The following is a 144,179-nucleotide window of genomic DNA, read 5'->3' on the forward strand; positions in this document are numbered from 1 at the left end:
GCGTGAACACAGCCTTCACCAGCTACCTGCTTAATGGAAAGAGTAGAGCGTTGCTGCTACTCGCCGAACAGAAAGAGGGATGTAATTACACCCACGTTACCAGCAGAGGGAGCGGGAGCGAGAGCACTGCCTTCACCTGGCTGGATTAATAAACACGGCAGTTCAGCGTCTACCAGGAGCGGGGGCGAGAACACTGCCGGCTGAGTTAGAGACGAATGCCAGATGCAGCATAACCGGGAGCGGGTGCGGGAACACAGCCTTCACCCGCTACCTGCTTAACGGAAAAACAGGGCAGTTCCGCATCTACCAGGAGCGGGGGCGAGAACACTACCTTCACTGGTTGAGTTAGAGACGAATGCCAGATGCAGCGTAACCGGGAGCGGGTGTGGGAACACAGCCTTTACCAGCTACCTGCTTAACGGAAAGAGTAGAGCCGTGCCGCTACTCGCCCAACCGAAATAGGGACGTAATTACACCCACGTTACCGGCAGAGGGAGCGGGAGCGAGATCACTGCCTTCACCTAGCTGGATTAGTAAATAAGGCAGTTTACCAAGAGCGGGGGCAAGAACACTGCCTTCACTGGCTGAGCTAGAGGCGAGTGCCAGATGCAGCGTAACCGGGAGCGGGTGCGGGAACACAGCCTTCACCAGCTACCTGCTGAATGGAAAAAAACAGGCAGTTTAGCGTCTACCAGGAGCGGGGGCGAGAACACTGCCTTCACTGGTTAAATTAAAGACGAATGCCAGATACAGCGTAACCGGGAGCGGGTGCGGGAACACAGCTTTCACCAGCTACCTGCCTAACGGAGAAACAAGGCAGTTCCGCGTCTACCAGGAGCGGGGGCGAGAACACTGCCTTCACTGGTCGAGTTAGAGACGAATGCCAGATGCAGCGTATCCGGGAGCGGGTGCGGGAACACAGCCTTCACCAGCTACCTGCTTAACAGAAAAACAAGGCAGTTTGGCGTCTACCAGGAGCGGGGGCGATACCTGCCTTCACTGGTTGAGTTAGAGACGAGTGCCAGATGCAGTGTAACCCGGGAGCGGGTGCGGGAACACAGCCTTCACCGGCTACCTGCTTAATGGAAAAAATGAGGCCGTTTGGCGTCTACCAAGAGTGGGGGCGAGAACTGCCTTCACTGGTTAAGTTAGAGACGAACGCCAGATGCAGCGTAACCGGGAGCGGGTGCGGGAACACAGCCTTCACCAGCTACCTGCTGAACGGGAAGAGTAGAGCGGTGCTACTACTCGCCGAACAGAAAAAGGGATGTAGCTACATCCGCATTACCGGTAGAGGGAGCGGGAGCGAGAGCCCTGCCTTCACCTAGCTGGGTAAAATAAAGAAGCTTAACAGTATACGCAAGACGTTAGCCGAGCGGCTGCTGCTAACGATCAAGCGAGATCAAGTCAAATAACACACATGTTTAAGACCAGATAACTAGCTTCTAAAGAAGAGAACAGCACAGAGCCGTAGTTACAGCAGTAACCATGGCCAGGGCTCACACGGCATCTAACCGTAGTTACAGTAGTAACTATGGCCAGTACTTACACGGCTTAGAACCGTAGTTACAGTCGTAACTATGGCCAGCACTTACACAGTATAGAGCCGTAGTTACGGTATTGCCTATGGCCAGTACTTGCACGGCTTGGAACCGTAGTTACAGTAGTAACTATGGCTAGTACTTACATGACTTAGAACCGTAGTTACAGTAGTAACTATGGCCAGTACTTACACAGCATAGAGCCGTAGTTACAGTATTGCCTATGGCCAGTACTTGCACGGATTGGAACCGTAGTTACAGTAGTAACTATGGCCAGTACTTACATGGCTTAGAACCGTAGTTACAGTAGTAACTATGGCCAGTACTTACACAGCATAGAGCCGTAGTTACGGTATTGCCTATGGCCAGTACTTGCACGGCTTGGAACCGTAGTTACAGTAGTAACTATGGCCAGTAATTACGGCTTAACCCCGTAGTTACAGTAGTAACTATGGCCAGTACTTACACAGCTTGGAACCGTAGTTACAGTAGTAATTATGGCCAGTACTTACGGCTTAGAACCTTAGTTACAATAGTAACTGTGGCCGGTGCCTAAAAGTGTCAGCCAACGGCTGCCCACTAGACAATATAATATTGGGAGGCCATACATGCAGAGCACACAGCACACACAGTGAAGATTGTTCTCTGCATATCGTCCTAGTGCTAGGAGTCTAGTACTAGGAGCAGTAAATACAACGATATAGTGCTACTGCAACCATAACATGCGTTTACTGGGAGCGGGAGCGAGAGCACTGCCCTCATCGGCTGAGTTAAATAATGAAGCTTAACCGTACATGCAAGGTGTTAGCCAAGCGGCTGCTGCTAACAATCAAGCAACCAAGTCAGAACAAAATGTTAAGACCAGATAATTAGCTTCTAAGAAAGAGAACAGCCCGCATAGAACCGTGCCTGGTTACAGTAGTAACCGCACATGCCGAGCACACAGCACCCGCCGTGAAGATGTTCTCTGCATATCATCCTAGTGCTAGGAGTCTAGTACTAGGAGCAGTAATACAACGATCTAGCGCTACTGCAATCAAACCCTATGCTACCGGAGCGGGAGCACTGCCCTGAGTTAATAGTTAAGCTCAACAGCAAGGTGTTAGCCAAGCGGCTGCTGCTAACAATCAAGCGACCAAGTCAGAACACACATGTTAAGACCAGATAATAGCTTCTAAGAAATAGAAAGTACTTACCTTACTTTCTGCATCTAAACGAAAAACGGGTTTAAAGTATGACCCTCTGGGCTTCCATACTAATTTGAATGAGGGACGCAGCCAAAGCTGGGACTCAAATGCTAATGATAGCTCGGGCACAACGCCACAAGCAGAACTTTCAAAAGAGCATAAGGGCAACTTTATGGGAGAGGAAGCGGGAACACTGTCGTTACCAGAAAGTCTAAGCCACAAACAATAAGACGGTAATCAGGACAACTTGGCTGGGAGAGGGTGTGGAAACACAGCCATCACCAGCAACAAGCTGACACAAACCTGTCTGTCGAGGCTCTGCACAGCGCACAGCCGGCCACAGCTCCTGGAGGACGCGTTTAACGACCCGTAGCTCCGACTGTCAGTCGCGAAGCTGCACGCGGCCAGCTGTTTGTAGAGAAATCCCTCAGATCAAACGTTCAAACCTGAACGCTGTAGGCTACAAAAACGTAGCCACGGTACCCTCGCGCAGCGAGAAGATGAAAGGAACAGATCCTCTGACGATACCGGCTGATATAGCCGGTGTCACGTGGGTCACAGGTGACTTTGTTGTTATTGGTACTCGAGCTGCGCATGCGCACGATGGACATATCCAGTGCTAAAGCACCACCTCTGGCGGTCAGTAGGGACGAAATAGAACACAACGCAGACAGAAAACCAAAAACAGATATAAACAAGACACCATAAAGACAGATCGTGACATCACGGCCCCGTCTAAGACACGAGTGGATCTGACTTTAAATTACATTGACTCGAGAGTTTTGTCAACTTAATGTGTTGCTTAATATAATACTTCTGCATACAGTATTTGACACCGAGTGTTGCACGGCCAGATACGGCTCAAGAAGCTGACTCAGATAAGGAGATATACATTATGATGTGATATGAATGATAATGGGACACATCGACGTCTGCGCTCACAGTTCCGCGGACTGTACGTAATGTTTCTTTGATCCGGTTACTTATGTTTTGGCAGATATTTAAGTAAGCTTTCTTAACGCTAATGTTATAATAGTCAGATTGCTCTGAAGATTGGAGGTGATATTCTAATAATGTTCACGTTCACACAGTCAGTTGATTTTTGCCGGCCGTCTTTCCTGCAACGGCAGTTTTTCTGTATTTCCTTCCTCCTGTAATATGACTTGATAGCCTTAAACTCCGCACACTGAGCTCTGATTGGTCAGCAGGCGGTGCTTTCACTGAGTTGATCTCTTATCCTGAAACCAAACCTGCTCCGGAGCAGGTTTGCCGTTCCGCATAAGTTACCATGGAGATCTACCCCGGTAAGAAGAGAACCAGTGTCGTAGGACCGGAAACCCAGAGTTTTCCCTGAAGTTAGCTCGCTAAGCGAAAATTCGGCTTCGTAGTACAGGCCTCTGATTTATTGTTCTGTTTTTATTTGTGATGTTTGCCATGTTGTTAAAGCACTTGGAGTTGGTGTAGGAAAAGTGCTTTATTATTATTATTATTATATATCAGGAAATGTACTTGATCATTTCATGATAAAAGAAGGTTAGGGTTGTTTTATAGCTACAAACTGAAAGAGGATGTTGCCTGTCCAGCAATTGTGACACTAATGTGTTTTCTTTTTATTACTAAGCAACTGTATTTATAGAACAAACAGTGTTGAAACTGCCAGTCAACTTGACTCAAATCGATCAACTTGTTTACAGCGATATAGGTACACAAATTACTCAATATCAATCTGAATCCATAAGCACCCTAATAATGCCTGTGTGGATAACGGATGATGCTGTGTTACGTATGAAAAACATCCCACCTTGCGTTTACACTCTTTCTCTTGTCACTTATTTGAAGCGTACAAGTGACAGAGGGGACTCTGAGAGGCTGCCTACATTTGGAGATGAATGTTTTCTGCTTCTGCACATGGGCTGATCTGTCTTGCCTCAGCCCCTCTTACATCATGGCACGTGCCCCGGGGATTTCTCTACCGAGCATGCGTTCTGTAGTTAGAGCCTGAGGTATACACAAACACACATACCGCTGGGGAAGGTGCAATGAGTGTTCTTTTACCCAGCCGCAATTGCCAGCAATATAATCATCTCCCCACACTTCAATGTGCCTTTAAGGATATCATTGAGAAACACTGAGAGGAACACAAATCTCATGAAAGCAAATGTAATTTTAAAGGCCTCAGGCAATGGAAACACAGGCAGATGGGTAGTTTAAAATATTCCAAACGTGGTCATTTCAATCAATTAAACAAGGAGGGTTTACATTTAAATTGCAATTATAATCTCCTGTCTTTTCCCGAACTCAGTATGTTGTGTAACATTTGCTTTTCAAGCCCCTGCAGATTATATGAATTCTAGAGATCCGCTTGGTATATAAATTCTTTGTCGGTTTTTTTCCTACCTCTTTTTATTTCTTTCTCTGTCTTTCTCTCAGGTTGTTAGAGAGCTCGATGCTCAACGCAGAAATGAACGAAGGAGAGATTCTGCCTCCCACCATTCATAAGCTGATGAAAGGATACAACAAGTACCTCAGGCCCTTCTTTGACAGTAAGGAAACTGCAGACACGCAGAGAGTGAATGACTGAACACTCAGGGGAAATGTGCGGTAGACAGAGAACAAGAACAGTTCATATTGCAATTTTTTGCCTGTGCGTCCCTTTGAGAAATATACGCTGACATACTTAACTTAGCTGCATATGTATGATGTAATGAGATGTTAGAACTCATTTTGAATGTACGTTTTGATCATAGAGTTTATATATAAATGGACGTAGTGTCCGTGACGTCACCCATAGGATTCTGCAGAGTTGCCGAGAAGCCCTTAGTAGGCGGAGTCGGCCACTAACGTCTCAACAATGACGTCAGAGTCGAACTCCCGCCTGCTCCAGCCTGATCCAAATAAGGGCAAAGAGGCGGAGCCGAGGCGGGACCTGCTGCCACCGAGCTGGAAGTTCAAGAGCTAGCTCAAGCTAAGAAGCTAAGCTAACAAGTCTGCGTTTCGCTGCATTCCTTGATCTCCAGTTATAGCGCTGGACTCCGCCGGGGGCTAGCTCCAGCCGGTGTCCCGGCGGCCAGCACTGGGCTAATTGGGTCTCCTTTTAACATTTGCTCCCGTTTAGCATTATGGGCGTCATATCCATAGGATATAAAAGTCTTCCCCAAGGCTGAATAATAAACTAAACTGTATATGTCAGTGTTTCCCACAGATCTGAAATATTTGGGGGGGGGGTGGTAGCGGGGGGAGGGGTTGAGGTGACGTGCAACGAAATTGACATTAACCTTTCTGTTGGTCGCTTATTAGCAGACCCTTCACGCGATTTCAGAGCGAACAGGTACAGGAAGGGCCCATAGTGATAGCCCTATAGTTTAAATCTACTACCCACAAATAAACATATGGACATGGGTTACTATTTAAAAAAAATGGTAAATGTATTTAGGAACCTATCAATGTGATTTTAAGTGGGGGTGGACCTCAAATCCTCTAGGGGGGTCCCGGGGCATGCTTCTTTTTATTTTGGAGTTAAATGCATCAATCTGGTGCATTTTGAGGGGCAAATAAAGAGATCTAGATCTATGGGAACCCCTATATGAAACATAACTGTATACATTTCAATAATCATACAATCATGGCCATAACCAATAACATACCATATCCAATATGAAAAACACTGACACTTGTTTATGTATTTATGTTTGGTTCATTTATAGTTGTGAGTGTGTCTGTGCTCCTGAATCAGCCTCTCCTGTCTCCCTCCTCTCCTCCCTGCTTCTCTTTGAGGCAGTAGCAAAGACTAGTTTTAGCTCTCAACAAGTTTTAAAAGTGTATCTTGCCTTTTTTCCCCTAGTTAACTTTTTTCTTTTTATTCATGCATTTTTGACTAATCACTACCCCCTCAAAGGGAAATATGTGTTTACATAAATGGTGACCAAACAGTTTGAGACCCACTGAGAACTTAGACAAAGTTAACTATCGAAACAGTCTATACTGAACTCTAAATCTAAGTCTAAATCTAAACTGAGCTGAGGTTATCCTGAGCTTGAATGACACACAGAGACCAATCAAGGGCTTTGATTTATGATCTGTATGACAGTGGCCATGTCGGCAGGCCACATCATGTAGACAGCCAGTCACCCTGTGTGAGGCAGGCCACTTAACAGGCCAGGCCATCGGGAAACCCCCCGGTCCTCCCGATGGCCAGTCCGGGACTGGGTACAGGAGGCGTAGAGTGAGGGATCAGTGTCCACAAGTTAACCGATCGCAGATGGCGTCGTGGTCACGGACGAATAAAAAAATATATATATATTACATTTTTTTTTAAAAAAAACCTAAATACTTGGGCGGCCGTTAATATACTTGGGCGGCCGTTAATATACCTGGGCGGCCTGCCCAAGTCCTTTCTGCAGTCATCGCCTATCGGCCAATAGCTGAACTGCAGTTTGTGGCACTTCCGTATTGGCCTCCCGGCTCTGCCCCAGAGTTTGCCGCTTGCGTGTTAGTATTATTAGATCCCAGTGCTGCGTTTGACACTGTTGACCACAGCATATTACTAGACCGACTGGAAAACTGGGTGGGACTTTCGGAAACAGTTCTAAATTGGTTTGAATCCTACTTAAAGGACAGAAACAACTTTGTTTCTATAGGTAAATACACATCTGAGTTGACAAATATGACATGTGGGTTCCTCAAGGCTCCATCTTGGGGCCTCTTCTCTTTAACATCTAACATGCACTGGCTCAGATAATGAAAAACAACAAAATAAGTTACCATAGCTATGCAGATGACACACACATTTACGTAACAATTTCACCAGGAGACTATGCTCCAATTCAAACACTGAGTAAGTGCATTGAACAAATCAATGACTGGATGTGTCAGAACTTTCTCCAATTAAACAAAGATAAAACTGAGGTAATGGTTTTTGGAGCCAAGGCAGAACGTATAAAAGTTAGCGCTGAGCTTCAGTCTGCAATGTTCAAAACAACAGATAAAGCCAGAAATCTAGGTGTAGTCATGGACTCTGACCTGAGTTTCAACAGTCACATTAAAACAGTTACTAAATCAGCCTACTATCACCTAAAGAATATATCTAGGATTAAAAGACTAATGTCACAGCAGGATTTGGAAAAACTTGTCCATGCTTTTATCTTCAGTAGACTCGACTACTGTAATGGTGTCTTTACAGATCTCACTAAAAAATCTATTAGGAAGCTGCAGCTGATTCAGAACGCCGCTGCTCGAGTCCTCACTAACACTAAGAAAGTGGATCACATCACTCCTGTTCTGAAGTCTTTACACTGGCTTCCTGTGTGTCAAAGAATAGATTTCAAAATACTGCTGCTGGTTTATAAAGCACTGAATGGTTTGGGCCCAAAATACATTTCTGACCTGCTAAATTATGAACCATCCAGATCTCTCAGGTCTTCAGGGACTGGTCAGCCTTCTGTCCCCAGAGTCAGAACTAAACATGGTAAAGCAGCGTTCAGTTAGTATGCTCTAAATATCTGGAACAAACTCCCAGAAACCTGCAGGTCCGCTGCAACTACTTTTAAATCCAGGCTGAAGACTTTTCTTTTTGTCGCTGCTTTTAATTGAACTATTCATATCTTAGACTGCACTGTAACTTTTATCCATGTATTTTTTCTTTTATTCATATCTTAGACTGCACTGTAACTTTTATCCATGTATTTTTTTCTTTTAATGTTTATTTTATTAGCTTTTCTTTTTAATGACTGATTTTAAATGCCATTTTCTTAATGTCTTTCATTTTTTGTAAAGCACTTTGAATTGCCTTGTGTTGAAAAGTGCTATATAAATAAACTTGCCTTGCCTTGCTTGGTTTTGATCAATAATAGGGACATTCATGCAGAAGGAAACACTGATATAGGGCCAGTGAAAGAGTACTAGAATGCTACACTTTAATATATACATCTGAAAATGTAATGTTGTTTGTAGCTTAGCCAAGATTAGATCTGCTAATGCACAATGTGATTTAGATTCAAGTTTTCAGTAGGCGACTAATTTACTTCCAATAGAGAAGCTAACTCTGTGTACGCTTTCCAGAGAAACAATGTTATGTCATCCCCTGCAAATCCCTCCCTACCATTATTGTTCTGGGATCTGGGAATCCGTCTCAATATGATTATGGTTTGTTTACTCGCTGCGTAATCTGCAATAACACCTCAGACTTTACCGGGGCAAATGCTTTTCAGTATAATCGCGCTTAGAAACGCAAGCTTGGCACACAGAGATGGGAACACACACACCCACTTGCATTACAATGTGTGAATTGCAATTTTTGTGTTCATATTATAACCCTTTAGGGAAAAAAGCACCAATACATATTTTTACTAGATATACAGCAGCTGCAACAGTGTCGTCATGCACCCTGTAATTCTTTGTGTTGTCATGGTACTGTATCTTTAACCCCATATACAGGGCAAATACAATATTTCCAACATGTCGGTGCAGGCTGGGTGCTAGGTGTCACTGCTCGTCAACAGACAGCCCCTCGCTCACTGCAGTCTGACCCATTGACCCATTACTCAAGACATTAATCATTGTTCTTCATACTGTAACCCTAAGGATTAGTTTGACGTTTTGGGTCACACACACTTATTTGCTTGTCTTGCAGTGTTGGATGAGAAAGATTATTAACACTCTATATGTTTGTAGATTATATAACTGCAGACAGCTGTGCTTCCTGGAACATAACCATACCCAGAACAAAGTGATATTTGTACGGATTAAACACATTTAATATTACATGTAAGTAATATAATGTAGTGAGCTCCAGGGGTGCTTTGGAAAGAGCAAAGCTAGCTGTTTTCTCCTGTTTCCATTCACAGCAGTACCACAGCTGATGTACATTTTATTGTACATCAGCAGTGGTTGATGTGTTGTATTTACTACATCCAAAGGGTTGAATTATAATTTCAAAGTTTAATACACTTTTTTTTTTTAGGGGATAATTCCACTGGTTGCCAACAGATGTTGTTTTGTATAGAAGTCTACAAGAAAATGACGATACTTGTTGCTTGGTTTATTACTCAGTGAAACATTTTCTCTATTATCAATTCATTATGAGGTTATTTTAGTAAGTTATGGCTATTCACCATATTACAATTATTCAAAGTTAAATAAATGATGCTTGAGGGTGTGTCTACCGTTGGATTGACGGGTCACAACTATTGGTCATGTTTTTGCCTTGGAACTTTTCTTTTTTTTAAGTTCATGAATGTTAATAGTAACATTTTGGTTACCTTAAATGTTTTGTTCAGCAATGTACTTAGCTCCACCCTCATCGGATCCAAATATGGTCATTTCCTTTGTATCAGCAACCAATCGTGAAAGTACAAAGGGGTCTTAAACCAAGAAACAAAATCTCATTGGCTGGTGTCAATTTCTGACAACGTGATTCGTTCAGATGCGTCACGTGGTGTGCTAAAACACTTCCTGGTTAGCTTTCCGAACGAAAAAAACGTTCACAGAGAAGACAACAACAATTGTCACTTGCACGGTTATTTGCAAGGTTATACAAAAAACAAATGACCCCGAACATGAAATACCTTCACGAAGTGCGTCGATGCACAAGCTGTCATCCAAAGAACAGGAGGGTTTAGCTAGCGCCTCACTTCAATCAAAAAAAGGTCCTTTTCTCAAAATGAGTTTTTTTCTCCTACCCAAAATGTCAACTTCAGTAGCACGTAGATACACCAAACCTTCCAGTTATATTCCTATCAATATTATGAAGGCTTTTACATAAGGGTTTGTTCCTATATCATTCATAGCCTGAATTATACAACATTGTATACTCGGAGTGTAACGGTTCACAGAAGTCACGGTTCGGTTCATACCTCGGTTTGGGGGTCACGGTTCGGTACGGGTTCGGTACAACAAGGAAAAGCAAAAAAAAGTCCCAAATGCATAATTTTTTTTTGCTGTTATTTATTTTTTAACAGTAGTGCAAGTTTTGGTATGAACATAAGGAACTCTAACATTTGGAATCATTAACTGCATTACACAGTTAAAAACAAACCACAAACAGTAACACACACACACTCAGATGGCCATATTATTTATAAAGGCTGATGTCAAACTAAAAGGTTAAATAAGCTGTACAACTAAAAAGAATGTCTTGAAAATATTAAAATAAATAATAAGAAAGTGTTTCAATCACAATCAATAAAAGGCAATACAGAACTGTATAACATCTCCTGATGTCAAAATATAAAATAAATACAATGATAAATATAAAACAAAATACAATCTGTACCTTTAGGAGCAATGTCTAACATGTGTAATTAACTTGTGAGTGTGTGAGGCCATTATGCCTACATAAAAGGCACCCAAGCTTTACTCTATTTTCAAGTTTTTCTTCAAAAAGATGAGTTTGTCTACATTGTCAGTAGTGAGGGCAGATCTGTTGGCGGTAACTATGTCACCTGCCGTCGAAAAAACCCTCTAGCTGGGGACTGAGACAGACTCGGATGTGATTGAGCATGTTTGACGTGTTACCACTAGCTGTCGAACAACGCCGACACACCGTCCTCGTCCGATCCACAACATCATTGTTGTAGTCCACAGGGAACACGAAATGTTCCCACACACCTGATTTAAAAGAAGCAGGTGGGTCTTCTAGCTCCTGTGTGTTGTGTGAAATCGCCATAGCTACTAACTTTTCTTATTCATGTATTGTGTTTGTTTTGTTGTGTTTTGTTCTTGTTCTTCATTTGTTATTTACGGGTGGCTGGCTTTTAGGCGCAATACCGCCCCCCGGAATATATATAGTGTAATACTGCCCTGAGTGACAGACTTTTTTCCCACTCGTAAACAAAGGCGTATTCGCCGTGTGACTGCATGTGCCGAACCGTGACGGTACGGGACAAATACGGATACAGTTACATCCCTATTGTATACCTAAAAACATGGCACCAATTGATATTTTAGGGCTGTTGACAGTATTTTCTGATTTATGGAGTGATAAAAAGAGATATCCAATATCCCTTCTGTAAAAGCCTTAGATACTAATATGACTACAAAATGAAACAAGAATTTTGAACCTGGCTTTATCCAAAGTTCAGATTTTGATTCCTGAAATGTATTAAAATATGCGCATATTTAATGAGATAATGGGTAATTTGCATATTTAAACATGCTATTTCAGAAAACTTGTAATACAAAAAACAATTTCCTTATTGTAATTAATCAATTGGAGAAATATCTAGCTGATTCCTTTAAGTTAAAAAAATTACCCTATTCACCTGGGGTGTCTCGCCTTAACACACAAAACTCAAATCATGACAAATCTTCACGTTGAACTTTCCTCCAAAGTAAGTAAATATACTTCTCAAAGTGTTGAAAATATTATTTGAAAGCCTGATATACTATATTAGGGGGCAAACTCTGATTCAAGCATAGCAGATGTCCCATTGTATCTTGAGAAGATTACCCAATTTGTTGATTGATTTACTATTCAGTGAGACACTTAGTCTCAATCAATTCATTATGATGTTAATTTGGTAAATGGTGGCTATTCACCATAGATTATTTACAGTAAAATAGATGATAATGTGGGTATGCTTAAATGCGTAGCTACCTTTGGGTTGAAGGGTCACCACTGTTGTCCTGTTTGTGTGCTGTCCATGTTTTTGTCTTGGAACTTTTCACACTGTTTTTTTAGTTCATGCATTTTAACAGTTACATTTTGGTAAAATACAATTGTTTTGTTCAAAGATGTACTTCTCGTGCCACTTGTTGTTCCTGAAACAGGATGGTGGCGACCGAAAACCAAATATGTCCATAAACTCTTGGTTGATGTCACAATGACTGAATAATTTAGACTACAGTTTATTTATGATGCACATACATGTAGTTTCTACACCCAAACATCTTTAGTAGGCACACACTAAGTCTCACACAGGATCTGCAATATGACTCATTGGTCTCTGTGACGAAGGTAACTTCGTCACTACGGTAATATGGCACTTTATTAGCGTGATTGCACAGTATATGTTGTCTGTGGCTGATGATTGTGTGCACCTGGTGTCCTGTGTTGTCTCCTCCCCCCTCACCTGTGTCTTGTTGTGATGATTGGAGTGTGGGTATTTAGGCTCTGTTGCCCTGTCTGTTGAGAGGGCTGGGTGTGTGTGTGAGATCCTTGTGGCTGCAGGATGTGGACAAGGAGAACAGCAGGATTGAGGCTGTGAACTTTGTGCCCATGTTTTTAATAAATGCCCACGTCGGGTTATATTTTTGGACGTTCTGCCTCTGCCTCCTTGCTTGGTCTGGGCCGCTCAACGGTCAGCGTCACATTCTCGTTAATGGAAATTAAGATTGATAAGAGAGAGACAAGGCTAATAGGATGATGAAACATTTAAGAGTGATAAAGTTATCCCTCTTTGATGGTGAATGATGGATAACTTATTCCCTCTGGGGGTTCACACTTGACAGACTGCAGCTGTTGACGTGCCAGCAACGTGGAGTCTGAAGTGTTTGAAATATAATGTCCTTCAAAAACTTTTCTCTAAACACCATTATTTATAATACAGCTATAGAAGCCTATGACTCCCAATATATATTGTTCATATAACCCAATTACATGTATGCATTAGGTATACACTATACACAAGCATATATTATTTACATATAAATCATGGGGATTATGCAATGTGTAAATAATGTACGACACTGATTTGTATTGGTTATTTTGTGTTTCTAGATGGTCCTGTAACAGTGGGTATGAGCCTGGACATCGCCAGCATTGACACTATCTCAGAGATCAACATGGTAAGACAATATTTTAAGTACCACAAAACTACATAAGAAATGAAGTGCAGCAGTAGTTTTTAAGTTGTACACGTATCCTAATATCCTGTATCCTCACGTAATCCTTTCAACCCCAGGGCCCACCAAAGTTTAGTTTCATATATGGATTTAGAAATATTTCACTTGAATCATTGCAAGTGTCAAAACGTGCCAATCATTTAAAACAGCCAGTAAGTGAAATCTATTTTTGGAGTAACAGGCCTCAACGCTAACTTTTAAAAGTGGTTGCCAGGCTGGCAACCAGGCATCAGCTTTTGGTTGCCAAACAGAAAATATGGTTGCCAATTTTAGTCACCTTATATTTTAAATAATTAAGATACTATACAGTTATACATCAACTTAATAATGAAAATGTGACACAGAAGAATGTTCAAATGCTTTATTACATGCCCAAAACACCCAGCAGATACACACTGCGTATTTTTCATTATGATTCTACTTGTGATAGTCAGACATGACAACCTGTGCAGCCCATGTATTGATTCTCCGACGTAAGCGTGACGTATGCGGTTCTTGTGTCACGATTCTCATGTTATGTCACGTTTGTACAGTGGCGAGCCGTCAGATATTCTAAAAAATAATATTTGAAAACATTAAAAAAAAAACATTTTTTTTTTAAAATATTATATTTTGTTGTTGTTACATTTTTCATTAATTTGACCAAAATAACTTGATTTAATTGTATTTAAAATAATATTTCCAAAGAAATAAATCCTTCGAATCTGCCTGTTCAGTTTCTGTTGGAATGTGAAGGGTTAAATGCAGTCTCTGCGAGTTACTGTGAAGACGGGAGAGCTTGGTCCCTCTCTACATTCACAGAGGGCCAGCTATAGTAACTCAACGAGATAGTAATGTCAAATGACATTACAATTGACCAATCATATCTTCCCTCTAAATGGGCGGGCTTTATTTTCGCGGACTTTATGACAGGTTCCGCCCGCTGTGAGGTCTATGCAAGTGGTGCAGTGACGCGTCCTAAAACCCGGAAGTAAGCTTCGCTCGGATTCCCTCGACAGAAAGCAATGGAATTTCTCCATAGGATTTTGGAAAATAGCTCGAAATAAGGTCTGTGGAAAACGAACCTGTTAGATAAATGCACGTTGTGTTCAGCCGGATAATATCCACATGTCTATCCTACTTTTTTTGATTCATAAATCTAATCGATAGATTTATGATCGATAGATTTATGATTAGCATAAGTTCGTTCATGATGGCTCACTTCAGTGATAGTGATGACATCGTTGCGAAATTATTAACCGAGTCATTTTCAAGATTGAGTTACAATGATAAACTGGAGTGGCAAAGGATCAGCTGAATGACCCGCAAGTGCTTCATCCAAAAGGACAGGAGGATGGACTTTGTGTTTCAGTGATTTGATCATCAAAGGTAGGCAAAGTTATTTTCAATGCGGGCCGCCGTGCCGACTTAATTCATTTGTAATTGCTACTTGGCTGTGGGTGCCCTGTCATGATAGGTGTTTATATAAATGGTGTTGTTTTGTGTGGTAGAGGGTCGCTGTCATTGATGCGGTTTGCACCCCGGACCACTGTTTTGATATTCCGCTGAAGTATACGTTGAGACGTAATATCTATTCTTTTTTTTCGAGGGAAGGGGGGGTCAGAGGGCCTAGGTATAAAAGTCACGGCTCGCCACTGCGTTTGTAGTTTTGTATGTTTGGCTTTATTTTGCTGTTCGGTTCTCCCTGTCTTGTTTTCCTCCTTGTGTATTGTCTGGTCCCTCTCCCTGTGTTTTTCCTCCCTGTCGTTAGTTTCCCTGGTGTGTCTAATTGTCTGATTGTGTTCACCTGTCGTCCTTGTGTTTCTCCTCCCCTGCCCGGGTGTTTCTCGTCCTGTGATTACCCCTCCCTGTATTTAGTCTTGTCTCTTCCTGTGTTCAGTGTTGGTTCGTCTTTTGTTGGTGACTGAGTTCACCGGTGAGTGTTCTGTTTTGTCCAAGTTATTTTCATTATCCTTGAAATAAAGGTTAATCAGAGTTATCTGCATTTGGGTGCTGCTTCCTTCACTCAACCGTAACATCTTGCTTCTAGACCGAAACATTTTTGGTGCTTAAAACAAGAAAAGAGAGCGCTTCCGCTAATTTCTCCCGCATTATTATCCAAAGTTAATGTAAACTTGAATAATGTACTTCATTTGAATGTAATAATTATGTTGGTTGTTGTTTGTGGAAGCACCAGTGAATGAGCCCCATTAACTGAGTTTTAAACATCACTTTAAATGGAAGATCCCCATAGGCCCCTACCACTCGATCCGATCGGTATCGGTCGATACTGCTTCCGGCGATCGGCCCCAAAATTGGCGATCGGAGCATCCCTAGTTAAAAAGAGATGTCAATCATCAAAATCGACCGATGGGTTCCAGAGATATAAAAAAAAAAAAGTGGTTTTTCTTTTCTAAATCTCTCTAAAAAGATCACATTTCACTTGTTTTGCCTCAATCTTGATATAGAGTACTTATTATATGTTATAGTTTGGATTCCTAAAGCTTTTAGTCTACTATCCCATCATTCAAGGGTGGTTTTCACTATTATATGTTCAATCTGAATGAATACAAAATACTAATACATAAATGATATATTGATTCTGACTTTTCTACATCCAACTCACAGGTTTATCATTGCTTTGAGAAAAAATATTATTAATTTATCCCTTTTAGAAGTGAAGTTATAGTTATTTGTTCTGGGAATGTCATTTTCGAGCCTGAGACCTGAAAAACAGGCTCAGGGCTTAACAGGTTAAACGCCATATCATGTTTCAAACCACATTAAGGATTATTTAATTAATACACATTTCCGATATTACGTCATACGAGATTTGGGCATGGAGGAAAAGAGAGAGGGTTTTGTTTTCTGACACTTTGTGAGTTCCCTGACACACCAGGGATACATATTTAAAGAGCTTACTAAATGCTTTTAGCACCTGTTAGTGGGCTTAGTATATGATAGAGGTTGCATTTATATTGTGGAATGTGCCATATGATTTTTTTATTATTGATCTATTTTTAATAAAATCACGACTATAACAGCATACAAAAGTTGTCAGTTAGTAACAATCGTTCGTTGCGCCGGAAACATCAACTTCGGCCATTTCCGGGCGGTGACGTCATGAGTGGAACACAGCTGAGCTCAGTCCCGTTTGAATGCATTGAAGGGCCAAATATTACGACAAAGGATGCACAGCAATAAGACGCCAAGAATAATTGGCAAGCGATATGTTGTATGGGGATGTGGGGCCGTCTCAACATCTGGTTATGGGATGTTTTTGTGGCCAAAAAATGATCAAATGTTGCGTATATGGACAAAACAAGTGCGTCGTACGAGGCGGACGTTTGCTAGACCAGGTAACCCGGGGTCGATGAAACCGACGATGTGTGGGGCAGCACATCGAGAGATCGTGTTTCGAACAATCAACAATGCCCGCTAAGGAGAGAGAGTAAACGCTTTCTCGAAGGTTCGTTTTGCTATCTTACAACGTTACGTTAACTCAACCTTACGTTTGCCATGAGGCTATGTTACTTCCCTTAAGAGCTAGCTGTCTTAGCTAACAACAGTTAGCAGCTAACGTTTTCTGCAGTTTGTGTTTCCACTGAAAAACGTGATGTAGTTATTTAAGGGTAAGTTAACTAAACGTTATTTTACAAGTAGAGAAAGTTAAGTTGTGTTTAAAATCGTCAATGTAATGCACGTTAAAGGTTTTGTGTTGAGCATGAAGTTAGCTTTACTGTAGCTCACCAAAGGTTAGCATGTTAAGCTGCACTTTCTGTGGCAGCTCGCTTAATACAAAGAGGGGTTTTGTGCTTCATTGTAAACTTTTCTTACAAATGTGTGTTAATCTACCTGAAATTGTAGGGACGGTTTTTTTCTACTCAACTATACAGACCATTGTTGAGGAGATGCAAAACATACTGTAAATGAGTTGGGTCTGACATATACTTTGAGTAATGTTACTATGCTGCTAAAAAATGAAACATTATCAGATGAGGACATCACCAAAGTGTGTGAGTCTGTCAGGGGATTTGATCTGTTCTCTGCATGTCGTGCAGGGCCTGTACACACTGCTCTGGTATGAATTAAAAATATAATTGTAAAATGTATGTCTCTCGCTCTTGTCATCATTCAGGCTTTGCATTTTAACTCCTATGACTGGTTGTGGACTTGAAGGGAACGACTCCATGGCCTTCCTGACATCCAGGAAAAAGGTGAGATTCTAATCCATTTCAATGCCAACAGCCAGTCATTGTTTTTAACTTTTTTAATATGATTTTTTGGGGAATTTCTGTTTTATTGGATAGTAGAGATCTACTGGAACCTAACACCAGAGAGATAGAGGGAGGAGATGATATGCAGCAAAAGGCCGAGCCGGATGGTTGCTGCTCCGTGTGGAGCGTGTTCTATCAGGTAAAGCACTTTGGTACCCAGTTATTTATGGTATTGAGTTTAAATTTAGCCTTTGGAAGGTCATTTCCAACAGTGCATTGTAAAGACTGAAAAAACATTTATTTGTCTCAACATTCCTGTAATAATTAGTTTTTTTTATTGTTGATATTGTTTTGTTCTTTATTTTTGTTGTGAGAATCACTTTGCAATTGTGTAAGTGCTATATACATAATTATACATAATTATACTAATATTATTGTTGTTACCATCATTACCATTATTAAAAAAAATGTCTTTGTTTTCTTTATTTATCGCTGCAGAAAGGATCATGCCAGCCCACATCAAACACCTGATCAAGAACTTGTGAATCTTCAGGCAGAAAAGATGAAAACACCTGTTCAAAGTTCCAGTTTCCTGTACATGGAACCATGCCTGTCCTCTGTTCCACATGTCTTCAGTCAGTCCTGAGGCCTGTACTACGAAGCAGGATGTTCTCTTCGCGGCTAACTTCAGGGAAAACTCCGGCTTTCCGGTCTTACGAAGCTGGTTCTCTTTTTAGCAGGCTAGATCTCCATGGTAACTTATGCTGAACGGCTAAACTGCCCCGGAGCAGGTTATGTTGCAGGCTAAGAGCTCAACTCAGTGAAAGCACCGCCTGCTGACCAATCAGAGCTCAGTGTGCAGAGTTCAAAGCGATCAAGTCATATTACAGGAGAAAGGAAATACAGAAAAACTGCCGTTGCAGGAAAGACGGCCGGCAAAAATCACCGACTGTGTGAACGTGAACATGAATAGAATATCACCTCCATCTTCAGAGCAATCTGACTATTATAACATTAGCGTTAAGAAAGCTTACTTAAATATCTGCCACGACATCAGTACCCAGATCAGAGTACATTAAGTACAGTCCGCGGCATATCACTTCATAATGTATCACATATCTCCTGATCTGAGTCAGCTGAGCCGTGTCTGGCCGTGCAACACTCACAGCGTCACAGAATGTATGCAGAAGGATTATTTTAAGCAACACATTAAGTTGACGAAACACTCGAGACAAATGTAATGAAAGTCAGATCGTGTGTTAGACGGGCAGTGATATCATAAACCTGTTAATGCACGCATTCAAACACTTGTTCTGTTCCAGCTGTATTCACCTTGCAGGTGCAGCTCTGTGGCTTTGATCCTGGATAAAGTGTTTAAGTCATGTTTAAAGTTTAACTTCTTCATTTTTGACTAGTATTAAAGTGCACTTTTCATTCAGGAAGTATGACGCTGCACTGTCAGTACGCTTCTCCATGTCTGTGATTGGTTGAATGCTCCAGATACCACCCCTCTCATGTGAACACCTAACTAGATAGGACACGGCTGGCTTGAGCGATCTACTTGATGACCCGCGTCGTAGGACCGTTTAGCGAGAGCGCGTATGTTTTGGATTAGGCCAACCGGCTAACTCAAACATATCCAGGTTAGGTTGAACCGGCTTCGTAGTACAGGCCTCTGGACCCTATGACTCGGACACTAGTTCTACCAAGGCTTATTAGAGGTAAGAGTGGTAGGAGAGGAGTGGAGTTATCTTTGTATTTAGGCTGCAAGTCGACAAAGGTGATCAGATGCTAATAATGATCCGATTCATTTGATATTGATTGTCTGCCAATACCGAATCCTGATCCGATTCTTCTATTTCCCAGATAATACAGCTGCACCGTGAACACTAGCTCTATTTGTTTTTGCCATTGTAATTCACCATAAGCAATTGTTGACTGTAACGTCTATGCCAACCAACTGTAATTTGTAATGTATTTTACCATACTTTAACGGTTCTGGAAACCACAGCAGCCCAAATGTTAACGTAAATATTAAGTTTTCTTTTTACAGTGTACTTATATCTGTACATTTCTTTTCAGTTTGCTTCAAGAAGTGGCTTCAACAGACAGAAGTGCAGGCCAGATTGGGAAAGGCTGGACGCTACACAACGGGAAACATTATAGACATGAACAAGGAAAAACAACAAACACTTTCTTTGTTGCCTTGTTCTTATCATACATAGTGTTACGGTTTTTGTTACCATTTAAATATTGAATTCTATGTATTACTTTTATTTTAAATCAAATGCACCGGTTTTAGATAATATATTTATTTTGATGTGTAGGTTGATTTACAGGTTGGTTGTTATTTGTATAATTATTGTATTGTTACTGTGTATTTTATTATATTAACTAGCTATTTATTAAATTAAAATACTATTATGAACACTATACAATGTCTTTATTTTGTAGATACCAGAATACATGACACAATGAATCTTTGTAATATATTTATGTTCTCTTGTTTAAATAATCATACCAGTATTTAATGTATGCTGGTCACCTGGAATCCTGGTAAGCTCCCAGCAGGGTATATTTAATACTATTATTAAACATAAGTTGGTGATAGATGGATAAACCAGCCCTCCTGGCCAGCTGAAGTGTCCAAAACCCCTCTCCAGCCAACCGTTCCAGCCTAATATATACTGGCTGGTCAATTTACAACAGCCTGACCAGCTACATGTATCTAAACTGGTTATTTCAGCAGAGTCATTATTATTTATTTACTATTTTTTGAGAATCTCTATGAATTTTAGTCAAATGTATATACCAGTCTCTGTTCTGTTGCCTGAGCCAAGTTTGTCTGCTACATTACGATGTATTATTATTTATTTACTATTTTTTGAGAATCTATGAATTAAAATCAAATGTATACCAGTCTGTGTTCTGTTGCCGCATCGGATCTCCGCCAAATGAGTCTTGTCTGTCACTCGATTCTGTCTCCAGAGTCTGACATCAGCCACAGAGGTAGTGTATTATTCAACAGGTGTTCTACTCGTGACGTGCGTGACGTCACTAACCGGCGAAAGCTGTTTTGTTCGGAGCGGTCGTGTAACATCGGAAGTGAGCATGGAAAGTTGTAATAAACCACGATTTATAAATACTGCGGGCATATTGTCATGAATGACATGATTTCCCATTAATAATAGTATATATATTATCGTAATAAGAACAGTATTGTCCTTCATTTCGTAAGCTCTTTAAGTATAAAATACATAAAAAAGTGCATTTTGCATGATAGGAGACCTTTAAGGACCTGATGCCATCAATACCCAATAACACAAACTTAAGAAGGAAATACACATGAGTCAGCATATTATTAAGAACGCTTGTGGAAGTTGTCCAATAGTTCTGGTGTGACCTTCGAACACTTATCTTGCAGGACTATACCGCCACCATCTTTCTCCGCCAGCGCTGGACCGACGAGCGCTTGGTGTTTGAAGGCAACAAGAGCCTGAGCCTGGACGGGCGGCTGGTGGAGCTCCTCTGGGTCCCTGACACCTTCATCGTGGACTCCAAGAAGTCCTTCCTCCATGACATCACCGTGGAGAACAGGCTGATACGCATCTTCCCCAACGGGACCGTCCTTTACGCTCTGAGGTGGGATAATGAACAAGCTTATCAGTTTTATGTTGTTTTATCTGCTCCAACAGATGATGAAAAGTAGACCAGGGAACGGAGGAGGAATTGGCTGAGGGAGGCGGCAGGGTTTACATTTTGAGATAATGTGATTGTAAAGCAGGGACTGTCTACTATTACCTGGGTATTGGATTGGATGAATACTGAAGCAAGCATTATGTCAATACAAAGAGCTGTGGGCTATCGAAGCAACAGTGAGTCCCGTTAGCATCTTCTCAGCATTGATTCCTCTGTGTGCTAAGGGCTTAATGTCTGACAAGCTCTTGGCAAGCTTCTGAAACATGCATCGCACTGACCTTCTGATTAGACTTCGGGCCAAGCAGATAGAAAGGTTGTAGATGATCCAGCAAGTGAATTTATTCAGCTCTTTTAAGCCTGTGATGATGGGATTTACACATCCTACTGCTTTTATGTCACATGCCAAAATACAATGTAAGCTGTCCCGAAATTAAAATATTAGTTTTTCTACATTATCATTGGTTAAAATCATTAAAAGTGACCTTTAACATAAATAAAACATCATACAAATATAGATGATAATTCATCAACCTTTTTATTTGAGGAAATCAGTCAATCACACACAAACGAGAAAGTTACTCTAATATTGAATCCAATCAAGTCCCATCCAACTAACACAAATATCCAACACACTGTCCTGTAGACAGAACCCAGAGTAACCACTAACCAGGATGACAGTCTGTAACACAGTCAGGAGACCTTTACAAACTGCCCCGCCTCCTCGCACACAGACGGGAGAGAGAGATCTCTGGTCTGGATTGGAAAGATTGAAAATACATCGCATTTTGTAGTCTTTTTGCATATTAGAAACGGAGTTGCCGAAACTAAAACTGCGATATAATGTTTATGTAGCAATAAGACGTATATTTTTTAAATGTCTCCACTCTCCAGTACCATAACGTCGGAGCTTAACGGTACCACGTTCTTTAATAATCCGGCCCGGGGCCCGTTTGATACCGGGGCTCGGTACCCATCCCTACATGGGGAGAGGCGCAGCATATTGCTAAGGACTGAATGCGATGGAGAGTTGTCATTATTCGCGGGCCAGGAATTTGCCAACAAAAATGTTTATCCTCCCTGACCCTATTTTTTCCGGTCCCGGGACGACGGGACGCCCTTCAGCTCGAGCCCTGGGGGCTCCTCCATGAAGATTTTTTTTATAAATGTTAAAGTTAAATGCATCAATCTGCTGCACTTTGAGAGCAACATTAGGGACTAAATCTATGGATACATCTCAACACCCATGTGAAACAGAACTGTAAACAGATTTACTTTTTCTTTATGCATATTTTACAAATCACTCCCCTTTTAAACTGTATTCTTGTGTTACTGTCCCATAGTATGAGTTGGGATTATTTCATACCTGTTATTCTCTTATTTTTTATAACTATAATGATCATATAAAGGTGTGCCTTGGAAATACTTGCATAAATGATTACCAAACCGTTTGAGACCCACTACTTAGACTAAAGTGAACTATCTAAACACTCAGAGAGTCCTTTACCTCACTGAGCTGTATCAACCTCTCAGTCTGACAGGAGAGGACTCTCCCTCCACCTCTTTAATAACAGCGCCTTGTATCCGGGTGCTAGTGGAGCACGCTCGTGAACTGTTAGCACCCGAGCCTCGCAGCGTGGAAACTGTAGCGCGCATCATTTTACAACTAAAGACACAGCTACACAAAAAACGCAGCATGTGTACAGCTCATATGTACGGCTCTGAGAATCTGCCTTGGCACAAAGTAGCAGTGAAAACATGGTACGGCATTTAATTGATTTGGACATTTTCACAATAAGCAAGTAGAATGGATTTGATAATGAAGCACTGTAAAAGTGGGGGGGTCTAAACTAATCATTTTAAAAAGTGGGGGAGACTTGTCCCACCCTAATATAATCGCTGTGACGCCCATGGTTACACATGTTGTGGTTAGGCAAAGGGAGAAAAAAACAAACTATTTTGTCAGATAAGATTAACCCTCTGAAAGCCACAGGGCCGTATACGATCCCAAATATCACATTGTGTTCAAAGCGTCATACAGATGTAGCACTCCAGATAGGACTCCACCCAGCAGATTCCAACCAAAAACCCAGCGGATCCCAGTGGCTGGGAGATTAAAGCCCTCCCACCATTTCCTAAGAGGGCGTTGCCAAATTTCCCCATTTGTTCAATTTCAGGATTTAACCATGAGATGGCGCTTCATTCACACATACACAAAGAAAACTGGGTGTTGTAGACCTTAGTTTGTTTGCAATGTGTGTAGCTCTGCAGTTATTTGCTGAATACTGTAGCATTTAATCACTTATTTGTTATGGTTTTCACAGGCTACTGTAACGAAAAAACATCAATATTTTAGATCAAATAAAGTATATCAATTAAGATAATGATATTTCATTATCTTAATTGTAATTCAATAATATATAGTCTTTATATATTCAATTTAAAAAAAGGATCAGTCTATGTGTCGAGGGGGAACTAGACACCCCTAGCCCTTTACAGCCATGGTCCGGTCTGACAGCGATCAGCTGTCTGCGGGAGAGAGGAAGAGACAGATCACTGCATAAATAGCAAACCTACAGTTAACTTTACAGTTACAGTAAACTATTAACAATAGTATAATATTATAGCCCATGGTGAGATGATGAGGCTCCATTAAAAATAAACCTATTTTTAGTGAATTACTGAGTTTAGGCAAGTTAATAACGTTTTAATGTATATTCATATTTGTCAGTGCTTGTATGTCAATTCGGCGAACATAAACATAAATGATCGTGAAGATGATGATTAAATTAGGATTAAAAATCGGTAGTGAGAGCCGTGCTGCATTTCCTCTTGTCGTATGTGATATAAAAACAAATAGATTATTTTTGTAGTTGTAAACTCACGTGGATTAACTCACATTTATTAGTGCTTTCATGTAAATTCGGCGAACATATGATACATTAAATGATCGTGAGGATGATGATAAAAAATGGTTTGTTTGAGCCGGGCTGCATTTCCTGATGAAAAAAACAAACCGATGGTTTTGTAGTTGTAGTACGCCAACGTGGATTAAACAACATTATTTTGTTAAATAAAAACATGGTGATGTTTTGTCAATGATTACATGTCTCTTATTTAGCACAGAATATAATCCTATCCGTGACATATGGATCTTAACAAAGATCCGCTATATCAGATACCTCTACTGTAGATCTATCAGCTGTTTATTTCACATAAGTTCCAGTGTGACATGTTTTTAATGTAGTTTGGGATTGGGCCTAAGAGTCACGTTTCTGAATCGGACACTCTGAGTGGATGCAGTCATAGCCAATCGGAGTCTGATTCAGAGTGTTCCCTCTCAGTTCCATTGTTATGTGTACTGAAACGAGAGCCGGTATAATTCCACGCGCAAAAACAAAATAAAAGTTGGAATACGTTCTTTTAGTGTCTTCAAAGTAGACTGAGGTATGGCAAGGACGTTTACTACAGCTGAGGCTTTGGAGCTGATATTTCAAGGTGACGATGTCGATGAAAATTCAGACGAATCTGCTCAGCATGTTATGTGTGATTGTGGACATGATATATATCATGTGTAGTCTTCAAAATTGGCAGGACAAAAAAGGACAATTCCTCGCAAAAAAACGCCCATGGACACTGCCCAAAAGAATGGGCACAACTAATGGACAGAATAAGTTAGAATCGTCTAATAAGTTCTGATACAATGATAATAAATATGTGCAATATTCTGTGTTGAATGTTTCTTTCAATGTTATGGTTAGCAGTTCTTTTTAATGAAATAAGTAAAAAATTCAAGCTCCGTTTTTTTTTTATGGGCAAATATCCCCTATTATATAAGTCTCTAATGAGTGACATAATATCATTGAACACTTCACAGCTGAGGTTGTGCTGATTTCTGGGATGTGTACAACTTGATTGTACTGTAAAGAAATGACAATGTATAAGGCAAAACACAAAAATATACAAAAACGGAAATGTCCTATGTGGGTCTCAGAGGGACTGTATGAAATTGTGATTTTATTGGTTTAAAATATATTTTGTATATTGTGGTGAAGTCATAAAACCTAATAAGTTAGCTTCAATGTTTTTCTTAACGTGTTTCAAGATTCAAGGCTTTTATTGTACATTTGTACACGTTTTACTTTCTCGTTCGCACGAGATACCTTCTCGTTCGCACGAGATACCTTCTCGTGCGAACGCTTTAGTAACTCATGCGTAAGGACGTTTCATCTGCCCTTGCTGATGGAAGGAGGTTGTCACTCAAAATCTCACGATACATGGCCCCATTCATTCTTTCCTTTTACACGGATCAGTCGTCTTGGTCCCTTTGCAGAAAAACAGCCCCAAAGCATGATGTTTCCACCCCCATGTTTCACAGTAGGTATGGTGTTCTTTGGATGCAACTCAGCATTCTTTCTCCTCCAAACACGTCTAGTTGAGTTTTTACCAAAAAGTTCTATTTTGGTTTCATCTGACCATATGACATTCTCCCAATCCTCTTCTGGATCATCTAAATGCTCTCTAGCAAACTTCAGATGGGCCTGGACATGTACTGGCTTAAGCAGGGGGACACGTCAAGTAACAGGTCTGTGAGAGCCAGAAATCTTGTTTGTTTGTTGGTGACCAAATACTTATTTCACCGAGGAATTTACCAATTAATTCATTAAAAATCCTACAATGGGATTTTCTGGATTCTTTCCCCCCATTATGTCTCTCATAGTTGAAGTGTACCTAGGATGAAAATTATAGGCCTCTCTCATTTTTTAAGTTGGAGAACTTGCACAATTGGTGGTAAATACTTTTTTGCCCCACTGTATGAAGTTTGTCATGTCGTAAACATTTTAGTTTTTTGCCGTAAAACTGTGAAGTTACACTTTTTTTTGTGTGAAACTGCTCAATGAACTACATCTCTGGTCTTGCACAACACACGTCACCAAGATGGCCGTCACTACTGTCATCATCACCACAATGAAACACGTCCAGAAGAATCTCATGCAAAGCTGCCTGCCTGCCTGCCTGCCTGCCTTCCTTCGATTCTCTCTGAACTGCCTGATCTTTTTATTGTTCAATGTTAACCATTTGTGCAGATAGCATGAAGTAGAATAGATCGCCAATGCTAATGTAGCGTTAGCATGTCTCCCCCGGGGGCATCCAGGCTTAAACGGTGTATTATAGAATGATCACACCGGTGTGACAGTACTCTTCAAAGAGTTCACGAAATATGACTACTACTCTTACTGTTTAACATTTTGGGTTACTTACAGAGTTCCCGTTAGCCGGTAATTACCGGACTATGACCGGTAAAATATGCTGAAGACCGGCAAATCTAAATCTCTCCGGTCAAAGTGTCTGCTCAAAATAATTTCCCCATAGCGCAATACCGCATCAGTTGCGCAACTGATGCATAATGCTGCGCTATACTTTGCGGCCTCACCCGGTTGCATAGCGACGCTTATTGTTTAGGTGTCTTTTAATAAGCAGGTAGTCCTATCATTAGCTAGAACTAGCGAGATCTGATCGATATGGACATAAACGCGAGTAAAGTCTAATCTGACGGGAGAGAGAGAGACTGCTGACGAGTCGACACGCAGCTCTGCATAATCACATGCAGCGGTGAGCGGAACAAAACACACACTTCAGGTTAGAATATCACACGTAGCTATTTTAATTGCCTCTCGAACTACCTAAACTAGTTATAGATAGGTTTAGTTTTACTGTCGGGTCACTCATCACTGATCCGCGAGCTGCATGATACTGATGGGCTGTCAGGAGAGGGAGAGAGCGCTCCGTTTATTATTCCCGTGTTATTGTAAATTACTGTACACTTATGAATAGTTAATCGACTATAATTCGTTTATTTAATATCGAATCATATCAATTTGTTTTAAAGCTCAATAAATAACAAAGAAGACCTTTGACCGGCACTTTTCAAAAGTTGTCCGGTGTCGGTACCATATGTGTTCGGGGTACCATATGTGTTCGGGGGCCGTCTCTTACCAATGACGTCACGCATTGTACGCATTGTGATTGGCTGTACGGTAATTTACCCAGGGGTAAATCACATCTACAGATCATGACGAACTGAATTGAAGTATTCCTATACTCCTAGCGTGTGAAAATGTTTGTGAAAATCATGTTAAAAAAAACATGAAAACGGAGCAATGGCTGTACGCCATTGGCTGTACGGCAACTCAAGAGGACCATCATATACGGTCAAATTCCGAACATTTAAACTTAGCCTACACTTCATTCTTTACTTTGTCCGTTATTATATGTAGAAGATATTACTTTTTTCTCCGTTATGTTGTTTCCATAGCAACAACTTCAAACAGGAAGTTAAGCTAAATTACATTTAAGACACTGCAACGAAAAGTAACAAAAACAATGTAAAATCCTTTTCCGTTTCACAGAACACAAATTGGGTTATTTACATAATTATGTTTACACTGTCGATTGTTATTTTGGGGGGACACACGACACATCAAATCACATCTACAGATCAAGACGAAGTGAATGAAAGTACACCCATACTCCTACCGTGTGAAAATGTTTGAATTACGTGTGCAAAGTCTCCGAAAACGGAGCAGTGGCTGCGATGCTAGCTTTGCGGCTAGCGGTTAGCATTTTCAATGGAAATATACATTGAAACATCATGTTTCAGTAAAAAGAAGGCCCCACTGATCTTTGACGTCATTACGTCGTGACGTCACTGGTAAGAGACGGACCCCGAACACATATGGTACCCCGAACACATATGGTACCCCGAACACATATGTGACCTGCTCCATCGAAATCAGTCGCATTGACCCGAAGACACATTTTGAGTTGTATACACTGTTGTAAAGAGGATATTCCTAGCTTTCTAATGATATCAGGATTGTTGTTGTAGTCCAAATATTAAGCAAAATATGTCACATTATATAATGACTGTCACCGAGTCCTCATTTTGAGAAAAAGGCCTTTAAAGTTTCCTCTTCTCTGGAATCCATCGATCTGATTGATTATTAATGGAGCAAATGATCAAAATACTATGGAGGGAAGATATTTTCGTTTGGAGGGGAAGCTCGCGAGTGTGTGTGTATACGTGTGTGTGTGTGTGTTTGTGTTATTTTGCGTTTGTGTGTATTGTGTTTGTTTCCCGGGGAAAACACTCACGAGAAACACCGGCTGTTGTTATGCCTGCTGTGACGTTAAGTTACTCCGTTCTCCGCTTGTAATTATGCCGTTACAAGCTTCAAAGTTGTATTTATCATCTGAATTTGCCGAAACAAGTTTAATATTCTGAAAGCCAAGACTCTGTTTAATTTAAATCAGATGAAAACAAACTGTAACGGACCCTGGCGTGTTATCTACGATTACTATACTCTTACATTCATAATTTCAGCCGGAGGGAGGCGCTGCTGGAAGAGCAGATTGCGAGTGAGAGGTGCCTGTCTTCGTCCCTTTACAAGCTTCAAAAATGTATTTATCGTGTGATTTTGGAAATATTTTTTTTACGTAAATCCACGTTTATTTTGAAATGAGCCGTTGCGACTTCTGACTGATTTCGATAGAGCGCGTCACATATGGTACCGACACCGGAAGATTTAAACTTGAACGGACACGTTGACAGGCGAAAAAATATTCTAACGGGAACTCTGATTACTTAATGTTACTTCATGTTAAGGCTAATACAAATGACAAGGTTAAGGCTGTAATGCTAACTAACGTGCTTGCTACTACAGATGTAACGCTTCATTTCAGACAGTTTGAAACGCGAGGGCCGTGATTGGTACGTGATCTGCCCTCGCTCAAGGGAAAACCTCCAGCTTGACTTGAGACCGCCCCTGTTATAAATAAATGTAATTATTATGAAGCCAGCTGCAATGGATCATTGATCCACCATGGGGTGCAGTGGGGTTCCACACTGGAGCTCATGTGAAATAAAGTCAGATACAGTACGCTGGATGTACAGCGGAACTTTGTTAAATTCCATATGTCACAGATATCATACTCTGTGCTAAATAAGAGACATGTAATCATTTACAAAACATCACCATGTTGTTATTTAACACAATAATGTTGTTTAGGAAATGCAGCCCGGCTCTCGATTTTTAATCCTAATTTATTCATCATCTTCACCACGATCATTTATGTTTATGTTCGCCGAATTGACATGAAATCACTGACATTTATGAATATACTGTATTCAACTTCATTAAAACGTTCATTAAAACGTGCCTAAACTCAGTAATTCACTAAAAATATTTATATTTTAATGGAGCCTCGTCGGCGGATCCCAACGCGTAGCGGAGGGATCTTGAGCTGCATGAAGGGTGTTATTTTCCCCATAAGGAACAAGTCGCTGCAAATTATCCCGCTTATTACATGGCTACATTCTCAACAAAGTAACAACATGAATCCCAATATTAATTGAAATGCTTTTATGGATTTAGAAAATGTTTTTATTGATTTAAAAAATAGTTGTATGTATTGATTTAAATTGACATGCATCCGCTAAAAAAAATAGTCGGTTGTTACCGTTTTTAAAAAGTCTGAATAAAACGGCAGCTATCAGCTGTGTATTTACACAACTAATGGCCCATCAACCACAGCTCTTTCCCCCCCTTCCCCCCTGATCTTTCTTCTCCAGCAGATAAATTAACTGTAGGTTACTCTTAGTGACAAGCTTACAATTAGACACAACACTGTCATTGCAAGTGACCCTCAGTTAGTTGACTTTTATGTTCAACTGCTAAATTCGTTACTGATAAAAAAGGACTTCTACTGTACCTAATTACCTTAACACTAGACCCGCCAGAGGTTTTTGTATAGGCCTACCTAACACCGTCAAATCCCGTTATTAGAATGCAATTTTTAACAACATAGGGTGCTACATAACACACTTTCAGGAAAAGTCACGGACTGGTAGACTTTAATATTTTATTGAACAAAAAGTTACATTGCACACACACAACACACATCACACAAATTGACCCGATTGGCGATTCTAGTGTTAAATAAACTCACTAATTAATTAAACCAGTTCAATACGCATTATTCTTATTCTTATCATTCTTTAAGAGCGCAGAAATAGTCTTAAAATCAGAGCTGTTTTTTAAATGAAATCTGACGGCAGGCAGTTAGCTCTCATCACCTATGATAAATGCGCCACACATAATCGCTGGCCATTCAGCCACAGAGCTTGCTCTATACAAATCAAACTGTAGACGGTGTGAAAGCACCTATTGTTTTAAATAATGGTCGGAATGTGACCTGTGAGCCTTCTGAATTACCGTGGGACAGCACATTCTAAACTAAAATGTTCAATCAATAAAGTAACATATTATCTTATCTTAATAATATCTTCATATTAATAATAATAATAAATCATACAGTATGTGTTGTTGGAGTCTACCGGACCAGGTCCGTCCTCCGCGCAGATCGTTTGGATATGGCCAGAGCGGGGTCGCTGTCCGGATCTGCCGATGACCGTTCTTAGTTCTGAGGGAAAAGGAATTGTGTCCTTCGACACTATTCTCTGTTAGCTGTACAAAAACTAGACTTTGCACTCCAATGGATTGTTTCTTCAAATAAGCACTTTATTACACAGTTCAACAAAGATACATCAATCTGATACTATACCACAAAGCGCCTTGGACTCCTTCTTGAGTTCTCACCGTGACAAGCTCGTCAGAGTAAGATCCCAGTTGAAGTGAGCCCCGAATCCTGAATACATCTTGTTCTTTATAGTATTTGCTGTGAAGCCCCCACCTTTGGTGCTCTCTCTTGCTGTAATCTGCCTTTTCTGCCCAGCAACACCCAGTTTTAGCCAATGTCAGGGCCAGGGCCCTACTCCCTCTTCCTAATTTCGATGTGTCTTTATTACCTGCTTTATCTGGTTTTCGCTCACAAGACAGTTGCGCCTTTTGAAGGTCAGGGCCACACATACTCGTAACATGGTGTTCTAGTCCTTGAAGATAACAGGATGTAGCCGGCCAACTGCTGAGGCTTCTCAGCAGTAAACTTTAACACAGTACTTTTCCACTCAGACAGCTCAATGTTTTTAGCTTTTCCATGATAGGATTTACTATATCTTATATTCACTGTTACTTTTGCCTTATCTTTATCCTTCAGTGTCCGAAAGGGGGCAGGAGGAAGCAAACACAAAAAATATACTGCATATTAAAGCAAACGATTGTAAAGGTAAAAGTATGAGCATAACAAATAAAGAAGTGTAATGTAAACATTTACATTATTATTATGATTATTTAATATATAAAGACAATATATTATTGAATTACAAGATTAGATATACTTTAGTTGATCTAAAATATTGATGTGTTCAAACGCTCTTCAAAACACAACTGCAAGTCCATGAAACTTGTCTTTTTGTATTTGTGAATGAAGCGCCATCTCCTGGTTAAAACCTGAAATTGAAAATTTGGCAACGCCCTCTTGGAAAATAGTGGGAGGGCTTAACATTCTTCGATACTGGTCTTAGGCAGGTCGTAGGCAGGCAGCTGTAAACTGGAGTCTGAAATGAGGTGCTACATCTGTAGCTAGGTAGCTAACTTGATCCAGCCACTCCTGGTCCTTTCATCAGAAGGGAAGCGAAAGAACGAGCAAGACCCATTGCTGGTATGATTACAACCTGGTACAAAGTGCACAGGCATCTTATTAAAGTTATCTTTTCTTAGCTATCTCTTATATTTAGTGGAGAAAAACAATTATGACATCAGTTATGACATCACTTACGCGACTATGGGATTTGTAGTCTTTCTAGTTGTGTATTTTTCATTGTCTTATATTTCAACAGTTTTATGACAAACTGTGACTTTTTTTACATGGAAAATATTTTTTAAGATTGACAAACATCATATGTGTAATTCATGGCACAATTCAACCGGGATCGAAAGATACGTTTTATCTCGCCATTGACTTCAATACGTAATTTTTCAGAAATAAGGTCCCATGTGTTCCACCGGAAAGGGAGGGACTTTGCCTCTCTATTCCCCACTGCCACATTTTTTTATTCAAAACAGTGAATTTCGCCAGATGTTGACTAGTTTGAAACAACTACTAAACAACAAAGTATTACATGTTGTGTGTGCAGGGGCGCCGTAAGGGGGTGAAAAGTTAGGACGATTCTAAGGGCCCGTGACTGACAGGGGCCCCAAACATTTTTAGAACATTAAGAAAAAATGTTTAAATAACCTTTCATCAATCATCAATAATTAACATTAATATAACGTCATATTGATAATGTACTCACTAAACTTACGATTCATTTAACTTATTTTCTTCCAAAAGTTAATTATCCAAAGCATCGAACACCCCCCTCTATTTACATGTAATGGTTTGGTCCTGCCTCCAAACGCTGTGCGGCACTGGCCCGTTTGAGAAACCGGCTCGAGATACACTTTTTGTTATATTCCATGGAATGCTCTTACAATCCCGATAGCAATGAATATCTTAAGTGTTTTGACAAAAAATCCATCAAAAAACGTCATCTGTGGAAGCCGTAGTACTGTAAAAAGCACGACCAATCATCTGAGGGACTCGGAGTTGAGCCGCTCCTCCTTCGCGTCGAAAGAAGCCAGTTGAGGTGGTTCGGGCACCTAGTTAGGATGCCACCTGGGCGCCTCCCTAGGGAGGTGTTCCAGGCACGTCCAGCTGGGAAGAGACCAAGGGGTAGACCTAGGACCAGGTGGAGGGATTATATCTCTTCGCTGGCCTGGGAGCGCCTTGGGATCCCCCAGTCAGAGCTGGTTGATGTCGCCAGGGAAAAGAAAGTTTGGGGCTCTCTGCTGGAACTGCTACCCCCGCGACCCGACCACGGATAAGCGGGAGAAGATGGATGGATGGATAATATTGGTGTTAATGTTCACTTTATTTAAATTTAAGAGGTCATGCATATTTAAATTATATTTATTTTGATTTATGAATGTTCCATTCAAAAATGTTATTAAAAAGGCATGTACTCCATAAAAGATGACTATTGAGATCTATTGTCAGGAATGTTAGTGTTATATAAAATAGTGAATTTTACTGCAGCAGAATATTGCAGTAGAATTTGCAGTCTGCACAGTGTTATATGTTCACCGCTCAGTGTCAGTAAATATTGTGCAGTTAGTATTGGACTACAAGATAGATGCAAGCCTGTACAGGTAGAGTTATTTAAAGCATAAATGAGTCGGTTGGGTTGTGGAGGTGTGGTTACAGCAATTGTGCTTGGTTGGTGGCCCAATGTGATATATTTTCATGGGGCCCACAATCCTTGGCGGCGCCCCTGTGTGTGTGCCTCGTCCATGAAAGCAGGCTAAATTAGCTAGCACGCTAACTAGCTAAATTGCTGAAAGACTGGTTTGTTTGATATCCACATTAAGCTGAGAAGCTAACAGGGATGTACAGAGTTAATAAAGTACATACATATACTTACATGATTCAAAATCTACAAGTATTCATTTTAGACGAGGGTCCATGCTTTCTTCTCTGCAATCGTCTGTGACTGCTTTTTTTCAAATGTCTGTACTGTGCGCAAACTCCTCTGACGTCATCAGTGGCGTCGCCCACCTTTACTCACATTGCCCTGTACATTTTACTAGCTTTTCACAGGTTGTAGGTCAACACATTAATTTAGTTAACATTTACTTGTGCTATGATTTAACATTACTTATCAAAATGAAGATACAAAATGACTTGCAAATTCAAGTAACACATTAAATAAAAGGATAGATTTTGAGTAAAAGAAAATTATTAGTAATTTCTTGTAGGATTTAAACACATAATCACAGTATTATTTACTCATTTTTATCAGTGTAGGAAATACATCTGATGGTTTAAAAATGTAAATGACCTCTATTGTTTAAGGTATTTTTTTCATAGATGTAATAGTGTGATTACATCTATAATGTAATTTACCTTTACAAAGCCTGTTTTCAGACACTATGCTTTTGTCTCCTCCAGCGATCGTAATATCTTAGTTAGTTAGAGAGTCATAAGCATACATATCCCAATCCAAATCCTTGTATTTAAGAATTTTCTCTGAAAATGGTTCCACTGCCAAGATGAGAAGAATCCCCCGTGGAACTTTGCGCCTCTAGAGATAACTTCACAGTTTAGGGTCACACCCTGTCAGAGGAAACTGGGAGGAGGGTTTGCCAGCACAGAGCAGGACGGTAGAGGGATGTTCACATCAGGGAGTGAGCTGTGAAAAGGGTCAGAGTGAAGTGGGAAATGTGAGGTGTTGAGGAAAGGACAGCTGTGGTAAATGTGTCAGGGCTGTGCCAGGGGGAATACATGATAAAGCACTGAAATGACCAGAGCCTAAGGCTGAGCGGTCAAAAGGCCAGATTAAATAACATACTTTATTTGATGTTTTATGGTTTACAAAGGTCCTGTTGGTATATGTACTCTACACACCAACAATGAAACACATGAGCCCATCCATTTTTGTTTAATACACACAGTTAAGCACACACACACTATTTTATGAACATACAGGTTCACCTACTGAATTAAAAACAGAACAAATGAAGCAAAGAAAGTGAAAACCATAAAGCAGATTCAGATTCTGGTACTCCCCATATTAATATAAATGTAAAATGTCAGTACAGTAAAGACTAGAGATACCAATCAGACAGTTTCTACATTGCTGTTACAGCCCACATTAACTGTATGTTCCACTACGGTTTTTAATCAATGCGCTATAGCTTATTGTTCTATGTCAATTAAAACATTATTTATCTCATACACAAAATCACTGTCCCATTCAGTCAGACAACCAACGTTTCAAATGTTTATTAGGCTACAGCCTCATCACTCCTCGCAAATATATTTGACATAGTAATATTATCAAAAGCTCATAGATAGTAATTGTATTTCAATTATTCTCAAAAATGTATTTTATTCATATTCACTATAATTATGTGTAGCCGAAGCCTCTGGTGGTCCCTTCCAACCGACTTAGGAGACGTAAGTCTTAATCAAACACTAAGGAAGGAGCTACATTAAGTACGTATTCTTAGATTTTAGATCAAAAATGCATCTTTATTAAAGTTTTGATGCACTTCAGATCAAGATTATTCTGTGAGAGGCTTTCATACATGACCCAGATTTCCAGCACGACAGCAATGCAGAGCGAAGCCTTGATTTCCTTTCAAAGTGATCTTCAGTCCTGTGCCATTGAGGGCTCTATTCATGCATACTTTCATATGTATAACAGAAATGAATGATAACTTGAACCAAAAAAAAGCAGAGAAATAATTCACACATCTGCACAATTGATTGTTTCAAACTAATGTTCTAGATCTATAAAATACCATGCTTTAGGTATATTATTGGAATTTCCCTTGAAATAAAAACAACCTTTTTGTTTTTTAGGATCACCACCACCGTGGCCTGCAACATGGATCTGACCAAGTATCCCATGGACAAACAGACCTGCACACTACAACTGGAGAGCTGTAAGGACACTTCATACTTAATAAAGAAAATCAGCTCTGTGCAGCTTCAAGACTTGGCTGGGACTTGGTAGGTGGGCGTGATGTCAAATGAATCACATCAAACCCGAGGATCAAACAGATCACTTTCTCTCATCTTCTAAACTGCTGCTGCTGCTGCTGCTGCTGCTGTGTGTGTGTGTGTGTGTGTGTGTGTGTGTGTGTGTGTGTGTGTGTGTGTGTGTGTGTGTGTGTGTGTGTGTGTGTGTGTGTGTGTGTGTGTGTGTGTGTGTGTGTGTGTGTGTGTGTGTGTGTGTGTGTGTGTGTGTGTGTGTGTGTGTGTGTGTGTGTGTGTGTGTGTGTGTGTGTGTGTGTGTGTGTGTGTGTGTGTGTGTGTGTGTGTGTGTGTGTGTGTGTGAACACAGCAGACAAAAACTGCAGGGTGCAATTCCAGTCATGATGTATTCTCCTGTGTTGGTTAGTCAGCCATAAATGACTGTCATACACACATGAATGTCTACCCTTCATCTGGGATCGTTGAACAGGGAAATATGCCAAATTCTTGCCCAGAGTAAGATGAGAAGATCATTAGCTCTCCTGTCTTTTTTCTTAGTACGGAAGAGTGTATGGGTCAGGTATAAGGAGAAAGAAATGAGAGGAGGAATATGTTTTAACTTATTTTGAGTTGAAAGGTCTAAAATAGAATTGTAGTGAATAAAGTCAAAATGTTGAGGATAAAGTCAACCTTTTGGAAGTGCACGTACGCAACTACTTTAATTTACTTTCAACATGTTGTCATGTTACAGCTAGAGTGATGACCCATTAGCTTAGCATTATAGGCTAAAGAGCTAAGCAAGCACTTTGCCTTTCTCCAGCCTTCTCGCGAAGCTAAGCTAGCTCTATTGTCATAGTAGGTAAAGGTTCCCTGTGGAGTTAGTGATCATTAAAGTGCCATTAAGAAGCATAATGTTTGTTACCCATAAAGGATATCAATGCGCTCTTGGGAGCATTACAAAAAACAGGTTTTGCAAATATCTATCGAATCAAGAATGACAACTAATACTTGTTTCGATGTCACAAATACACACATGTGATTTAGTGAGGAACCAACTGGTATAAACTGAGTTTATTCACAACACAATTCAGAGCACCAGAGTGAAATCAGCTAACAAAAAAGTAAAAAACTGATCCTTTACTGATCCGTACTTTGCATAGCAACTCCCATAAGTCTTTGGGCAGCATATTTACAAATCCTCTTAACATTTTAATATCTTAAATATCCAAACCTCTGACAGTAGGCTTAATGTGTTGAGAATCATTGATGTTGAAGAATATTTGTCAAATGGTTTCAATTGGCAATGCAGTGGCAGTTGGTTTAAAATTAAGATTAAAAAATATGGCAATGTATATTTTTATTTGGCTGTCAGCTGATGGTAGGAAGGAAACAAGCCTTCCTTCCACAGCCTTCCTTGCTCATCTGGCTTTTGCTCCGTGCTATTAGATGACAGCCAGCCAGGCTAAGCTAAGTCTGATCCCTGCCAGAAGCCCACCAGGACCTCTGTGCCAAATAAAACATGTAACGGCAGCTCCAGTGCCACTTAGCAGACAAAAAGACATTTGGAGGTTAAAGTTAGGTAACAGAGAGGATGATGGATCCTTCCTCCGCTCCTTTAATAATTCCAGGCTAAGTATCTGCATCTATCTCCCTCTCTTCTCCCCCTGTCTCACAATCTCTCCCTCATCCTGCTGCTCTCTCCGCTGTGTTCTCTCCTCTCCTTCAATCCCTACCCTCCCTCTTGCTTTATGAAGATGTATATGCATGGATTTACTTCTTTTAATGTTGTGCCAAAAGTGGATCCTCTGCACAGGAGGAAGGTTTAAAGAAAGCGTCGTTGTGGGAGGGTGTGGGGCATTTAGATCGGGATTGCGGTTAAATATTTAGTGCCTACTGACAGCAGAAAAAGTCAGAAGATAGTCACAATCTTTTGTGGTCTGTGATGTTATGTAACTTTTAGTGGGGGCTCTGATACATGCTTTGTATGTGTACTGAAATGGCAGAGCTTTAGGTAAGGGAAATAATGAGTACAATGAGAGAGAATATTGTGAATTAACAGGACCTTTCAGCATCAAAGTCACCGTCTTGCTTCATTAAGCGACTTTGCTTTCAGCACAGTGGCTCACCCTGTCAATAATACATGACTCTATATGGGTTTTAATGGGAAGATAAATAGCAAAATAATGAGCATGCCATGTAAAACAGATCATAGACATGTATTCAAGATTCAGCGTACTGCACTTCCTCTTCTTATTCTCTTGCGCCCTCTACAGAAAAATGAGAAAAATACACCACATAGGATAATAATCACACCTTTCTGTCCTAATCACCACTTCTTATTAATTGATATTATATTTATGCTAAGTGTGAAATTGCTTTCAATAGCACAATGATGTTTGACCAGATTCATTTTACATGGCTTCTTATGTGGGTTATCGGGCTCTCTGGGGCCCGGTGCAATATGCATGATTAGTCTGCCATGATACCAGAGTTAAGCTCTTCATCAGCACATTTTGCTTTGAAGTGAACATGAACACCACAAATGCATTTCCATTAGCAAATCCTCTACGTCAGACTGGGTTAGAGTGAAGAATGGTATAATAGTCTGTTTGCACTGGGACTCTAACTACATGAAACCTGATTATTCTTTTTCAAAGTGTTGTGTTGTTTTAATGGCAAATATACAGTACTTTAGTGTTGGTGAACCCAGAGGTACAATAGCTTCTTAAACTAGATGTTCAGATGTTGCCAAGTGTTTCTTTTTCATGCTGATATTTAGCATTAGAGGGAATGTACCTCCCAGTAAGGGTTGCAATCCCAAACAACTCAACCATGAAATGATCAGACTTTAGCAAAGCAATTAACATTTGCATCTGTTCCCTCCATACCTTGGGATTTAGCAACCGTTAATGCTGCATCTATATCATATCATCATCATCATCATCATCATCATCATCATCATCATCATCATCATCATCATCATCATCATCATCATCATCATCATCATCATCATCATCATCATCATCATCATCACATCATTATTACAGTACTTTTACCAGCTTTCTTTGTTTTGCCTCTTTCTTAGACTTTAATGAAGATAGTTGAGTTATATAAGTCTAACTGTGAAGTTACATGTACACAAGTGAGCTAAGTCAGTATGATAACATATCTTTATGTTGGAATTATTGCCACGGTTAAGTAAGGCAAATGAGACTGAATTGTGTTGAATTTGTATTGGTCAGTATAGAGAACAGCACACCTACCAATCAATTAAATCCAAGTTGACCAGACAATGTCGAATTTAACTAACACAGCCATGTTGGTTGCACATTAGTCAGCTATTTCCTTATTAATCATGTTGAACACAAATCAGTTTTTGGAAATTGTTGACATAACTGGATACAATATTATATATCCTGTATTTAACCAGGTTGTTGGGAAAATACTTAATGTACTCTTCTAATATCTTAGTAGCACATGATAACAAAGGCCCTACGTAGCTGTGTACGTAACAGGATGTATGATAGAAGAGCGTCAGGACACACTGTTTTAGGCATATGATAGCTATGTGTCAACGATTAACATGATGATTCAGCCTCTATGGAGATAGACATATGACTGTCATGTTTATTGATTATACAGGCCTTAGCTAATCTGAGCTAAACATTGCATACTGCTTTGAACCAGTGTTCTGCATCTTGTGACTGTAACACTCTCTTATGTATAAGTATGTCAAGGACACTATTCGGGGAACTAGTTGGTCCCATGCAGCTCTATATGTGATGACTACTTCCATTCTTGCAAGGATAATAAATACATGTATCCTGATATTGAAGCACTATCTTTCTAACACAGGTAAAAAGTCTCATTCAGATTAACGTCTCTTTTTCAAGAGCGACCTGGCCAAGAGGAGAGCATGAACAATGTTACAACGAATAAACACAAACAATACAGGCTGTTGTAAAACACAAATTAAGTGGCACATTATCCAGTCAATATGCAAATAAAATAAACTGTTATAAAGCCTAAAAAATGGCAACATTTTTAAATGACTTCCTTGAGCAAGATACTTATCCCCAAGCAGCTCCCAATGGCATGGCAAACCATGTGCGAAGGAATGTGAATAAGCAAGTGGCCCCTTGTATGGCAGCCTTTGTAATTGACTTATATTTCAATGCATTGTGAGATATCGTAAAGACTGAAAAAGCGCTATACTGTACATGCAGACCATTAACCAGTTAAGCCCCATGCCCCCGATACCGGGGGAAAAACGCAACATCTTGCAAGAAACAGCATCTGAGGGCTTCTTAACATTTAACAAACTATGATTGTGTCATACCCACTTAACGGGAAGAAAGTCATATATCAGACACTATTAACCATTTTTAGCTAAACGAAACACAAGGGTAATATCAAGCCTCTGAATTAGCCCTAAGCTAAAAGATGCTAACGCACTTAGCACAGTAGAAATATTGTATTACTTATCGGATTTGCACAAACAAAACATCATATGAAAGCTGAGATTCCACAGATTCCAGAGGTATAAGTATCATCACTGTGTGACAAAACTCACCACAGCTAAGGAAAATCACAGATAACACACAACTTAGCTTTACGGAGCCAAAACGTCTTACCTTTGCTGTTTTTCTGATCAAAAGTTGTGTGCAATGGCATTAAAATGATAAAAACGCTGCTGAAGGTTAATCCAATGTGTCTGTGTCACTTTAAAATGATTACTGATAATCCATCATAAGATTTATGTCAAATACGGAGATTTCATATCAAGCTGAGAGCTATGAGAGCTGCAACCCAGCTTCCGGTTTTGGGCATTCTGGCTGCGCGTCAGTCCTTCACCAATGGGTGATGTTTAGATGGATTTTAGGAACTTCCCCTCGATTATATTGGCTCTAACGGTTTAAAACAGGTGTCAATCATCAAAATCGACCGATGGGTTCCAGAGATATGGAAAATCCACCCAAATGAGCCCAGAAGTGTTTTGTTTTTCTCAACCTCTCTAAAAAGTTCTAGTTTCAGTTGTTTTGCCTCAATCTTGATACAGGGTACTTATTATATGTTATAGTTTGGATTCCTAAAGCTTTTAGTCTACTATCCCATCATTCAAGGGTGGTTTTCACTACAAGCAATGGTTGTGTTTTGGACGGACACTATAATTTACATTTTTTTACTATTACTATTACTAACATTATGACCTTATAAACTTTCAGAGAACATGTTAGGTAACTGCTGCCTATGTGTGCATCCAGCTGACTACATAAGCAATTATCTGACTTGTGTTTGTGGGAAAGTTTACTCCAAGGTACTCGAAAGGAGGGTCAGGCCGATTGTCGAACCTCAGATTGAGGAGGAACAATGCGGATTCCGTCCTGGTCGTGGAACGACGGATCAGCTTTTTACTCTCGCAAGGATCCTGGAGGGGGCTTGGGAGTACGCTTATCTGGTCTACATGTGTGTTGTAGACTTGGAGAAGGCGTATGACCGAGTTCCCAGGGAGTTACTGTGGGAGGTGCTGCGGGAGTATGGGGTGAGGGGGTCTCTACTCAGGGCCATCCAATCTCTGTACTCCCAAAGCGAGAGCTGTGTCCGGGTCCTCGGCAGTAAGTCGGACCCATTTCCAGTGAGGGTTGGCCTCCGCCAGGGCTGCGCTTTGTCACCAATCCTGTTTGTAATATACATGGATCGGATTTCGAGGCGTAGTCGTGGGGGAGGGGGTCTGCGGTTCGGTGGACTAAGGATTGCACCACTGCTTTTTGCAGATGATGTGGTTCTGATGGCTTCATCGGTCTGCGACCTTCAGCACTCACTGGATCGGTTCGCAACCGAGTGTGAAGCGGCTGGGATGAGGATCAGCACCTCCAAATCTGAGGCCATGGTTCTCAGCAGGAAACCGATGGACTGTCCACTCCAAGTAGGGAATGAGTCCTTACCCCAAGTGAAGGAGTTCAAGTATCTCGGGGTCTTGTTCTCGAGTGAGGGAACAATGGAGCGTGAAATGGGCCGGAGAATCGGAGCAGCGGGAGCGGTACTGCAGTCGCTTTACCGCACCGTTGTGATGAAAAGGGAGCTGAGCCAGAAGGCAAAGCTCTCTGTCTACCGGGCCATTTTCGTTCCTACCCTCACCTATGGTCATGAAGGATGGGTCATGACCGAAAGAACGAGATCGCGGATACAAGCGGCCGAGATGGGTTTCCTCCGCCGGGTGGCTGGTGTCTCCCTTAGGGATAAGGTGAGAAGTTCGGTCATCAGGGAGGGACTCGGAGTTGAGCCGCTCCTCCTTCGCGTCGAAAGAAGCCAGTTGAGGTGGTTCGGGCACCTAGTTAGGATGCCACCTGGGCGCCTCCCTAGGGAGGTGTTCCAGGCACGTCCAGCTGGGAAGAGACCAAGGGGTAGACCTAGGACCAGGTGGAGGGATTATATCTCTTCGCTGGCCTGGGAGCGCCTTGGGATCCCCCAGTCAGAGCTGGTTGATGTCGCCAGGGAAAAGAAAGTTTGGGGCTCTCTGCTGGAACTCCTACCCCCGCGACCCGACCACGGATAAGCGGGAGAAGATGGATGGATGGATGGATGGTGTTTGTGGCCATTTGACACATGAGTCAGTTGTTGACTCACAGACTTCGAGGCGAGTTCCCGCTTAATGTGTGAGGGCTTCGTGCGGCCGTACTGTACATTGTCATTGCAACAAGGGCTCGCTGGCAGACATTTTGAGCCCGTTATACACACTCCGTAAGTCTGCATACATAAATGCTTTGCCTGAGGGAATTACTCACAATTCATAGCATTATGAAAACAAGGGTTTACTAGGCGAGGCCTGGAAGCATAAAACATGGTAAACAAGGAGAGGCACATGGGTGTTTAGCCTTGCATATGAAATGTATACAGAGACTCTACATTTACATTAAGGATTTAAAATGGTAGTGTATACTGTATACTGTATACACATCAAATAAGAGGAATGCAAGCATATGAGCTATATTGCATAACGTTTTACTCAAACCGTATCTTTTATTATTGCCCAAAGGTGGAGTTGAAATACACTTTCTGTCATGCTTTGGTGTTGACAAAGTAACAAAATACGTCACAGCAAAGTGTTGTACCATTCGTAGCTATACCATTTCGCCCCTTGCAGCTCCTCACTGACATTTATTAGCGTTCAGTCCTCATGGAATGTGTCAACAGGGTCAGCACTAAGCAGCCGGGCAATTCATTCTGATGATACCACGGTGCATTTCCAACCCAGTCTCACGGCATTTCGTGTTCACCAACACGACTTTTAATCTATTGATTCGTGTTCACCAACACGATTTGCCCCTTTTTTTCGTGTTGCACAGCACGATTTTAAAAGCAATGTATTTCTACTGCCTGCAGCACGTCTTTTTCTCCGGTCGGGTCGTGGAAGACCGGAAGCTGTGTGGTTCATAAAAACATGTTCTTACTCAATATCAATCCACAGTTATTGCTTTTATTTGAAATCGTATAATTTCGGACTTTTGTAGCCGTCTGTGAGGAAAATAAATGGGGCTCAGAGCCTCAGGATACTGAAATCTGTATTTTTTAAATCTTTTTTTCCTTCTAATTTGTTATTCTTTTCAAAATAACACACTGCTATTTACTCACCAATAACACTCAATTATCCTTGCTTTTATTTATTGGTTTAATTCCATAATCTCGGGCTTTTTTGGCGTCCGTCAGGAACTGAATTTCAAAATAAAAATAACCGGAAACAGACGTAGGCATTTCGAGCGATTACCCAAGATCCTCAGCTATGGTTTTAAGCTCGTTTATTGGATGTTTTAGCCGCAATGCATGCTGGGATTTGGTGTTTATATGATATGAAATCCGGAAAACATTTTAAAAGAATAAAATAATACTTAATTCCGAGTGCTCTTGCTTTTCTCTTTGAAAGTCTTCACATAACGGCATTGTAATACACGGTTCGGCTGCATTACATATTACAGATCTGCAGTAGTTCTTTATTTATAGAGCCCTGATGAGAAGACCTTTGGAAAAACTGAGAAAATGCCGCCGAAACTGAATACTTGACGTGGATCATAAATATATTCAACAACTAAACAACATCTTCAATTTCTCTTCACACAATACGTCTCCTTGCAGTATCAACACTATTTCGGCTGACTTTTACATTTGATCTAATTCACAGATAGGTTATATTTACACCATAACAGTGCACAGCTGATATAAAAAGACTGTCGTTTTTAAAGATATTACTGATTTTCTTTGAATGTAAGAATGTAAGAATGTAAATACTGAGTCTGAAATAGTATAGCAATATGCTGTAAAATTATGTGAAAGCATGAATAAAACGTCTCCTACACTAGTAATACAAAGTTATTATGGCTCTGTGTACCTTGTGTGCACCGCCTAGTGGTTAAAGCACGTTATTGAATTATTGTTTTTATGTGTTAATATAACACATAAAAACAATAATGTACTCTTAATATTTTTTTCATCAAATATTATTTGAATATTTGAATAAAAATAGTACATACTTTCATAGGGGGAAAGTAGAAGGTCTGTGATAGAAATATAGAATATAAAAAATCAAGAAGATACTATAAGTGATCTCTACAATAAAACAGTTTAGAGCAGGATGTACAAAGATATTAATAGGAGGAGGTGCAAAACAGAAAAACGGATTAACCTTTATTTAAACATTAAATAACAGATTAAGGTATTCTTTTAAATAAGAAAAAAACTTTGGGGGTATCTATCTACAGATAAATACAAAGTACTTAACGTCTAATATATTGCTTTCCTGCAATGTTAACTATGTTGAAGCACTTATTTTAACTGATATTATACATATGGATTATACACTTATGTATGTAGATAGAATAAGAAATGTGCAGAATATGAATATGTTTAATGGTGGAGGTACACACATATTGATAGATGTCTTGTAATGCACTGTTGAGGAACCTGTGACCCAAGTGTTTCATTCATTGCATAACTACACCGTAGTTGTGTATGATATGTCAATAAACCTTTGAAAATCTTGAAAGGGATGTGCAAAATAGCCATAATATACAGTCTTTAATTAACTATCAGTAGAGAATAACGAGTAATGAATATACTTTATTACTCGTTTCCATTCATGTCAATTGCAGATACATGTTTAGTCTTCTCAAGCACCAACTATCAAATATCTCTCCTGATTGTTGGCACTTGACAATCACCTTACCTGAATTTTACTCAGGTCACGTGTAACTAAAGTCTGATTTAAGGGTTGTTTATATTTCACATAATTAATCAGAATCTGCAAAGTAACTCAAATAAATGCAGTGGAGTAAAAATACCAGGTTAACCTCTGAATTGTTGTGGAGTAGAATTACAAAGTAACAATGAGCTGTCATGTGGGTATATACAGATGTAGCGCTTCGTTTCAGACGCCTACCCGGGCGGGTCCGTGATCGGCACGGGGTGGGCCCCTGCTGAAAAGGAAAACCCCCCCGCAGGACTTGAAACGCCCCCTTGATAAATACATTTAATTATAATGAAACCAGCAGCAATGGATCATGGATCCACCAGGGGGAGCCGTGAAAAGCTGCCACACTGGAACTCATGTGAAATAAACAGCTGATCTACAGGGATCTGATATAGTGGATATTTGTTAAGATCCATATATGTCACAGATAGGATCACATTCTGTGCTTAAGTAAGAGACATGTAATCATTTACTAAACATCACCATGTTTTTATTTAACAAAATAATGTTTAATTCACGTTGGCGTAAGTACAAAACTATCGCTATGTTTTTAGATCAGGAAATGCATCCAGGGTCAAACAAACGATGTTCGATCGTGATCCTCGCGATCATTTAATGTATCATATGTTCGCGAGTTGAAATGAATGCACTACATTTAATCCACGTGAGTTTACAACAACAACAATAATCGCTTTGTTTTTATATCACATCCGACGCAGCGGCTCTCTACCGATCATCCTAATCCCACGGGCAAACAATAATATGTACAGTGTTCATAGTTTACTGTATTATTAGTGTCTAATATTACTGCTATAATAATCACACATTGAGTTGTTGAAATCAGACCGTCGTTTTTTTTAAACGCTCTGAATGAAACGGCAGCTCTCAGGTGATCAGCTGTGTGTTTACACAATAACATATGCATAGTAATTTAATACCTTCCAACACACATTGTAAGAACAGTTCTGTTTCATATGAGTGTTGAGAGCCGTATCCATAAATCTACTAATTTTGCCCTCAGTGCACCAGATTGATGCATTTAACTTCAATTTAAATAAAAACATCTTCTGTTGTAACAACAATAACATTATAAATAGTAACATAGCATGGTATTGCACATTTACTGTAGCTTTGAGTGTTACTGGCCTGAGATTTTATTACATGAATGAAGGTGACTGAGGCTTTTTAATATAGACTTTTCAGTGTCCCACATTTTGCACAGAACTGTCCCACATTAGGAAAACAGATTGTCTGAGACAACTTGGCACTAAGAGTACTAATATGTCTACCATTTCTTGTATGAGTTTAATATCTGCATGTTCTCTTTTGGTTTGATTAGGACACATCCTGGGGATTTCAGAATGTTACTGGATTTTGATTTATTGTATCGGCTTCATGTCGCAATATATTCCCGAAGTCTGAAATGCAAAAATGTTCCACATTAGGGCAATTCACCCTGCATTTAATCATTTTGTTTATTTTTAACGAAATAAATGTGGTTTAATCCATCATGAAATTAATGTAGGCTATTTACTTAGTACATATCTGACATTAACGATTAACACACTGTTCATACTGCTCACAGCTGATATCTAGTGTATTCATACCCCTCACTGTTTATTCATCATTCAATTCATTATATATCTTATTCTGTAGATTGTGAACATTACTTTTCACTTCACTGCTTGTTGCACCTGGTTAGAAGCTAAACTGCATTTCGTTGTCTCAGTACCTGTAATCTGTGCAATAACAATAAAGTTGAATCTAATCTTGAGCAGGAACTAATGTAGGCTATTTACTTAGTAGGCCTACATATCTGACATGAACGATTAAACACGTTTGTGCATTCTTTATGAATGCAAACCGAGTCATTTCGTTTATTTTTAACGAAATAAATGTGATTTAATCCACATAATTGACTGTGTTAATTGTTTACTTAGTATTGTTTAACTTGAATGTTCTTCACTTTTTAAATGCCTCTGTGATGTGCTGCTACCCATTTCCCCTCGGGGACTAATAAACGAATACTATGACATTAACGATTAAACACATTTGTGCATTCTTTATGAATGCAAACCGAGTCAAGCCGACTCTAATAAACGAATACTATATATTGAACGTCTATTGAATGGCCTTTGTATGTATACAGTACAGTATAGCCCAACCATTTACACCTTCCTTTTTTCCCGTCAAGAGTTTGAATTGGAGAAAGGTAATCGGTGGTGCTTTTATAGCCTATTGCATAATAACTGTGTGATTTATATTGCTTTTCAAATGCATATGGCCACCCATTTACACGGCTCTTCCCGTCAAGAATATGAATCGAACTTAGTTAGATCACTTTACATTTCTGCGAATGAATTTTTAATCACACACGTCTCCCCATCCCGAAAATAAAAAGAGGAAACAATTTTCAACTTCAGTTTTCACCATTTTATTTAAAATAACTGACATACAGTAACAGACACATGCTGTAGGCCTATCTGCTGCGGAAACCAGGACGAGCGATTTCGGGATCTGTTTTTCTGGGGCTCCTCAGTCTCTCGTTTACCCGGCTCCTGATCTTATGCCACTGGTCAATGTTCAGATTTGGGAACCGATTGGAAACATAAGACTCAATCTGTTGCTTCACATTGAGGGGAAGAGGCATTTTCCCATTGGTCCCAGTCCAGTTGGTTATTTTCACCATATGTTACAAATGGCGTTATGGCCATGAACATATTAGCAGCATAGATCTCAGGGCGATGCTGTCCCTTAAAAAAGCTGTCCTGGTAAAAACTTTCCTCTCGTTCTGAGGAAACAGCCCTGGTGGGTTCATCAGGAGTGACCGCCGATACTGAGACAACGAAATGCAGTTTAGCTTCTAACCAGGAGCAACAAGCAGTAAAGTGAAAAGTAATGTTCACAATCTACAGAATAAAATATATAATTAATTGAATGATGAATAAACAGTGAGGGGTATGAATACACTAGATATCAGCCTGTGAGCAGTATGAACAGTGTGTATGAATATGCTAAGATATATAAAGTATGAAAACGGTAGGACCATACCGTTCTCCAGCCCCAACCCCCCCATGTTTCATATGTATGTTGGGGACCCTTTGTTTAAAACTAATTGGCCATCGGAATGTGTGGAGTCACATTCCACAGCTCTCCCCCCTCCTGTGATCCCCCGCACACAGAGAGAGAGGGAGATCGCTCTTCTGGAGTGAAGAGAGCTGAAATATTGATATTGCAAGTTAGAAACGTAAAATGCATTTTGACAGACACTTGGGGGAAATATGCTGCATTTTGAATGTCCGATAGTCCACCATTAACACCTTAGTCCGTCTCGTCTCATCAACGAAAACTAAATATACATGACATACTTTGATTTAGTAGATTTCGCATGAGAGCAAAAGGAGAATATCCGTGTGTAAGAGTGAAAATGTATGTATGTAAAATGAGAATATATGTGTGTAAGAGTGAAAATATGCTGCATTTTGAATGTCCGATTTTCCACCGGACATATCAAACATTTAATAAAAGTGAAAAACAATGAACAAGACTTAACGTATTCATCATAATTAATTATATTTATTTCGTTTGGATGTAGGTGATCTTCTACTATATGAACATTTTGGACCCAAAATCACAACATATATGTAAAAACAGATTTTGAAAATGATTTTATTTTTCACAACACAAACATACACAACGAAACCATTTGAAAGCTGGAAATATATACATGGGATGTGACTATGATAATTTGAAAGTTTGATTGAGGTAGCATGGGATTTCATTCTGATAAGGCAAAAGTGTTATTATAAATATAATACAAATATATATATATATACACATTATGTACAAAAATCTGTTTTTTCTGTCTTTATCTGTGCCACGCTTCAAAGCGGTTTCTGTCAACTACGACACAGAGGGCAACATCACAGATTCCTCCTCCTCCATGTCAAAAAACAAGCTTAAAGCTTGACTCACGTTCAGAGTTCTCTTCATCATAGTTGAGTCTTCAAAACTCTAAATATATCTAACTATATCTACATTTTCAATGTTTGTTTGTCACTTTACTTCAATCGCAGTCTCCCGCAGCCTCTCTTCGTCTCCCGCAGCCTGTCTTCGTATATCTTCGTCTCTCTCCATTTCCCGCCGTCTCTCTTCGGTTCCCGCCGTCCCTCTTCGTCTATTTTCGTCTCGTTTCGTATCACTCCGTTTACCTGATTACCTCACCCCTTCCTGGTAAATACATCCTGTTGAGCAGAATCTACAGTTTCCAGTATTTTCCGTTTCGTAAAATGATAAAATACGGCGAAAATATTAAAATATGTGCTTCCATTATTCATACTTCTGAAATATATCTGTATTAACTTTATATCATCGTATGTCCGTGTTTATTGGGTATTTTTGCATGAAACAAAGACTGGCATATAGTTTCAAGCCAGTACTTTCGACAGAAATACACATATACATCTTGTTGAGCAGGATCTACATTTTCCAGTATTTTCCGTTTCGTAAAATGATCAAATATGGCGAAGATATTCAAATATGTGCTTCCATATTTCATACTTTTGAAATGTATTAACTTTATATCACCGTATCTCCGTGTTTACTGGGTCTTTTTGCATGAATCAAAGACTGGGATATACAGTAGTTTCAAGCCAGCACTTTCGACAGAAACACACGGCAATGTTGTCCGGACTGTTGTTTTTATGCGGCACCGGCTTGAACAGGTCATGTGATCTGAACAGGTCATGTGATCTGATCACGCCGGCGTGACGGTCGACTCCAAAGGGTTAATATTAAATACATATAAGTATTTTTACAACTTGTAATTATTGATGCATACATGTGTTCATCCATTTAATGTGGCATCTGCTATAATGGGGTTAATGTATGATATTACTTAATAATACAATACATTATAATATATGATATGATAATTACATTTTAGTTTTATTCATTTCTTATTTCATAGTTTCTCATTATTATTATTATTTTTTATCGCTCATCTTATTTTTGATTTTATTAATCTGTGTGAATCTGTGCTGTCCTGTTTTTCACTCTCACCCTGTTGCTGTTTGAACTACTGAATTTCCCCACGGGATTAATAAAGGTCCATCTTATCTTATCTTAATGTATAAGTTGATTTACTTCAATCTACTGTACAATATTACAGGAAATATACTGCATAAAGCAAACTATATACTTTATTTGATCTAAAATATTGATGTTTCTACAACACCCATTGTGTATTTTGTGAATGAAGCGCCATCTCATGGTTAAATCCTGTAATTGAAGAAATGGGGAAATTGGGCAACGCCCTCTAGCAATTTGGCAACACCCCCAGCCACTGGCATCCGCTGGGCCTTTGACTGGGACACACCCTTTTGAGTCTGATCTGGAGTGCTACATCTGTAGTAATGCTGCGCATTATGGACACAAGCGATTTTCACCCATTTATTAATTATATGTTTTACATTTGATAACACCAACTTCTAATTGTGGGAAAAACGAAAACGTTCAGTAGAGACGTCCCATAGAAAATGTTGCGAACATTTTGTGTAATTCTGGGGGGGCGTTCGATTCCAGTTTTGGATAGTCTGGCGTGGTTTCGTTCCATTTCACACAGCTGTTTGACGCTCTGCGTAACCTTACGGGGACTGTAGTCCTAAACGATAGCTGGGGATTATGGGTAGTGTAGTGTCTTCGGCCATCCTAAACTCAGAAATGTTGACAATCGCAATGATGCTCGAAATGTCCCTTATAGGCCTACGTCTGTTTCCGGTTATTTTTATTTTGAAATTCAGTTCCTGACGGACGCCAAAAAAGCCCGAGATTATGGAATTAAACCAATAAATAAAAGCAAGGATAATTGTGTGTTATTGGTGAGTAAATAACAGTGTGTTATTTTGAAAAGAATAATGAATTAAAAGGAAATACAGATTTCCGTATTCTGAGGCTCTGAGCCCCATTTATTGTCTGAGCCCCATTTATTTTCCTCACAGACGGCAACAAAAGTCCGAAATTATACGATTTAAAATAAAAGCAATAATTGTGGCTTGATATTGAGTAAGAACATGTTTTTATGAACCACACAGTTCCGGTCTCCCATGACCCAACCGGAGAAAAAGACGTGCTGCAGGCAGTAGAAATACAGTGCTTTTAAAATCGTGCTGTGCAACACGAAAAAAAGGGGCAAATCGTGTTGGTGAACACGAATCAATAGATTAAAAATCATGTTGGTGAACACGAAATGCCGTGAGACTGGGTTGGAATTTCACAGCCAGGTGTCCCATTTATGCAAGTCAAGGGCCATCAGCACAACTCGCTGCATCTCTTGACTCCATGGAATGCGTTTCACCTGAAATGTTTTCAGAAGTACATACGGGTTAACTATTTTTGTCATATAATGTTAAATAGTTTCCAAACGAGCGACCTCATTGGGCCATTGGGAATCTAGGAGCTGACTGCAAGCATTTGTCCAAACAGGAGCCTAGTGGCACCCCACTCAAGAACTAAATGGTTGTAAGAAATGTCCAAAAAAGCCGCTGTGGACACGTGGGTGCGGATTGGGATTCAGCCATTCAATCTGCTTTTATTAAGCCTTGTGTACAGCTGGTTGCTAACGGTGCCTTATGATGAACGAGATAGTGTACTGTGGGTTGATCAGAGCTTAAAGCAGCTAGCCGCAGCTTAACACATCAATAGTACAAAACAGCAGGCAATCAAACAGAAAAACAGTTCAAGTCCAGCCTTAGACTGTCTTTAAGTAGAGCTGAGAGGAACTTTGGGTGATATTTCTCTGTGTGTTCTTCAATATAAACAAAATATTACAACTTTGACATCCTTATTCAATTAGATTTTAATAAAAATACATTGAATACTTCTACTTTAGATAATTTTTCTGTAATCTACGTATGAAGGTGATTTCCATCTCTTTTTCACTTCTACAGGGGGTTACAACATCAATGATATCATGTTCTACTGGACCAGAGGAAACGAGTCTGTCAGCGGATTGGACACCCTACAGCTGGCCCAGTACACCGTAGAGGATCACTACACTTCTGTCTCAGAGGCCGTCTATGAAACTGGTAACAATGACCTTCATCTCTCAATGTCACATGTAGTGGGGCGGGGTTGGAGCCAAATACAGGACAAATGACGAGTTAACAGAAAATATTTCTATTAGGTTTAATCCAGACAGGCAAGCTAAAACAAACAGAATATAACTTCACGTTGAACATCATACAACAATCAACCAAGACTAACAGAAAACCAGCACTTGAATAGAATCTGAACTAATGAGGGGATAAAGTGTAGGTGTACAGGAGGGCAGGTGGTTGCAGAGCTGATTGGGGGAAAGGTGGAACTATTAAGGCCAGTTCCGATAATCAAAAAGGTGGGGAAACAAAAAAAGACAGAAAATAAAAACAGACATGACGCAGATGTAAAAAATAAAACAGGAAACAGCAGTAATATATATATAGGTAACATATCAGATACATACCACATGTTTCTGTTGTGAAATACTGTACATTGACACACTTTTGTCCTTTTGTCCCAAGGCAACTACCCGAGGCTGGTGTTCCACTTTGAGCTGAAGAGAAGCATTCTGTACTTCATCCTGGAGACCTACGTCCCCTCCAGCCTGCTTGTTGTCCTCTCATGGGTTTCCTTCTGGATCTCCCTGTCCTCTGTTCCAGCACGCATTTGTATAGGTACGAGTACAAAGACATGTTTCTTACCCTGATATTTTCTCTTTAGTAAAATTATTTGTATGGCTACACAAAGATGAGATCTATTTTACTCTCCTTTTGTGAGCACAGATATTGGTTCGGAGATTTAAAGGGCTGAGGGGTTGAAGAGAGCATCTTTGAGATTGGTGTTTGTAAGTGAGAACATTCAAACTTAGATGTTGCCTTGAATTAAATCTGCCACTACCACAGGGGGCTTGAGAACACACCGTTCTCAAACCTTAAAAAGCACACTGGATTTAAGGGGCTACATTTTGGTGAGGTCAATGCTCACTTATAAAAAATGAAACAGGGGGTTACGTATTGTAACCCTAGGTATATAAGCACAGGCGGAGCCCTCTACTGGACTCTATGGGTACTACCCCAAGATCATCGGCATGAAACAGAGAGACTTCAATTCCTTCTGTAACCAACAGATTCTGCGGAAAGCAGAGAGCATTCTGAACTCTCCAGGTCATGTACTCTCACATGAATTTTGTCTGTTGCCATCAGGGAGAAGATATGCTCTACCTGCTCAAAGGACTAATCGCTTTTCTAAATCCTTCATCCCTTCTGCACTCAAACTTTTAAATTCTTGAAAAGGCTTTTAACTTGATTATTTATTTATTTATTATTGTGATGCTTTGAACTATTTATAGTGTATTATTATAGTTATCCACATCTGTGCTCCCGGGTGTATCTGTGTGTTTTCATCTTGTGTGTTCCTGCCTGTGTACATGACATGCTGCTCATAACCAATTGCCCTTTGCGGGATTAATAAAGTTGTTGATTGATACTCTCTATCATGCTGTGCGTGCTTTCACCTACTGAGTTTACGTAAATGTAGCCGGCCAATTGGGGCGAGCCTACCTGAATGCGCGCGCAGGCCCACAGTATATAAAGGCGGCTACACCCGCCGCCCACTATCCTATACACTCTTCAGCGAGCGGACTAGGAAAGACAGGGCCCTCAGGTAGAGGGCTCCTCCTGTGCTTAAATACCTAGGGTTACAATATGTAACCCCCTGTTATATTTCACACAGGCTCCGCCCTCTACTGGACTCAATGGGAGCCCCGATGTATACACGCCCTGTCATCCAACAACATCGACCCACCACACCGTCCCTGACCGGCTTTTGGCTAACATCCATTGCATCCCCACTTCCTCCCATCCGGTTGTAACCGTAGAGAAGTTGGGGCCGCAATTTGGATAAGGCACACTCACACACGCTTACCTCGTGTAGAGTGTGCATGGAAAAGATCTGTGCGGAGACTCCGTCTGGAGCCTACTAGAGATGGCAAATCCGGATCATTTTATGGACTCGGAGTCTTCTGAGTCAATCATTGAAGAGATCCGGATCATATGAGTCATTTGAGTCATTTGAGTCATATGAGTCAGCATGACCAAGACCGTAGAAATCCTACCGGTGAAACCGAAAAGTTGTTGCATTTAACCAGCATATTAAACTAACGTTACATTAACCTCCGCTACACAGTGTCTTTTGCTTTAATAAAACATGTGTGTGTGTGTGCATTTTAAAAAATAAGTGTTTTGCATTATATGTATATAGTTATTTTAATATGTTCCTGTACTTAAGCTAATTTTGCACAATTGTGTTTTCATTTAATAATAATAATAATAATAATAATAATAATAATAATAATAATAATAATTGTATAATTACATTTTATATATTCTAACTGTTTTGCAATTTTCTATCATTTGTTTCTTTTTGTGTGCCATGTTCAAAATAAACGAGTTTCCAAGTAAGATCCTTATTGGAAATGCAGATATTATTACAGGAGACTGTTGCACAACATGACCATTTTGTTAGAAGTCTACACTGAAACTTAATTTAGAGCCGGAAAAATCGCGGGATCCGTGAATCCAGGTCAATGATCGAGAGAGACCAGTAGCCTACGAGGACTCAGAGCCGTAACATATAGCAGGCAGCAGATCCAGAGATCCAGCAGACTCGTCCCCATGCACGAATCTACAGCAGACTCAGCCCCTCCTCCGGCTCGCACGGCTCCCGCGAGTCCCACGGCTCCCTCGACGAGTCGCAGCAGACTCAGAGATTTGCGGACTCACGGCTCACTCACGGCTCACTCACGGCTCACGGCTCACTCACGGCTCCCGCGAGTCCAACGACTCACGGCTCACTCACGGCTCACGGGACTCTCGCGGGAGCCGGAGGAGGGGCTGAATTTGCTGTTGATTCGTGCATGGCGACGAGTCTGCTGGATCTCTGGATACAACAACGTTGTAATGTGATTGTACACGTTATAAAGAGAGTAAAGAGTGACGCAATTTATAGTTTTAATTGTTACGTCACATCAGGTGTAGGACTCAAAGGACTCGGGTTAATCGAGAGGGAGACTCGTCACGACCGGCTCATTACTAGGATCTGGGTTAATGATCCGGATGAATCATGACTCGCCCATCTCTAGAGCCTACCGCGCACCATGTTCCCCAGGTCCCTCAGGAGCATGGGAAAACATAAGTGCACCACGTCCCCCACACTCACACACGCTCCATGTAGAGTGGGCATGGACAATAGTGAGGAAGGCTCTCCCAGCCTGCCTCCAGCCCTGTATGGGGCTGATTGCGCACCATGTCTCCCGAGTTCCTCAGGAGCATGGGAAAACACAAGTGCTTTATGTCCAGGGGGGGTCAGACACCTGCTGACCCACAGCCACCCCCCCTCTCACCAGTCATGCGTTGCCTCGGCAAGCACAGACGACGAGAAGGAGCCAGACATGTCCAGGAGATAACATTTTATGAAGGAGCCTGGCTTAGACCAAGATGCCGATATCCTCTACACTCACGCTGCTGAATAAGGCGGTTTGACACAGCCCGTGTAGAATGCGCACGGACCCCAGTGGGGAGGGCTCTCCCCGCCCGTCCATAGGCACGTGTAATGCACCCGCATAGCCATCCTGTTAGGCGCTTCTTGGAGAGAGCTTTTCTAGCCACACCATCCCCAAAGCACACAAACAGCTGTTCAGTGCGTCTAATGGCAGCCGTGCGCTCTACATAACATGCTAGCGCACGCACTGGGCAGAGGAGGTGCAATTTAGCCTCCCTGGCCTCAATATGGGGTGGAAGATTAAAGCCACCTAACTGAATAGCCCTTGACCTGGACGACCTCCTTAGGCTCTTAGGAGTAAATGAGGGGTTTGGTCTGAGTGTCGCCCCGCTACGGTCACTCCGGATCAAAAGGCAGATTGGGTGCACCGACAGAGCGGTCAGCTCGGACACTCTTTTGGCCGAAGTCAAGGCAAGTAGCAATGCTGTCTTCCATGACAGTGCTTTCAGGGAGGAGAGCTCCAGGGGCTCAAATGGTTCTGTGACCAGAGCCTCGAGCACCAACAGCAGGTCCCACTGTGGGGCGGAGGCGTGCACTACTGGGCGCTGCCTCCTGACCCCCTGCAAAAACCGCGACATAAGCGGCTGACTGAAGGCTGACCTGCCTCCAAATCCCTCATGGCAGGACGAGATGGCTGCTGCATACACCTTAATTGTGGAATGAGCCAGCCCCCTGTCCACCAGTATCTGTAAGTAGGTAAGAATAGAGCCCAGCGTGCATGACAGAGGCTCTAGACTCCTTCCTTCACACCATCGCCGGAATCCCGCCCACTTTGGCCTGTAACAGGCTGTGGTGGATTCTGCTCCTGCTGCTTGGATAGTCTGAATAACGTTGTCAGACAGCCCCACCTGTCTCAGCCTGTCCCTCTCAGGAGCCAGGCCTGGAGAGGTTGGCCAGAGTGGGTAACGCCCCTATTGCCCCTGCTTCCTGAGACAGCGCTCCCCAGACCTGAGGAATAGCTCAGGGCTGGCCCACCATCATCTGTGTTACCCCGCGTACCACGGCGCCAGGCGGCGATCTGGGGCCACTAGGATGACTGACAGCTGCTCCCGCCTCACCCTATCCAGAAGGGGGGGGATGAGGTGCAGCGGTGGAAAGGCGTAAAGCAGCTTCCTTGGCCATGGCTCGTGTGCAACTGCGTCCACCCCCAAGGGCGGATTGTCCCACCGGGCCAGGGAGAACCACGGGGCACAGTGGCTGTTGCGCCGATTGGCGAACAGGTCCACCTCTGCTCTACCGAACTGAGTCCAGAACTGCTTCACCACCTCCGGGTGAAGCCTCCACTCATCTGGCAGGGGTCCGCCTCTTGACATGAGGTCGGCCCCCCCGTTCTCCCGTCCCGGGATGTGCAGGGCCGTTAGAGACAACACAATCTGTGAAACCCACAACCACAGGTTCTCTGCCGCGGTCAACAAGGCTATTGAGCGGACTCCGCCTTGCCTGTTGATGTACGCCACTGTGGTTCGGTTGTCGCTCCTCCCTAGCACATGTTTGCCCCGTATTAAGGGTTTGAAGTGCTGTAGGACCAACATCACTGCTTGCAGCTCCAGGAGGTTGCTGTGCCGAGCCTCTGTCAGAGGCCATCAACCACCGACAGCTCTCTCTAGGCACGTCCCCCCCCATCCTGTCCCTGAAGCGTCTGTAAAGACTGTGATATAGGAGGTCACTTGCCCCAGTGGAGCTCCCCTCCGCAGATTCTCTGGGGACCCCCAGAATCGGAGGTTGCTCTCTACTGAGGGGGGGATGATCACCAGACGTCGTTTGTGTCTTGAGATCTAAACGAAGGCCGGTAAGCCACCTCTGTATGCGACGTGCATGCAGAAGTCCGAGTGGCAGCCGTCATGAGACCCAAAGTCTGCATGATGATCAAAGCTGTCATCGTCGCCCCCTGACACAGCCTGCAGACTACCCGCAGTAGGGATGCCTGTCTGCTTTCTGTCAGGGTGGCACGCAGTCTGCCTGCATCGAGCATCAACCCCAGATATTCTACCTGCTGGTGAGGTATGGGGGAGCTCTTCTTCCAATTTACCGCAACTCTTTTTCAACCGAACTTGGTTAGGTGTAGGATCAATTGGGCTGTGTGAAACATTGTCCATTCCCTGGACCTGGCCATGACTATGAGGTCGCCCAGATCAAAGAACACCCTTATGTCATGGTCCCGCAGCGGTTGCAGCGCCGTAGCGTGCGTGGGGATAGGGAGTAGCCGAACATCAGTCTGTTGTAGTCGTAGGCTACTCCCTGGAAGGCAAAACGCAAATACTTTCTGTGTTTTGGAGCAATTTCCCCATGAAAGTAAGCGTTCTTCAGGTCGATGGTTGTGAACCAATCGCCAGGCTGCACCAGTGCCAGTAACTGTTTCATAGTTAACATATGGAACTTCTTGGATGCAATGTGCTGGTGCAGACATTTGAAGATCCAGAATGGGCCAGAATTATCCTGTCTTCTTGGGAACCAGGAAGTACAGGGAATAGTGCCCCTTCTCTCTGACTTGAGAGTGCACATGCCGAGAGGAAACCTATCTCCTCCTGGGATGACAGATTTGCCTCTCTCATGCCTCTGAACGGAGGAGGGATGCTGCAAAACTGGAGTGAATAACCCAGTCTCAGTGTCTTGTCCGTCCGCCCTGTTAATACACCACTGATTTTCCATTCCCCATAACATTGTGCAGCTATGAGGCTGTGGTACTCTCTGGTGGCCCAACTCGTTAAACTCTCCATAAAAGGAAGTTTGACCCATGGGGGGCTGACACAGAAAGGGCCGTTTTTCTATAATGCAGTTTCCACTCAGAGAACAAAACGGCCGATTTTTCACTGAGGTCCCTGAACACACCACGGCATGCACCGTGAGAGTGCGTGCTCTGCCATAATGCTGTTTTCTCTCAGAGAGAAAGAGGCATTAATCTGAGCTTCTTCTGTCCATGAACGCACCGCGGCCCGCTCTCGGGGGGGACATTATGGGGAAATGTGGAATGTGGAGAGAGATGACTCTTAATCCGGGATAAATGCACTCGTTTTTACTGAACGCATTTTACACACACATATCACTCTAGGACTAGAGTTACACTACGTAACCAACTGTTCTTCTGCGGAGGTCCCTGAATGCACCGCGGCCACTCTCATGGGGGCCGCGCCTCATAATGGGTGTCCAATTAACATCGTTTGAAAACGGCCTTGCCGATCTCAACGAGACATTATGGGGAAATGTGGAATTGTGGAGAGAGATGACTCTTACTCTGGGATAAATGCCATAGTTTTTACTAAATGCATTTTTCACACACACACATCACTCTAGTACTAGGGTTACAATACGTAACCCACCGTTCATGCAACGGGGCCTCTGTTCGACTTCCTGCTGAAAGGAAACCTATCTCCTCCCAGGATGATATATTTGACTCTCTATTGCCCCTGAATGGAGGACGGACGCTGCAAAGCTTGAGTGAGTAACCCAGTCTCAGTGTCCTGCCCCTCTACTCTGTCACTCAGTACACAGCTTTTGTGGGGCTTCCATTCCCCACAAAACTGTGTTCAGGGGACATGCCAGCAGCTGTGGAGCCAAAGCTAAGAAGCTGTAGTATTCTCTGGTGGCCTACTTCGCTGCCAAACCTTTCCATAAGAAGGGAGTTTTGGCATGGGGGCTGACACAGAAAAGGGCCGATTTTCTACTGAGGTCCTTGAACGCACCGCGGCATGCACCGTGGGGCCACGGCTCTGTCCTAATGCCGTCTCTTTGAAACGGACATTATGGTGAAAAGTGGAAATGTGGAGAGAGATGACTCTTACTCTGGGATAAATGCAATCGTTTTCACTGAATGCGTTTCTCACACACACACTCTCTCTTGAACCCGCAGTGTTTTGACAGCACTTCGGTTTATTCCACGCACGTGCACGCACCCACCTGCTGGCTCATATACTGGAGTTTACAGAGGGGGCGGGGAGTGTGGGACAGTGTTATTTCCTCTGGGGATGAGCAAGAAGCAGCCAGGCTGCGACTACTCCTCACCCACGTAACCAAGGAGATCGATCCAAAGAGCCCTTCCGTAAACACGGGTGCTCCCGGCCCGGGAGATCAACAACACGGTCCTTTTGGAAAGTGCCATGCGGCGTGATCCCTCACCGGGATATCACACGGCAGACAACGGCGGCGGCCACGATCAAGCTACAAATAATCGCTCTGATCTGGTGAGGTGGGGGCATCTCCAGCAATGAGCGAGACGCCCAACACACCCGTGTTTATTTGCAGTCGCCTTGTCACGCGGTAGCGTGGCAGAGCTGTTTTCAGCTCCCTGCCCAGCCTGCTGCCCGCTGGGAGCAGCTGCGCTCTGCCGCCATGTTCATCACCTAGGGCGCTGGACCTCCATGGACCGGACCCGGACGTGCCCGACAACGGCAAACGGAGCCATCCGCCCCGCTGGAATGGCGACGTGAATGGCACCGCCTCGGCCATATCCTGGTCCCCCAAACACTCTAAGCAGAGGTGGTGGAGACCGGCGCCCGCGATCAAACCAGGGCAGGTGCATGGCCGAGCTTCCAGTAATGGTGAGTCCATTTTTCCTTCTAATCTTCGTTCGTTGAACTCATCGGTTGTCAGCTCGTCTGAAGAGAAAAAGGATAGTGGGCGGCGGGTGTAGCCGCCTTTATATATTGTGGGCCTACGCGCGCATTCAGGTAGGCTCGCCCCGATTGGCCGGCTACGTTTACGTAAACTCAGTAGGTGAAAGCACGCACAGCATGATAGAGAGTAGTACCCATAGAGTCCAGTAGAGGGCGGAGCCTGTGTGAAATATAACTAAAAATAAGCTTTGACAGCACAGACAGAATTCCTCTTGTAATTTAATGTTGGCTTTTTTAAAGTATAGTGAGAAAGGCAGATTGGAAAAATATAACAACTGATCAAATAAAGGTTGCTTAACAATGTTATATTCTGTGTTTCTTTGCTCCAGGTGTGACCACGGTCCTGACCATGACCACTCTGATGATGGGAGCCCGGACGTCACTGCCCAATGCCAACTGCTTCATCAAGGCCATCGATGTTTACCTGGGAATCTGCTTCAGCTTCATCTTTGGAGCGCTCATCGAGTACGCCGTGGCGCACTTCTGCAGCCTCAGTCACATGGACTCACACATCTTCATGGTGAGACCTTCATGGATATACTGTTTTATAGCGTAGTTTTGTGACGGGGTTCAATTCGTCCATTCGATACATGGCTTAGTCGGTTGTTTAAGCTCCAAAAACACTTTATTTTTATCAGCAACAAAAAAAAATAGCGAACCAGCACAAGTTAGACAACAAAATAAAATCCACAAACAGGCCGTCCATCACTCATTAGAGTAAACATGCTCTGGGTTGCCTTCTCTGCAACCAACTCCCAAACATGTCCCAACTGTTGCCTTCATTGCAACATTCTTCCGAGTGACACAGTCCGAAAAACATATAAGGAACCAACACCGTCCCTTTTGACCCCATAGCCCCTCCCGCAGGCTCACCGTCAACAGGTTAACCACCTCTTAACATAATCATTCCCCATAATTAAACAAACGTAAAATAAATAAGAAATTGTATGGTTCATTTGATGGAAGAGAGCAGGACATGTTTGGTGTGTGTGTGGTGTGTGTGTGTGTGTGTGTGTGTGTGTGTGTGTGTGTGTGTGTGTGTGTGTGTGTGTGTGTGTGTGTGTGTGTGTGTGTGTGTGTGTGTGTGTGTGTGTGTGTGTGTGTGTGTGTGTCGGCTGTCAGTGGCGGAGTCAGTCACTCTGTGACCCGCTCCGTCACAAGTTTAAATAACATTTTAAGGGGTTTTGTTTTAACCTGATAAAAGGGCACCCACTAAACTGAGTTTCAAGAATGCCATTAGTTCCTGCATGTGATGTGAAATAAAAACACAATATTGTGTAACGTGATGCACACGTCCTACAATTGGTGCCCTCAATGGGATAAGTATCAAGTTTGGATGCTAAAGTTTTTAATAAGTGACAGGGAATCGCTTTGTGTTACTATTTTTAAGACTCTAGGTTGCCAAATCTTGTGTAATAACATCCATATTAGGTAATAAATCCACACAACAATAAAAACATTTAAAATATATTATGAAATGACAGCTGTCTTTGTAAGAAACCCATTTTGGTTGCTTATTTCATAACGCATGTTTTATTTTATTATTTGTATTATTTATTATACGAAAAAGCAGCTCAACTGAAGGCAACTCAAGACTTGCCATGTGCATGTCCTTCCTGTGTTACTGTTCATTGTTGGAGTCATTGCTGTTGTTGTGGTCAAAGTCACTGTCTTCATAATGGTGGTCATTGTCCTCCTCGTCGTCTACATCATGTCATCATGAGCATTTTGGGGTAAGTTGAACAAGTTCTCTCAAATCTGAATGCAACTTATTTTGACTTCAGTTCAAATCTCATTCTCTTTTTGTCTCCCAGCATTACGGCCACCACATGCACGACCTGGACGACGAAATGAACGGCATCATCACCACCATCTCAAACCACAACAGGGCCAAGAGACGCAAGGAGGCTGCCGCGACTCAGACCCCGGCTCCCGCCTCCCTAGAACTCATTGTTAGCCCGTCCAGCCCCTCGGGCAGCGAGCCAAAGCCCGAGGCGCCCCCCCCGGAGCCCACCCACTGGTGCCTCACTGCTCTGGCCACGGTCCGCAAAGTGCTCCGCTCCTTTACATGCTGTACCGTGGAGAACCCCCACCACATAGACAACTACTCCAGAGTCACCTTTCCCCTCTCTTTTGTCATGGTTAACCTGCTCTACTGGACATATTATCTGTACTTTTAGCATCAGCTCGAGTGCAGCCCGTTTCCCAGAGAGAGTGTTTGTAAACAATAAGTGTATTTTACTGTATGTATATGTACAGTAAGTGTTATTTAGGTGTGTATTATTTCTGCATTTGGATTCATGAGCGAAGTGGAATTCTCGCATAGGTTTTCTGGGAAATGCTTATGATTACAGCTCCATTTTTAAATATTAATGTGAACTCGGATTGAGCCATTGCTTTAAATGTAATGCGGCTGGTGTTGGTTAAGTAAGGGATAATGTGCTGCGACTTGGTCATTATGGGGAAAAGAACACCGACAGGCTGATCAGGAGCCCGACGCGAAGCGGAGGGATCTAGATCGGCATGAAGGCACATTATCCCGCTTATTACATGGCCACATTCTCAACAAAGTAACGTTATGACTCCCAATATTAATTGAAATGCTTTTATGGATTTAGAAAATGATTTTATTGATTTAAAAAATAGTTTTATGTATTGATTTAAATTGACATGCATCCGCGAAGAAAAATAGTCCGATGTTACTGTTTGAACTAACGTAGCAACGGCAGGAACTGCTTCGATAGTGTTTTTGAGGAGCTTTCTGATTACAGATTTGAAAACATCGCTGCTTGCTTTAAAAGTAGCACAATTCATTATGTCAAACCTTGGAAAGTATCTCGATATCCCTGCCCTAATGCCAAAGTAACTGCACACTGTATGTTTTGCCATTTGATGTCTATGTCTGGACCGCTGCGTAAAAAGGAGGGTTTCTGCCCGTTACTTCTCCGCTGTTTTCTTGTCCCTCTTGTCTTTTTCTTTTCTTCACTGGGGACTCATCAGCCACTAACCATTACTCCAAATTACTGTGCTCTCCAAATATATTAAAATTAATGTTAAAATCCTCCATGTTGCTATCACACGCCAGCGGAAAACTAAAGACAATCAGACAGTTTGCTTGCTTTTCAAACTGTTACATTTGAAAAACAGTGAGAGCGTCTCTTGTCAGTTTGAAAAGCCAACGGTAGGACCTGCTTGCGTTTTTGAGGAGCTTTTTGATTACAGATTTGAAAACATCGCTCCTTGCTTTAAAAGTAGCACAATTCATGATGTCAAACCTTGGAAAGTATCTAGATATCCCTGCCCTAATGACAAAGTAACTGGCAAGTGAATATGTGTCGCCGTTTGATGTCTATGTCTGGACCGCTGCGTAAAAAGGAGGGTTTCTGCCCCGTTACTTCTCCGCTGTTTTTCTTGTCCCAGTTCGAAAAGCAAACTGCATGCAGTTTGCTTTTCGGCCCAACTGTATACAGTTAAATCGACCGGACTTCTTTCTGAAGATGTGAGCGTCCTTAACAACGGTCAATAAGTCCTTGACAGCGGTCTGTCTGTTCGGTATTAACAACGTGTCACGTGTTCTGAATTGACCAATCAGAATCGAGTATTCAACTAAGCCATGTAATAACATAGGATAATTTAACACTGACAGGGTAAGATGTAATCAATGCTGATATACGTTGAGAGGAAAATTGCAGTCTACATCTTTTTTTTCTGTAGTATGATTTATTTTGCGCAAATCTCCAAGCAGGTACAGTAGTTACTGTCAGACATGGAGAGGATGGAGCTGTAATCTAAGGCTGTATGACAGAATATGCTATCTTTGCAGAGGGAGAGCTGTGATGGATTAATTATTTGTACAATGTCATATTCCATTTCTGCCTGCAGATGTACCATTTAGATGGAAATAGATACATTAATGGATGAGAGAAGAGTGATTAAAAAGAAATACAAGCTAGAGAAATAACTCAACAGACTGTTAGTTTAACCAGGCTCTCAAGGACGGACACTTCCATTCGCTGTTGAAATCTCTCTTTGTTCTTCGTACATCTAAGAGTTATTTTTAGTTCCCTAAGCAGTGCTATCTCTCTCTGCCTGCATTTATTTGTTTCATTGACACTATAAATGTAGTGGCCTTTGATCCCTTCAGTTGTGTGAGCGTGAACAGTATTAGTACACGTGTCCTCCCGAATCTGTCCTGCAGTTTCACAAGGAAGGGAATGAAACCACAATACGTTGAACAACAAAATGCAAGTAATCAATATATAACCAAATTAATTAATATATTAGTATGGTTCATTTATTTAACACATTCTGAAATTGTTTTTTAACCTCAACTATATATCATACCCTTTATTTTATTATTTTTATTTTTTAAAACCTACTTTTGTTATAATGACATTTACACAAACAACACATCTTTTCATATATTTTTTTTAACTCTAAGCCTCAGGCAAGATTCACGTGTCATCACCGAATTTTGACAAGCTAGCGACTAGACAAAGCTTGAGACAGAACAAAGCTAAAGTAATTGATGCTACTGCTGAAATAACTGTGCAAAGAGTAGAAGATGACCTATCCTACTATTTGGCTTGACATGGCTATAATATGTTACCTATCAAGCTAGCTAGCTAGGAAAATGTTGTTAGCTTGGTTTGTTTACTTTTTGAGGAGCCAGTGTTAGCTAGCTTGCTAAATCAAGTTTACATTTTTTTTAATTAATCATTTTTACAATTGAGAGAACCCCTTGCAACCTTATTTCACAAACAATATGGGGAAGTGAAAACACATGTAGCATTGTTTGTTCATGTAGCATTACATACAGTAGAACAACAACATGCCAATTTCTTGACTTGCATATAGATGTTAACAAATATTAACAAACATCATATACAGTATGTAGGCTATGTCATGTAACCTTCAAAGGAGATTAACAACTTATTAGTCTCTCGGTTGTCTGTACATATATTTTCGGGAAAGAAGGCCCTATTAATAATGTAAAATGTGTTAGTTTTTAATTTTTTAATTAATGCTTGTTTATTCATATCGTTATGTTTTATTTAACAATTTACTCCTAACACTCTCCATACCAATTGGTCAGGTGTTAAAATGGTGGATATATACACCTCGAAAGACAGGTAGTGATTCATGTAGCATGGTCTGCTGGTAGTGTTTCTCAGTGTGCTTTTGTAAAATATAAAGCAGTAGTCAGAACCTGATGTGATAGACTTTGTAGAATGATTTCAATACGAATGAAATTGCCAAAATATTTCAATACGATGTCATCATCTGAGCATTATCCAAATGGAGAACGGCCTGGATATGCTATGCTTGAGGTATCGTTTCTCTGCTCAGTTTTCTATGCCGTCATATTTCACTGTGCGAGTTTTGAGTCTTTTAGTTCAGGTGATACAATATGTTTGCAACAAATGGCATGAACCAAAGAGCCAAAGATTACAATTTGATTTCCTCTTTGTTTCCCTTGAGTTCCTTACCGAGGAGATCTTGAAGAGCATTTTCAAATGTTAATCATGTTCGTTATTGATAGGATAACTTTGAAAGAGCATGCAGTCAATAAGCAGATACACATGACACTTTACTTTCAGATAGAAACAGGATTCAGTTTAACAACAGAGATGCATGATTATGTATTGATGTATTCAATTATTACTGTGACTGTGTGACATACACTCACTCATTCCATTTCAATTTTAACAACATTCGATATGTATTGAACATAATCTAAATTGGTAATATCTATTGACGTCATTGTCATGGCCTTTAAAAACGTTTATATGTTCCTCTTTATCTGCATTGCTTCATCAACTACAAACAATTTAACGGCTTTCCTTGCCTGATGAAAATAGAAAAGTCGAATTTATGTTTGTTCTTACTGCATGGTTTTCAAGTGCAACTTTTTGTTTATTCTGCTTTGCTCAATTTCTTTTTAGTTACATATGATGGAGTAGACTCATCATAAAATGCTCAGTTGAGGCTATTGAGGGGACCAGATCGGTAATAAAGCCAAAGGTGGACACACAAGTGCAGGACGTTCAAACTCCTGTTCTCATTTTTTGTTATTTGAATCTAATAGAAATGATCAGTTGCACTGTTCATTGCTTTTGAGCTGCTCTGTGGAAGTCAGTGAGCACTGACCCATTAAAAAGGTTAATGTAAGAAGACCAAGACGGTCAGGTTTTATACATCATGCCTGCAGTTGTAGTTTTTATAGCCATCTTCTCAGTGAACGGTACAAGAAGTGAATGCCAATATGGAGCCAAATAATCCTAAGAGCAACCACATAGAACATTGTGTTCACTCTGTGTTGAAGTCCATACACAAAGCTCAAGAGAAGCAATTGTCCGATGGCTCCACAGTCGCTACTGTATTATCAGTGCTGGTTTTCTCGGACTGATCGGCATTAAGATGGTAACAAATACCTAAGGAAGATGAGAGTACTTCAGAATGTTAGATATGAAACGGAACATTATGGCATATGGGACTTTTTGAAACAGAAAAATGGCTACCCTTGGACTGCCCTTACTTTCCTGTTGTGTTGAGTGTCTAATTAGCGCCTCTAGGTGACGTTGGCTTCCAACCTCACAATTCCTGGAATATATTCATGTGAAATGTATTTATATACTATGCTAATATAGGCATCGGTTTGCTTAACATGTTGTAAATAAATAGTAACACTGCATGTTTATTCGATGTATGAATATGAATGATAGCAATAAAAGAGGTTTAACGTGTGTATTAGTTGCATTGGTTTATAAAGAACGCATCATTTAACAGAGTTGTTTCTATATCCGCAATATCTAAATTAGAAGTGCAGTGGGTTGGACTAGCTAGCCTACAGAAATGCAAATGTATTTTTGTGGGTTCCAGATGATAGGGCCGAGAGGTCCCAGCGGGAGTGTTGGAGAATGTTAGGATTCATTTCCTGCAGCTCCATTTGCTCTGACTCAGCAGAATTCAGAGTGAGAGGATGATCATCATGCAGTGCATACCCACACATTATAACTTTTGGGAAAGATACACTTTATGGGTGTATATCCATGTACAAGGCAGATTTGCTCTTCAGCAGTAGAAGCAAAGATGGCTGATTTTTGTATTAACTCAAAGTACCAGTCTTTTTTTCTTTTTCATCAACAACTTAGCAACTTTGCAATCCATTCAGCGCATGAAACATAAGTGTGCATTTGTCCAATTGTATTAAAGCCACCATGCTGAAAAACAAAACAGTTATAGGACTAATATAATCAGAAAATAAACAATATAATTATAATTTCGTCTCTTTCGACTCCACTTCGAGCGATAGAACTATTAACAAAGCACTTATATACTAATAAAGGGCTGGCTTATCTAAAGCCAGTTGAGTAGCACTTGAAATGTTTTTGCTCTATGAAGCCTGATGTACTTTATGATTCTGTTTTCTTCAAGTTTGTATTTTGTTGGTCGAACGCACTTATTGTAAGTCGCTTTGGATAAAAGCGTCAGCTAAATGCAATGTAATGTAATTAAGAGTAGAAATATCACTAAAATAAATATGTATGTTACTATATCTATGTACAATGAATAAATAACAGTACTGACAAATTACTCAAAAAACAATAATAAACCTTACAAATAATACATATTTTTAAACACACATTAGCAAAAATAGAACTTAACAAAAACCAAATTCACATAGTGATGTAAAAGGTTGAGGTATGTATGCATATATGCTAGAAATGGTTGCCATATATTATATAGTGTACCTGTGGAACCACCCAAAGTATACTTTCATTTCTCCATGTGTATGTAATCCACAGGACCTTGATGGAGAGGCCTCCTGCTTCCACTTCATTAGTATAATTTGCTGGAGTATGTAATTTAAAACCTGGTCTCACCAAAATACGTGAAATGAACACGACTCCTTAACACCGCATTACGTGGTGGAGACACGGAATCTGCTAAATGACGTGTCGGCACCACGGAAACAACCCCAATGTAAAGTGAATGAGGATCCTTATTCGTGGTGGATACACCAGGGTTCAGGGACGCGGGAAGAGGGGGGGTGCTGAGGGGGCTGCAGCACCCCCATCTGTTGGCAGAGAGTTGTAACTGCAATGCCAAAAAGTTCACTAGACAAATCAATACAAAAGTTTTATTTTGAGTTACTATTTTTGAGTTAGCATTTTAGTGTAAGCAGCCTATAAATAATATAGATAATGCGGTGTGCTTCTTCTGTTGCTCTGCTATAGAAAATAAGCTTGTCAGTGCAGACAAGTACAGGGATGGGAGTTTTGTGAAAGGAGGATTTAAGAACTGGCGAAAGGCAGGAGAAACATTTAGGGAGCATGAGAAGTCCCATCAACATATGAGGGGCCGTACAGGCCGTAATTCATACTAGTCCTCTCACGCACATACATTCTCCTTTCACATACATATATTTTCACTCTTACACGCATATATTCTCCTTTTACATACATATATTTGCACTCTTACACACATACATTCTCCTTTTACATACATATATGTTCACTCTTACATACGTACATTCTCCTTTTACATACATATATTTTCACTCTTACACACATATATTCTCCTTATAAGGTAAAAAGCAAAGGGCAAAAACGCCTCGCAGACACTCTTCCGTTTACTTGTTTAATAAAGAAAAAATGGTCCGTAGATACACGGATTCATCTCCCTCCATCATGTTGATTTGAATCAGATGTTCTGAACATGAGCCCGCCCCGCTCAACCTTCTGAGCCAATCACAGCGTGATAATGACCTGCCTTCCGTTTCAACCATACTTCTTCCGTTTCCACTATACTTTCTCTCACACGTATGCATTCTTCTCTTGCATACATATATTGTCTTCATACATGCATACATTCTTCTCTTGCATACATATATTGTCTTCAGACATACATACATTCTTCTCTTGCATACATATATTGTCATCATACATGCATATATTATTTATAATATTACATGTAAACATTGAATGAATATGCATGAGAGCAAAATGTATAAATATGAGCATTAAAATATATGAAATTATGAGAACAAAATGTATAAATGTGTGAGTGACAATGTATGAATGTGTGCATTGAAATATGATAATATGAGAGCAGAATGTATGAATGTGTGAGTGTAAATGTATACGTGTGTGAGAGTGAAAATGTATGTATAAAAGGAGAATATATGTGTGTAAGAGTGAAACTATATGTATGTAAAAGGAGAATGTATGTGTGAGAGGACCAGTATGAACTACGGCCTGTACGGACCCTCATATCAACACACAGGCCGTCAACAAACTGGCAGCATTAGAAAAGAAACCCTGATGAATGCACTGCTCTCAAAAGCTGTTGCTAAAGACCAAATGACTGCATTTAATATGACGTTATTATACAGGACCGTAGCCCCGGACAATTCTCCCTCAATAATATAATACATTAACCGTGCTTTACCTGAACCTCATCATGAGAGGACGGCAAAATTGTAATTTCCTGTGTTCAGTGAATGCAACAGAGGCAAGACACCAGACCAGCGCCATATAGATAGAAGAGTTACGACAACGGAAGTCCAAAAACGGTTATCGTCACGTGGTTCATGTAGACGAGGATCATTCCCCGGAAGTTCATGGCGGGCAATGTGAGTGCATTGATAACAGGAGATAGAACTACGATTTTTGTTAATTATTAGTGAATAAAGGTTTTGATTTGCAATATTTATACAACAAATCGATATGTGTATGTATTTACATCAACATGTTTTAAAAAGTAAAATCGAATTTGCTAATATTAAGTGATAATATTAGGATTAGTGTGAACAACTAGTTTACATGTTACTAACAGTGCCTTGGTTAAAGAGCCTGTTGCTGTTTATTTATAGCTTTGAATTCTTTCAAACCAATATTATCTTCTTAAACTTGTATGGTAGTCAGGAGCATCACTTTCTAATGTTTATTGATATATTCAGAGGGAGGGGATCCAAAGTAATGCTTTACAATTCAGATTAGATTCATTTCTACCATTTTCTTAAATTCATGGTAGTTTCAGTAATCCCCTGGTAATTGAGGACACAAGTTATCTAAATGACTAATGTCATCTTTATGGCTTTCAGAAAGGACAGGAGACCGACAGGTGACTATCAAAGGACTAGCAGCACTATCAAAGGACTAGCAGCAGCAGCAGGACTAGCAGGACTAGCAGCATATGATGATGATGATGATGATGATGATGATGATGATGATGATGATGATGATGATGTTAAATGTGTTGTTTTAGGAACATCCATTGCAAATACATGGAATTCAATAAACATTGAATTGCATATCATGCAGTTTGTCGGTGCCTTTTCCTCCATGTTGTCCTGGTTTGCTGTGCTGCCTCCTCATCGCCACCATGGTTTGCTGTGCTGCCTGGGGATGCTCAAATCGCTCAGAGAAAGGAGTACGAACGTACGGCTTCCCCACTGACACAGAGCGGAGAAAAAAATGGCTGGCTCAAGTCAGCAGGAGCAATTTCACGACCAACAGCAACAAAATATGTGATGTAATTATATACAAACACTGCATGTGCACTTTTTCACAAAACGAAAACCACACCATTGGGAAAGCTTAATGTTTTGTTTAATACAAAAAAAAACAGGGAAAGGCTTGAAAAACACAGAGTTGAGACTCAGGGTGCAGGGTGAGGGTCTCAGTGCAGGTATTCAGGCTCCATTGAATCCCCCTCTGGTTCTTGTGCTGAAAGAGGGAGTAACAGACAGGAGAAAGGGTTATACACACCTATATAGCACACCTATTGGATGGGAAATGCCTTGGGGAGATAAGGTGTTTACTTATATAAAACAGTAGTATTAAAGTTACCTTGTGTTTTCACTCTCACTTAAGTCCCTCTCCCTTTGCCATCAATCCAGAATCAGCTGGGCTGCAACATTATACAGACAGGTAATAATCAACAGAATCACAAGGACACAATATGGCTCTGCTAAAAACACTCACGCTTACACGCACCAAAGTTATATTTATCTAATATTTAACTCCCTCCACCCCTGCATACAATCCCGTTTAGAAGCACCTCTTCTCTAATTCAACAACGTTGGACGAAATGACATTAAGAGAACGGAATTTACAATTAAAAGGCTGTTCAACGTGTGTTGCTAACTTGCTTCGGTATGCTAGCTTAATCTGTTATCTGTAAACGTTCCCTAAATCTACTAATTTAGGGATAATCCACTGACATCCTTTAATACACATGTTCATTTGAATCAGATGTACTGATAATATCCGCAATATAAATCTTTAAACTTCTTCTTACCTTTAAAAGTCCGTCACGAACGGTCTATTATGCTGCAACTCCACAGCTCTGCCAGCCTTGGCGCTAACTTCCGGGGAACGATTGAGAGGCTCCACGATCCGCCATTGCTGTAACAAAGTGGTCCATTGGAGTGAACGGAGATGTCGTAACCAACCAGAGAGTTGAATGGAAATAAACATCTGTCTTATTGGCTCACAGGTACCTATCCTGTGAGCTGTGACAATATTTAAACTGTCAGTCGGACTCTGAGTTTTTGAAGATGGACATAAGAATTTTCTTTCTTAAAAAAGACAACAATTCTCAAGTGGTGGCTCACACAACAACCCAGAGCCACCACTTGCACCAGGTAAACAACATGTAACTGTCAGTACACTTCCAAGTTATGCGAACATGTAAGCAAAGCATAAATTACAGCTACATTGACGTTATTTTGAATCGCGGGGGTAAGCTAAACCGTTAGCAAGTAGCTAGCCAGAGATATTAAATAAACACTTTGTCATACAATCTAAATGTAATGTTTGTTAGCGTTACCTGGTGATTTAAAAGAAAGCGATATGAAGCTAGAAGCTACCTTACAGTACACAGTTGATCCTGAGTCCTGTCAGTTAAAGTGTTTCATAGTTAGCTTAGCTAAGCATCAACCTAGCACTGAAAGATATGGATGTTATGTGACAGTATTTCTGAGAAAAAGTCAGCTGAAATGGTGGCATAGTTGCCACTGCTTGTCAACAGCATGTTTGAACGTATTTGTAGCAGTAAATGTGGCTGTTTGGCCACTGACGTTGCCGTAACAACACCTGCATTTAAATGTGCAACCTCTTTTTGAGATAGATTTTTGCATGAAATTATAATTCTTCTGAATGATATTCCTATTGACAGCTAGTTTCTATGTGAACATTATGAGATGGAAAGCCAGAGAGAATACATGAAAAACAGGTATGAAATACTATATGACAAAACAAGAATAGTAACCTGTTAAGCCCGAAGGTCCCCGCCGACGGGGACCCTGATTTTTTTTATACACACTCACACAAATATTTTTAATATTTTTTTAAGAATCTTTTTTTTTATTTACATTTTTTTAATTTTTTTTTTTTTAATGGAATGAATACCTATAGTGATTATTCAATGTAATACAATGATTTTTATAGTCTGGTATCTGAAAAAGGTCAAATGGCACTGATGGGCCCAAATGGGCCCAAATGTGCCCAAAGCTTATTCCGCCTGGACTTTATTTTCATAAACCTCTCTAAAAAGGTCAAATGTCACTTGTTTTGCCTCAATCTTGATACAGGGTACTTATTATATGTTATAATTTGGATTCCTAAAGCTTTTAGGCTACTAACCCATCATTCAAGGTTGGTCTTCACTATAAGTAATGGGTTTTCTTTAGGCGGAGACAGGAATTTACATTTTTTTGCTATGTTCCATCTGAATTTACTCTGACACAGAAACATCTATATTGATTCTGACACTTCTACATCCAACTCACAGATGTAACCTTGCTTTGATAACAAAAATTATTCATATAAACCTTTTAGAAGTGAAGTTACAGTCATTTGTTCTGGGAATGTCATTTTCGAGCCTGAAACCTGAAAAACAGGCTCGGGGTTTGGGGAGTGATTTGTAAAATATAAGAAAAAGAAAATCTGCTTACAGTTCTGTTTCATATGGGTGTTGAGAGATGTACTGTATCCATAGATCTCTTAATTTTGCTCTCAAAGTGCACCAGATTGACGCCCAACTCTGACTGACTTCACGCGTCCCTGCCAGGGTTCGAGTTATGTGGGAGCCAATGGGAGCTGAGCTCCCATAGAGTGGCGAAGTCACACCCATCTACTTCCGGTCCATGGGACCTTATTTCGGAAAAATTATGTATTTAAGTCAATGGAGAGAGAAAACTTATCTTTCGATCCCGTTTGAATTGTGCCATGAATTACACAAATGATGTTTGTCAATCTTAAAAAATCATTTCCATGTCAAAAAAGTCACATTTTGTCGTAAAACTGTTGAAATATAAGACTATGAAAAATACGCAACTAGAAAGACTACAAATCCCAGTGTTGCGGAAGCGATGTCATAACTGATGTCACAATTGTTTTCCTCTGCTAAATATAAGAGATAGCTAAGATAACTTTAAGATGCCTGTGTGCTTAGTACCAGGTTGTTAGCATACCAGCAATGGGTCTTGCTCGTTCTTTCGCTTTCTGTCTGATGAAAGGACCAGGGGCCTCATTTATAAAGGGATATACACTCAAAAAATGGCGTACGCCAGTTTCTACGCAATGTTTGGATTTATAAAATACTAACTTGATGGGAAAATGTGCGGTCCTCCACGCAAACTCTAACCCATGCGTACGCACTAAGCACAAAAACGGGAGAGACGACAAACTGCGACACCGTTGGCAGAAGGAAGAATGGAGAGAAATGTGTGGAAATAATACCATAAATAAAATGTTATCTCTCATTTATCATATATGAAGAATTTATTTTCACACATTGATTAAAGCCAATGTTAAAATGATTTAACAAACGCCTGTTTGAGACTCCTCAGTGCACACAAAAACATAACTTGGAGAAATAAATAAATACGGATATGTTATTTAAAACCACACAGCTGATCGACAGCTTGGACACAAACCACCAAATACAAACAAATAATTCAGATCCAGTCGTCATGACTCCACTCCGGAGGGATTCCCCGTTCATTTCTTACAGTTTCTCATCAAGGGGGTGTCTCCTGTCCCCGGTACAAACACACTGCCTGAGGGAGGCTATGTGTATTTTTGTTGTCATTAACCTTTTTCGGACCACTTATTTATTAGTTTTTTTTTTGACTTGCAAAATTATCTTTTAAATTGACAAACATCATATGTGTAATTCGTGGCACAATTCAAACGGGATCGAAAGATAATCTTTCTCTCTCCATTGACTTCAATACATAATTTTTCCGAAATAAGGTCCCATGGAGGTCCACCGGAAGGGGAGGGACTTCGCCACTCTATAGAGAGGCGAAGTCCCTCCCTTTCCGGGAGCCTCCATGGGACCCCGGAAGCGTAAAATTATACATTGAAGTCAATGGAGAGAGAAAGGTTATCTTTTGATCCCGTTTGAATTGTGCCACGAATGACACATATGATGTTTGTCAATTTAAAAGAATATTTTGCAAGTCAAAAAAATTTAAATGTGTCGTAAAACTGTGAAGTTACAAAAAATGTTGTGTGGAACCGCTGAGTGAACTACAGGTCTCTTGGTCTCGCACAATACGCGTCACCATCACAAAGACGGCCGTCACGTTAGCAAATTTCACCTGTTTCTTTCAGAATGAGAATAAAAGTATAAAATGAGGTGAAAATCACTACAAGTCTGGGCACGTTGAGAGCTGTACATACACGAAAGGGGAGTTAGTCGGTTCTGTAAGAGCAGCGGGACCGGCTTTACAAGGTTTCGGTGAGTAATATGAGTGCAATGTGTAACGTTAATGTCAGCTAGCTAACATTAGCTAACAAGGTACACTAACGTGTTTTGTTTCAGGAACTAGTTTTCTCCTTAAGAACTTCGTGGTCTCTGTGTATGCTGTGGATTACATTAGTGTTCACAAGAACAAGGTACACTCCCGTGTTTTGTTTTAGTTGCTCTTCAGATTGAAGCGGCCAGTTTTATATCGACTATACAGTATAGTCTATACTGTATGTGTGATCTCCTTTTACATCTCGTTGTGTCATTTGAGTTTATTTGCTGTGTGTAGATTCAAGGATTTTGGTGACATGAACATGACCATCGCGGAGGCAGTCCAGTTACCATCCTTCTGTCTCCGTGAGGAGGGTGGGTCATATATCACCCATACTGGCACCAGTCCAAGGGCAGCTGCACATCACAGACCGGAGTCTCTGCTACTTTGTTGTGTGGACCACGAAGGAGGCGATCATCATCCTCATCCCCAAAGACCCTGCATGGCATGGAAATCTCCTCCTCCTGGAACAATTCTACAGCCAGCATATGCTCCCTGTGTTGGCCAGTAGAGAGGAGGACATTTAAATAAACATACTCTTAACACCCTCAGACTCTGCGTTGTGTTTCGTATGTGTGATGGGGTGTTATGCAGAGGGGAGGAAAACAGGACACAGCAGATTGGGATTGTGGTGGAGACGCTGAGCAGTTATTTAATTGTTGCATGTAATTATTATTATACTGCGTGCTTCTTAGTTATTTTGCTGTAACATGGATCTGTATGTAACTCTATATTGACTTGTTATCTACCACACTTCCTTCTACATCATACACCATCATTATACATGATGGTGTATATAGGATATATATATTTGTATACATTACATATCTGTAAATTGTATAATTTAATTTTTCGTATTTGGGATTGTTGGAAACGTCTTTTTGATCTCTGTCTATAAACACAAACTGAGTAAGATTGACAATAAAGTTGACTTTGAAAAATATATATATTCTTTATGAAAATAGTTGACTGTTGGAGAAATGAATCCAAATGAAACGTTGGACTGAACTACAACTCCGACTTTAAATCTCTACGGACTGTTTTTCAGTGGGATGGCAAGTTCCTATCTTTAAACATTTATTCGTTTTTTCTAAGAACAGATTTGATTTTCTGAAGTTAATTTAACTTTGCCGACCATGTAAGGTCATTATTAAAAGGTACAATCAATTTGTTTAGGGTTGACTAAAATAATGAAAAACATTCATTTGGATAATTTACTGACAGAATAAGAAACTCAATGATGCTCTACTCACCTGTTCCTTTTTATAAAGTGAAACAGTTGAAACGATAGATTTTTAGTAAACTTAAAAACAACCTTCTCCAAAAGCTATCAAGGAATATACCGAATACTTATTTTAGAACGTTATTACATATTATTTGTATATAGTTTGAATGATCCATAATTGACAGAAGCTTGTGTTTACACTGACCCGTTACTCATATATTAATGTCTTTGTAACTTCAGTAAACCACTACCTCACTCATTTCTTTCATTCATCACAGTTCAGTAAACTAAGTGATACATGAACCAGTTTAATAATTATAATAACGTAGGATTGCAACTCTTTGAAACTGTAGGTGGCTCTTAAAAGAGCCGTTGTGTTTGGGTGTGCTGGTCTGAGGTCAGTCTAAGCCCTCTCTCGCGGATGCAGCTGGATGTCCTTGGGCATGATAGTGACCCTCTTTGCTTGGTTCATCTTACTGGGGGCAGCTACATGGATGTCGGTGTCATTGTGCAGTTGAAGGCAGAATGAATGTATTATTGACTCCGAATGAAGCACAACTTCATGTCATACAATACATTGACTTTATTTGTAATTGTGTGAAAACATATGAGCATAATGATTGGCAAGCAGGACCTGCAGGAACAGAGCATGGTGATGGATGGAGCTGGGAAGAGAGAAGAATAAAGAAAACATATCAACTTCATTTTCGGATATTAAAAATTCAATTTCAAAACAAGTTGCCGCTCCTACAGTTTTCTAGTGTGTAAAGATGATTTCACTTGACCTATGCAAAATATCACACTCAATACATGTGTGTCTCTGGGGGGTGCATTGTGCCTTTGATGTATATAAATAATATACCATAACCAAATACTATTACGTACAGTGGAAATCAGGTTGCCAGAGCAGGTCAGTGTGCATGTTCCTCAGGGTCTCAGCAGTTACAGGTGAGGGAAAGGAAATAAAAGAGAAAAAGGTCAGTAACAACACTTTAAAGTAACACAACAGTAACACTTTGAATAATTATCCCTTCTAATAATTTTCTCTCAGTAATCACTCAACTACTGTCTTTCCAACAAACAGATTGACTCACCCTTACTGTCATCACAATGAAACACGTCCAGAAGAATCTGTCATGCAAAGCTCCCTACCTGCCTTCGACTCTCCCTGACTGCTTCCATAGCACCCGGTGGATGGCGCAGTAGGCTACTCTTCAAATGTTTCACGAAATACTTACCATCTACTCTTACTCTTACTTCATGTAATAAAATAATAACTTCATGGTAAGGCTACTAAAAATGACAAGGCTAAGTAATGTGATGCTAACTAACGTGCTCGCTACTCGTCGCTACTAGCTAGGTAGCTAACTTGACTGTGTTCCATGCCCAACATGTATATTACCTATGATATTACCTGATATGTCTGATCCGGCGACTCCTGGTCCTTTCATCAGACGGGAAGCGATAGAACGAGCAAGTGGTTTGATCACTTATGTGATTACAACCTGGTACAAAGCACACATGCATCTTGTAAAAGTGAATTTATTTTTAGCAATCTCTTATTTATTGGAGGGAATAAATCGGTTATGAGATCTTCTTCTTCTTCTTCGCTTTAATTACGAGTCGCAACCACTTGGAGCATTATCGCCTGTGACATCACTTACGCGAGCCAGAATGGGATTTGGGATTTGTAGTCTTTGTAGTCGCGTATTTTTCATAGTCTTATATTTCAACAGTTTTACGACAAAATGTGACTTTTTTGACATGGAACTTATTGTTTAAGATTGACAAACATCATATGTGTAGTTCGTGGCACAATTCAAACGGGATCAAAAGATAGGTGTTCTCTCTCCATTGAATTCAATGTTAATTTTTCGCTTCCGGGGTCCCATGGGCCGGAAGTAGATGGGCGTGACTTCGCCTCTCTATAAGGAGGGGATTGAGAAAGAAGCAAGAGGAAGTCGGAATTGAACAAGGAGAAAAGTGGATTCTTGAGGACTTCATCAGCTGAATCAGGCTATTTTTTTGGGAGTTTTTGCCACTGAACCCAGGAGCTGTTGGGGAAACATTCAACGTTCCCCTTCCAAGTTAACCCTGCAATCCAGTGAGCTATTCTGGCCTGTCACCCTCAGATAAGTGGTTCTCACTACACCAACATCATTTCTCCTCCTCTAGCACTCTACATATGAAGAGTTTGGTTCCAAAACGCGATAAACGCCACTTTTGAAAAAAATGAGTTTCCGCCGAAATCAGTATTGTATTTCGTCGGTATTGAAAAGTCAACATTCAATTTTCCGCAAAACGCGATATCCGCCGTGTTATTCTGTCCTGTTTTCTCACTTTCTTTCCAAACAGCGACAAACGCCAGTCTCCCTTCTCTACAGAATGTGATACATCCGCTCAACCAATCACAGTGCACCATTCCATGCACCTCAACCAATCACAGAGCATTCCACTTTGGAAAAATGCCGGCTGTCGATTGTTATCATTCTCATACAAAAGCAAACTTCTGTCACGCAGACACATTGACCCCAGGGGATCTATTAAAAAACTTTCAGTGTTATTACTCTGGATCTACTAAAATCGAGCAGGATCAAGTCCTTTTGCAGCTGATCACTGTCAACAAAGTTCAGCGGAGACGTCCAAAGGTTGTCAACAGTATTAAAAAAGGCCGCTCTCTGTGTGCGGAGAGGCAGGAGAGAGGCGCTCAGCTGGCTCCCTGACGTCACTCACTCTGACAGGACACCCAGTACAGCAGGGCTATTCAATTACAAATTCAGTTGGGCCAGATTTTATAACTACTCAATTCAGCTGGGCCAGACATTCAGCGGCCTGTAAAAAGCGGGTAATGACCCATTTTAAACCAACACATATTACTGCGATGAAAAACATGCAATTTTTATTCATCCTTCATCTAACAAAGGCACGTCAAAAAGTGCATAAAAACACAACAAATTAGCATTAATTTAACAGAATCTGAGGATTCTCAAAGTGCATACAAAACAAAAAGTGCACAGTTGAAGCATTACATTTTGTTCGCTTTAGAAGTAAAATATTCAGGTTATTTTTTTGAACCACACACATCACAACGTGCATTTAACCGAATACAATAATAGCAGTCTTAATAAATGTCTTCATACATACAAAATAGGATACATATGACACATGCACATCAAAAAGTGCATTAACAAACAGTTAAAGAGCTCCAATGTAACACAAAGAGGTAGTACTGTAGCAATACTATTTTTTCACTTTTCAAGTATTAACAAAAAATAATACATGTTGGTCACATTTGACCCAGACACATTACAAAGTGCATTTAAATGAATACAAAAAGAACTGTCAAACCCTTCAGTGCACAAACCCATAACAAGGGATAAGGGTAACTAACATATGAATGAACACGTCTACTCGCTGACTTTCTCAATGGGAGAAGTGACATTTTTTGTTTTGAACAAGAGCAGTGATTTTTGGCTCATAGGATGTCAATGCAATCCTTAGACATTGGTGAAGAGTGCTGTCAGTCAGGGAGCAGCGAGTGCTACTTTTTATTGAGTTCATGTGTGAAAAGCTTGATTCACATGTGTATGTTGATCCATACATACTGAGCACACAGATCGCTACTTTCTTAAGGTTAGGAAACTTCTGTTTGTTGACATCACTCCAAAACTTCGCTGGCCCGTTGCTGCGCTGCTCTTGTGCCATGGTTACGGATGACTGCATGTCAATAAGCTCCAGTATAAATGTCCCCTCGTCGATGGAGGGGACCACTTCCTTTGCTCTGCTGGATACGCCAACAGTGAAGGGGTCTCTGACAAAGCCCATCACCTCTGTGGGCAGAGCAAGTCCATCCAATCGACCGGCAAAGTTCTCTTTCAACCTCGCAATGAACTGTGTCATCACATCCGTGATTTGTGCCAGGGATGTGATGTGTTTGTGGAGCGTCGGAAAATGCAGCATCCGACCCGTGCTCAAGTCGGTCGCGAAAAGGTCCAGCTTGACTTGGAATGCGCGCATCTGCTCCACAAGATCAATGACCGTTTTGTCTCTGCCTTGCAGTCCCACGTTTAGGTCATTCAGATGTTTGAATATGTCGCTCAGAAAGCAGACATCTGCCATGTAGCTGTCGTCCAGTATGCGTTGCAAGTTTGCTTCTGCCTTCTTTTGTTTGCTGCTGCGGAGAAAAGTTATAATCTCTTCTCTGAGATCACAGAAACGCTCCAGTGCTTTGCCTTTGGACAGCCACCTGACATCATTGTGCAAAAGCAGGTCGTGGTGCTCAGCTGACATCTCTGACAGCAGCTTGCGGAATAAGCGGTGTTGGAGGCTTGATGTGCAGCGTATAAAATTAATAGTAGCCATCACATTGTTCATTGTAGTTTTGAGCTCCCCACCGAGTTTTGCGCACAACACCGTCTGATGCACAATGCAGTGTAAGGATGTTAGCCGGGGTGCTACAGCGGACCAAGTGCTGCTAAACCACTTATTTTCCCTGCCATGGATGGAGCCCCATCTGTCACAAGCATGCACACACGCTCCATATCTAGACCATTGTCTTTGAAAAAGGCTGAAATTCTCTCAAAGACTATCTCGCCAGTTGTGTGTCCTTCTAACGACAGTAAGCCAAGCAATTCCTCTCGGAAGCATTTGCCGTCGAAAAAACGGACATATATGCACAGTTGTGCGGTATCACTTTTGTCTGTGGACTCATCTACTGCAATGGACATTACATCGGCATTCTTCAGTTCTTCCAACAGCGTTTCAAACACATCTGTAGCAAGAGTTTCAACCCTACGGATGTTTGACGTGTCTGACAAAGGAACATTTTTAATAGCAGATGTCACACACGTTTTAATTTTGTCGTCATGTATCACTTCATCCACGACGGCCAGCATACACTCTTTCATGGTTTCAGAGTCTGTGAATGGCCTTTTATTTTTTGCCAAGATCCATGCAACACGGAGAGACGCCGCTGTAGCTCTTTCTTGGGCTGTGAATGTTCGCACCATGGTGGTAGAGCTCCGGTTGTAACATGAAATCAAACTCTGCACTTTTACCGCCCTCTCCTGAGATCCTTCGAGGAAGTTTGTTCGGAAAGTCGGGTGTTTGTCATTGTGGTGCCTCCGGACATTGTAATCTTTAAGTACCGCAACGCACTGATTGCAAATTAAACACATCGGCTTGGCGTTTGGATTTGACGGCTGAATAAACAAGTATTTGTCGGTCCAGGCAGGGTTAAACTGACGGTTTTCATCGTCAAGTTTACGCTTCAAAGTTGAGAGAGACATATTTTAGAATTGCTATCATAGGACCACTCGACGTACTTTCAAAAAAAGCGCGCCGTAGTTGTTGTTTGGTTGTTTCTAGGCAACGCGGAGTGTTGCGTTCATGGTCTGTACTAGTGTAGGAATTTGGCCACGGGAGGCTGGGCCACTCGGGAGTTGGCTCAGGGCCGCCATTTGAATAGGCCTGCAGTACAGGGTGCGTCATAGAGGAAAGGGAAACATCCCTCAAATAAAATTGAATAAATGAACAGGGGGAAGACCAAGATGCAGCCGTGCAAATATCTTCCACTGACATTCCTCCGCTCAACGCCGTGGAGGAGGACATTCCTCTGGTTGAGTGCGCTTTGATGTTCTCCGGGGGCTCCACCCCAGATGAGATTTACGCCTGTGAGACCGCCTCACACAGCCAGTGTGACAGCCGTTGTGTAGACAGAGGTTGCCCGATAGAGCACTCTCTGTAATGCACAAACAGGCGCTGAGAACGGCGCACTGCCGCTGTGCGCGCCACATAGCAGGCTATGAGGGGCCGTGTAGGCCAAAATTCAAACTCACCTCGCACACACACTACTGAAAACATCTGGCCTTGCACACACACTACTGAAATACTCTCACGTTCACTACTGAACACCTCACACACACACACACACACACACACACACACACACACACACACACACACACACACACACACACACACACACACACACACACACACACACACACACACACACACACACACACACACACACACACACACACACACACACACACACACACACACACACACACACACTACTGAACACATCTGGCCTTCCACACACACTACTGAAATACTCTCACATTCACTACTGAACACCTCACACACACACACACTACTGAAAATTAAGCCTCACACACACACTACTGAAAACATCTGGCCTTGCACACACACTACTGAAATCCTCTCACATTCACTACTGAACACCTCACACACACACTACTGAAAATTAAGCCTCACACACACACTACTGAAATCCTCTCACATTCACTACTGAACACCTCACACACACACTACTGAAAACATCTGGCCTTGCACACACACTACTGAAATCCTCTCACATTCACTACTGAACACCTCACACACACTACTGAAAATTAAGCCTCACACACACACTACTGAAATCCTCTCACATTCACTACTGAACACCTCACACACACACACACACACACACACACTACTGAAATCATCTCACGTTCACTACTGAACACCTCACACACACAATACTGAAAATTAACCTCACACACACACTCCTGAAAAACATTTTACTGAAAGGTTCTCAGTAGGGAATGTGCATGTGTTTCACCTATGTGTGTGTGAGGGGATTCTTGCTGTAACGGAAGTCCTTCTAATGTAACGGATGTCATTCTAATGTAACGGAAGTCAGTGGTCTCTTTGCTAGCCCCGTTAGCTTCATTAGCTCCAGGCTGCTACTCAGTGTACTAAGTGTTTGTTGTGTTGATGCCTGGTGGAGTATTCTTCATTGAAATATCGCACTTATCGTATGGCTCTGCGGTTCAAACAGACCGTCCATGAATGCAGTTTATTCGGTAAGTAAAATTCAAGCACTTTATTTCTTACTTGTCTTTTTATTCAGCTAACAAGCGAGACGAAGCTACATCTGTGCTAACGATGCTATCCGTTGCATACAAGTTAAAACATAATGGAGAAGTGTAACACATTAATAAGGTTTATACTGTAAAATATAAGGCTTCTCGGTGAGGTTGGTAAAATAAGGTCATGCTTGTACATTAGTTAGTTTGCTAGTTAGGTAACTGTATGCATTGTTATTGTTAATTTAAAATAGCTATGCTCGACGATGCAGACAGCTAGCGTCACATTAGTGTTGAAGAGCAGAGTACTGTATGAGATTAACCTCACTATAAGATCTGTGTATCTGAAAAATATGAATCTCACATTTCCAGTTGGTTCCAGAAATAACGTTGACGTAGATATTGCAATATGGTTTGTTGAGCTGGAGTTGATTATTGAAGCTTACTGGTTAACGTTCATCATATTAAACGAACGAACCCAAACGTTGTTGTTTTTATTAATATTATTACCAATACTTACTTAGCATTTTATTATCATTACACTGGAGAAACCGACTTATTGTGGCAGCAGAACATGAACATGTAACTTAATGCGAGGTCACATGATGTAGTATTGTTAGATGGGCCAAGAGCAAGGACTGTCTTAGGTAAGACAGCTTTTATGTGCGCAGCTCCACTTGCTTGGAACAATCTTCAGCAAGAATTGAAACTGAGCAATCTCATTCCTCTGCATGTTTTTAAAGCTAGGCTAAATGAAATGCTTGCTGATACAATGGGCACTTGTAAATGTCTATAACTATGTATCCTGTAAATATAATGTATAATGTCCTTTATTGTTTTATGTTTCATGTGGAACCTATATGCTGCAGGTCTCCCTTGAAAAAGAGATCTATGATCTCAATGGGACCAATCTGGTTAAATAAAGGTTTGAAATGAAATGAAATGAATGCCTGCATTTGAGGACGAAAAATAGCTCAGTCAATGCTTTAAGGACAAGGAAATGATTTGTTTAAATATTAGATATGACATGTGTGCTTCTGTGACAATGAAGCTTATTCATTGCATTACATTTGTTGAAGATGTTTGTCTTTTACCCTTACGTGTGTGTTACAAATGAATGTGAATATGGCATAGGACAAATATTTAAATTGACTGTCTCATGAAAAACGATTCTAAAATAAAAAGGACCACAACTATACAATAATACACAATCCAACTGATAAGATACAGTAAGGGCTTTGATATCCAGCACTTTCTTTAAGGATAACAAAAAGATTATCACATGACATTTGCATGTAAAAAAGTCTGTGACCAACACATTGTTACTTTACATATATGTTTGTTTAAAGATTCCAGGTGATGCGGCAGACAGACCAGAGGATGCTGACCACGAGAGACAGACCTATTCCTAACATCAGTGAACTTCAGCATGGACTCAAAGGTACAAGGAATCGAGAAACGTTCTGGTTTAAATAGATAAAGTAACAACTATAATCAGCTTTCACATTTCAATGTATTTAAGGCAATTATTATTTTACATTGTGAGAATTGCTACCATTTGTCTCTACATATTGTCTGTAAAAGACGTGGTAAAAGTGGTTCTTGCAGTGAGACAACCGAGCAGTTGAATATTATATATAAGATATTTTAATGTTGATTAACTGCAGACTGTTCATTCATAATCTGATTATCTTTGTAGTACAAAGTGATGAATTAAAAAAATAAATTAACATTTAAAAAATACATTATTTCTACAGCCGCTAAATAAACAAACGTTTCATAAATAACACACTTGCTCTGCAATAATGTCATATGTTTCTTGTCATTTCTGTTAGGAAAGGACATACCTGAAGGACACAACTGCCTCACCGTTTTCTCAAGAGGGGCAAGAAGAAAATGAAAAGCTGATTTCAGATTAAAGACCAATACAGGACATTCACTAAGAAACTATACTTTTATTGTGAACACAAAGTCAAACAGGACCATCATTTGTTTGTGGCAGCTGAGCCCAGTATGGGCTCACAGATGCAGTTAGGTGGTTTCTTCATCAGACCTGGTCCTCCTCCATCAGGCCACGTCCTCCTCCATCAGGCCACGTCCTCATCCCAGAGAAAGACCTCTCCACCTTCTCCAGCCAAACCCACAGACAGGACATCCGTCACGCTGAGGTTTCTCCCAAAGTCTCTGCACACTGTCTCAATTGATCCACACTGTGAATATGAGGGGAAAATGTTTGTCATAAATGCTTTAGACAATAAGAAATATGAAGTTAACTGTAAGGAATGGCTCATTCTTTTTTAAATAGACAAAACTATTACTGTATTTCAATATCTCATGTCTGAAAGTTTAATTTAAAAGAAGAAGAGGCCCCAAAAATAAAGATTGGTATATCAATAAATGTAGTTGATTTTGTCTTTTTAATTGTTTAAAGTAGATAGAACTGGTACTTAAGAGTTTGAATACAGTCTGAGGAGTTGCAGAGGAGGCACACAGGTAAGAGCATATAGCTACCATCACATGTAACTAAGCTTGACTTGAATTTATTAAAAGTATAATTAAGTAACAGCAACAAATCAATAGCAAATCGTGCACAAATGTGAATCTTTGCTGGGTCCACTGTTGAATTTACCACATATTGTATTTTTTAGAAACCTTAAGGCATTTATAGATTTGTATGCAAGTAATATCCCAAAACTCAATAAATACCGTAGATTATTATTGAAAGTTATGCTGAATAGTTTCATGTTCACTTACCTTAAGCAACGTAAAACGTGCAGACCGGGGGGAATACAAATACTTGTATTTCTCTTTTTTGGTTTGCAAGGGTGTCACCTTCCGCGGAGCCCATTTTCTGTAGTATTATCCTAACAAAGAGAAAACAAGAGGGAACAACCCTTATTTAGGTTTTTTAAAAAGTGACAATATCAGCTTGCATTCATCCGACAAAAATACAACACAGGGTATTGTCTAATTGCTGGTTGTCTTGTGTTTTTATGGGATTTGGATAACGGATTTATTCTATAAAATATTTTGAATGGTTTTCACTTAATACTGTTATAAAGTCGGCTGCGGACAGCCGGGCTGTAGTACATAGTGCAGCAGATCTACACAGCTAGCTCGCTAGTTAGCATTATTAACGTCAGCTATTTATGTACATTTTCAAGTTCTGCTTGAAAGCAAGTTCCTGCAAACTGTTCAAACAAACGCTTCAACTTGTACCATTTATAATCTGTATGTTTTAATATGGATCTTAAATCGGCGTGACGTTGAAGCAGCTGCAGTTCCTTTAAGCATACCGTTAGCATTTTGCTTCTGGCAACTAGATTTATGATTTGAAAATTATAAAAGTAGGGTAGACATGTGGATATTATCCGGCTGAACAAAACGTGACCTGTCTCTTAAATGCGTCTCAACCACAGACCTTATTTCCAGCTAGTTTCAAACCATATTGCAATATCTACGTCAACGTTATTTCTGGAACCAACTGGAAATGTGAGATTCATATTTTTCAGATACACAGATCTTATAGTGAGGTTAATCTCATACAGTACTCTGCTCTTCAACACTAATGTGACGCTAGCTGTCTGCATCGTCGAGCATAGCTATTTTAAATTAACAATAACAGCATACAGTTACCTAACTAGCAAACTAACTAATGTACAAGCATGACCTTATTTTACCAACCTCACCGAGAAGCCTTATGTTTTACAGTATAATCCTTCTTAATGTGTTACACTTCTCCATTATGTTTTAACGTGTATGCTACGGATAGCATCGTTAGCACAGATGTAGCTTCGTCTCGCTTGTTAGCTGAATAAAAAGACAAGTAAGAAATAAAGTGCTTGAATTGTACTTACCGAATAAACTGCATTCATGGACGGTCTGTTTGAACCGCAGAGCCATACGATAAGTGCGATATTTCAATGAAGAATACTCCACCAGGCATCAACACAACAAACACTTCGGAGTAGCAGCCTGGAGCTAATGAAGCTAACAGGGCTAGCAAAGAGACCATTGACTTCCGTTACATTAGAATGACATCCGTTACATTAGAATGACTTCCGTTACAGCAAGAATCCCCTCACACACACATAGGTGAAACACATGCACATTACTGAGAACCTTTCAGTAAAATGTTTTTCAGGAGTGTGTGTGTGAGGTTAATTTTCAGTATTGTGTGTGTGAGGTGTTCAGTAGTGAATGTGAGAGGATTTCAGTAGTGTGTGTGTGAGGCTTAATTTTCAGTAGTGTGTGTGTGTGAGGTGTTCAGTAGTGAACGTGAGATGATTTCAGTAGTGTGTGTGTGAGGCTTAATTTTCAGTAGTGTGTGTGTGGCGGGGGAGTGCGGCCAGATCGGATCACATGGCCGATGTGCGAACGCGTCCACCCCCAGGGGTGAGTGGTCCCGTGCTGACAGGGACTACCAGAGCTCGCATTGCGCGTTCCCGCGTGCGGCGAACAGATCCACCTCCGCTCGGATCGGATCACTCCTGCCCGTCTGCACCCGGGAAAACACGCCCGCCATGTCGTCCAGAGCCACCCTCTTCCGTACTCGTGGAACGGGGAGACCTCTACATGCTGCTGCCTTGCCGATTATTTCCGGCAGCTCCAGCATGATGCCTCCCAATGCCGGTAGCGCCGTGGCCACGGAGAAGGGGACCACGTGCTCGACCGCCACCTCTGACTCTCGCTCCGACCCCATCTCCCCCGTCCGGGGAAGAGGGGGAAGGGGAGAGCCGCATGGCGAGCCCTGGAGGGAGGCGGGGAAGGAGTCGTCCGACTCCTGCCCCCCACTCGCCTCCATAAACAGGCTGTCCGTCTTCCTCACCCGCAGCAGCTAGGGCGTCCGCCCTTTGCTTCCTGTCGGATGAAGGAAGACGCACACAATGAGGACATGCGACCTGCTGGCTGAGAGCCGCGTCCGCGTGCTCTGGCCCCAGACAGGCTGCGCATATCGGATGCAAATCATAGCTCATAATGTAGCCTGTATTGCACGAAGGGCACATACGGACACACTCTTTATTGCTCATGCTGTTGCTTTCTCGTGCTTCAGTAAACTGCTGGTTGCTGAAGAAAAGAGGGAGCAGATCACCGGGCAACCTCCCTATTTATACCGGAAGGTGGCCCGAGGGTGGGGCCCACCTAGCGGGTGGTCGTGGACTACAAGTGTTTTCAGTACTGCGCGGGGGCGCAGAAGGGTAAACCCAATAGCGATAGCCTTAGAGGGCGAAGCCATATACGAAATAGAACTGAATGTAATGTTTTCTACTTTTTTCCATCTGGGAAGGCATTTGCCTTCATCAGATGGAAAGTGTCTTGACCAACAACTTACGTTTTTTACCGAAATACTTACCATCTACTCCTACTCTTACTTCATGTAATAAAATAATAACTTCATGGTAAGGCTACTAAAAATGACAAGGCTACGTAATGTAATGCTAACTAACGTGCTCGCTACTCGTCGCTACTAGCTAGGTAGCTAACTTGACTGTGTTCCATGCACAACATGTGTATTACCTGATATGTCTGATCCGGCGACTCCTGGTCCTTTCATCAGACGGGAAGCGATAGAACGAGCAAGTGGTTTGATCACTTATGTGATTACAACCTGGTACAAAGCACACATGCATCTTGTAAAAGTGAATTTATTTTTAGCAATCTCTTATTTATTGGAGGGAATAAATCGGTTATGAGATCTTCTTCTTCTTCTTCGCTTTAATTACGAGTCGCAACCACTTGGAGAATTATCGCCTGTGACATCACTTACGTGAGCCAGAATGGGATTTGGGATTTGTAGTCTTTGTAGTCGCGTATTTTTCATAGTCTTATATTTCAACAGTTTTACGACAAAATGTGACTTTTTTGACATGGAACTTATTGTTTAAGTTTGACAAACATCATATGTGTAGTTCGTGGCACAATTCAAACGGGATCAAAAGATACGTGTTCTCTCTCCATTGAATTCAATGTTAATTTTTCGCTTCCGGGGTCCCATGGGCCGGAAGTAGATGGGCGTGACTTCGCCTCTCTATAAGGACATTTAATAATCAGACCCTGCAATAAAATAAAAATGTTTTAAGTTTTTCAAGTAACAACTCAAACTCACTAGTCACTCAGCATCATCAGACAGGTTTTTAGGAATATGAGAATGTCCACATTTCCAGGTATTTATAAACTGGGATTTTTGGGCATTTACAATATCCCCTGCTCTGGAAAAAACTCTCTCGCTTGGTACTGATGTTGCTGGGACAGCAGTGGTCGCGTTAACCGAATATTTTATTTATCAATGACGGAAAAATCTGAAAGCAGTCTGTCATTTTGACAGATTAGAACAAACCCGGAACAGCGCCAACGTTTCCCCGCAGCGAGGCTCTGGTGTTATGCCGTGTTATGCATGCCCTCCAAAAGGAAATTATATAGTTTCCAAACCGTACTTTGCCGTACAGATCGATACATGTCTGGGAGGTTTTGCTTTACGCTGTGCGCGCTCCCGCGAGGTGCATGCACACACGGCATAACACCGCCCCCCCCCCGTTGACAGTTCACGAGCGTGCTCTCTCATGAACTGTTCAGACCCGACGGGTAATAAGAGATTATGACGGACATTTTACGATCCTGTCTGTCAAAATGATGGACAGCGAAAAAGTCTAACGCCACCTCAGTGGGACGGAGAGATACAGTATGCTTTGGCCATGGGTGACAGCAGTGGGTCAAACTGTGCATTGTCTCTCCACCACTTCAAAAACAATACCGTTTTTGCCAAGAAGGTGAGGCTTATTAACAGGGCGATATATAAATATACTGTTGGTACTTGTCAATGTCTCTAGCAGGGGCGTCGCCTGGACCTGGAAACATTCGGGGCTTAGCCCACAGTGGCGGCGCTACAGTCAAATGTTCTACTGCAAGACTCCCCACACGCACATACACAATTGCGCCATCTGGTGTCACAAACGTGTGCCTGCATTAGCTTTGTTACGGCAATGGATTGTGGGAGATTCTCAAAGCACGTGAGGATCTCTTGAGGGTAAGGTGCCTGTATTATCTCGGTGGACAAAATGTATGTTTTTATTTTATAAGGACAATAACGTACTGTTGTGTTTGTTTAGTTTAATGTTAATTGTGTAATGCTCACAGTCACAGCAACATGTTTTCTGTGTGATTGGCTATTTGTTTTATATGACTTATCAACGTGATCATCAATAGCTAATCTGAGCACCAGAACCCAGCTCACGTGTCCTTTTATGCTGTCCATTGAAATGCAGGTATGTGAGTTTTGTACACCAGTTTATTTATGTGTAATGTTTCACATTGCTCCACATGATGCCTTGACTACAAAGATGATGTTTCTACGCTTCTTCCTCTGCGTCACAGTTTCGGGAATATCAAGATCATTGCACAGGGCCTTGGTCTTGTCATAGACCTCATGTACTTTCTCGTTACTTTGGTAATTTTTCAGTGTGTTCTCAACTGCCATTTTGTAATCTACTGCCCGCACCAAGTCAATTGTTTCTTTCTGCAGGTATTTGTGCAGGCCCTGAGTGGTTGAGAGCAGTGTCTGGAAGCCCTGAGTGGTTGAGAGCAGTGTCTGGAACATGACAGCATGTAGATGGTACTGCATGTTCAAAGCTTGCTTTCCAGTCCCTTTGCTAGAGGGGCTGAAAGGCTTCCTAAAGTCTTGATCAAAGCAGGGAGGTCTTTGACATGCCCAGCGAACAAGTTGTTTGTCCCCTACCTCTAGCTGTTTCTGAAATGTTTGCAATCTCTGATGGTGGACAAGAGATGTGGAGAAGAAAGAGTAGAGACACTCCAGGAGATCAACGCAGGTATGTGAGTTTTGTACACCAGTTTGTATAAGTTTAATGTTCCACATTGCTTGTGAAAAATATACTACCACTATACGATCACTGATGTTTTGTTGTTGACTGGCCACTTATTTTGTAAAAGAGATAGCATGAGAGGATCTCTTAAGCAATGCAGCTCACATGTCCTTTTTATATGCTGTCCATTGAAATGCAGGAAAGTAATCACCAGGTCTGAGTGATCTGTTGCCGAGGGGACACTACACCAGAGTTACATAAGCAGAGATAAAGTGCTATTTTGGGGGGAACTCACCTCCTCTGGGGTCCCCCAGGAAGATTTTTTTTAAATGTTGAAGTTAAAAGCATCAATCTTGTGCACTTTGAGAGCAACATTAAGAGATATGATACATCTCTCAACACCTATATGTCAAAAAGAAATCAAAGAATCAGAATCATAAACGGGTTTATTATTTAAAAACACTTCATTTTCCAATTAAATCATAAACGATGTCAAATTATTAGAAGTTGTTAGTAATCAGATTAAACAGAAAAAAGGGATGGAAGGAGGAAATAATAATCCCTCATCTCTTGCTGTTTGCGGTTGAAATGATCTCTTTTGCTGGCCAAACATGCTGGATGGAAAGCAGTGATGTCTCACTTGCCTGTATCTGCAGTCCCTAAATCAGTCATGTTACTCATTGACTCTTGTCTGTTCTGGGGTTCCTGTTCATTGTTGTCTCCATTGTCGTTCTTGTCTGTTGTATCTCCTTCCTGTGTGTCCCTTTCTCCTGTTCCCCTTTCTTCATCCTCTGTTTGGCTCATCTGTGATGACTGTGTAGGTAAACACAAACAAGTATGTAAGTCAATCAGTTTCCAGCTCTGTCAAATAAATGAATTTCAAGATACACACATTTGTCTTCATTAAAATGAGTGTCACCACACTGTCACAACATGTAATACTAACCAATTGAAAATAGTTACATGTACATTGGAAACCTCTTGTAGATATCACTGTTAAGAGTAGTTATCTGCCAATAGGACAGAATCATTCCTATACAAATGCAGTTTGAGTAATTCACTTAATTTATTCACTTAATACTCTAATATAGTCATCTTTCTGCATTCAACACTAAGGAAAGCTGTACAATTTGACATGATGAGGAAAAAAGGCCTCCGACAATGCAGATCATTTTTTGATCATATCAATTTTAAGATGGGGGTCAAGGCTTAATATTTGGGAGCATAGTGTCCCTTGCCCCTTTCAGGAGCCCCACTGGATTAGCTTTGATCTGAAATATGTGTATAACAAGCTTGTGTTAGCTGGCTGTCAATCTCATAATGTTCACATAGAAACTAGCTGTCAATAGGAAATATCAATCAGAAGAATTATATTTTCATGCAAAATCTGTCACAAAAAGAGGTTGCACATTTAAATGCAGGTGTTGTTATGGCAACGTCAGTGGCCAGACAGCCACATTTACTGCTGCAAATACGTTCAAACATGCTGTCGACACGTAAAGCAGTGGCAACTATGCCACCATTTCAGCTGACTCTTTCTCAGAAATACCGTGACATAACATCCATATATATTTCAGTGCTAGGTTGATGCTTAGCTAAGCTAACTATGAAACACTTTAACTGGCAGGACTCAGGATCAACTACTACTGTAAGGTAGCTTCTAGCTTCATGTCGAACACAGACAGTAAGTCAACATTTCCCAGAGAGCTTTCTTTGAAATCACCAAGTAACGCTAAAAAACACAACATTTAGATTGTATGACAAAGTGTTTATTTAATATATCTGGCTAGCTATAGCTACTTGCTAACGGTTTAGCTTACCCCCGCGATTCAAAGTAACGTCAACGTAGCTATAATTTATGCTTTGCTTACATGTTGACATAACTTGTAAGTTTACTGACAGGTACATAACTTGTTCACCTGGCTCAGTTGGTGGCTCTGGGGTTGTTGTGTGAGCCACAGTGTTGTAGTCAAGTCACCAATTCACGAGTCCAAGTCACCCTCGAGTCACCACTCTTCGAGTCCGAGTCCAAGTCCGAGTCACCAAGGGAGAGTCGTAGTCGAGTCCGAGTCCAAGTCCGAGTCACCCAAGGAGTGTCCAAGTCGAGTCCGAGTCCGAGTCATCATTACCTGTGTTCGAGTCCGAGTCCAATTCCGAGTCACTTAAGAAGAGTCCAAGTCAAGTCCGAGTCACAAGTCTTCATGTATTAATCTTCGTGGATATATGTTTTGAAATGTAGCTGCTCCTCTACATTGCTGTTATCCTGTCTATTGAACTGCTGTGAAGCGACTTTGGCTACAATTCTTGTAATAGGTGCTATACAAATATAAAGCTTATTTCTAATATTAATATTATTATTATATATAAATAAACTATATTTAAAATGAGTTACCTTTTAGAGAAGTGATTATATTTGTATGCCAATATTTTCCTATGGTAAAGTTTTCGTTTTGCACTTTTATTTTGATAGTAATAAGATCGGGACTCTTATTTTGAAGGAACTGTTACGGGTTAAATCAGTTTACAGATAAAGTTTTATCCCCAGCAAGCACATGGCTACTTAGCATGCAAAATGACGAATGACGAAAATTCACGAGTCCGAGTCCGAGTCCAAGTCATCCTGTGCGAGAATTCACGAGTCCAAGTCAGTGGCGTAGCCAGGAATTATTGTGTGGGTGGGCCTGGAGAAATGTAGGTGGGCCAGGGGGAGACTCATTAAGCATGGGGTCTGAGCTCAAACTTCATTAATGATTTTATTTATTTTTTAATGCACTAATAAAACATAAGCATAAGCATAAACTAGCAGTGAAAACAAATACACTCGGCTCGGCGGCCACAGAAAACACAGGCTCGGCGGCCTCAGAAAACACAGGCTCGGCGGCCTCAGAAAACACAGGCTCGGCGGCCTCAGGTTGTTTATCCTTGACACTGACAGTCGCATGCACACACACACACACACACACACACACACACACACACACACACACACACACACACACACACACACACACACACACACACACACACACACACACACACACACACACACACACACACACACACACACACACACACACACACACACACACACACACACACACACACACACACACACACACACACAGAGACACACAGAGACACACAATAGTCTGCAACCACAGCTGCGCTGTTGTTGCAAATGCAACAGTCTTTTGTGTCTGCTGCGAGACCACATCGCGCGTCTTCGTATAGAAGACGGAGGAGAGAAGAGTAGATAAACAGAATGGAACTGATGGATAAAAGACAACGACGAGGCATGGACATCAAACGCTTCATGAAGAGGAACTGGCTGCTCATCGCTACGATGATCGCAGTGGTGTTGTCATCCACATGACTGGAACGGTGGCTTCAGGTGTATCCCGCATCCACATGACTGGATAAAAAATCCAAATAACACCCAAATAAAAAGTTAAAAATAGAAACAATTATATTATATTGACGCACCAAATAACTAGGCTTCATTACAATTACAAATGAGTGAAATGTGAATTAGCCTACCTTTTTGATGATCACAGCAGGAGACGACGGGGCTTGGTATTGAACACCGAGATGATCTCGTCATGCGGCAAAGTATCGGCCAGTTCTCTTTCAAATGACAGGAGCGATAAGCTATTCAGACGGCCAGTCACCATCGATGCCCTGTTGTCCGTCTTGATTCGATTGACTGTAGAAAATAGTCTCTCCACAGAGCAACTGGTCATCGGTAGAGTAACGAGTGCCCTCAGCAGACAATTCATATTTGGAAATATGTCACTTGGGCAGGTGTCGATAACTTCCATGAGTGATGGAAAGAGCCTGCCATCTTCCTCCTTTCTCTTTAGCTGTTGTACAAAAACAGTGTGTTCTGCGGCCTTCACTGTTATTCCAAAGTGGGCACTGGGTGACTGTATTGCTGCCATCTCGCCAAATGTCTCGGAACCGGGCATGCAGGCCGCTGCGGCTTTCATCAGCCCATATGAGTCTGCTTGGAAACGAGTGTCTAGCTCCATTATCTGCCTGTCCAAGATGTCATTATATAATCTTATTAGATCAGAGTTGTCCCTCACAGCGGTCGCTTTGCCCATTGTCGATTCCACATGAGAGTCACCCAACCTGGCTGGCATCTTCCTCTTTCGGGAGGCAGTGACGTCCCAGTTCAAAATGTCGTATTTCAACATCAAATCCTCCGTCAGTTTCATTACTTTGTCCAAGTCATTTTTGGAATTATCCCTGCATGCAGTGAAGCTCTCCTTAAGTCCCTCGATTAGATGTATGCAATCTGTTATAGAGATAGTGGCGGATTGCAGGCCCTTCGTGGCGAAGTCACTCATTTCAAACAACATATTAAATGTTACGAGAAGAAATACAAATTTCTTGTTCTGGATTTGTTGTAAAAGAGAGTCAGCCTCGATTTTCGTCTGACCAGTGCTCTCAGAAAATGCGGCAAGCGTTTCTAATATTGCATCAAAAAGACTCAAAACCTTATTAACTGAACCAGACCTGGAACTCCATCGCGTGTCGCAGCCCCTCTCAAGCTCTCGCGCTGGTTTATGCGGGCGGAGCTGTTTCTGTATTTCAATAAACGTTGCATGTCTATGTGACCCAGTCATTACATTATGTAAGGAGTTCAAAATATCAAAAAAGGTTGCGACGCTGGGTGATGCCTTGGATGCTGCGCAAAGCACAAGGTTGAGACGGTGCGAGTTACAGTGCACATAAACTGCATGGGGGAACGTTTTCTTCAGAATTACTTGAACCCCACCTTTTTTGCCGGACATCACTGATGCTCCATCAAAACTAAATCCAACACATAATGCGGGATCAAGCTCTAATGCCTCCAGTACTTGTAAAATCTTTTCTGATATTACATTTGCAGTCATGTCCCCTGTCTCTACAAAACCCACAGCCCTCTCCTTCAACACTCCTTTGTGTAGGTATCGAACACAGACAGCCACCAGTTCTCTCTTGGAGAGGTCTTTACATTCATCTGCGAGAATAGCATAATATGTATCCGGCTGATCATGTAATTCACCTTTTATTTTCCGGATGAGTAGAGATGCAGCTATTTCCAACAACTCATTTTGTATTTCAGGGCTCATGAGTTTACCATTCTTCGGTAGTTCGTCCAGGCGCATTTTTATGTCGGGGTCATAAGTACAAATTAATTTGAATAACTCCAAAATATTCCCCCTGTTCAATGCCTCCGCATTTTCGCGGTGCCCCCGCAAAGGTATGTCTTGCTTGGCGCAAAATAAAACGAGGTCTATCACAACTTTGATGTGTTCTCGATTTCGTTCTATAAATGATTGATTAGCAGCATCCCTGTTAAGCTGATTAATAATATTTCCCTTGCCTGACCCTGACTGGTGGCATTGCTTATAGCCTTCTACTTTTGCCAATGCTGAAACATGTTGTTTGCTAGCCTCATGTTTTACACAAAACTGAGAAATATGCTTCCAGTCCTTAAATCCATCTTTTACGAATCGATATTCGCCTGTCACTTCAGGGAAATGGCGACATGCCTTACAAAACACTGCATCTCTGGATGTGCTGTATTCAATCCAATGAAATCGGTCATAGCACCGGGCGGAAAAACTCCTACTTTTTCCTGACAAAAAGGTGGTAGCTGGGAACACCTTGTGTTTGGGCTGTGTCGGGGGCTCATCTATACCTGACAAGTCTGATGGTGCTGCTAACTTTAAGTCTCTTCTACCTGAGGCTGAGGTCAATGCTGTAGGTTCTTCGAGAGCAGCTGCAGTGGAGGAAGGGAGTGGAGGAGGATGAGTTGTGATAACGTTAGCCATCTCGAATGCTGACTCTGGCGCTTGCTGGGAAGAATCACTGTGAGCAGCGGCAGCTGCAGTCGGTGTCTGAATGGATTCGGAGGTAGACGCCTGTAGTTCAGCAGAATCCTCTGTGCGAACTCGTTTTATAAATTTAAACAAACTCGTTTGTTTCGCCATTTTTCAATCAACTTGGTACTGTCGGCCTACAGTTGCGCGCGCTAGATACTGGCTGAGAAAGCGCGCGAGAGCAGTCAGGAACGTCAAAATCGCTGTGACACGCTGATTGGCTGTGGGTGGGCCAGACATGCATGTGGGTGGGCCCAGGCCCACCCAGGCCCACCCACAGCTACGCGGGTGGTCCAAGTCCGAGTCGCGTCAATCAGTGCGCGAGTCCGAGTCGAGTCACGAGTCCCGAAAATCGGCACTCAAGTCCGACTCGAGTCCGAGTCCAGGACTCGAGTACTCCATCTCTGGTGAGCCACCACTTGAGAATTGCCGTCTTTTTTATTAAAGAAATGTCTAATGTCCATCTTCAGAATCTCCGCGTCCGGAGCTGACAGTTTAAAGTTTAAACATTGTCACAGAGGAGAGGTACGTACCTGTCAGCCAATAAAACACGTTTATTTCCATGCAACTCTCCGATTGGTCTGGTGGCGTCGTCTTGCCTCTGTGTTGCATTCACTGAACATGGGAATTTACAATTCTGCCGTCCGTCCTATAGGTAAAGTAGGTTAATGTATTATATTAGTGAGGGAGAATTTGTCCGGGGCTAAAGAAAAAACATCCGGGGCATGTAGCACTGTAAATACGATGTCCTTTTGTGTTGTTTTGTTTGTTGGACAGGTCTCTCTTGAAAAAGAGATCGATGATCTCAATGGGACCACCTGGTTAAATACAGGTTTAAAACAAAAAAAAGTGTTTAAAAAAAATAATATATATTTTTAAAATTATTTCTTTTTTTAAATCGCGGTCGATTTTGTCAGTCTCACGACGGTATTGGGACGTTTATTTACCGCGATATTCGGAATATCGTTACATCCCTAGTTTGTTTGTTTGAATCATACATCTGTGGGGGTCGCTAATACATTACCAACAACCATTATTTTAATCACAAATAATGCATGTGTCAATGTAATGAGTATTATTTCCGTTAACGAGGTAAATAGGCAAAAAATAAAACATGTTTTCCAAAAGAACAACGCATCTCTTGAATGACAATATGACTGCACTGCACCTCCAAGGTGTGAAATACATTATTGCGCAATCTATGCCTGTGAGCGTGCTGCCCGAACCGAGATAATGTGTATGTGCGTAGTTGAACCTTTTCATATTTAAGTTTGTAGCAAGTAGAGGGCTGCTGCTGTGCAGGCCCGGACTGGCCATCGGGAGGACTGGGAGGTTTCCCAGTGGCCTGGCCTGTTAAGTGGCCTGCTGCCTGGCGATTATTTATTTGTTTATGTATTGTGAACGCAACGCTGCGCAAATGTGGGTTTGCCTCACACAGGGTGACCGTCTGTCTACATGATGTGACCTGCCAACATGGCCACTTCCATACCGATCATAAATCAAAGCCCTCAATTGGTCTCTGTGTGTCATTCAAGCTCGGGAGGGTGTGTGTATGTGTGGTACGAGCGAGCAAGCGAGAGAGAGAGGGAGCACGCACCGGTTACTTGTATTTTTGTTGTTAGCATCTGGTTAGCTAGCTGCTCTAAAAGATATAAGGAGCTGTTTCAACAACAAGCTGGAGGGAGAGTCCTCTGCTGTCAGTCTGAGAGAGATAACTACAGCTCAGGTGAGGTTAAGGACTCTCTGAGTGTTTAGATAGTTAATTTAGTTGAAGCTATCTCAGTGGGTCTCAAACGGTTTGGTCACCATATGTAAACACATATTTCCATTTGAGGGGGGAGTGATTAGTAAAATATGCATGAATAAAAAGAAACAAATGTTAAATAGGTGGAAAAAGGCAAGATACAGTTTAAAAACTTGTTGAGAGCTAAAACTTGTCTTTGCTGCTGCCAAGAGGAGCAGGGGAAGAGGAGGGAGACAGGTGAGGCTGCGGAGCCCAGTCACACTCACAACTAGTGCTGCGTACCTGGACTCACATTCAGGTTCAGGTCCGGACTCAAGTCCAGAGGTTCAGGTTCAGGTCCGGACTTATAAGTCCGGACCTGAACCCATGGCTTGTGTCAAGTTGTGTGAGTAACTAAAGTGAACTTATTGTGAGCTAATTATCAATTGAAAATTAACTCATAATCAACTCAAATTCAAACTCATCAGGTTTATTGTGCTCCCTTCCAACTTGTGTCTACATTTCTCTACAAAGTACAAATGTGCCACTTAGTCTACAAATGACTTATGACAGCAACTACAGTGAACTACTACAAAGTTCAAACATTTATTTCATTTACCAAACTAAAGTAACCAAACAGTCCCTGAGCTGACTGAGCCTAAATCCCTAAAACGTTGCTGAAAGGTAGAGTGTAGAGTAGACTATACGCATCACACTGTTACACGCCTAATATACAGTATAGGCTACACTCTAGTGACTGTACAGTCAGAGTGTACTGTACTGTCTGTGCACCATGTATTTTCTACAACTCTACAATACATACTGTTAGAAATTAAAATCAATGTTGATATGGCGTAATTTTGAATTAAAAACACTAATTTAAATCACTTTTATTCTGAAAAAACCGAAAGTTCACACTATTAACTTAACACTTTTATTCTGAAAATTCTTCACTTCCGGTTAGCATTAGCATGTGGCGAAATTCTACGTTTTCAAACCGTAAATCGAAGGTGAAATGACATGTGATGTTGTACACTGAGCACACTGGGATTAGCACTCATTTATTGACGCTGAATAACGTTTATCAGGGAATGTTTAAATAACCACAGACACCAGAATATACGTAAGTGCTAGTTTTTTTGCGAGTCCAAGTACCGGTTCCTGACGTTCCGGTTTTAACCGGACTTGAACCGAAACTTTTTACAAGTCCAGTACCGGTTCGGCGTACCGGTACGCAGCACTACTCACAACTATAATTTAGTAATATTTTTAATATTGGATATGGTATGTTATTGCTTATGGCCATGTTCTTATGATTATATGATTATTTAAATGTATACAGTTCTGTTTCATGTGGGTGTTTCCATAGATCTAGTTTCATGATTTCCCCCTCAAAATGCACCAGATTGATGCATTTAACTCCAACATTTAAAAAATAATCTTACATTTGCACCTTTTTTAAAATAGTAACCCTGTCCATATGTTTCTTATTGAGATTTAAACTATAGGGCTATCACTATGGGCAGCAACTCTGTAAAGGTTGAGTGTGTATGTGTGTGTGTGTGTGTGTGCGCGCGTTAGTTTTAAAGACCTGCATAGAGCTCAGTTTATAACTCGAACCCTGCCTAGGACACGCACATTTCTGCAACGTCCCGCTGAGCTTAATGTTGTTTTCTACTCTATAAAACTTTTAAAAATCTACTTTATTATGGAGGTTATTCCCTATCTTTATTCAAGAGCGTGTTCTTTCAATTTGAGAGCATAATTTATTGATTGCACGTTCAGACTTTGTATTTCTTTCAGTTAAACCCTGTCCTCGCACACAAATGGTACCTGCTTTTGCTCTACTTTTGCTCAAACTGTACACTTGCACTCCAGCTTAAAACCTTCTCCTAGCACTCAGGCTGTTTCTGTGCGCTCGTCAAATGTCTGCTCTCAGATTGGCTCAGATGCTATGGGGATCTTCAATTTAAAGTGAAGTTTAAAACTCAGTTAATGGGGCTCATTTTTATATTGCTTCAGTTTATAATCGTAACGGATTAAAAAGTTCAGATTAATTTTTCAATACATAATGCGCTTCCATAAACAACAAAGAACATAATTATTACATTCAAGTGAAGTACATTATTCAAGTTTAAATTAACTTTGGATAATAACACGGGAGAAATTAGCGGAAGCGCTCTCTTTTCCTCTCAATCTAATGTAATGGTCTAGTTATTTTACTAATCTTGAGATAATGCTCAACCCAGTCTCATGGCATTTCGTGTACACCAACACGATTTTTAATCTATTGATTCGTGTTCACCAACACGATGTTCCCCTTTTTTTCGTGTTCCACAGCACAATTTTAAAAGCAATGTATTTCTACTGGTAATGTGTTTCGTGCCTGCAGCACGTTTTTTTCTCCGGTCGGGTCGTGGAAGACCGGAAGCTGTGTGGTTCATAAAAACATGTTCTTACTCAATATCAAGCCACAATTATTGCTTTTATTTTAAATCGTATAATTTCGGACTTTTGTTGCCGTCTGTGAGGAAAATAAATGGGGCTCAGAGCCTCAGAATACTGACATTTGTATTTTTTAAATCTTTTTTCCTTCTTATTTGTTATTCTTTTCTAAATAACACACTGTTATTTACCCACCAATAAAACACAATTATCCTTGCTTTATTTATTGGTTTAATTCCATAATCTCGGGATTTTTTGGCGTCCGTCAGGAACTGAATTTCAAAATAAAAATAACCGGAAACAGACGTAGGCCTCAAGGAGTTTAGGATGGCCGAAGACACTACACTACCCATAATCCCCAGCTATCGTTTAGGACTACAGTCCCCGTGATTAATCTTCAAGCTCTGGGATTGGATGTTGGAGTGGCAGTGCGCCAAGGTTACGCCAAGCGCCAAACAGCTGTTTGAAATGGAACGAAACCACGCCAGACTATTCAATCGAACGCCCCCCCAGAACTATACTGGCTATTGTGTTTCGCCAAATGTTCTATGGGACGTCTCTACTGAACGTTTTCGTCCCGCAATTACAAGTTGCCCATCGGTGAGTAAAGGTGATTCAGAAAAAGAAGAGCGAATATCAACTAACCTTATGTAACAGAAAATAAAATGGTAACAACAGGGCTTGGGAGCAGTGGTCGCACTCGCGTTAACCGAATACCCCCCCGTCAGCGCGAGTGAGTGATAAATTGTGCACTCGACGGATAATAATGGATTATGATGGAAATGTTACGATGCTGTCCGTCAAAATTACTGACAACGAAAAAGTCTAAAGCCACCACTGCTTGGGAGAAAGAAACAACGTAATATGTGGGCCCTTTTTCGCTACAATGAGGCGGAGAAAAAAAGCGAATGCATTGTTTTATCAGAAGGGAAGCAATGTGGCCATAACACAGCTGGTAAAAACACCATAAACCTGACCATAATACTCTCTGCAAAGCTGCTTTCTAATCAACCTGTGTTTTTCATCAAATAAGGACAAGATATAATCTTATTGTGAAATACGTTTGACTAAAATGACAAATTATTGGTTTTGGCTAGACTACTTTGACTGAAATGTTCTATATAATCTGATGACTAAAAAAGACTCAACAGTTTTCATTGACAACAAGTAGACTAAAATAATTTGTTTTCTTTGACTAAAATAAGACGACTTTTAGTCGACTAAAACTTCACTAAATAAAAACAGGATGAAGGTGACTAAATATGACTACAACTAAAAAGAACATTTCACACAGGACTAAGACTAAAACTAAGTTAAAAAATAGCTGACAAAATTAACACTAGTGGAGGCAGGCCGAACACCTGAAATCACAGCTGACTGCAGGAGAGAGGAGAACCATTTTTAAAGTTTGGCTGCAGCACAATGATTGGCTTCTGGAGATTGAGGTGAAATGTAATATACCCAGTCTTCCTGAAAGAACTTGCGCTGAGCTTCATTTAGTTAACTAATCTTGAGATGATGTTTCCTAAAGCTTGCAAGCTAGGTAAGCTTGCAGCAGCCAAACTAAACTCATTGAGTCAGAAAGGGACAGAGAGAGGCAGAAAATCAGGTAAGAAATAAGATTACGATTTTAGTTATGATCCTCCTAGGCATGGAAAACAAGACAAAAACACAATATACACACATATTATTCATAAATCATTCACAAAATGCATAAATTGGTCAATACAACAATCTACGAGGACAGGAAATAAAGTTTTAGCCTAGTACGAGGCTAAAACTTTATGTTTTTTTAAACCCCATATGTTGACTATCTTCCACAATAAAGGAACTTGTGGTGAGGAACTTGTCATTCATCTACTGTTTCAAAAGCAGAGGCTTTAGAATAGAAAAGTAGTGCATTGTTTCATATTTAACAAAACGTTTTAAGTTTTAAGTTTTAAGATCTTATGTTCTTCAAGATTCAATTGAAAAATCCCATCGCTTTTTGTTATGGGAGCCCTTGCGATGCTAACTTCCGGGTTGCCTTCCAAAAATATGACATCACTGCACCACAGTAGTATTACCAATCCTGTTCCAATCACATTAGTATGCATGAAAAGTGGCAGGTGACACGCCCCCAATTATGCAAATGAGCTAAGTCCCGCCTCCCTTTGTTCGAGATCCTTTGATGTGAGGGGTGAGGTGTTATAACAGGTAGGTGTGAAAAGCCCCCCTGTGTAGTGCATTTGTTGTTTAATCCTTTGATATGTTGATTAAGGCAGTCTCTTTGAAGTTATGTTGTCTGGGCCCCTGCCCCCTCACACCCCTTTGTAGTCTAATCCTTTGATGTGAGGTGTTATAACAGGTAGGTGTGATATAAGCCTCTGATGTTAATCTAGGTGTTGATTAAGGCAGTCTCTTTGAAGTTATGCGTGAGCCTGTCTGGCCCCTGTCCCCTCAGAGTTGTCTAATCTAATTAGCCTTTGATGTTTGCCCTTTGATGTGAGGTGTTATAACAGGCAGGTGTGATTTCCAACCGGTGTGTTATAAGCCTCTGATGTTAATCTAGGTGTCTCTTTGAAGTTATGCGTGAGACTGTCTAGCCCCCCGCCCCCTCACAGCCCAGGCCTCTCCCCCTTTCTCCACCCCTTCCTTTGGCTATGAGGCCAGCGGATAGTGGGGGGTGGAATTAGGTGAAAATAGAAATACGCTCAAACTAAATAAAAAGCCAGTAATTTCCACTTACCAAGTCACCTCTCAAAAGAGAAAAATGGCCAAGAGACACCTCGATATGGATTTAATCAGCGAGACGCCTGTGACAACTTACCGCCAACCGTCCTGAGCGCCAGTCAAGAAAGGAATGCAGCATCTGTGCGGGGTTCAGATGCCTCCGAAGATCTGTGCACAAACTTATCTCGTGCCCTCTTTTGGTCATGTGAGCGCGTTCATGTGTGTGTTGGAGGAGGGGCTCTGTGAGGAAGTGGCAGATTTTCCCCCGGTTATGTACTTTTCAAATACGTAAAGAGGGAAATAATAAAATATCCTATTGCCCCCATGATCTTTGTCTTTTTTATAATGACTTCAGACAACTATAAGGAAACCCAATATGAAGTTGTGTGAGGTTGGATGGGTGTAATATTAGAATTGTTTGTATGCAACAAAAAAGGTTTGACTGCAAAAGACTCTCACTTTTACAGAGGGCTCCGCCTCCCACTCAACATAACAAGCCCCGCCTTCCTCACCAGATCATTTAAAAGTGAGAACCCCTCAAGGACATTCGTTAAACACTAACCATGGATCTGAGAAAAAACAAGTCTCTCCCCGCGAGTTGCAGCCTGGAGCAAACGCCTGGAGGACCCCCATCCTCTCCAACAATCTGGACACCTGATCTCGACAGCTATATGGCTGGCATTGATATTACTGGCTGGCTGGATATGTATCATCCTCCATCTACTCCATCCGAGTCTCCAGGGGAATCAACAGCTTATCCCGCAGCAGCAGGCGTTGATTCGCCATGCTTTCCTTGTGCTCCAGAGGGTGATGCTGCAGAACGTGCTAGGACATCGTCATTCCTGAATACGGTAAAAGCTGTTGTGGTTCATCTGTTGGATAGGGTCCTGCATCTGTACAGAAAGGAAAAATGTTACGGATGTCAAATCGACCACCCCAGTCAAATGCAACACGAGTGTTTGTTTCCGACCGAAGAATACTATCTGGATCGAAACTATGATGAAGTGGTAAAGAGACTGTGGACCGTTCATTTCATTCCAGCCATTCGGGACCCTCTACACCATGCCACCTTCATGTGTCGGAGAGGAGAGTCTTTGGAGCTACCGAGGCGATTCTGCACAATCTCAGAAACACCAGACTCTTTGAGGCTAAAATCGAGAAGCTTTACGACCAGCTTATAGAGAACGACGAGGCCCAGCTGAAGAATATAAGAGCAGCTTGGGACTTTTGGCAGAAATAGGAAGAGTTTTGATGTTTTTTTATTTTATCTGTTTCATTTTTATTTTACTTGATCTAGTGTGTCCTTCCTAAAAATCATGTTTATTATTCTCTGCTTGTAAAAATGTGTGACATATCAATAAAATGCGTTGTAAGAAAAACTGTTGTACTCATTACCTCATCGGGCTGTAACAGGGAACATGTCTGAGAAATGTGTCATGCGAAGGGTGTATTATACTCCTTCTAATCCAGGGAGTTTAGGAGGTGTGGATAAACTCCATAGAGCTGTACAGAATGAAATGGGTAAACAAGTAAATGTAGGGAAAGTCAGAGAATATTTATCTGAGCAGGATGCATATACTTTGCATAAGCCGGCTAGGGTGCATTTTGTAAGAAACAGAGTTTTCGTACTCAGAACGCTACAACAATTTCAAGCAGATCTTTGCGATATGCAGTCGCTGTCCGAATATAATGATGGTTTTAATTATTTTTTAACAGTCGTAGATGTATTTTCGAAAAAAGCCTATGCTCAGGCATTAAAGAAGAAGACGGGTATAGAGGTTACCAAAGCCTTTGATACAATTTTAACACACAGTCAGATTCCTAAAAAGATACAAACAGATGCAGGGAAAGAATTCTTTAACAAAGTGTTTCAAACCTTATTGAAGAAACGAGGTATTGCACATTATGCAACAGCCAGTGATATGAAGGTGTGTGTGGTAGAGAGGTTTAACCGTACGCTGAAAACTAAAATGTGGAGGTATTTTACAGCTAAAAACACTCATAGATATATAGACGTCTTACCTGAACTAATTGAAAGTTACAATAATAGTTATCATCGAAGTATTAAAATGACACCAATGCAGGTAACCAAGGAAAATGCGGCTCGAGTGTTTCGGAACCTGTATAACCCCTCTAGCCAGCGTAAAAAAAGCTGCTGCCCAAATGAACTTTAAGGAGGGGGAGCTTGTAAGGATATCCAAATTGAGAGGGGTATTTGATAAAAAAATATGAGCAGAGTTATACGGACGAATTATTTACGGTGTCTGAAGGCTTACCTCGGCAGCCACCTATTTACAAACTCAAAGATTATGATGGAGAAGAGATCAAGGGGACTTTTTATGAGAAAGAGTTACAAGAAGTGAAGATATCCATATATATATATATGTGTGTGTGTCCGCATCTGTAGCCTGTTATTGTCTCATTATACCGCACTGTGAATGAATCAAAGTAAATATATAAGTCGTCATGAACACATCTGTCCATCAGACAGCTGCTGCTGTGCCTTGTGTGTATCTATGTGATAACTTGGTAATGGTGACAGAAGTATGTAGTCAAGATACAAGAAAAGGTAACTATTTGCTTACGGTTATACAAAAATATGTAATTAGATTACTGTTATGTTTCTTAAAAAATGGGGGTTACTAGCAGGATTACATTGTTACAATACATTTAAAAATAAATAACAATATACTGTATAATGAAGCAACTCGTACAATGGTTTATGGCAGGGGTATTCAACTACAATTCAACGAGGTCCAGTTTGAGAAAATCTCCCCATGCAAAGGTCCGGAGCATCAAAATGTCTAACTTGCTTTAGGAATTAGTGTGATATATATTGAAGTAGCCTGCAGCTTTATCAACGTCTGCATGTAATCAACAACTGACTGCCAATCAAATAAAGAAAGTACAATTAAAAAAACAACAATATTTATTGTCAATTAACATTGAACTATACAGATATACTGTGGATATGTGTAATGTTCCTCTCGGGCTGCATTTAAAAATAAAATAGCTTTTGAAAATATGTGCATCTTAAAAGTGCTTAATTTTAGATAAAGTGTAGCAGCAGCTTGAGTTTCCCTTTTTCTTTGTTAACCGTTTCACATCATGACTTAACAGTTTCAGCCAATTATAGAACAATATCAGTCTTTACATCATAACAATTGAACAGTTTTAAAGTTTCTCTTTCTTTCCCTCACTCACTTTTTTTTAATTCAGTGCGAGAATTGAGCTCGAGCTTGTCCTGACAGGAGTTTAAATCTGGGCTGAAATGGTGTCAGGGCCATTCTCATACACACATGCAGGTGCTCATTGGTTAGCCTCGGTTAGCCTGCCCTGGAACGATATTTAGTTTTAAGTTTGATCCTGGTGGACTGATCATATTGGGCTCTGAGACTGCTTCGTTTTTGTGACCTCAGTTCTGACTTGAGAGGGAATGTTTGGTCATTTTGTGTTTTGTCTCATAGTGGCGTGTTGGCACTTTTAATGAGCGCCACGGTCTCTGAACAAATGAGACACACTGGTTCTGTGCTCCCAGTGGGCAGGATGAACATGAATGAGTCCACCCGGGGTTAAAAGCTCTGTTCTCACTGTTCACGTTCCTCTTCTCGGAGAGCGCCACGTGTAATTATTTGTCTCTCCCTGTCTGTCGCTAACACGCCTGTTCACTCTCCTCTTCGCTTCTCTCCCTGTATCGCTAATTATTCTCTTCACTCACTTTCCTCTCCGCTTCTCTCTGCGGCGCTCTCGTCTCTTCTTCTGTGTTTCTCTCCCTGTATCACTCACTCCTCTCTTTCGCCCCCTGTCGGTGGCGGTTAAAATAGAATCGCCCCGTCAAAATTGAAGTCCCCTATTCATGTATTGATTATAGATCCGGGTCCGTATAGGTCGGCGTCTGGATCCGGATCCGGACTGCGGTCCGCCTGTTGCCGGCCCCTGGTTTATGGTTTTCACTTTCTTTGGTTCATTTGTTCTGTTTTTGTATCTGTTCCCAAAATAGTGTGTGTGAGCTCAAGTGTGTAAATTAAACTAAAACTGAGCATTTTTTTCAGCTCAGATTTAATGTCTGCTTTTTTAAACTGTAGTATGTGCTCATATGTCCCTTACACGATACACTTCAGTATAAATACATCTTGATTGATATTTATTGTCTCTTTTATTTATTTATTTTCATTGCATTCAATATTGAGGTATTTCAAAAGTAATGGAAAGTAATCAGGTTACATTACTTTTATATTTGAATACTCAGATTACTGTTTGCATTTCTTTGGAAGTTAATTGTAATGGGATACATGTTTAAAGTAGACCTCCCAACCCAGGTAACAAATACAAGTAGCACACGTTTAGGTTCTTGTACTTAGTATAGTATAAACTATCTACTTGATGCTACTAAATACATCTCATTGGCTACAATTTGCGATCTAATTATATTTTGCGGTTTTAGTACAAAGTCTACAGAAGAATAGGTATGATATATTTTATAATATATTAAGGTCCTGGCAGTATATACATTCATTCAAAATACCCTAACCTTTACCAGCTGCAACATTAAAGAAATGAACACATTAATCACTAATTATGATCTATCCAGTTATAAGATTTAATTTTAAAATCGGACACCCTGCATATTCATTAATTTTATTTTGTTATCTTTGTTTTGATGCAAATACTATTTAACTTGACCTAACTGAGATGTTGGATATTGAAATTATATATATTTCCTTTTTTTGTATAATTTTATTTTTACTGAATGAATGGGGTTTAAATACTTTAAATGTATGACTTTAACATGTTACAAAGTCACATTTATTAAACAAAATTAAATTAATAAATACTTATTAAATATTATACTTACCTAGGCCTAAATATAAATAATAATATATACATATAATTAAAGAAACACAAAAGACATAGAATAACAAACGAGGAAAATCATTAGTCATCACACATATTTGCCATAAATTACCATGTATTTCTTTCCCTACTTTCTCTCGCCATATCACCCAGTTGTTTTGTTTGTGCCTAGAGCTTTGCATATCATATCCATTATTAATCACCATTTGGCTGCTTGTAATATTAGAGAGGAAAAGGTGTGTATTACACAGCCACCTAATTCTGTTGAATCACACATTTAAATCATTAAACCATTTAACCCTGTAATTCCAGAACATGCTCTCCTCTCACAGCTATCAAGCTGTGCTGCTCTGACTGAACAGAAGATGGCGCTGTGGAATCACTATAACTTCAAATCCACTGCAGTCAAAGGAGCTGCACTGAGCAACAATGCATGGTAGGGAACACATTTACCCACATGTTGATGCACCCGAGGGAGCATGAGCTGTAATCAGAATTATTTATGCTTATTGTTTTTAAGAGGATTACATGTGTGCTTGTTTCTCGTTCAGCTGATGTTTAATGTTCTGTGTTAAACATCAGCTGCAGTCTCAGGAAGCAAAATTAAGTTTATTAAAAAGAGGTTCCGCATGAGTGATGGGATTGTGAATCTGACAAGCAACATAATGATCTGATGAGCCTAAAAAATAGATAAACTGATTAACTGATGTTGCTGAAAAGTTTTACAGGAAATATACAATGCAAAGGTATATATGCATACTGATCACATAGATATGCATGTATAATTGGTCTGGTTCCTGTGTGTTTGTATTGCATACATTTGCATATTTAACAAGATATTCTTCAACTACATCATGTATGAAATATCCTCCATTTTACATATGTTTCAAAGGTTTATTGCTGCCAATGAAAAAGTTACACAAGAAACTGGCTTTTGGCAGCATGCATAGCCCCACGAACAAACACTGGAAACAAAATAAAATACTTAATAAAAGGTTAATATGAGCTGGAGTGTGGTTAGCGCAGAAAAGTGGATTGATTAAAATAGACACATGAACGCGTCTGAAATGCTGTCTGTGGAGACACATTATAGTTCAACCACTACATTACATTTAATGAATTATTAAGTATCTTGAAAATCATTCCTATCAGCATCAATGCTTTACAAATCCCCACACATTTTCAATAGGAAATACTTCAACAAATATTTTTACAATTATAATTTTGTGAATCATTTTTTCGTTTTCTCCTCCTCTTAACATTCAACGTATCCAATAAAAAACATACTTATGTATTTATTTTTTGACAGTATATGAGCCAAATGCTTGCATTACATTAGCTGCATGGAAAAAGTGACAACAGGTAGCAATATTAGAGAAAGCTGACATGTTGTACTTCCCATTAAAACAACCTACCAACATGAACCATATACTGTATAGATTAAAACATAAAATTGTGAAAAAGTCAATTATGAAACTGCTCAAGTACAAGTGCCTGCAGACTCTCAGCTGCAGCTAAAAATAACATTACACACTTTTATGGCCTATTCTGTGTCAATCAGATTTCTTTTAATTTGCAAATTTGGACCATTGGGACCATTACCCTGCAAATTGTATTTCAATAACACCTTCTTAATCACTAGGCGTTCAGCTCACTGTGTTAGACTCCCCAGTTTTCAAACTAGAATTACCTGCACAATAGTGTGAGGATGTCCTTGGGATACCCGAGGGTCTTTCAAAAGCTCCATACAAAGTTAGATATTAAATGATTTATTATATAACTTATACTATACCCAAGAAGTAAACAATGGAAAAAGAGAAATCTCCAACGAGGCGTTCTGGGGCAGCATAGACAGGTATTTTCTGTGTTAGAGTTTTACTCGCTACATGGTGTACTTTGAGGGGTTGTGACTCTGCAGACCGTTTACATGCAGACAAAGCTACATAACACACAAGGGGACGGGTAATAACCAGAAAGCATGACATGGGACCTTCAACTATTGGCATACATTTGTCTGCACTAGTTAACTAGTAGCAACCAGAATCAATCACTAGTTCATTTCATTTCAATCTTTATTTCGAACAGATTAAAAAAACAACAAATACAAAATAACAAATGTGAAAAACAGAATACTGTATTGTTAAAATACAGTATTTATCCACATTCATAATAATATTTATATATTCAACAAAAAAAAGTCTTCATATTAATAATAATAATAATAAATCATATGTGTCCGAAAGAGAGTAGGAGGAAGCAAATGCTTATTAATTCCCACCCCTTACTTGATCAATGATTGTCCTTTAAATCATTATGCAAGTTATTCCTACCTACATTTATACATACATATACAATAATTTCTCATCTTCAATCACCTCTCTTCATTCTCATAGTTTTCCAAAAAAGTGTTTCTGTACATCCTTTTAAATTGAATTATGCTTGTGCTTTGTTTTAACTCCTGCTCCAAACCATTCCATAAAATCACCCCACAGATTGTTATACTCATACTTCTCAGAGTTGTTTAAAATGTAGATTTCCTCTCAAATTATACCCACCCTCTCTGTCTATGAACAATGTTTTTAATTTCCTAGGAAATAGATTATGTCTTGCTCTGTACATGATTTGTGCCGTTTTAAATTGAACCAGATCAGTGAACTTCAATATGTGTTACTTCAAAAATAATACATTAGTTTGTTCAAGATATCCAACATTATTGATAACTCTTATAGCCCTTTTTTATAATGTGCATAATGGCTGTAGGTTGGTTTTGTACGTGTTTCCCCAAATCTCCACACAGTAAATCAGATATGGCAATATTACTGTGTTATATAGAGTATACAATGAGTTGTAGTCCAGAATGTGTCTGGCTTTTCCCAATATTGCCATAGTCTTAGCCAGTTTTGCTTTTACATGATTGATATGAGGTTTCCAGCTGATTTTGTCACCAAGGAACTTCATTTCATATACTCTTTCTATGTTTATGTTATCTAGTATTAATTCCCTCCTGTGGATTTGTTTTATGTTTTCCAAATAACATAATCTTTGTTTTGCTTATATTTAATGATAATTTGTTTGTGTCAAACCAATGTTTTACTTTAATCATTTATGCTGTTATCACTTCCATTAGCTATTTCAAATTGTCACCGGAACAAAAAATATTAGTGTCATCTGCAAATAAAATACATTTCAATATATTTGATACTCCAGCACCTTACCGTGGTAGAGAGGTTTGTGTGCCCTGATGAACCTGGGGGCTGTGTTGTCTGGAACCTTGTGTTCCTGGTAGGGTCTCCCATGGCAAATTGGTCTCAGGCAAGGGGCCAGACTAAGATTGGTTCAAAAGACCTCATGAAAGACGACACAAGAAGTGAGGATACCCGGCCCGGAGGAAGCCACGGAGCATAACGGATAACAAACACGATGTTCGAGCATAAGGATGCTCATAAGTGTACGTGGTACCAGAGCACCCTAGGCAGAAGGTCCATGATCAATTTCGTTATCGTATCATCGGACCTGAGGCCGTATGTTTTGGACACTCGGGTAAAGAGAGGGGCGGAGTTGTCAACTGATCACCATCTGGTGGTGAGTTGGGTCGAGTGGCGGGGGAAGCCTCTGGATAGACCTGGTAAGCCCAAACGTGTAGTTCGGGTGAACTGGGAACGTCTGGAGGAGGCCCAAGTTCAGGAGGCCTTCAACTCACACCTCCGGCGGAGCTTTTCGGGCATTCCTGTGTAGGTTGGGGACATTGAACCAGAGTGGTCGGTGTTCAAAGCCTCTATTGCCGAAGCCGCGGCGGGGAGCTGTGGTCTCAAGTTCCTAGGTGCCTCAAGGGGCGGTAACCCTCGAACCTCCTGGTGGACACCGGTGGTCAGGGAAGCCGTCCGACTGAAGAAGGAGGCCTTCAGGGATTTGTTAACTTTAAACATCCATGACTTAAACACTTTATCCAGGCAGTTGCAAGGTACCGACAGGCCCGAAGGGCAGCAGCCTCATCCGTGGCCGAGGCAAAGCAGCGGGTGTGGGAGAAGTTCGGAGAAGACATGGAGAAGGACTTTCGGGCGGCACCAAAGTTGTTCTGGAAAACTGTCCGACACCTCAGGAGGGGGAAGCAGGGAACCATCCAAGCTGTGTACAGTAAGGATAGGACGTTGTTGACCTCAACTGATGGAGTGTTGGGGCGTTGGAAGGAACACTCTGAGGAACTCCTGAACCCGACAACTCCGCCCTCTATGTTAGAGGCAGAGCTGGAGTATGACGGGGGATCAACACCAATCTCCCGGGGGGAGGTCACTGAGGTCGTCAAACAACTCCACAGTGGAAAAGCCCCGGGGGTGGATGAGATCCGCCCGGAAATGCTGAAGGCTCTGGGTGTTGAGGGACTGTCATGGTTGACACGTCTCATCAACGTTGCGTGGAAGTCGGAAACAGTACCGAAGGAGTGGCAGACCGGGGTGGTGGTTCCCCTTTTTAAAAAGGGGGATCAGAGGGTGTGCGCCAATTACAGAGGCATCACACTACTCAGCCTCCCCGGGAAAGTTTACTCCAAGGTACTCGAAAGGAGGGTCAGGCCGATTGTCGAACCTCAGATTGAGGAGGAACAATGCGGATTCCGTCCTGGTCGTGGAACGACGGATCAGCTTTTTACTCTCGCAAGGATCCTGGAGGGGGCCTGGGAGTACGCTTATCCGGTCTACATGTGTTTTGTAGACTTGGAGAAGGCGTATGACCGGGTTCCCAGGGAGTTACTGTGGGAGGTGCTGCGGGAGTATGGGGTGAGGGGGTCTCTACTCAGGGCCATCCAATCTCTGTACTCCCAAAGCGAGAGCTGTGTCCGGGTCCTCGGCAGTAAGTCGGACCCATTTCCGGTGAGGGTTGGCCTCCGCCAGGGCTGCGCTTTGTCACCAATCCTGTTTGTAATATACATGGATCGGATTTCGAGGCGTAGTCGTGGGGGAGGGGGTCTGCGGTTCGGTGGACTAAGGATTGCACCACTGCTTTTTGCAGATGCTGTGGTTCTGATGGCTTCATCGGTCTGCGACCTTCAGCACTCACTGGATCGGTTCGCAACCGAGTGTGAAGCGGCTGGGATGAGGATCAGCACCTCCAAATCTGAGGCCATGGTTCTCAGCAGGAAACCGATGGACTGTCCACTCCAAGTAGGGAATGAGTCCTTACCCCAAGTGAAGGAGTTCAAGTATCTCGGGATCTTGTTCTCGAGTGAGGGAACAATGGAGCGTGAGATGGGCCGGAGAATCGGAGCAGCGGGAGCGGTACTGCAGTCGCATTACCGCACCGTTGTGACGAAAAGGGAGCTGAGCCAGAAGGCAAAGCTCTCTGTCTACCGGGCCATTTTCGTTCCTACCCTCACCTATGGTCATGAAGGATGGGTCATGACCGAAAGAACGAGATCGCGGATACAAGCGGCCGAGATGGGTTTCCTCCGCCGGGTGGCTGGTGTCTCCCTTAGGGATAAGGTGAGAAGTTCGGTCATCAGGGAGGGACTCGGAGTTGAGCTGCTCCTCCTTCGCGTCGAAAGAAGCCAGTTGAGGTGGTTCGGGCACCTAGTTAGGATGCCACCTGGGCGCCTCCCTAGGGAGGTGTTCCAGGCACGTCCAGCTGGGAAGAGACCAAGGGGTAGACCTAGGACCAGGTGGAGGGATTATATCTCTTCGCTGGCCTGGGAGCGCCTTGGGATCCCCCAGTCAGAGCTGGTTGATGTCGCCAGGGAAAAGAAAGTTTGGGGCTCTCTGCTGGAACTGCTACCCCCGCGACCCGACCACGGATAAGCGGGAGAAGATGGATGGATGGATGGATGGAAGCGCATTTTTGGTCGACAAATACAAAATGGATTCACAAATGCCTGATCGAAAGTTGTAAATGTTAAAGAGATATTCACAGATCTTTTTTTTAATTTGTGAAAATATTTAGCGTATTTGCAGATCCGTTTTACATTTGCACATTTATTTGTGAGTTTGCAAATCTTTTAAATGCATTTGTGGATGGTGTTTTACATTTACAAATCACATATTTACACTAGGGATGCCAGTGGTTATTCGATTATTCGAATATTCGCTACAGACTCCATAATCGAATATTATTTTTAAAAATCGATTTTATTTATATATATTTTTTTTTTATGTATTTTTTTTTTCTGGCTTAGTTTCAACCAAAATATATATAAATATATATATGCTAATAATAGTAATAGTATTAATAATTGTAAATGGTCATTGGTCACACCACCAGTTTGTTTTACTGTAAACTTGGAGGAAGCCTGCGTGCAGAGCAGACTGCTTCTGCAGCACGCGACACACCGACCCCGCCCCCACCCCCCCTCTCCCTCACACGTGGTGCGACTAAAGATGAACAAATCGGCAGATAAAAAGAGAGCCTCCTCGTGGAACTACTTTTTTTCTCTCCCGCGGGGGGGGGGGGGGGGGGTCGGTCGAATAATCGATTATTATTCGCCAGGGCTGCCGAATAATCGATTTTGATCATGGTCAGTTTCTGGCAACCCTAATTTACACACAAATTATGTTTATGTTCATACAAATAATTATGAGACAAATCTATGCCCATACTGAGAGATCGCCGTGACCTCCATAAATATTAGTCTAACGCAAATTTGGAGAGGTTATTTATCTTCATAGGATCTATCGTTACCCTGATTTTAAGATCTGTCTAAGTGTTCCGGCTTTATTCATTTCATGCGCAACGCTGATAAAATGTCCCACGATCATATCCGCTACTTTTGTGTCTCGAGGGCCGGTGTTCTCACACACAAGCATACGCACACTGGCACCAACAAAATCACACGCACAAAGCGGAGCAAAGCAAAAACAGAAACATGTATTTTTCTAGGCAAAACATACACTGACTGAGTTCCCACGGACAATATTTTAACAGTAGGCACTAAATACCCAACTTTGCTAAAAACATTGCTAAGGCTCTCCCTCACAGAGCTGAACTGACCAATCAGAATCTGGGTCCCGCCTGCTTCATTTACATATGGCTCACTAGTGAACGTGTAGGTCATATGAACTGCAACTAGTTAACTAGTGGATACATATTAAAGCTTACACGTTAACTAGTGAAGGCAAAATGTTAACTAGTTGCCGACTATGGCAAATACTCAAAACCATTTGAGTATTTATTCAATTTCCTTGATATCAGACGGCAGCGGCCTACACTAGTTGGCTCTTTGATTTCACTTGTTGGATATATGGTCAAACTAGTTAGGCACTCTGCTTTACTAGTTAAATAAAACATTTCACTAGTCGCTCTTTTTCAGCAACTAGTGGCACTTTTGTCCGACTAGTTACCACGTATGCGTTACTAGTGATGCCAGGAGCAGCACTGTATGGCAAGCCATTTGAGTATTTATTCAATTTCCTTGATATCAGACGGCAGCGGCCTACATTAGTTGGCTCTTTGATTTCACTTGTTAGATATATGGTCAAACTAGTTAGGCACTCTGCTTTACTAGTTAAATAAAACATTTCACTAGTCGCTTATGGCAAGCCTTTTGAGTATTTATTCGATTTCCTTGATATCAGACGGCAGCGGCCTACACTAGTTGGCTCTTTGATTTCACTTGTTAGATATATGGTCAAACTAGTTAGGCACTCAGCTTTACTAGTTAAATAAAACATTTCACTAGTCGCTCTTTTTCAGCAACTAGTGGCACTTTTGTCCGACTAGTTACCACGTATGCCTTACGAGTGACGCCAGGAGCAGCACTAGTAACGCCAAAGTCCCAACGTGTAAGCTTTTTGATGAACTAGTGGCCCTCTGACCGTACTAGTGACCCTAAAAGTCTTACAAGTTAACTAGTGGGCTGCAAAATCTCTGATATGTTATCTAGTCACACAAAATAAGCACAACTAGTTAACTAGTGGCACACATTTGTCTGCACTAGTTAACTAGTCGCACCCAGAATAACTCACGAGTTAACTAGTAAAGGCAAAAAGTTCACTAGTTAACTAGTTGACGCCTCTTTTGACCTTACTAGTTAACTAGTGGGGCTCAAAATGTCTACACGTTAACTAGTGAACCCTTTGCCTTTTACTAGTTAACTAGTGAGAGAAGTTTAAATTCCACTAGTGAACTAGTGAGGCTTAAAATGTTCACTAGTTAACTAGTGGATCCCAAATGTGCACTAGTCACACTAGTTGCACAGAATGCTAATGAGGAGGAGGGGAAAGAACGCATCGATGTCTCCTATTGGCCCTAAACTAGAGAGCGCCACCCAGCCAAAATAGTTTATTTAACAGCTTAAATACACTGTTTTGAAATATGACCATATTTACAAAAATATAAAACAAAAGTATTTTTGTTATTATTATCATATGACTGTATATCAAATGAGGTAAGAACATTGAAGACTTTCTTAAAATTACAAACGTGCCTTAGGACTGCAGACAGGAATATAGATCCTCTTTAAAACATTATATTAAGCTGCAATTTGAAAGGTGTTGGATTAGAATGGCATTGTGATAACAGAGTGACATTATTGATGGATTGAAAGAGGAAGTAACCCTCTTCGGATCACAGCTTTGAGAGATCGCCGTGACTTCCGTAAATATTAGTCTTGGCAAATACGGAGAGGTTGTTTATCTTCATACGGATCTATCGTTACCCTAATTTTAAGATCTGTCCAGTGTTTCAGCTTTATTCATTTCATGAGCACCGCTGATAAAATGTCCCACGATCACTTCCTCTACTTTTTTGTCTCGATTGCCGGTGTTCTCACACACAATACGCACACACTCGCACCAACAAAAACACACACATAAAGCGGAACAAAGCAGAAGCAGAAACATGTATTTCTCTAGGCAAAACACACACTGACTGACTTCCCACGGACAATATGTGAACAGTAGGCACTAAATACCCTACTGATGCACCTCACGTCTTCAAGACGTTGCTAAAAACATCGCAGGAGAACGCCCCCTCAGGCTCTCCCTCACAGAGCTGAACTGACCAATCGGAATCTGGGTCCCGCCTGCTTCATTTGCCTATGGCTGACTAGTTAACGTGTTGGCCATATGAACGGCAACTAGTTAACTAGTGGATGCATATCGTTCTCCTATTGGCTCTTACGATAGACTTCGCCCATCAATCTTCACAGAAGTTCAAACACAAACATGGGAACCCAGAAATATGTGTAATATGTGATTTTCACAGAGCATGCGCCCCTTAAGCCACGCCCCCGAGCTCCCACTCTCGGCTCAGTAGAATGAATGGAGACAGAAAATAAATCTAGATTCAGCTTTTAGTGCATTTTACAACTTTAAGGACTTAATGATTATAATAAGGGCTATCAAATAGTTCATACTGAATTACTGAATGAACTTTAATTTTGAAATGATTTCTCACAAAAACCTTTCTAAATTATAGTAAATTATTAAAAAAGTTTTAGTCAATACGTTTTTCTGCCTAAAATAGTAAACTATATGAAACACCAGATGCATGACAATTAACCCATTTGTGCCCGCTATTTAAATTGACTTTGGTTAGTTAATACAAATATTGATATTATATAAATATATATATATATAGCATATAATTGATGCAGTCTTTCTGAACACTTTTTGAAAAAAATACTGCAAATGAAGAATATTTAAAATGTCTGCACAGATAGTGCCCTAACTTACATCAGTTGAAAAGATTTGTGGAAGGATAAATTCTTCATGGGCTTCAATGGCTCTCTAGATAAAGGGCGTTGTATGGTTGCTTTTATTATCCTCAGATAGTGGTTTGTTTAAATAACTAGTGACATTTTAATAAATATTGCAAAAAAGGGCTCCAAAAAAGGCATATATATAACCTGGCCGGCCTAGCCAGTGTGTATTTCTTCAAGCACCACAAGATTCATAGTTTATAAAGTACAATTCTGGGCCATTGATTGTGTCATTTCTCCAAACACATACATTAAAAATGGTGCAGGAAAAGGACTTTACATTGGGTTATACTTAAAGACAGGACTATTTAGTTAAGAGAAGAGAAAAAGGAAAGCAAATTGTTATAATGGGTGATGTAACATTAATGACATAATATGAGGTCCTTGGCACTCAGACTCTAGGGGTCATTTTGTGATCATGGGGCATCACCCTTACAACATCAGGAAAATATCATGGAGTCAGACACTGGAAGTGTGCTGGAGGCGTTGACTGGGCCTGATGGAAGGATGAGACTGAAGAATCTGCGAGGAATGAACAAGCGGCTGAGAAATAATCATATATTAAAAGACAGCAGCATCATAAGAAGCCAACCAGAGTGACAGAGTGTGTCAGTGTGCTGAAGTATAGACCAGCTAGCCAGACTCTAAATACTTTCCAAGGTGTAAAATGCTGCTGCCAGAGTACTGACTGGAAGTATTGCTGATATCATGTCTACCATCCTCTTAAAATATTCTGTCCAACAGAATTCAGTCTCATGAAGAAAGGTTTTTTAACGCTTACTCAAAATAACAGAGAAACATGCATTCTTGTTCTCAGGAGGGGACATTGACAGAGGAGTACTGGAAAAGTACACAGTAAGTACTTCATAGTACTTGTGGGGTAGTTTCACTAGTACTGAGTCCAACAGGATCAATCTCACGAAGAACTAATGGCAACAAAAAAGAATTCCCTCATCAAACTCAGCAGAAGTGGCTTGATTTTGTTCTCAGCAGGGGACTTTGACAGAGTATTTCTCCAAAAATACACATTAAAAGTACTTCAATGTATTGTTAGTAGTAGGCTAACTAATACAAAGTCAAACAGTATCAATTTCATTAAGAACTAATGGTAAAATTATATTTTTATCATTCATCAAAGACAGCAGAAAACATGCATTATGTAGCCTACTGTGGAGGGGACTCTGATAGAGGATTACTCACAAAGTACACAGTAAAAGTACTTCATTTTATTTCTCGTAGAAGTCAAACTAGAACCGAGTCCAACAGTGTCAGTTTCCTTAAGAACTTGTGGTAACAAATATTTGTATCACTTGTCAAATATAGCAGGAATAATAAAGAGCAGCTGATTTGAAAAAACAAACTCGAGAGGCGGCTGACTGACTGCAGTGCAGAACCGCTGTATAGTTTAAATCTCCTAACAATGGCGTTCATTTAGACCAGGGGTGGGGAACCTTTTTCCTCTCAATGGCCATTTCAATGTTTTCAACATCCTCCGAGGGCCGTACAAATTATTGACCTCTGCTTAAAAATACTAAAATCACAGCCCATTCAATTCGCCTTTCTTTCATGTTGTGCAAAGAAAAAGCAACCTCTTAATCCAGATATCTTACCATGACTCACGTATGCATGCACGTGCACGGTTGTGGCATGACCACCAAAACAGAAAGATATGGACACAAGATGTGTGCAAATGTATTTAGTTTCCTATCCATGTGAACACGATTTAAGTGGGGGGGACCTAACCTTCTCTAAGAGGGTCCGGGGGCATGCTCCCCCCCGGGAAGATTTTTTTTTTTTAAATGTTGAAGTTAAAAGCATCAATCTGGTGCACTTTGAGAGCAACATTAGATCTACGTATGGATACATCTCTCAACACCCATATGAAACATAACTGTAAGCAGATTTTCTTTTTCTTTATGGATATTTTACAAATCACTCCCCTTTCAAACTGTATTCTTGTTTATTAATAACAACTTTTTTTTACTGTCATATAGTATTTTATACCTGTTTACTTTATTCTCTTATTTTTTTATAACTATAATGATCATATAAAGATGTGCCTTTGCCTCACTGGTTGTAGAAAAAGCTTCTTATATTCATTAGCATAGCTAGCTAACCAGATGCTAATAACAACAAAGTTATTGACTGTATGATCAGTATGACAGATCGCCACTGGGTTTACAACTAAGACACAGCCACGCAAAAACTGCAGCATGTGTACGGCTCCTTATGGGTACTGCAATTTTTGGAAGTGCCGGAGCGGAGCTGCGTTCTGGTGCTCACTGCTCCCCGTCAGAACTACACCCCTGTCAGACGACATATATACCACGTGATGACACGTTAGGCTTGTGTTGTGTTCAAGGACCCTGACCGTGGCCAGGAAAAACAGGCACTCACTTGTTTAATTATTTTGCGGTCTAGATTTCTTTAATTTTTTTCTTTTTTGCGTGTGTTTATAAATTACCTCGAGGGCCACACCAAATGGTCTCGCGGGCCGTATACGGCCCGGGGGCCGGAGGTTCCCCACCCCTGATTTAGACAGAGGCTTATTATATTTACAGCCTTAATAACATCCATTTTCTGGGCTCAATATGTGTCTTGGCCGTTTTCGTTGGGATCGCTAAATTCACCTTGTTTCCCTTTGTTTATAATATTATCACCGCTTTTGTTTTGAAATCACTTCCGTGAGATTCGCCCCTCGCTCCAAGGACCATGAGACCATGTAGTAAGGTAAAAAGCAAAAAGGCCTCTCAAACGCTCCTCCGTTTACGTGGTTAATAAAGAAAAACAATTGGACGGTAGATACACAGATTATCATGGTTCAAGATCCTGTCCTTGTTTAAGATTATTCATACTAATGTGTGTATTTAACATCTATATCACTCTTCAAAACTGAAACAACTAAAACATTTTTTTTAAAGCATTGCAGGCCTAAAGCTCCACGTCAGTGACCTATATTTTAATTTCTTCCATCAAACTTTAAAAATGGCAAACAGCATGTTTTTAAAGATTTAATCTTTTAAGAAACAAAATATCAACTTTGAACAGAAGGGTTTAAACACACGTTTTTAATGCAAATAAACTTAAACTTATATATATATATATATGATATACATCATAGTTAACTATATATATATATATATATATATATACAAATACATATATATGCAAGTATTGCTAATGCAATTGTTTTTTAAGTGTTTGTACATAGTCTCAAAACTTGTTTATGGAGGCATAACAATTTAAGACTGATAAATTAACACTGAAACCACTGTTTTTTTGGCATTAAGTCATACTGGGATGTTTGCTAAAATTGATTGCATGTGGCACAGCCCTACCTAGAAAAAAAGCTATGCTTATAAGGCTCTTCACTCAGTTTGGACACTGACCAATCAAAATCTGGGTCCCGCCTGCTTCATTTGCCTATGGCTGACTAGTTAACGTGTTGGCCATATGAACGGCAACTAGTTAACTAGTGGATGCATATTGCAGCATACACGTTAACTAGTGAAGGCAAAATGTTCACTAGTTAACTAGTTGAAGCCTTTTTTGGTCTTCTAAGCTGACTAGTGAGGCTGTTGACTGTGAAATGTTGACAATCGCAATGATGCTCGAAATGTCCCTTATAGGCCTACGTCTGTTTCCGGTTATTTTTATTTTGAAATTCAGTTCCTGACGGACGCCAAAAAAGCCCGAGATTATGGAATTAAACCAATAAATAAAAGCAAGGATAATTGAGTGTTATTGGTGAGTAAATAACAGTGTGTTATTTTGAAAAGAATAACACATAAGAAGGAAAAAAAGATTTAAAAATACAGATTTCAGTATCCTGAGGCTCTGAGCCCCATTTATTTTCCTCACAGACGGCAACAAAAGTCCGAAATTATACGATTTCAAATAAAAGCAATAACTGTGGCTTGATATTGAGTAAGAACATGTTTTTATGAACCACACAGCTTCCGGTCTTCCTCGACCCGACCGGAGAAAAAGACGTGCTGCAAGCAGTAGAAATACATTGCTTTTAAAATCGTGCTGTGCAACACCAAAAAAAGGGGCAAATCGTGTTGGTGAACACGAATCAATAGATTAAAAGTCGTGTTGGTGAACACGAAATGCCGTGAGACTGGGTTGCCCGACCACAGATGTAGGTTTAAAAGCCATTTTTTCCGGCGTTCTTCGGTTAGCTTCTTAAATTGCTCAGCTTTATGGACGACAACCTTCGGCACTCGGTAAAACCTCTTGTTTTTCTCTCGGCCGGATCGATTGGAACAACCGTAAACTACACAACACACCGGCATTTTCACAATGGTAACAGTAGCTAGATCCTCTGTAGAAAATTACTTCCTGACCTCCAATGGAATTTCGCGCCAAAGGAACGCAGCGGTGTGACGTCAAGTGAAACCAAGCTACTATTGGTCGATTTGGGTGATTTACACCTTTTTCTTAACCATTACATCCAATAGAATCGATGGGCAGTTCCCAAATCCACGTAAACATTACCATTGCGGACGTAATAGAGAAGCAAACGAAGCATATCTGAAAGTACAAGCCTGTAAGGCAAAACTTTATACCCAGTATATTGCCATAAATATGATGATGGATTATCAGTAAAAATGTCTACGTGACACAAAGACATTGGATTAACCTTGAGCGCCGTTTTTATTCCGTTGAACACAACTTTTGATCACAAATCAAAAAAGGTAAGATGTAATTATTGTAATATTTTTAAAACCGGATGTTGTTTACTTTCTCTTTTCTGGCTGATAGCTCCGCAATTCGGGGTCATACAGTGATGACAATACACGTGTGGAATCTGTGGAGTCTCAGCTTTAATCAGATATCTTGTTTGTGCAGTTACTATAAGTAATAAGGGCATTTCTACCGTGAGTGCTGTGCAAAAGTCCGTTAGCATTAGTTAGCATTTTTTCGTTCCATGCTAATTCAAAGGCTTCAAAGGTTATACTCTTGTGTTTCTTTTAGCTAAACATGGTTTATATTGTCAGTTAGCTGAGTTTCTTACCGTCAAAAGGTATGGAACATTAATAGTTTCATAAATGTTAAGAAGTCCTGAGACATAGTCTCGTAAAAAAACGGTGGGAGGGGTCCACTGGGGGGACCCTCTGGCTTAAAGGTCAAATGCAAAGCTTCCAAATAAGCTACATTTGTATAGAAATGTTGTTTTTAAGACTGCCTGTATTTTTTATTTAATTTAAATCGAGATAATACACCCGAAAAAAAGCTTTTTATTGATACAAAACTCGACCCAAAGCCGTCTGAATTTCTGACATGTCATTCCCAGCAGCCTCCGCGCACGTGACGTCATTGTGGCCAAACAGTCTCTGGGCCAAATATCCCAACTCGGCAGTCTCGTGCGCTGTTCACATGTCAGCGGTGTTTTTCGCTCATAACTGGTGCAGACAACTATGAATTATATCCGCGAAATCACGCAAAACATGGGTTATTGTTGTGCTTTCGGATGTACGAACGGTGCGGGATCTGGGAGAATTTTTCATTAATTTCCCCAAGACAAAATCATCCGCCGAAACTGGATTATTTTAGTGAATCGTGTTGGCTGGCAGCCGACAATATGGAGCAAGTTGTGCTCTGACCACTTCGCGTCTGATGCATACGATGTTGATCCTGCCATCGTCAAGTCTGTTGGTGGAGAAGCATTCAAAGTACACCGGAGGCTGAAACCTGGAGCCGTCCCCTCCATATTTGAGCAAAAAAAACAACCGAAAGAACGAAAGAGCCGGGCAATGCAGAAACGCCAAAGAATTGAGGTAAACAAATTTTGATTTGATTTCAAAGTGCACGGAGCACAGAGCGGACAGCAGATAACGGAATTGCAGTTTTATTGCTTATAGATTATCAGAACATTTCAAAGGGGACACAGCCCCATTGGATATTAACCTATGGATTAACTGCATCATCGTTTTTATCGTTTTAATGCCATTTTAGACCAGACAAAGAGGAAGGTAAGCCTAGCTCAGGGGTACTCAAATACAAATCTTAAAGGTCCAAAATAAATGTTTCAATAAGACAAAGGTCCATTTATTACGGTCATTCAAACTTTTAAACAATTGCAACAAGATTCTTAACACGAGGTTGCATAAACAAAAATAATCTGTATGCAGCAGTTTTCATTGTTATTGTGTCTGTGCTTGACCCCTCAGAGTCGCAGTGTAAGAGCTGCACAGTTATGAATAAAGGCAGCTGCACTCTTTTTCATTCAGCATTCCCATTATTGCTTTATAAATGTCTTGCCCCCTTGTGTGTCCACTGAGGTTCGTCAGGCCCAACACATCTTCAACAAACTCCCCCTTTGCCTCATCATAAAAACTCACAAACACCAGCAACTGAGCAATGTCAGCGGTGTCAGTGGACTCATCCACAGCTAAGGAAATGCACTGTGCATTTTTTATTCCATCATTTAATCAAATCACCAGCCAGTATTTATGTTCTTCTGGTTGCTGTGGAATCTGAGAGGGGGATTTGCTTGATTTGACCTGTTATTTCCTCTTTTTGTTTGCCTTCAACATGGTCTCCATCACTTCAGTCATGCATTCTTTTATACTTCAGTTATTATCCAGTGGAATGTCCTTACCTACTAACCTAGTTAAATCAAAGTGGTTACTTTTTTTGGCTGGGCAGTGTAGTTTTACACACCGTCTTATTTGACTTTCTCAGGACTTAAAACAGATTTTGGGGGCAGACCCCCTCAAAGAAAAAAATATATTTACACACGTAAGGTCATCATCTTAATAGTTTGGTATGCTCATCCGTGAGCAGAGCATCAAGTTGACGTGTATTACAGCTGAATGCGGCGATTACCATTTTGTTCAGCAAAACGCCTCACAAACGTATTAAGATCAACAGCTTTAGTGCGTTTTGATTCAATGGTGAGTACAGCCAAACTGACAGTCTCTTCTCTGTCAGTGTAGACCGCAAATACATCATTCCTTCAGTGCTTGGGTCCGAATGCTTCTCGTTTTGCGCCGTCCCGTTCAAATTAAATCGCCGCCAATCATATGTCCACGCTCGCGCCAGGACCGGGGGAGGGGTTACATGACGTGCATCTTGTGCTGCATTCACTTGCACTCGGACATTAGAGACTTTCTCTCATAAATGTCCGATGAGCGCTGTTTGCAGTCTATGGACATAGCGGATCATTTTGACTCGTTGCATTGTGGCGATGTCTCGCAGATAACACAGATAATACATATGAAAAGTATAATTTGCTCAGAGTCCAGAGACAGTTGTGGTTCGGTCCGGATCCGGACCGGAGTCCGTACTTTGAGGATGCCTGGCCTAGCTCATGTTAGTACCTAGCGCCACATGTTTTGATGTACGTTTTTGTTGATAACCTCGCGAGTTTGTATCTTTCAGTGTTGAGGTGGGCACCGTTAGATTCGGTGTCTTTACGATCATAAACAATGTGTTGGATGTGGAGCTAGGATAAGTAATAAGGGAGCTAGGAGTGATTTTCGGTGCAGTAATAGGTTAGCATTTTTCGCTCGGGGCTAATTCAGAGGCTCACTGTTAGCATTGTGTTTTTTTTTTTTTTTTTAAATGAAAAAGATCAGTTAAATGAGTTTTTTCCCGTTATATGGATATAAAATATTCATAGTTTATTAAATATTAAGGTTCCTTAGACGTCGTTTCCTGCAAATGACGCGATTTCGGGTCCGTGGGGCTAAGAGGATAACAGAGTATGTTTTATTTTTTTTTCACAACAGTTGTATTTGGATGGAATGAATACCTATAGTGATCATTCAAAGTAATACAATGATTTTTATAGTGAAAAAGTTAAAATGGAACTGATGGTTCCCAAATTACCCAGAGGTCGTCTGGACTTTATTTTTTTAAACCTCTCTAAAAAGGTCAAATGTCACTTGTTTTGCATCAATCTTGATACAGGGTCCTTATTATATGTTATAGTTTGGATTCCTAAAGCTTTTAGTCTATAGTCTACTCAGAATCAGACATGATAACGAAACTAAGTTGTACTATCGGCGGAAGCAGCTGTGAGCGATAAGCCAGGTGGAAGTTTGGCCACTCTGACGTCACGCGACGCCATCTTGTGGAGACGAGCGGCTTAGAAATAAATCGTCGGACTTGGTGTTGGGGGTTGAACAAAATAAATATTGCGATTTTAATACTGCAATATCTTAGATAGTGTTGTAGCTATATGATTTCGATTTTACTGGCAATTATAAAAAAATCTTTGCATTTGATCTTTAAGTGGTTAAACTGCCGTTGCAGGAAAGACGGCCGGCAACAATCAACTGAACGTGAACATTTATAGAATATGACCTCCCATCTTCAGAGCAATCTGACTATTATAACATTAGCGTTAAGAAAGCTCACTTAAATATCTGCCACAACATAAGTAACCGGATCAAAGAAACATTACGTACAGTCCGCAGCCCTGTGAGTGCAGACGTCGATGTGTTCCATTATCATTCATATCACATCATATCACATCATAATGTATCATATTTCCTTATCTGAGTCAGCTTCTTGAGCCGTATCTGGCCGTGCAACACTCACAGTGTCACATACTGTATGCAGAAGTATTATTTTAAGCAACACATTAAGTTGACGAAACACTCGAGTCAAATGTAATTAAAGTCAGATCGTGTCGAGGCATATCATAAACCTGTTAATGTACGCATTCAAACACTTTTTCTTTTACCAGCTGTATTCACCTTGCTGGTGCAGCTATGGGGCTTTGATCCTGGATAAAGTGTTTAAGTCATGGATGTTTAAAGTTTAACTTCTTCATATGTCTAATATTATAGGCAAGTTGACTTTTCATTCAGGAAGTATGACGCTGCGCTGTCAGTACGCTTCTCCATGTTTGTGATTGGTCAAATGTCGCTAACCCCGCCCCTTTCATGTGAACGCGCACTCGGCCGGACAGAGAAACCCTGGCTTGACCGAGTTGTTAACCAGCGACCGCTTAGCGAGAGCGCGTTTGTTTGGATTCGGTAAACCGGGTAACTCAAACATATTCAGGGTATGTTGAACTGGATTCGTAGTACAGGCCTCTGGTCTCTGTTCTCTAAATATGCTAATGCTTTCTTGATGAAAATGCACACATCACACCACACAGTCTAATCATGTCTATTACAATGCATGGAGAGGGTTTATTCTTCTTATTTTGGAACTCAATGTGCTCTAACCTGATTTAGTAAAGAATACATGACAAAAATAAAGACTTTTGGAGGAAGTCGGGGGAGGTTGAACCATTTTATAGCAATAATAGTGTTTCATAGGGTTTCTAATCTCAGATTTGTTCTCTTTTTCATTTGCGTGCTCTCCCAGGAAAAACTGATTTGGATTTAAACCCATCATAAGTGTCACTGAAAGCCAAATATTAGCGTTTATGGCCGCATGACATTATCCAAAGCCCCAGAGTAGCAGTAACATTTGATCGTGGCCCCCCCATTAATGAGCACAAGGTCACACAGAGTCCAGAGGGTAATAGGGTTCTGTCATAATCTACACTTTATAAAAATTCCTCTGACACATCCTTATTAACGCCACCCTGCTCACAAGCCTCACACCACACCACCTCTCTCTCCACACCAGTAGGTGGTTAATCAGCCTTAGCTGCAGAGGTGTTATTCCTGATAGGTAGGGGGATGAAACTTTCTGAACCCAGGCCTCGGGCCGTCCCTCCACCAGCTGGCCCCTGCCCACTGGCACACCCTCCTCTCCTTTTCCTTCTCTCAGCAGCGAGCTTTGTGAAGCTACTGACCCTAATCCCAAACCGCTGCTGTCACTTCTGCTTAGCCGCTGCTTCTGATTACTCTACGGGGGAAGGCAATAAAAACCCACTTTCTCCATTTTCTCTAGCTCAACACATGGAGTAGACTGCGAATGAAATGTGATATGAGAGATTTCAAAAACACCAATTTTTTTTTGCTGCTGCCACTCTTTGCCCGTACCCCCTTGTGTGCTGTGTTCACTGACTGATTTCAACAGCATCTGTGGAGCGACAAAGATGGCATATAAATTCTACAGGTGTGGAATTGCTTTCTGTGTTGTTGGGGTTTTTCTTTGTTCAGTCTCCTGACATTTCACATCTTCTGTGTCTCATCTGAAAGAAGCCATTTTCTTTTTCTTTATAATAAATTAGGTTAGCGTCAAAGATACTGTGCATCACCCCCAGCAACCCTAAATGTACTTTTGAATTTTCAAGATTCAAAATGTAACAAAAACACTAATTTAAAGGCTTTACATTGATACTCATCATGACATTGGGGCTGACTACGACAACATATTACAATTTAATTAAAACAGGAAAAGTGCAATATTAGAGTTCTCTGCCATATAAATGAAACCCAATAATAGGCAGATCAAAAGCATCGAAACAATGAGTTGTAAGCCTTTTTCCTCAAGTATTTAAGAGAATATTCTTAGCTAAACATCTTCGAGTTTGATAATGCTGGAGGCCCCAAAAGAGGAGTGTATATATACTGTAAACACTCAACAAGAAGTTACCACATCAATCCTCAGACTGAAGGCTCTAGTCAGGATTTTGACTCTCTAGAATGTTTTGTCCCTCAGATTTCCTCTTATGAATCATGGGAATACCACTTAGAGGCAGGAAGTAGAAGCAAATGTCTGCATGTTTCATGGGAAGTACAAGTCTGTGCGAATTTAGTGGAAATGTGTGCCTGCCAACTCCCAACAATATCAATTGCGCTATTGCTACAATCTCTCATTGTATTATAGTTCATTTTCATTTTCTTCAAATATTTTTTTGATCAATTAGCTATGCTATGTATGTGTGTAATGATGATTTATGATAAGGCCTGTTTTAACCTCGAAACAATCTTTAAAGAGATTGTATGGATGGATTAATTTAGCAGAAAATGTATGCTTGGAGGAATACATAGTATATCATGTCACCCTAATTGGTGGAATAATTATGGTAAAAGCTATCTTAAAGTCCCCCCGGCCCCAAAATGGCAGTATCAAATTACCTCTGTGAAGTCTTAACCAGGGGTTTGTCCTTTGCTGAAGCCAACATGTCCTAACGTTGCTGGACTTAGTGGCACCACTAAAGGATAGGACTAGAGCTATCTGCAATACTTCTCCATGGATAACGGACGCTGTCTGCTGCCTGAGGCGGAAGTGTCGCAGGACAGAACGACTATGAAAAACCACTGGGCTGGAAGTGCATCGCCTTTATCTCAAGATCTAAGATTTTCTTTTAATGCATTAGAAAAAGAAGCCGGACTGCTTACTTTGCTAAATTAATAACTTCTTCAAAGAAAAATCCCAAGATGCTATTTGACACAATTAATAACATTGTTTCACAACCACCAACTACCACTAACTATACCATGTCTTTCGAATAATGACTGTAACAAGTTCCTTATTTTCTTTGTAGATAAGGTAGCATCTATTAGGTCCAGTGTTGGGAAAGTTCACTTTCTACATGAACTAGTTCAGTTCACAGTTCACACATTTTAAAATGAACTAGTTCAGTTCATAGTTCATAATTCCAAATTTTGAACTAAAGTTCATGGTTTCAAAAATGAACTAATTTATAGTTCATAGTTATTTTTTCAATACGTTGCTGCGAGCTATTATTTGTCTCCTGTACGATGTTAATTTCATTTCAATGTTTACAATATCCTCAGAGGGCCGTACAGTTATTGACCTCTGCTTAAAATAAAACTAAAATCACAGCCCATCATTCATCATTCTGTGCAAAGAAAAAGCCAACCTCTTAATCCAGATTCTCACCATGACTCTCGCGTATGCATGCACGTGCAGTGGTGTGGCGTGACCACCAAAACAGAAATATTGGACACAAGATGTGTGCAAATGTATTTAGTTTTCCTATCCATGTGAACATGATTTAGGTGGGGGGGACCTAACCTCCTCTAGGGGGGGGCCGGGGGGCATGCTCCCCTGGCAAGATTGTTTGCACTATGAGAGCAACATTAGGAGATCTATGGACACATCTCTCAACACCCAAACACAACTGTAAGCAGATGTTTCTTTTAATTTATGGATATTGACAAATCACTCCCCTTTGAAACTGTATTCTTCTTTATTAATAACTGTCATATAGTATTTTACTACCTGTTTACTTTATTCTCTTGTTTTTTTTATAACTATAAGGATCATATAAAGATGTGCGCTTTACCTCACTGGTTGTAGACAAAGCTTCTTATATTCGTTAGCATAGCTAGCTAACCAGATGCTAATGATAACAACAAAGTTATTGACTGTATGACAGATGAGCAGATCGCAGAAACTGCGGCATGTGTATGGACTTATCGGTACTGCAATTACTGAAGTGCTGGAGTGGCGTTCTGGTGCTCTCCGTCAGAACTGCACCCCTGTCAGTCGAGACTTATAAAACGGACAAGTCAAATCAAGCAATCTGATTGGTTCTTAGCCGTGATATACTGAGCGTATACCACGGGTAGAATTGTAAGTTACTTTTCACAACAAGTCAGTATCCCTCCGCGTCTGAGAAAAACAGTATACCGTTAGTCGACAATGAGCATATACCACGGCCTGTCGTGAGCTATTGCTTAAATATACCACGTAATGACACGTTAGGCTCGTGTTGTGTTCAAGGACCCTGACCTTGGCCAGGAAAAACAGGCACTAGCTTGTTTAATTTTTTTGCGGTCTAGATTTCTTTCATTTTTTTATTTTTTGCGTGTGTTTATAAATTACCTCGAGGGCCGTACCAAATTGTCTCGCGGGCCGTATACGGACGGAGGCCGGAGGTTCCCCACCACTGCCGTAGAGTCTCACTCTGAGCGAGTGCTGCTGCAGCTGCTCTCGGCTTCGTCCATACTAATTCATTCATTCAGTCATTCAATGCTCGCCGGTTCCGCGGTTCCACATTGTTTGTTGTGAGGAGTCTGATATATTTAGTATATTTATATTTTAGTGCGACAGCCAGGGGTGACAGGTGCGTCACAGGCAGCTTGCTGTTGCCAGATTGGGTAGTTTTCCGCATTATTTTGAAGCCTGTTTACGGTGTGTTTTAACTGGGTTTTCGGCTGAAAGGCATATGAAATCTGGCACACTTTTGAACGCCGTTATAATACAGTGCTGAGAATAAACGCACTTTTGAACGCCGTTATAGAGCGCTGAGAATGAACGCGTTCTCAATTACGTTCATCTAGCGGAAATACAGTACGTTCAGTTCACGTTCGCCCAAAATATGAACGCGTTCATGAACGATCGTTCATGAACGATCGTTCATTGAACGCGTTCAGGTACATCACTGATTAGGTCCATTATTCATCCTGGGACTTCATGCCCAACTCTAGCCCCTCTCCATCCCACTCTGTGCTTGGCTCCTTTGAACCTATCAACTCACAAGATCTGATGGATTTAACTAGGAAAATGAAGCCATCTTCCTGCCCCCTGGATGTAATACCGACTTCCCTATTTTTAAAAGTGTTACTAACTATTTGCAGTGCTGTATCAGCTATTATTAATACTTCATTGTCTACAGGATGAGTCTCTTCCTATTTTAAGCATGCCACTATTCAGCCCATATTAAAGAAAGCTAACTTAGATCCAGCCTGGCCCGTGAACTACAGGCCTAAACTACCCTTTCTCTCAAAAGTTCTAGAGAAGGTCGTGGCCAACCAACTCACTGCTGCACTGGAGAGGCACAATATTTACGACAAGTTTCAGTCAGGGTTTCGGAAAAAGCACTCCACTGAAACGGCTCTCCTGAGGGTTTCTAACGACATCATGATGGCTTTTGATGTGGGTGATTGCTCTGTGTTAGTACTTCTTGACCAAAGTTCTGCGTTTGACACTGTAGACCACCATATCCTGATCAAGAGGTTACGTGACTGGGTGGGCATATCTGGTATAGCATTAGACTGGTTTGCATCATATCTTGCAGACAGAAGTTTCACCGTCTCGATTGGAGACTTTGTGTCAGACTCCTCTCCACTGTCCTGTGGTGTCCCGCAGGGCTCGATCTTGGGGCCTCTGTTATTCACGAACCGGTTTCATGTGAGAAAATATTTTCGCGGACCGGCCTTCAATGTTGTAGGGGGATAAATATGACGAAATAAAATAATACGACCTGTGTTCCTGTTTAATTGGTTATTGTTTTAACTGGTTAGCTATTTTCCATTGGGTTGAATATTGCAATCAAACACACCACAAAGGCATATAATTGCAACAAAAAAAAACTTGTCTACAGCACCGTGGCACAGACGATTAGATAACATGCAAGTAAAGTAGCGTTTTTCAAAGCATGGATTCAGACCTTAATTGCCTCGGCTATAGTTCAATCGATTTTATTTATTTATTGCAGGCTTCATTTACTGTATGTGTGACTGTATGTTCTTTCTATGTTGAAAAACCCAATAAATATAATGAAGAAAAAAGAAAAATGACATATTTCCTTGAGCCAGAAAGTGTTTGAATGATGACTCATCGTTATACTTCCACTCGCTGGAGGCCACATCTATTCAAGCTCCCGGTGAGGCTTCCTGGGTAAATTGGAGAAAGTTCTCACCCCTTTATTCACTTCTGATGCATCGTATCACATAGCTCAACTAAGCCATTGATCATGGGAGCAGCCAAACCTTGTTTGAGATGAAAAAAGAGCCTCGCCAACGCAGAAGCTCCTGAACTTAACCGTTTTTTGGCTCGATGTCACGACTACATGCAGCAAAAGAGGGAAGCGAGTGGAAGAAAAAAAATAGCGTTTTTTAACATGGGGTTTGCTGAAGGAAGTAGCTGAAATATACATCACAGCATGCTGTTCTCTTTTGAGATCTCACTACAGTCTCAGGAGGTGCAGGGGTGGGAGAATAGAAAAAACACGCTCTCTAGTCACAGAGAGATGAAACTCAAAGAGTGCACTGCGAGAGATGGCAGGGATACATCAGCGGAAACTGCCTTAATGTAGCAGCGTGTTAGGTGGTAGCGTGAATTTCAATCACAGCACCAAGTGAAATTAATCAGGGATGTGGAGGGCTCTTGACGATTCCAGCAAAAGCGAATAAGATCACAGGAACGTCACAGTGCTGCATATTACAGGATCAGGGTTAGACAATAAGTTAATCTGCTGCCGGAGAAGAGGCATTGTTATGAATAACAATGTCTGTGAGTGTGTGTGTGTGTGTGTGTGTGTGTGTGTGTGTGTGTGTGTGTGTGTGTGTGTGTATACATTTATTTAATTTGTTAGGTACTGCTCATAAGCTAACATCCTGTCAAGTGTTCACCCTTGCAAACACTGCCTGTACTGGAATGGGTCTCTAGTGCATTATATAATTAACATACACATACATGTTTTGCTACAATTGTGGGGACCATGACCCTCAAGTTGAATGGGAACCCCTTTTTTCGGGGTTGCCATGTCGATGAAAAACACAAACACATTTTTCACTTTTGAAAACAATCGTACTACAACTGTGGGGACACCTTTTTTTTGCGGTTCCCAGGAGGAGGCAACACACACTCAGTCACTCACACAGAAATCCCGTGTGTGTGTGTGTGTGTGTGTGCGTGCGTGCGTGCGTGTGTGTGTGTGTGTGTGTGTGTGTGTGTGAGTGAAACGCTATAACTGCTCTGTATTCCCTGAATCCTCCACTGTGATGCAGATGTTCTAGCCCGAGCTATGACTCATCATGGGCTCTCAGCGAAATCTCAGAGGTCAGACACAAAATAATACAGGCAGACAGAGTGGCAGAGAGACACCGAGAGGAATAGGATTAACAAGCACAGAAACATGGGACTGCATCACTGCCAGGTTGCAGCCACTCCACTCAAATAACCTCTGAGAAGAAAATATCTGCCAAAGGGAGAAACACAAAACATCTGAATTAGAAATCCAAATCTAAAATCATTCGATTATAAAAATAAATGGTATAATACAATAACATTCAAATAAATACACATCCAAGGTAGAGAAGATAAGAAGCAGCATTATGAAAAGAAAGTGAACATATAATAAAGTACCACCAGACCATACACACCTATCCTAGCACTACTGTGTGTTAGTGTATGTGCAAAATGTGGCCCCTCCCACTGCCTCGGAGCCTGGAGGGAGTTTTGGATGCAAGTCAGCAGAGAAAAGAGACATACAAAACAGACGGCACAGTGGCGCTATCACACAAAATGCTTGTTACATAGGCTGCGGCCACACGAGGACGCAAACGGTCGTTTGCGTTACTGTTTAGTGTCATATAGACCGTTCGGCCACACGAGGACGACTGAGGAAACGATAACGGGTCCCAAGGTGGATAGAACGGCATATGCAACGCTCTGGGGGGTCCAACGGCTCCGTGTGTACGCCCTATACCAGACCTGGGCATTGTACGGATGATTCTGACCGGCCCGCGAAAGATTACATGATAATTAGAAAATAAAACATTTTTTCTAATTATATTATGGGTGGACTAAAACCGGATTGCTTTTATTTTGAAGCCCATTTATTCTCACAGTTCACGCAATCGTGCACGTCAACTGTGCACGTGAAATGCGTACCTTCCTTGTCACCCCTGAAAAATGCGAAAATGTCGGCTCGTGCCAAAAAGAGGAAAGTGGATGCCGAAAGCAGAACTTTCAAACAAATATGGACTACTAATTTTTTCTTTACTTAAGTCAAGGGTAAACCTGTGTGTTTGGTTTGTGGGGAGCATGTCGCCGTGTTTAAAGAGTACAATTTGAAACGGCATTACGAGACAAAACATGCCGCGAAATACAAAAACTTGACTGATGCCGAACCAGCGCGGACATCAACGGATTTACTAGCAAAGCTAGAAAAACAACAAGGCTGTTTTACAAAGCTGCATGCAGACAGAGATGCAGCGACCATAACCAGCTTTGTGATAGCCCACAAAATCGCCCAGAACAGTAACGGCCCGTCTACACTACAGCGTCGAAAGCTCCAAGCTGCTCCAAGCTGCCCATTCACTTTCAATGGGGTGACGTCACGTAGCCGCGCTTTTTCGCCGAACTGAATTGTGGGTAGCAGAGCGAGGCGTCTCAGGCGTCCCAGGCGACCAGAAGTTGAAGCCAGCGCCAGCCAATCAAATCCCGTTTCCCAAAATCTGACAGCTGAAGCTGTAGCCAATCAAACCGCGTCTAAGCTGGGAGAGATATCCCGCCGTTCATTTCTATATTTCAAAAAAAGTCGGAGGAGAAACTAACTATCGCCGTAGCGAATCACCCGGTTTTGTATGACCAGACCCTCTTCACCTACCGGGATATAAACCGGAGGAACCAGGCATGGAGGGAGGTGACAGAGACAGTGGGGGAAACTGGTAGGTTTTCGCCTGTTTGGGAGTTTATATATATATTGCTCCCATACAATCCCCGGGGGTTTTTGCTTTGTATGTCGGGGGCGGGAGATTCATGTGATTGGTTGTTGGCCGTGTTGCTTGAATAAAATCCCCAAGCTCCAGACACGCCCAGCTCCAAGCTATTTTTGGAGCTGTAGTGTGGACGCTCCGTAAGCCATTCTCGGAGGGGGAGTTTTTGAAAGAGTGCATGGTCGAGTCTGCAGCACTGCTATGCCCAGAGAAAAAAGAAGCGTTTGAAAACATCCCGCTGTCCCACCGCACCGTGACGAGAAGGGTGGAGGACATCGCAGAGAAACTGGAGTTTCCGCTGCAAAGTGAAGTGGGAAGCTTCGACTTTTTTTCTTTGGCTTTGGATGAGAGCTGTGACTTCCGTGACACAGCCCAGCTGCTCATATTTCTCAGGGGGATAACGCGCGACTTCAAGCTTACGGAGGAGCTGGCAGCAATGCGGCCAATGAAAGGAACCACAACGGGGAGTGATCTGTTCACCAAGGTAAACGATGTTCGAATTTGACAGGGAAAAATGTTGGGCTTTTGAAAAGAATGCAAGATAAAGTGAGTGAACTCAACGCAGAGCAGAAATTGGTGTTTATACATTGTATTATTCATCAGCAAGCGTTGTGCAAGTCAGTGCTAAAACTTAGCCATGTGGTTGATGTTGTTACTCCAACAGTTAATTTCATCAGAGCGCGAGCATTAAATCACAGGCAGTTTGTTTCACTATTGGAGGAGAAAGAGAGCGAACATGGGGATGTCAGGTACCACACAGCTGTCAGATGGCTCAGCCTGGGCAAAGTGCTGAAAAGGTTTTGGGTTCTGAAATCAGAGATAAAAGAGTTTTGTGAGATGAAAGGCAAAACCATCCCAGAGCTGTCTGATAAGGACTGGATGGCAGATTTAACATTTGCTGTTGATGTGACTGCAATGATGAATGCACTGAACACACAACTGCAGAGCAAGGGCCTTTTTGCTCATGAAATGCATAGCCATGTGAAAGCCTTCATGACAACGTTGCAATTAATTTCAAGGCAACGAGGCAGCAACAATCTCGAACACATGAAAACCCTGAAAGAAGTCAAACCATCAGCTGATCACCGGCACAGGTACTCATCCATGTCAGGAGCACTGCATGATGAATTTTCAAGGCGTTTTCAAGATTTCAAAAAGGTTGAGGATGAAATGCAGCTGGTTTCCTCTCCCTTTACCTGCAGTGTTGATAGTGCACCCACTGATGTTCAGCTTGAACTCATTGACCTGCAGTCTGATTCACTACTGAAAGAGCACTTTAAGTCAGCATCACTGCTAGAGTTCTGCTCTGCTCTCAATGAGGAGAACTTTCCAAACATGAGGAGACATGCTCAGAAGATGTTGGTTCTCTTTGGATCCACCTACAGATGTGAACAGACATTCTCAGTCATGAAGTTTACCACATCCAGGTACAGATCCTCTCTCACTGATGAACATCTGTCAGCTGTGCTTCGCATCTCCACCTCAGACATTCAACCTGACTTTGATGGACTTGTTAAAGCTCAACAGAGACTGGATTTCTCACACTGAATGAAAAAAAAGAACTGAAGAACACTAAAATGTGGAAATATAACAAGTGAAATGGGACACTTGATCTTTTTTTTTTTTTTTTTTGCGCAGTTCTGAAAACATTAAATGTTTAATATAGGCATGTAAAGTCAAAAAAGCTACAAAACTGGGACACTTTTCTTTACACAGTTACACAGTTCAGTGATATGTCTTGTTTATTTTGGCTACAAAGATGATGTGATGTCTTTAGAAAGCTAAGAAAATCCTTGTTTCAATAGTATATGAAACTCAAAATGCCCTTTGTTATTAATGTGACTGAAAATGTTTATCATTTTGGAAATTCTATTTGAATAAATGATGTTTTTGAAAGCTAACCTCACCTTTTAATTGCCAAATAATAACATACACTCTTACCAGCGGTCAAAACAATGCCATTTACTGCTTTTTATATAGAAATAAAATGTATATTATGCATAATTGAGTTCGGCATTTTGGCCCGGCCCTCCAAACTATTTTCAGTTGCTCATTTGGCCCCCTGGGAAAAATAATTGCCCACCCCTGCCCTATACGATCATTTTCTGATAATGATGAGGCAATAGCCCCGCCTCTCCCCACTTCTGCTGCTCACCCCCGCGTCAAAATAAACTGCACACTGAATTCAGATTATTTATCTTTCTCTCGATATGGACCTAAACGCGAGTGAAGTCTAATCTGACAGGACGGAGACACGCAGCTCTGCTCACCTTCAGCTCCTCCCGCTGCAGCAAAACACACACTTCAAGTCAGATCATCACCCTTAGCTATTTTAATTACCTCTCAAACTACCTAATCCAGTTATAAATATGTTTATTTTTACTGTCTGCCGGGTCACTCATTACTGGATCAGCTGCTGCATGAGACAGACACTGACGCTGTCCGAAGAGAGGGAGGAAAAAGAGAGGCTCCGTGTATTTTATTATTAGAATATATAGTCGTTCATTTGTTTTAAAGCTCAATAAATAACAAAGAAGACCTTTGACCGGCACTTTTATAATTTTGTCCTGAAGATTTAAACTTTAATACACGTTGACTGGCGAAAAACTCTGCCCGGTTCCCTCGGCCCCCACCGCCAATATGGTCTAGCTGCGGCCGCGGCCAGTACACGGCGGTACACGATGGTACACGACACGCCTACCTGACACGACACTACGGTGGCTGAGAGGCACCACCGTTAAAAGCGAATTGACGAGATTTACATCATACAGCTCTGATACAGCCCATGTAGTATAAACATTGATTTTAACTGACACGACACTACGGTGGCTAAGAGGCACCACCGTTAAAAGCAAATTGACGAGATTTATATCATACAGCCCATGTAGTATGAACATTGATTTTAATTTCTTACAGTAGGAGAGGTTTTGGGGTTTAGGAGGGAGGAAGGAAGATTAGGATTAGGTAAAAAGGTAGGGAGTGGTTAGAGTTAGGATGGGGGGAAGGGAAGGGTTAGATTGAAGGGAGGGAAGAGAACTGCTACCCGGGAACGTTCATACTGGGTAGTTTATTTAGTTTAAAAAAAAGTATCCAACGAGTTAGACCACAAAGGAAGTGTAGTACTGCCGTTTGGCCACAAGACTCCGGCGCACTCCTGGGGGCTTGGTTCAACCTCCACTGTCCGCGGCCGCAGCTAGACCCTTCTCAGCCACCGTAGTGTCGTGTCAGGTGGGCGTGTCGTGTACCATCATGTACCGCCGTGTACTGGCCGCGGCCGCAGCTAGACCCTTCTCGTTCAACCTCCACTGTCCGCGGCCGCAGCTAGACCCTTCTCAGCCACCGTAGTGTCGTGTCAGGTGGGCGTGTCGTGTACCATCGTGTACCGCTGTGTACTGGCCGCGGCCGCAGCTAGACCCTTCTCCCCACCGCGGAGAATAAACAGAAGGGCAACCATGCTTCTTCGCTGCTTTTGTGGAGGAAGTTACAGTGCCACGTACAGGCTCCTGCATATGTACTGCAGCTTCTCCAGCGGTTGGAGCTAAACGGAGCGGTCTCGTGTGGACAGACACTATCCGGATAACTATTGCGTGTGGACGGAAGCTTGTTTGCGATTGCGTTTGCGTTAATCCTATGCGTTTAGCCGTTTTCGTCCTTGTGTGGCCGCAGCCATAAACAAGCTCAGATCCTGGTTCCAATTTGAGCCCAATTACACGGTGCTCACAGGCCATGAGGAGAAACACAGATCTCAGGGCAGATTAGGGATCACTCCAACACGCCCAGCCTGGATAGAAGCTAAACGCTGCCATTCTGCTGTGATCTCGCAGATGTGCAAAGTGGGGGGCAGATAGAGGGGGGGGTGTGTGTGTGTGTGTGTGTGTGTGAACTTGAAAAATCCTCACAGGAGATCAAGCGGTTAAAAAGTCGGGCTGATTGACAGAGTGGCAGCTGTCTGAAATCAGTCTCTAATTGCTAATCAGCGTCGCTGCACCTTTAAAAGCAACGCACCTGAAAGAAGGGCAGTAATCAAAGCTGGAAAGGGACAAACTAAAGAGCGTGCGGCCAGCAGCAGCAACAAACCAGCAGAATAAACGTTGAAGAAGCAGCACTGGTGCAGCCATAAAAAGCTGGAGAAGCGGCCGGTGAGAGACGAACTGTGTGTTTAGTCAAGTCATACAACTTACCGTTCATGGCGCACGTTAGAACGTGCGTTCTAGTTCAGTGTCATTTGTTTGTTTGATGTCCTCAAGTTAAAGCAACATGATTGTTGATTTTAAAAACGAGTGTTTTGTTTATTGAGATATGTAGATTGGTAAAAACGGTTTGCATGCTGCTAAGAATTCAGTCTATTATATTTGCATTTTTAATGAGACTGCATAAGTTAAAAACATAATTTATAAAAATACATTAAGAAAGTAAGCACAATATTCACAAGTGTTAAAAAGTATATGTCAAGTATGTATTTTTTCATTTATTATTTGATGTGCATTGTATTTACAGTAATTATTTTTTATTTTTCATTTAAGGTTGTTTACCTTACAATCTACAACTTAAAACCTTACAACATAAGCTGTACTGCAACAACAATTACCAAAGTAAAGAAAAACTCAAAAGAAATGTGTGTGTGTGTGTGTGACAGCGTCCAATAGCGACGTTTGGTCAGTGTCCGTGGCGTCATAAAGGGACGCAAATAGCTTTCAACTGATTGCAATGTATTCCCATCTGCGTCGGGATTTGACGCTCATGGAAGCACGGCATTCGTTTATGTCGGCTGCCCTTAAAGACAATGTGAGCGTCCATTCCCATTGGATAACGGAGAATTGTACACCCGGAAGTAAGTATTCCTCTTACTGTCGATTGATTTTACAGTGATATCTGCACTACTCATCGACTAAAAAACACCAGATTATCCTTGTTAATTACACAACATTGATTGGTTTAAATTGTGTGCAATGCTTTTGTATTTTTCCCCTTCGATTCGGAGAAACAAATATTTTTTCTGAGTAAAGGATGGCAGAAGACACTATACTACCCAGAATCCCCGGCTATCGTTTGGACTACACCATGTGCTCTGTTTGACAAACCCCGTTTTTTTCACCATTCATTCCGATGGCTGGCGTCTATGTCACATGATCTTCAAATTTCTCCCTGCAGAAAAAGAAAATATGGCCGAACTTCGTTTTATTCTCGGTGTAAAATGCCTATTTTAAAGTTAGTTTGGCCATTAAAATGCGTTTTGATGTAATTGAGAAATATGAGTTGTTATTTCAGATTATGTGTGCAGTGGATGTACATGATCTTTAGTTTGCTAGTTATTACGAAGATTACTTCAGGAAATCGCGACGTTTTCATTGTTACCAAGGTGGTTGCTAGGGACGCTGCTATCGATATTATTTCTGTTATGTTGTGTAACTGTTTAATGGTGTTATCTTTATTGCTACCCCCTTCCCCGTCAATGTATAGTGTTGGTCCACAGCGCAAACGTATTAGTTTAACAAAATCCGCATCTAAAGATAGCCTACGTTATTTCCCGCTGTGCAATTCCAGTCTCACATCTCACAGAACATCGTCATTAACAAATACCGGAAACAGACCGAAAACATTTAAAAAAAATAATAATACTTTATTCCGAGTGTGATTGCTTTTCTCTTTGAAAGTCATCACATAACGGCATTGTAATACACGGTTCGGCTGCATTACATATTACGTATCTGCCGTAGTTCTGTATTTATAGAGCCCTGATGAGAAGACCTCTCGACAAACATGAGGAACTGAAAATGTGACGTGGATCATAAATATATCAGCCATTAAACAACATCTTACATTTATTTTCACACAATACGTCTCCTTGCAGTATCAACACTAATTTGGCTCACTTTTATATTTGATCCAATTGGTAGATAAGCTGTATTTACACCATAAAGGTGCACAGCTGATATAAAGGGACACCTGGTGGTTAAAGCATGTTATTGAATTTAATTATTTCTATTATTAGATATTAATACGATCCCTATAAAGTATATTCATTACTCGTTATTCTCTACTAATAGTTAATTAAAGACTGTATGTAATGACTATTTTGCACATCGATTTCAAGATGTTCTAATGTTTATTGACATATCATATAGGCCTACACAACTGTGGTGTAGTTCTGCACTGAATGAAAAACTTGGGTTGCAGGTTCCTCAATAGTGCATTACAAGACATCTATCAATATGTGTGCATACCTCCAGCAATGTTAACTATGTTGAAGCACTTATTTTAACTGATATTATACATAATGTATTATACTCTTATACGATGTATGTAGATATTTCATCTCCAGCCTTGTCAGGTATTGAACAATCAATAAATAAAGAACACAGAATTGTTGAATATAAAACACAGAATTTGTGTGATTATACTAAATGATTTTCAAATAAACACAACTGCATATTTAACCGTTACACATTCTGATGTAACGCAAATGTTCCAACTTGGGATCAATAAAGTATATCTTATCTTAAGCTGATCGATGGCTACTGCCATATTTGCAAAATGTGCCTCTGAACCTTGACAAGTGCATGTTTCAGACTTATCAATTAATGTAATGTAATGTTATCACATGGGTCACACACATAAGACCAGCTGTTAAATAAAGCTCTTCTGACCTTAGCTGGCATGTGGGTATATATATTAATACTGCCCATAATGGGCACAAGCAATTTTCACCCATTTATTAATTATATGTTTTAAATGTGAGTGTTTCCTGTCCCCTAAACCTCCAGGGATGTACACAGTTTAATACTGGCCACTTCTTATTATGGGAAATACAAAAACGTATTTTAAAACTACAACTCCCAGTAGAGACGTGCCATAGAGAACATGTTGCGAAACAGAATAGCCAGCATGTGTAGTTCTGGGGACGGGGTGGGGGAGGGGGGGACACGGTGGACCCGTTCAAATCCAGTTTTGGACAGTCTGCCGTGGTTCCATCCCATTTCAAGTGCTGTTCGAGAATCGGCTTAACTCTCGGAGCACACTCTCCAATCACAGAGCTTGAGGACTATCACGGAGTTTGTCAAACAGAGCACATGGTCCAAACGATAGCTGGGGATTCTGGGTAGTGTCTTCTGCCATCCTTTACTCAGAACAAATATTTTTTTCTCCGAATCGAAGGGGAAAAATACAAAAGCATTGCACACAATTTAAGCCAATCAATGTTGTGTAATTAACAAGGATAATCTGGTGTTTTTTAGTCGATGAGTAGTGCAGATATCACTGTAAAATCAATCGACAGTAAGAGGAATACTTACATCCGGGTGTACAATTCTCCGTTATCCAATGGGAATGGACGCTCACATTACCTTTTTAAGGGCAGCTGACACAAACGAATGCCGTGCTTCCATGAGCGTCAAATCCCGACGCAGATGGGAATACATTGCAATCAGTTGAAAGCTATTTGCGTCCCTTTTATGAAGCTGAAGGAGCCTAGGAGCGTCACAATTGGACGCCACGGACACTGACCAAACGTCGCTATTGGTCGCTTAGGGAGTGTGTGTGTGTGTGTGTGTGTGTGTGTGTGTGTGTGTGTGTGTGTGTGTGTGTGTGTGTGTGTGTGTGTGTGTGTGTGTGTGTGTGTGTGTGTGTGTGTGTGTGTGTCCTTGCTCTGAGGCTGCACATAACAATGAGCAGGGGAACACATTTGATAAAATGTTGTGCTAAAGAGCCCCATCTAATACAATTGTTGTGGTCGAACTGAATAACTGAAGGGGGCATGATAACCACAACAGATTGTGAAAACACTTCCTCAGTTCATATGAAGTAGTCAGGTTGGTGTCCATATTCCCAAGTAATTTCTTTGCAAACATGGCATGTTATATATATTTTTTATATTTTCTTTAAAATGTTTTAATTATATGGTGGCCGACAGGTGGAATCGCGCTACAATGGCCGAAAAACACTTCCTTTAGGAGAAACGCTTTGCAGCTTAAGAAACAACGCAAATATAAAAACACAAATGTGCCAAAACACATGCAGATGAGGGAAAATGCTAAACATTTACTAGAGCTTTTTCAAGTGGCAGTTGGTCAACTTTATAATCCCCGAACGTTACCATCGGCTCCGGTCCCAGCTCTGTGCATCACTTTATAGCGTCCCTGTTTCTGTTGGGTTTTGTCATTTTCTTGCAGCGTTTTTTTTGGTATCGTTTTGTGTTTGCATTCAATTAATGCAACACTTTTCGCAAACTCTGCGCACGTTTCTTTATTTGGCACATTTACAATCGTTTGAGACATACCACGTTTCTCCTAATATAAATGTTTTTGGCTGTTGTGACAGGTTTTGTCGGCCACCATAGAATACTTATCACATAATATACTATTACGAGATGATTTCAATATAATGTGGCAACAAAACAGGCCTTTTTTTCGGGAAGAAGGTACTTTAGAGGTTTTTTAAAC

At 41.1% G+C, this 144,179-nt stretch overlaps 1 protein-coding gene and 2 long non-coding RNA genes across 3 annotated transcripts; 2 read left to right on the top strand and 1 right to left on the bottom strand.

The window, feature by feature from the left end:
• Positions 1 to 5,161: 5,161 nt before the first annotated feature.
• LOC117459981 (gamma-aminobutyric acid receptor subunit pi) lies at positions 5,162 to 67,246 on the top strand. Its single transcript, XM_034101167.2, has 8 exons — positions 5,162 to 5,271; positions 13,443 to 13,510; positions 21,188 to 21,405; positions 35,824 to 35,906; positions 52,126 to 52,263; positions 52,738 to 52,890; positions 60,714 to 60,904; positions 62,199 to 67,246. The coding sequence occupies exons 1-8, from the start codon at positions 5,175 to 5,177 to the stop codon at positions 62,562 to 62,564; spliced, it is 1,314 nt and encodes a 437-aa protein (XP_033957058.2). The 5' UTR covers positions 5,162 to 5,174; the 3' UTR covers positions 62,565 to 67,246.
• Positions 67,247 to 83,219: 15,973 nt separating this feature from the next.
• LOC117459457 (uncharacterized) lies at positions 83,220 to 85,250 on the top strand. Its single transcript, XR_004553525.2, has 3 exons — positions 83,220 to 83,299; positions 84,659 to 84,743; positions 85,138 to 85,250. It is a non-coding gene; the product is annotated as an uncharacterized lncRNA (long non-coding RNA).
• Positions 85,251 to 85,377: 127 nt separating this feature from the next.
• On the bottom strand, positions 85,378 to 87,282 carry LOC117459634 (uncharacterized). Its single transcript, XR_004553544.2, has 3 exons — positions 87,160 to 87,282; positions 86,057 to 86,166; positions 85,378 to 85,512 (listed from the first exon to the last, which is right to left on the bottom strand). It is a non-coding gene; the product is annotated as an uncharacterized lncRNA (long non-coding RNA).
• Positions 87,283 to 144,179: the final 56,897 nt, after the last annotated feature.

Source organism: Pseudochaenichthys georgianus, chromosome 15 (genome assembly GCF_902827115.2).
Source record: "Pseudochaenichthys georgianus chromosome 15, fPseGeo1.2, whole genome shotgun sequence".
In the NCBI taxonomy this organism is placed as follows: Eukaryota; Metazoa; Chordata; class Actinopteri; order Perciformes; family Channichthyidae; genus Pseudochaenichthys; species Pseudochaenichthys georgianus.

Excerpts from the sequence above, each read along its gene's own strand:
- LOC117459981 (XM_034101167.2), top strand. The coding sequence starts at position 5,175 with ATGCTCAACGCAGAAATGAACGAAGGAGAGATTCTGCCTCCCACCATT. Across the intron at positions 35,907-52,125 it reads CACACTACAACTGGAGAGCT|GGGGTTACAACATCAATGAT; the intron begins GTAAGGACACTT and ends TCACTTCTACAG. Across the intron at positions 52,264-52,737 it reads AGAGGCCGTCTATGAAACTG|GCAACTACCCGAGGCTGGTG; the intron begins GTAACAATGACC and ends TTTTGTCCCAAG.